The sequence below is a fragment of the Polypterus senegalus genome, chromosome 11 (genome assembly GCF_016835505.1).
Source record: "Polypterus senegalus isolate Bchr_013 chromosome 11, ASM1683550v1, whole genome shotgun sequence".
In the NCBI taxonomy this organism is placed as follows: Eukaryota; Metazoa; Chordata; class Cladistia; order Polypteriformes; family Polypteridae; genus Polypterus; species Polypterus senegalus.
Genome location: NC_053164.1, coordinates 157644801 through 157788979, shown reverse-complemented (window position 1 = coordinate 157788979; position 144179 = coordinate 157644801). Strand labels below are relative to the sequence as shown.

Genomic DNA, 144179 nt, shown 5'->3' with positions numbered 1-144179 from the left:
TTACCTCACTGTAAACTTACACTACAGTTATAATATTACACAACCTGCCCAACTTTATAAAGCGCGTATTTACATATGATGACGATATCATTTTTAAGATGAAATGCAGCAAAATATGTTTATTATATTATATAGATAAAACTTTAACTTCATTTAAATAATCTATATTCTTCACTGGGACAGGAAGGATAGAATAATTAAACATGTACTACGAAGATATTTCAATGTTCCTTAAACGTTTTGAAGAATCGGCGCTCTAAGCTTACAGATAGCTTAACGTCTATTATAGAGCTGATTGTGTGGCGATCGGTTACTTGGAGAAAGAAAAGCAAGGACTGCAGGGGCGGCCACGCCAATACAGAAAGAGAAAATAACGACACAGCTAAGAACACAGTGACAAATTTTGACAAAAGTTAAACACTTGTGTCATGAGCATGAGGCGGCTATGCAGTGTCAGCAACGGACGTGGCCATCCACCGTGCATAAGATAACATACTGACATTGGACTTTCTCTATTGGACATAGAGCCGCCCATGAGTACTGCTGCAATAAATAATTTCATCGAAGGTCGCACACAATCACTGCGCCGTGAAACCCATGTTTAATAACATGCTTTAACTATCATCATGAAAATAATATCACATATACATCTCATTTTAGCTATTCATAGAGCTGTAATATCATGAATGTAATAGATTCTGTGTCCTGTTGGAGGAAGAGAGCCGGTTTAAGAAGCAAGTAGTGATTCACACACATAGAGCACATAGAAGATCAAATACAAAACAAAGCATTTAACGTGCTACTTTAATTACAATGTGATTTTAGAAACTGGTTATTTAAACGATTTTAAGATGAAGTTTATGATGTTCTACTTTAATGAAAAAATAAACTACATGATTAAAGTGGAAATTTCGAGATTGAAGTTGACATTTCGTGCTTTTTCCCCACTGTGTGCCTTTTTTTTCTCTGTACCCTAATAATCTTTCATATGACACTCAGACAGTGGGCTACAACTGGCCTTTTCATGGCGACTTTGATATGTGACTTTCGTTTTTTCACAGAAGGCTGAGCTTAAGGGCGATTCATATTGATTTGCATATTCAAAGAGGCGTAATTCTGGGAGGAGTTGAGGCGTTACATAAAGTGCGTCCACAAAAGTTACTTTTCACGCTGACCGGGATTTATGTAGCGGAAGAACGTGGAAGTTGGAGTACGCACAGATTCCTGCATCTGGATTTTTCTGTGCGTAACCACATTTCGGCTTTTGTGCTTACGCCATGTTATAGTGCGAATTCTATGCACGGCGTTATACATGAGGCCCCAGGACATCCACTCTCTCTCTCTATATCTATTCTAATAAAAGGCAAAGCCCTCACTCACTCACTCACTCACTCACTGACTCACTCACTCACTCACTCACTGACTCATCACTAATTCTCCAACTTCCCGTGTGGGTGGAAGGCTGAAATTTGGCAGGTTGATTCCTTACAGCTTCCTTACAAAAGTTGGACAGGTTTTATATCGAAATTCTACGCGTAATGGTCATAACTGGAAGCAGTTTTTCTCCATTTACTGTAATGGAGATGAGCTTCAACGCCGTGGGGGCGGAGTTTCGTGTGACATCATCACGCCTCCCACGTAATCACGCAGTACATAGAAAACCAGGAAGACCTCAAAAAAGCGCTCAAGAAAACATGCATTATATAATTGAGAAGGCAGCGAAACAATAAGAAGCGAGTTCTGCTACTTCGGAAACAAAGCACGATGTAAACCTACACTTTAAATTAAGTTCATAGACAGGCTGCCGCTGGCGTTTGTAATTTAGTGCCTGCCCATATAAGGCCATCCGTCAGCGGCAATCCAATAGCAAACTGCCACGGGTAAATATTCACGGGTGAAGGACTGTGCTTATGGAGAGGAAGATGAGATGGTCAGGGTGGTGTTTGACACAAACTCAGCGAAACTGCCAGAGAAAGTTTTAAGTGCCAGGACTAAGGTAACATTAAATAAAGCTATGGACATAGCACGAGATGGCACCAGCACAGCTGGGAACCTTCGATGCAAGTACACCGAGTGGCTCACGTGAACTGATGCAGTGCACAGATAAAAAGCAACAGTTCCAAAGCGCGATGAACAAAACCGAATTACACAATTGAAAAGGCAGCAAAAAATATGAAGCATCTGATAAGCATATTCATAAATGCAGCTACTGTGGAAACAAAGCACACGGTGGAAAAAGTCAATGTCCGCTAAAGGAAGACAGCGAAAAAAAAAAACCCGTGCATGCAGTTTGTCACATCACAGATAAAAAGGAAGACGAGCTGTTTATTGATGCAGTAAGGAACTAATCGATGAATGAAACCTCTTATCTTTACAACGATTGACAAACACGGAATGTAACTTGAACACATCGTACAAATACGAGCCTGATTGAAAGAAATAATGATAATCAAATCCTTGATGACAGCAACATTCAATAACACTCACAAAACAATTACTGTATATTGACAATCATGTTACGTTATTTTTAAAATGTTCCCTTTTCTTTTCATAACTTCTACTTCTCCACTGCGATACGGGTATATATATAAATGTATATCTATAGCCCGATCTACAATACATACTTTAGCATAGACAAGCGGTGGCGCAATTGTAGAGTCTTCGCCTCTAACGCCGACATTCGAGGTTCGATTCGAGAGGGATGTACTACTATGTATGCGCTACCGATTCATTTTACCTTCCCATCTCCTTGGTTTGGGACGTATGAAAAATATTAGGTTAACGCAGAATCATGTTACGTTATTTTTAAAATTTTCCCTTTCTTAGCACAAGCACAGTTGAGAAGCTTCGATGCATGTACTCCATAACGCGTTAAAAAAAACGCATTTAATCACACTTTCAATTCCAAGCAAGCGGGAACTTTTGTCAATGCATGATTTCCTGGTACATCCATTACACTGATGCACACATCACAGCTACAAAAATGTTAGAGTCGGAATAAAGCGCGTTCCTACGACTGATCATTTCGACTACCCGAGCGAGCCTTGATAAAAGCATGGTTTTGTGCACACTGAAAAGCAAGCAAAATTAGATGCATTACAGAAAGCGGACTTTGTGGCTCTTACTGGGGATCATTGGACTTCCGTGACCGTTAGTAATTCTAAATACATCTAATTACAAAATGTTCAATGATCACACTGTTTTAGCCTAATGTACAAAATAATTTTGGCTAATGTTACTCAGAGTTTAAAGAGTAAGCTGGTCAAATTACCTTTTATGTTTCTGACTTATTTTTTTAAGAAGAAAAACTGCACTTTATGGTGAAATTTTGGTTATTATTATTTAAAGACAATACTATTCTGAAAATGTACTTAAAGTACTTAAACTACCACTTTATTTTTAAGTCTGCCCAATTTTAACCAGGGATGATATTTTTGTTTCTGTTTTGAATTCAAATGCAGTTTAAAAGCTTTTTTTTTTCAGAAATTAAAACAGCTTCAGTTTACAATATTCATGTCCATGTCTATTATTTGATTCTGTAAGCCCACTAAAACCGTTTTAAATAAAAAAAAAAAACATTTGCGATTTGGGGCAAATTTACGTAGCGATTACATACGATTAATCAAGATTAATTCTTACACAGCCTCTAATTAATTGGATTAATTTTTTAATCGAGTCCCACCTAATATATATATGTAGATATATATATGTAGATTTGTATATATATGTGTATATACAGTATATATGTAGATATGTATATGTTGTATATACAGTATGTATATATGTGTGTGTGTATATATACAGTATGTGTATATATATGTATATGTATATATATGTATGTGTGTATATGTATATATATATATATATATATATATATATATATATGCCAGCAACACTCATGACAATTACAAAACAATTACATTGTCAATCATGTTACGTTATTATTAAAATGTTTCCTTTCTTTTTACTTCTCGCTGCCAATCGCAGCTATTTTTATATATATATATATATATATATATATATATATATATATATATATATATATATATAAATAGATAGATATGACAACAACACTCATATCAATGACAAAACAATTACATTAACAATCATCTTACGTTATTTTTAAAATGTTTGCTTTTCTTTTTCATAACTTCTTTAACACACTACTTCTCCGCTGCTGAAGCGCTGGGTATTCTGCTAGTATATATATAAAATCCTTATGTCAGATTTTTTATCACGCTTTAAATTGGGCTTATTCTAAAATCTTCATATATATGTTTGGTATCATTCTTTTCAGAGTTTATCGAACTTTAATGTGGTGTTGTTAGATTTTCAGATACTTCTTCCGTTTTTAAATTCTAAACTAAAAAATATCAAAAACTCATGTCCCTCAAGACGAGACTTTGTGCCAAGAGATTTAACCACGCCCGGGACTGGAAATAAAAGACAAAGAGTAGAACAGCTGCAGTACAAGCTTTTAAATGTTCGAAGCACCATGCAAGATGCAAGCCAGCAACAGATTGAGCAAAGAGGAGTTAAAAAAAAACTGCATTTGTTTCCCATTGTATCACCGTTTAAGAGGGGGTTCTGGAGGAGTGACTGCGTCTCCTTGGATCCTTGGGGTGCATTCAGCCCCCCTCTTCACAATGCGAGCGGAAGACTGGCCGCAACTGGGGGTTGGGCGCCAAAGGCACCAGGGGAGCTTGCCCTCCTAATTTAAATTATAAGATCAGATCATGTATAATATTTTGATTTTATATTTTCTTCTACAATAATATGTTACATTTGAGAAATCATATTCCTACAAATCATACACTGTATGTACTTAAGACGTTTATATGTTTAACTAATTTGGGACTTTACATAGTCATTGTTGCTGCTCACATGGTGGAGCTCCAACAATTGATGTAATAAAAGAATGTCCGTTTAAGAGTTCTTGTGGCAGTTAATTCGGCTTGCCATAGAATTCTTTTGTCAAGACCATACTGAGCATTTCACGCAACCATTTCTTACCCCATGTAGTTTATAGTAATGGCCAAGGCAATTTATTATTCTCATGTGTTTATCCAGTATGAGAGAATACATGATATAATGAACCATAATGGGACAAGTACTGTCCGAGGGTAAATGATGTGAAAAACGTCCATGAAAAAGAGAAAAAGCTTTATGTTACCCATGTTATATAAATGTGCAAAACACATGCATTTATGCTAAGATATTATTAATTCTGACTTCTGGGAAATACAGCATAAAAGTTACACATGAAATACACAACAAATAATTCTTTATTTTTGAATTGAAGACCCAGGTTTCCCACTCATTCACAGGTAAAGAGTTCTGTCTTCAGTTCACACAGAGAATAATACATTGTAACATTCAATAAAGATGAAATACATACATTATTTAGTTTCTCTATATACTGGTTATGCCTGTCCTCATATTTTTTAGATGGAAAAAAAGTTGTTTTTTTGTGTTTGGAAAACGTTGAACTGATGTCAAAGATGACACCTAAGAAGTATGCTTATTAAGTAAAAAAGTTTAGGCCTTCGTCTCAATTATAAAATTGGCAGTACCTTTTTGTTGTCTGTCTCAGTCCCACCAGTTAATAACATTTCCCTAAGTCTGACAAATGTACTTTAGTTTAGTAATTTTGGAAAGAAAAAGGGCTTGAAGGACATGTAATGTAGTTAAGTCAATTCACATGCTTTATGGTTAATTTGTAACAATAAAAAACAAAATGAAAAGCAGCCTATGAGATTCAGATCAGACTAGTCATTTAGAATAGCCACTTTAAAGTAGTTTTGATGCCTTTTCTGAGGAAAATATATTTTTGACTCAGCATTAGTCACTGGTCTGCCATCAGTGTAAAAGAATAAAGACTTGGACACACAGTAGTTCTCAATTCTTTCAATGCCATTCACATTTTTGGAGTTTATCTCTGCATTTCAAATATTTCCTTTCTTCTGTTTTAATAACGCTCACCTTAAAGAGGTTCAAACAATGGAATGCACTTTACATGAAGCTGGTCACTTAATTAAAACAGCCTAACAACAATTATGAGCATCTCAGTCTGCATAAGAAGAACAGATTAAAAACTCTGTAACTTTTCTAGGCTATATACAAACATATTTGTCCAACATCTCCAGAGGGATATAAAAGACTCACAAGTACTGTAGTAACTAATTATGTTTAATTATGGTCAAATGACTGTCACCTTTGTGTTGTTTGTGATTAATTTGTCATTTGTGTAAACCTGGGACACCCAAAGTACATAGGTTTAAATACTTATGCAAACACAAACCTTTTAGTTTTTCTTCTTCTTCTACAGAAAATAGTTTTTTGACTTTTGAAATTTATTTTTACAGCATGAGAGTTCACAATAAAAATACTGAATGGATAAATATTTGTACAAATCTTTTGTTATGCAGAAAATTATGATGTTCAAGGGGATGGAATACTTTTGCATGCCACTGTAACTAAAATGAAACAGTGAAGCTTGCTGTGTGGACATTGATTTAAATTCCTCAGTTTGTATGTTTTTAGCTATTAATTCCTAGTGTTTGATATGTCTGATTTCTCTGCAAAGTATATACTGTATATACTCCATATACTGTATGTAAATGTCTGTTAACATTATCATTGAAACAACCAAATTTTCACTGACATTAGCAATCACCACAAAGTTGGAATTCGCTTTCCTTCCTAATCCCAGTCCTGCTGAGATGCAACAGGACACTCTTATGTGGCTCTCACAGTGGTGGAAAACTCATATATAAAGTATACTGTATATCTCTTCTGCCCTTAGCCTACACCCTGGAACTCTAAGTAGGTGGATATGATTCCTAAGGGTTGTCTAAGTTGGTTTACAAGTAGTTGACTCCAATGGGCACCAACAGAGTCTAGATACAAACCTTCAAATCTCCCCCACCAGTTAAACTATTGCAAGGATTAGGGTTATGTCAGCAGCCCAGAGCCTCCACCCTGGAGATCCTAGTAGATGGACTAAACTTACCTGACAGTACTTGGCATTGCAGTATTTGAGCCAGATAAACCTCCCAGAACCCTTATCCTTACCATATTGTAACCAAATGAAGCTCTGGATTTCTAGACACTATTGGTGCCTTTTCGAATCAGCTCCACCTACTTGGAGCTCCAGAGTTGACTGAAGTGAGCGCAAATGCAGTCTAGCTGTAGACCTCCATAGCTCCATTACTTTACACTATAGTTAGAATTAGAGTTGCAGGAGAATTATCTAACTAAAATCATGATGACTGTCCATTAGGACAAATTCAGGTACTTTGGAGATCCGGGGTAGAGGCTCTGAGCTGCAGAGATACCAGATCAGTAAATGGGGTGAAGCTGAAAGGAAAGCTGTAGTCTCAGGAGTGTGCAGTCTATCACTGTTGAGGTATTCAGGTTTGAGCATTGTGGTGTGTGCATTTAATACAAGGATAGAAGGCAAAGGTATTTGCTTAGGGTGGAGGCATTTCTTATCCACCAATACAAAAAAAATCTAATAGGTTTATATAGTGCCTTTCTTGAAAAAGTAACATGCATACAAAGTTTAAAGCAACTCACTATCCAACCTTTTCACAATAAAACACGTTTAAATGTTTTAATTTGTAAGTTCTCCTTTTTTATTCTTAGATTTTAGACTTTGGCTCTAACTTCTGGATTTTGATAATTGAATTGTGAACTTATGTTATCTAGTTTTCCTTAACAAATTATTTATTTAAGAAAGAAACTTCTTTTTGTAATTATGGACTAGAGGTCTTATTTATAAAGCTTTGCATGAACTCATGCATGAAAATATGCAAATGCCAAAAGACAGAAAACTGCATATTGCAAGGAAAAATGTGATTTGTAAAATCATAATCATCTCGTGAATGTACATTGAACTCTGCTTGGTTGCCACCTTGAAATAACCATATATGGCCAATACTATTTAAGAGCGGCGTTTGGGAGTGGCCAGGGGGCCCCTCTTTTGAGGTCCGCTTGTCCGTTCAAGTGGATTTGTGAAGTTAGTTTCTCCAGTATATATATATATATATATATATATATATATATATATATATATATATATATTGGAGATGCTTCTAAGAGGAACCCTTTTAAAATCCCTCTTCAAGGTCAAATTCCGTACATGTACATCTTTGAAAACATTCCATAGTCCACCTTCTTCACCTGAAAAGGGTTTCCAGTATAATCCCTTCCTAAAATAAGTATAGCCCATTATTTGCTTGGTTGGCTTCTGTTTTGACTTGGGAACAACTGATGGCTTGTCACTTATGACTCATTTGTGCCCGAAGAGCCTACCATTGTTTCTTAGTTGAGTCTAGTTCAGTTTGCTACAGGAGGCCTAGTTGAAACAGTACGGGAAATGTTTGGTAGTGGAATACGCAGCAACATTTTATTACTGGTTTAGCCATATCGCTGCCAACACCATGAGTGGAAGAGATCGTGGTGCAGTTTTTTAATAGATTATATCATTATATTTTGATAAAGTCTGTGTGTTATCTTGCAAATTTTAGCTGAATACTGTAATGAGAAAATCTGGTGTATGTTAACATTTTTATTAAATTTGCATGCACGTTTATACAGTCCACACATACCGGTAACAGTGTTTGACATAACCGCCCTCACATTGAGTTGGTCAGCCTTAGGCCCCGCACACCCCCAAGGCCGCCTCTGATACTAATCAACCTTGGAAATATGCAGTCAAGATGCTTCAGAATTTCATTGACTGGTAGGGCAGCCTCACTCCTGCCATATCAAGTACTATGTTGCACTACACAACTGACCACAACAAGTGCAAAAATGGCATTGTAGCACCTTTCCTCTGCATTCTGGAGTTATGTGTATAGATCTGTATTTTTGTGTGTTTTATGTTTGATAGTTGTTTTTGAATTATTATTTTTTATATTGTTATGGATTTTCCATCATTTACAAATGTATGTACTGTGTCATTAAATATGATTCCATTCTTTGTGCTTTGTGGGTGGAGCTCCAAGAGGCAGGGCCACCCTGGCAAAATTCCTTCGGAACCCTTATTCTGGCTGTTTAAGGCCACAGCCTAGTAAGCTCAAATCAATAGAACAATGTTTTGAAGGAATTGTAAGTATTGTTATTTTTATTTGGATTTTCTGGTTTCTTAAATTATTTTGCTTCTGTCCCTCGTTTAATCTTCTGGATTATAGATTTGGACTGGTTTGCTGTAGGGCTCCCTGTTAGGTAATGCATGTTTGCCTATTTTTGCTCTTTTAAGCATTTTGATTGTATTTTTCTATTTATTCAAATACATCCGTGATTTATAAAGATACAGTACTTTGTTTCCGTTTTTCTTCACAAGCTGGAGGTTGGCAGTCATGGCCCTGCAGTTATGGTCCTTTTAGGAGGCCCCACAATGATTTTTTGGGACTCCAAATCATAACATCTGGAAGTTGGGGAAGAGCATAAGGCAGCATCATCTGAGTGGATTCCCACCACGATCTGCCACATGTAATGACATGATTGCTGTAGTACAGCCGTGAGAGGGCTCAGTCATAAATTAATCATGGGTTGACCCAGGTCATTGAGCCACCACATTTATCAGTCTTATCTTCTTATCATTCTCTCTATGTGTCCTTATTGCAATATGAGTGCAGTATAGTGCTCCAATTATGCCAGAAAACCTGGACACTGCTGCAAATTGCTTTTTTATGTTGGCAAAAACATATTATGTTTTATGTACATTATGTATACCCACATCATATGAAAACTGAATGTAGAGCCTGATGGAGTAAACCTTCGCTGATATATTCATGACCTTTTGGTCACTTTCCTGAGAAGTGACAATAGGTACCTGATAAAACTATGAAAAACCAAAACAACTCTTTACATCATATTCCTCAGTTTTAACTTGTTATATGGTTGTCATGCCATAGCATATTATAATAGTCGCCCAGTGACATGAATTATTTTATAGTTTGGCTACATTTCCCAACTTGATCAAGGGTTATCATCATTTTCAAGTTTCTCTTTAATGTTGTATATGCATGATTTGAATAAACATACACAGATCTCCCATTTAGTTTTCTTTTATAAATGCAAAAGTTTGTGTGCAAAGTTGTGTACATGCATTTTGATATCTTTTGTTTTGTGCATATCTAGGTTTTATAAATTCCATGTCAGAGGTTGTACAGTTCCACTGTCCCATAAGTCTAGTTCATTTGAAGACTGCTTCTAGATTTTGGGCCTAGGCTGATATTGATTTCAAGGCCTCTTCTGTACATTTAAGGTCTAGTTTTAGAAGTAAAGCTTCATTTTGAGTTTCATGAGATGGACATCATAAACATCATTATGAACCTTTACTTTTGTTTTGAATAATCCCTTTATTATTATTACTTAGGTTATCCTTTTAACATATACAAGTTTCCTTTTCTTTGTCACTATTAAACATCTTCCAGATTGTGACAATATGACTGAATAGTCAGCTTTTGGGGAAATGTGGGAGTTTCTAATAAAATAATCTTTAGTTGATGAAACAATGGTTATCCTTTCCATGGGAAAAAATATTAAAATAACCAAAAAGTCAGCCATGAGATAGATTTAATGTGTTGTAATAATGTTCTCTATTAAATGTTTTTTTTAATTCTTTTGCTTTTACTCTTTTAAAAATAGGTTATAGGAAAACACTGTTTTAATTTAGTTGTACCCTAAGATAGTATAAATTATGCATCCTGACAATGCATTTAAAAAGTTGATGGAAGAGGCTTTAGTAATTTATCGTGAATAATTACATTTTTCATTTGCTGTAATAAATTCTCAATTTTGTCATTTCAGTAAAGGCAAGAGATATAGTTAAAATGTTGAATCTTGTTTAATAGCATTGTCTCAGCTAATGACACAACAAATGTCTAAGTATGCTTAAATAAAGTTGCCAGGCCAAATCTTCATTATTTTCTCATTTAGAAGCCATGTGTTGTTTTAGTTCACTTTCAGGATTTACTAATTGTGTGTGTGTTTTGGAAAGCTCAATGCACATTCACATCATTAGTACTTTCCACAACAATGCAGTGCTGTTGTTGCAGTCCATGTCGTTCCTGTGTTTATGCACCAAGATTTGTGTCTGTGGCGTTTTCATATTTGTTTAAAGTAGATGTATGACTCCTCCAAAGTTACAGCTGACTACCCTTGGGGGAGTCAAAGTTTTACTACTTCAAACTCTTTACCCATTGAAATACTGCTCATTTTGAAGTGAGCTTAAAGCTACAATTAAACTCAAAAATGAATTATTTAGACAGCAATCAGGTTGTTAAAAATAGAATGCAGGAAGCAAGAATAAAAAAAACAAGGCCAATGAAGTAGTTTTGGTGCAACAATGATCGAACAACTATATATCTAAGGGTAATATAAAATGTAATAAAAAGCAGGGGTTAAAAATCAAAGAAAAAAAAACATGCAAATAATAATTACAAAAAGGAAGCAAGTATACAGGAGTAGAGGCAGAGCTCTTCACATGCAGTCTTCTACATTGTGAAATGGAGAGTTAAAGGATAATAAGCAGATCATCACAGAAACTGCAGAATTATACTTTCCACTTTTGCTCAGGATTTTTGTGGACAGAATATCAAAACACTGTGCCTTTCAAAAGTTTTCATAACCCTGTTACTCTCTAATTTTACTGTATAAGAAATCCTACACTGAAAGTTTCTTGATAATGATTTTGTTAATTTGGTATTTTTATTTTAAAACACTGTTAATCAAAATTAGTCTTTAATATGTAGAAAAAAAAATGTAAGAAAGTACTAAAATATATAGTTTAGGTATTAAAGCTCTGAACTGTTTCAAGTAAAAAGCAGCTACCTAGCAACTGGCCTCCACTAGTGGATCATTAAATAACTGCCATTTTTCTTGCTGAAAACCACAGAGTTAAAGGATCATTATTCAGATTGTATGGCAAGCCAAATTAACATTTAGAGATATCTCAAAATACATTTTATGATATCTGGAAATGCATTTTAGATATCTCAAATTGAATTAAAGATATCTAAAAATGCATCTACAGTATTCTAAGATATCTAAAAAGCATTGTATGATATCTCAAATATATTTCAAGATATCTTGAAAAGATATCAAAGTCAAAAGAACTTTATTGTTTATTTATCTCAACCATATACAAGTATACAGATAGACGAAATTACGAAGCTCAGGGTCCACAGAGTAACAACATGACGTGCAAATAATAAATCCATCCATTATCTAACCCACTATATCCTACCTACAAGGTCACGGCGGTCTGCTGGAGCCAATCCCAGTTAACACAGGGTGCACGGCAGGAAACAAACCCCGGGCAGGGTGCCAGCCCACCGGAAGCAAATAATAAATTAAAAATAAAATTTAAATTTAAATTTAAAATTAAAACACAAACAAGACAAGACATTGTGCAAAGACAAGACAAAGAAGTTGCATCAATATTGACGTGTAGTTAGCAATATGAACATTGATGCAATGTATGGCATTTGCAATCTAGATACATAATTATAGTCAATAGATATGTAATATAATAAATAAATAATAGATATAGATAATACAGAAATTATCAGTGTATGATAATAGTTGTTTAAAACATGTGTAAACAATGACAGGTCAGAATGTTTCACAGCAGAAGGATATCAAGAGTGTCCAAATACTTAAAGGTCAGTATGAGATTTTCAGTTCTTTTCTACATGCCCACTCGTCTTTGCATTTTGAAATAACTGAAATGCATTTCAAGATATCTTAAATGAAATTTGAAATATCTTGAAATAAGTTCCTGTGCATTTTGAGAAATCACAAATACATTTTCAAGCCTTAAAATAACTTTCTGCACATTTCACGATATCTCAAATACATTTTCAGATATCTCAAAATCACTTATTATAAAATTTCATATTCTTTCAATGGGACTTACTGTCAATTTTAAGATATCTGAAAATGTATTTGTCTGCATGTTCATTTCAAACTCAAATTAATTAAGATTGTGTTTTAAAATGTCTGCAGTTTCTCAGACATATGTGTGGCTCTGCTCACACAGTTTAAAGCAAGGAGTAAATCTCTAGCTATACAAGCTGTAATGTATTAATGGAAGCACATAATGGTGAGGATACACAGTTAGCCAAGCTGAAATTACAAAATGCCTAGTTTCTGAAATGGAATTAGCAAACACTACATTTACATCATTTATTGTGCTTTTTAAATAAAAAAAATGTTCATTACTATAACAACTAAAATATGCCAAATATGGTGAAAGCACAAATGACAGATATTAGAATGGTACAGGAATGAATGGCACACAGCCATTCATGATTATGAGTAATTATTTCTGTTCAATTCAGTGCTAAATTCTGGATTAGTACAAAGTATAAGTAACGGCAAAGCCTTGTTAGTTATGTGAGGCAGCTTGGAAACAAGAGAACAAAGGCTGTTTTACAGAAATTATGAAATAATAATAATCTTAATTTGATAAGTTCACTTTAATAATAATAAATTTTATTCAGAAATGTAATGTTAAAATTGTAGCAAATATAAAAATAGAGAGAAAGATTTGGATAATAAAAGCATCTGGACTTTACAACATTTGAAATGTGAGTTAATTTGACTGGTTCATTAAATATTACTCTTCCTGAAGTGTTATTAAACTAGCTAATGTCTCCACCCAATGCTGATGCACTCTCCCAACAGCAAATGTCTTAAAACTGACAAAGTGATTTTCTGACAAACCTGATTTAGATAAATTAGAAAAACAGCTTTAAGAAGTCTGTGTACATGAAAACATTTTGAATTATTTTGCTGTTTACTAATTAAAATGGGGCAGCACAGAGGCACAGTAGTAGCACTGCTGTCGTGCAGTAAAAAGAGCATGTCTGCATGTTCTTTCCATGTCTGTGTGGCTTTCCTTCAGGTGCTGCAATTTCCTCTATCCAAAGGCAGCCAGGCTAGGTGAATTGACAATGCTAAATTTGTCCTAGTGCGTGTATATGTTTGTATATTTGCCCTGCAATGGACTGGCACCCTGTCCAGGGATTCTTCCTGCCTGGTGTCCTATGCTAAATGGGATAGGCTCCAGTACTCCCATAACCCTGGTCAAGATTAAGCTGGTTAGAAAACAACAACACAATGATATAATAATCTTTCATATTTTTAATAATGGGTTTAAGCAGTGAAAAACAAAGTGAATTAATTTAGCATGTGCACATGGTAAGATATATTGGGCAGTCCACAATGATCACATCATTGCTTTTAAATCCTATGCTGAAATTCTGCAAGCCAAAAAAATGTATCCCATTTGTTTTTACCCTGTGTAGGCATCCCTCCCATCTGCCACAAATGATAATTAAGATCTTAATTTTATATTTTTTGCAATTAAACATATGGAAATTGTAGGCTTTCTATTTTTTGTTTTTTTACCAAACCGTACTGTTCTTCATAATTTAAAAGAATATTTAAAATCATTAAGTGTATATAAGAAAGATTAAAAGACACACACATGTTCCAATAATCAGCAATTCCTTGTTTAATGTAAGTGACACATAAGGAAATATCTTCTTTAGTTTTACCTAGTTTAAAATTTTAAAAACTTGCTGTACATCTTGTTACCCAGTAATAAATCTTAAGAAAAATCCATTCTAATATGTATGCCTGTTCTACTCAGTCAAAATCAGATCAGAACCAGTAAAAGCTGAGCTACGAATTCTAAAGGATGCAGTCAAAAACTGATTCAGTAAAAGTTTTAGGAACATAAATCCTACTTATTTAGGACTAATCAAAGGCCTAAACATGACAAGGGACAGCCCTAAACTACAACATTCCCATTTGCCCAAAATGTAACTCAAGGAAATAGAAGCTCTATCATTTTAATCCATCCACCAACCAGTCAGCTTAGTAAGACTCCTAGCAAGACTCCAAGCAAGACGAGCCACTATTCATACAGGATATATTTGGTATTATTTATCACACTCATTTTACTGTGTTTCTACTTCAGATACAATAGAATTTTTCAGTTATCTATAACACAGAAATAAAAGTGTAAGCCTTCTCTTCTGCTTGTTTTTGGATTGTGACTGGTGAGTGTAAACATTCTAGGGCTATAGGTGGGGTTTGGCACATTATGTTCATGTCTAAGCAATAATGAGTCTTACAGTGAAAACAGGGTCATCCTAGGTCCCTTCCAGAGTAAACTAACTGTGATTACAGCTAGAGCCTCACATATCTGGTATCCAGGGTTCAAATCCCAAGCTAACTCATTTACACATTTCCAACATGTTTCTGTTGGTTTTCCTTTAAAGCACTTCTGTTTTGTGTACTACATTGATCGGCAATTCCATATTGGGTCTGTGTGAGTGTTGTTGGGCATGTAAGTAAACTCAGTGATGAACTAATGTCTTTTCCAGAGTTGGTTCCTGTCTTGTGTCCTTGACTTGACGTAAGTGGGCTGAGCATGTTATATTACATAATCAAGAAAACTGTACCAAAAGAAACACTATGCAGCACTGAATATAAGCACAGTATCGCAGTAACACTACCTGCTCTGCCTCTGTGGTTACAAGTTTGATTATACTTGTAAGACCATGACCCAACAGTAAAACTTCCTGATTAAAAAATAGTTTTGGTTTTCAACAGAAAATACCATCTTCAATATGTTTTATTTACTTGTCCAAGGCAAGTTTGACTAAAGCAGTCATAGGAATAATAAAGTCACATCTCCTCACATGTGTGGCTTACATGAAAAATAAGAGGACTTCATTTTATTTTGAAGCACATCCCTTAGTTTTTGTTAAAAATGTGTAATGACATGTTCAAAGAAGTAACTAAAGACTATAATCTACCAAGTGACAGATTTCAAGATTTTATATAATTCAGCTCATATCAATTAAAATGAATTGCCGCAATACATATTGTGTAAGACCTTCTCTTCTGGCGATGCTGTCAAGACATTTAAAAGCTCTCAATAAAATATGTAAGCTAGATGTTCCTTCAGGGAATTAAATATTTATTGCTTTTGCAATCCATAAAAGAGAAATTCCATAAAGTGGCCCTGTTTAAAGTAATGAGTAAACTAGTCAGGCTGCTAAAATAATGAAAACCAGATGAAAACTGTCCATAGACAGATCAAACAATGCATGTGAGATCTATTGTTTCTTTCATACATTCTTTGACCTGTTATATCTTGAAATTTTATTTCATTATAGTTCAGTTCCATAGTAAATAGACCTCCATATTTTGTAGAAGACGGGCTAGGCAAGGCTGTGATTGTCTGTTTCTGTTTGGTTCAGTACAGCTGAGCTAACATGATGTCTTAGTGCAGTTAAGCCAGCACCACCTGGGGACTGGCTTATGATGGGATGACAGTATGGTGGTGGACTTTATTGATTTGTGCAGAAGTTCTTCAGTATAGTAAGTGGCATATGTGAAGTCTTTGATAATCAACAAGTGACATATGGCAGGGATGCCTGGGGCAACTTTCATGAGTTCTGCCCCAGGACTTTCATAGGACATGGGATTCCTATGGCTTAACTTGGAATTAGATCTTGATCAGAGTTCAAATGCCTCTTCTTTCCATAATGGTGACACACTGGGAGCTTATTGTCAGGGGTCTAATTTTTGTTTCATTATTCCCAAGAAGCACTTATGGCATATATTTCTTAGATTATCTATTATTTTGATAACTTACTCATAATAATTTACATTTTTATTTATTCTGCTTTCCTTTTATTATTAATTTCACAAGTATATCACCTCTAGTGTTCTTTTGTTATTACTGGTTTCCAGGCTGAATCACTAGTTCCTACTTTTTGTCACAATTAATTAAAAGAAAAATCAAAGAAGACAAAAGTGCTCTGAGTTTAACCTTCTGCAGCAGGGAATAAGCTTTTGTGGGTTCCTAAAGGGATAGTGAATAGCTTTTGGTGAAAAAAAACAAAGAAAGATATAAAACAGAATATATGTCCTGTTTATTTTATACAAATGTTTCCATATATTTTTAGGATACTTTACATCAAATAATTTAACATTTAATTTAATATTTTACTCTCAAAAAAAATTTAAACCTTCATGCCGCCACCGGTCTTCCATACTAAACATACTGTCTTATGCCATGTCTAATGCCCACACATTCATGCTATACTATTAAGCACTCCATGAACCGATCAAACCCAGAATCTAATCTGGGGTTTGCAGGGAAGCATGCACCCAGTCAAAAGGGTTTTAGCAGCAAAGAGGCACCACCAAAGTGGTGACAGTCAGTACTCTGTTCCCTCAACCCAATCAACACTCTGCATGGGTTGCATTTATAGCTGGTTTATTCAGGTGGCTCTGTCCCTTCTGATATGGATGTCTGTACAATATATATCTGCCTGGTCTTGACTGCAGACATTATCCTATATTAACTTGTAATTCTTTTATGCACTGGTAATTTGTTTCACCTGAAAATCTGTGCTGAAAGAGCATCTTGAATTTGAGGCATCTTAAATTTAGAGAAAACCCACATATAATATAATAGTCGAGGTTTCTTAATTTCTAGTTATGTAAGGTTTCAAGCCTTTTAAGATATTGCCCTTTTTTGGCCCTCAAGACCTGAAAAACCCTAATTTTTAGGCCATTTTTGGATCATCTAAAAAATTATCAGAACGACTTGAACTTGCACAGGCCATATCAACCGACCCCAGGGTTCCAGCCTGTAATGTGATGTAAGAGGTCAAAGATACTACATTTCATAAAACTTCGAAAAAATGGGGATCAGTAAAATAGGCATGTGGAGTGTCATTTTACTCCTTTTTGAGGCTGCTGATCATGGATGTCTTTCTAACACCCTAGGAGCCACTCGTAGAACTTTTAAAACAACAAATATGAAATATAAGTGTGGGGGGATTGTTTTAGACTTTTTCAGGGTCGGTGATTATAACATTTACAAAATAGTACTTAAAAGATAACAAATAAAAGAAAACACACTTAAGCCTGGAACAGAAACCTAGTCATAATATCACACCAGGTGAGAGGTGATACAATTATATCAAGCTAGAGCTCCCCTGAGTTAGATAGATAGATAGATAGATAATTTATTAATCCCAACGGGGAAATTCACATAGTCCAGCAACAGCATACTGATAAAAAAATTATATATATATATTAAATTAAAGAGTGATACAAATGCAGGTGAAACAGACAATAACTTTGTATAATGTTAACGTTTACCCCGGGTAGAATTGAAGAGTCGCATAGTGTGGGGGAGGAACGATCTCCTCAGTCTGTCAGTGGAGCAGGACAGTGACAGAAAGTCTGTCGCTGAAGCTGCCCCTCTGTCTGGGACTGTTTAGTGGATGCAGTGGATTCTCCATGATGGACACGAGCCTGCTCAGTGCCTGTCGCCCTGCCACAGATGTCAAACTGTCCAGCTCCATGCCTACAATAGAGCCTGCCTTCCTCACCAGTTTGTCCAGGTGTGAGGCGTCTTTCTTCTTTATGCTGCCTCCCCAGCACACCACTCTGTAGAAGAGGGCACTCACCACAACTGTCTGATAGAACATCTGCAGCATCTTATTGCAGATGTTGAAGGACGCGAGCCTTCTAAGGAAGTATAGTCGGCTCTGTCCTCTCTTGCACAGAGCATCAGTATTGGCACTCCAGTCCAATTTATCATCCAGTTGCATTCCCAGGTATTTATAGGTCTGCAGCCTCTGCACACAGAATTCTCTGACAATCATGGGGTCTAGGAGGGGCCTGGGTCTACTAAAATCCACTACCACCTCCTTGGTTTTGCTGGTGTTCAGGTGTAAGTGGTTTGAGTCTCACCATTTAACAAAGTCCTTAATTAGGTTCCTATACTCCTCCTCCTGCCCAATCCTGATGAAGCCAACGATAGCAGTGCCGTCAGCATACTTTTGCACGTGGCAGAACTCTGAGTTGTATTTGAAGTCCGATGTATATAGGCTGAACAGGACCAGAAAAAGTACAGTCCCCTGCGGCACTCCTGTGTTGCTGACCACAATGTTAGACCTGCAGTTCCCGAGATGCACTTACTGAGGTCTGTGTGTAAGACAGTCCACGATCCATGCCACCAGGTATGAATCTACTCCCATCTCTATCAGCTTGTCCCTAAGGAGCAGAGGTTGGATGGTGTTGAAGGCGCTAGAGAAGTAGAGAAACATAATTCTTACAGCACCGTTGCCTCTATCCAAGTGGGAGAGTGATCACTGTAACATATAGATGATGGCATCCTCTGCTCCCACCTTCTCCTGATATGCGAACTGCAGAGGGTGTAGAGCGTAGCGGACCTGTGGCCTTAGGTGGTAAAGCAGCAGCTGCTCCATGGTCTTCATCACATGTGATGTCAGAGCGACAGGCCAGAAGTCATTCAGCCCACTAGGGAGTGATACCTTTGGGACTGGGGTGATGCAAGATGTTTTCCAAAGCCTCGGGACTCTCCCCTGTTCCAGGCTCAGGTTGAAGATGCGCTGTAGAGGACTCCCCAGCTCCAGCACACAGGCCTTTAGCAGTCGCAGAGATACTCCAGCTGGACCCACTGCTTTGCTGGCATGAAGTCTCCTCAGCTGTCTGCTTACCTGGGCTGCTGTAATTGTGGGTGGGGGGAAACTTTCTCCTATGCTGGGATCAACAGAAGGATGGGTGGATGGTGCAGTACTCCGAGGTGAGAGTGGGATAGGGTGGTCAAACCTGTTAAAGAAGTTATTCATCTGGTTTGCTCTCTCCACGTCTCTCTCAATGGTGGCACCCTGCTTTGGGCTGCAGCCAGTGATGATCTTCATCCCATCCCATACTTCCTTCATGCTGTTATTCTACAACTTCTGCTCCAGCTTTCTCCTGTACTGCTCCTTTGCCGCCCTGAGCTGGACTCGGAGTTCCTTCCTATGTGCATATCAAGCTAGAACTCCCCTGAATTGCACCTGGTGTTCCTGATCCTCAGCTCTAAGTAACTTTTAACACTCTTGTTCTAGATTGTGTGCCTTCCTAAATGGGCAATACAAACATCGAGTTCCCTAGCAAGTGACCATGTGCTGCCACATGTAGGCTAGTAGGATTATGTGACAGAAAATGTCTTTACAATGACAGTGTAAAGATCATAATGATAATGATTCAATGATATTGTCATTGTACAAGTACAAACAAATGTAGTTTTCTCATACCCATGGTGTCAGAGCACAGGGTCAGCTTGTCATACACTTTCTAATTGACCAAGTTTGTGAATAATTCAAAACAAAAAAAAAAAAATCTCAAATGGCCAGTTACTACTATTAGGATGCATCTTCTGATTTTGTCTTACTTTAAACTGCTGTAACCCTGTCCAGTCAGTACACCTAATCTTACCCTCTTTTGATATGTATTGTCTTCTTCTTCTAACGCCTGCTGCCCTACATTAGTATGAATAGGTTATGTCTTCCAAAAATGCTGGGCATGTTGAACCATAGGCCTCAAGCAGGGGGCCCTGCCTCCTTAGATTTAATATGTAAATCAATGCAGACTGAAAGAGACATAACTAATAATTACAAAATCACTTAAAAAAATAAATAAAAAGAGAGCTTTCAAGTGAAATAAATTAACAAGAACACAAATATATGCTCCACAATAACTACCAAAAAATTAGAAATGAACAAACTAAAATAAGACAAGGACAGCACACTAGTGAGACCATTACACTAAACATTCTTTCAAATTTTGGAGAATAAAATAATCTGCCATTCTGTCTAAGTGCAATACAGAACACTGAATAAAATTATAAGTAAAAAGTAACCTTCTACTTCCTTTAAGATTTACATATTGTATACAGTGGTGTGAAAAACTATTAGGGAGAAAAAAAAATCCAAACCTACATGGCCCTGTGTGAAAAAGTAATTGCCCCCTGAACCTAATAACTGGTTGGGCCACCCTTAGCAGCAATAACTGCAATCAAGCGTTTACGATAACTTGCAATGAGTCTTTACAGCTCTGGAGGAATTTTGGCCCACTCATCTTTGCAGAATTGTTGTAATTCAGCTTTATTTGAGGGTTTTCTAGCATGAACCACCTTTTTAAGGTCATGCTATAGCATCTCAATTGGATTCAGGTCAGGACTTTGACTAGGCCACTCCAAAGTCTTCATTTTGTTTTTCTTCAGCCATTCAGAGGTGGATTTGCTGGTGTGTTTTGGGTCATTGTCCTGTTGCAGTACCCAAGATCGCTTCAGCTTGAGCTGACGAACAGATGGCCGGACATTCTCCTTCAGGATTTTGGTAGACAGTAGAATTCATGGTTCCATCTATCACAGCGAGCCTTCCAGGTCCTGAAGCAGCAAAACAACCCCAGACCATCACACTACCACCACCATATTTTACTGTTGGTATGATGTTCTTTTTCTGAAATGCTGTGTTCCTTTTACGCCAGATGTAACGGGACATTTACCTTCCAAAAAGTTCAACTTTTGTCTCATCAGTCCACAAGGTATTTTCCCAAAAGTCTTGGCAATCATTGAGATGTTTCTTAGCAAAATTGAGACGAGCCCTAATGATCTTTTTGCTTAACAGTGGTTTGCGTCTTGGAAATCTGCCATGCAGGCCGTTTTTGCCCAGTCTCTTTCTTATGGTGGAGTCGTGAACACTGACCTTAATTGAGGCAAGTGAGGCATGCAGTTCTTTAGACGTTGTCCTGGGGTCTTTTGTGACCTCTCGGATGAGTCGTCTCTGCGCCCTTGGGGTAATTTTGGTTGGCCGGCCACTCCTGGGAAGGTTCACCACTGCTCCATGTTTTTGCCATTTGTGGATAATGGCTCTCACTGTGGTTCGCTGGAGTCCCAAAGCTTTAGAAATGGCTTTATAACCTTTACCAGACTGATAGATCTCAATTACTTCTGTTCTCATTTGTTCCTGAATTTTTTTGGATCTTGGCATGATGTCTAGCTTTTGAGGTGCTTTTGGTCTACTTCTCTGTGTCAGGCAGCTCATATTTAAGTGATTTCTTGATTGAAACAGGTGTGGCAGTAATCAGGCCTGGGGGTGACTACAGAAATTGAACTCAGGTGTGATACACCACAGTTAGGTTATTTTTAACAAGGGGCAATTACTTTTCACACAGGGCCATGTAGGTTTGGATTTTTTTCTCCCTAAATAATAAAAACCATCATTTAAAAACTGCATTTTGTGTTTACTTGTGTTATATTTGACTAATGGTTAAATGTGTTTGATGATCAGAAACATTTTGTGTGACAAACATGCAAAAGAATAAGAAATCAGGAAGGGGGCAAATAGTTTTTCACCCCACACTGTATGTGCATATTACACTTTGTTTTCATGTTCAGCACTACCTATTTTTTTAATTGCCTATACATTTGTGAAGGCAGATAGCATTTTGGTGCAGTGTTTGCCTTGCCAACATCATTGAACCAGTAATTCAGATTTGAATCCTATACCTAGACAATATCCATATACAGTTCACACATTTTTTGCTGTAGATGATCAAACTTATATCCCCAAAGACATGCAGGTTTGGTTAACTGTCCATTAACTGCTGGGACAGGCTACTCCACCCCAACTCCAAATTGGATTTTTTTTAATGTATGTAGAGAAATGTACAGTGTAAAAACTGAACAGATTTTAAATGGTTAAATATTTTACAGTTGCTGTCTTATATCATTACATTTCTCTGTGCTACCATTTTACTTATGGTGCCAAACAGAGCGTTGTGGTGCAGCAGTCCATTAGCCAGTGAAAGGAATGTGACAAAGCTGTCTGTTGTTACAGTTCTACCTTTGTCCAGAAACAGCTTCATAATCTTTATGACCACAGACTCTAGAAGTCTTTGTCCCGGGTTGTAACTAAAAATTCAGCTCTCAATAAAATGTTGCCAGATGTCCAAAATCGTAGCAAACCTGTCATTTATCACACGTTCTGCACGGGTGTCTTTGTTGTCAAAGTGCAAATGCTGCATGATAGTCTGATAGCAGTCACGGAACATTGTATCTTTGATTACCAGTAAACAAATAAATCTGAGCAGGCATCAACCACAGTATCAACTGTGGTCATTGCTGCTCTTGCGAAAAGAATGGAGAAACTCCAACTCCAACTCAGAGAAGGAGTGGCAAGTTCATTGTATCACGTGAACATCATTTACAGAATAAAACTGAATAATCAAAAAAAAAGCTGTAACTTTTACAAGTAGCCAAAATTTACATTGGGTGTTACAGACTCAAATCAAATGTATACTTTTAATACGTATAGTAATAATGATAGCAGCTCACTACTCAACATGCCCATCTCGAACCTGAAAGCTTTTGGTTATAAGGCAGCAGTTCTTACCACTGCACCATCCAAGAATATCCTCTCAACTTTCTGTCGATTGACATTTGAGTTAGGGTTTTTAACTCATTGACAGCAATATGTAAATTAAATTACTTTTTTTTTTGTTTGGTTATATTCTTGAATAAAATGCACATTTTTTTAAGGGCAGCACAGTGGTGCAGTGGTAGCACTGCTGCCTTGCCATAAGGAGACCTCCCTGCATGGAGTTTGCATGTTCTCCCAGTGTTTGCGTGGGTTTCCTCCAGGTTCTCCAGTTTCGTCCCAAAGTCCAAAGACATGCAGGTTAAGTGCATTGGCGATCATAAATTTTGCTTGGTGTGTGTGTGTGCCCAGCAGTGGGCTGGCACCCTGCCCGGAATTTGTTCCTGCCTTGCGCCCTGTGCTGGCTGGGATTGGATCCAGTAGACCAACATGACTCTGTGTTAGGATATAGCGGGTTGGAAAATGACCTACTGACGGACTGTTTTTTTGATATATGTACTAAAGTCTTCACACATTATACACTTCTTGTCATTATTAGTATAACATAGAAAAAGTTTCTGCCTTAGACATGTGTTCAACATTTCTTGCCTTGCATTTCCTTTCATCCTAAACGTACACAAATCATTCTAGACACAGAACACACATGAAATATATGTATTCCAAATAACAATTTATTATTTACCCTATACAACTCCAGCCATCTCACATGCAGATAAAGAGCCTTGAGCTGGGAGAATGTTTTGCCCGAGTTAGCAGGCTGCTTGCTGTTTGTGCTGATCGACAAAAGATGCTGATGAGGAGTGGTGTGAAGGAATTTAAGGATTATAAGTTTTTTCATAGGCTTCAGGGATTCTAGTGTTAAAAGGAAAAAACGTCCCATTTGTACCACTTCAACTGTAATCTGGATTTAACTGTAAAATACCCATGCTAGTTGGATCGTTGAGACAAACATAGGAATAACGACACTTGTTTAAAAAGAGACCGGAGGAGGTGTACAGTGATTTAAAATGAATGAGTGGGTTATATATTTTGTCACAAATGTGCACATAGGAGGCAGCTTGAAAGACCAAAAGAAGGTAATTCCATGCTAGGCCAAGGACGGCTGGGTGCAATAAACCTTTCTCTTCTATCTCTGCAGCCCAGACACGGGAAATTCTGCCTGATTCCGATAATGTCACTTCCGGTTCAGGGCTGATGATCTCACTTCCGGTTCTAGCCCAACAAGAACATCACTTGTGGTTCTGGTCCCAACAATGTTATTTCTGGCTCCAGCTACAAGAATGTCACTCTTGTTCCAGTCCAAAAACGTCATTTCCGTTTCTGGCCACAAATGATATTACTTCTGCCAACCTGTTTTAAAAGCCAGTCAATCTTCAATTTTTACTCAGATTATGTTTGGAATTCATCTTGTACACTTCTGTGTTGACAAAGCTTTGTTCAAGTATACGGGTGGCTGCCCCAAACCTCTTTTTGGTATCAAGGTTTATTAATTTTACAATACTGTATATATATGGTGTCATAAGAACTGCACAAAGTCATCAAAAAGGTTTGGGGCAGCCACGAATATAGGCTATTGTTCCTTGGCTGCAAAATTGGTTTGAATTGAACAGAGATGTTCACAGATACGAGTCCAAAACAGAACTGAACTATTAAGTTAAGATAGCAGCTTTATATGCCAGGGAAAGGAAGTGACGTCATCATTGGTGTCTGGAACTGGAAGTGATGTCATCTTTGGTGCCAGGACCCGGAAGTGACATCATTTGTGGTACCGTGACCCGGGAGTAATGCCATCATTGGTTCTGGAAAACGGAAATAACGTCATCAGTGTTGCTGGAACACCGCAGGATTTCCCGTGGATGGTCTGCAAGAGATTGAGAGAGACAGTTAGCGCACCCGCCACCCCCTGGTCTGGCGTGGAATTACTGTCATTCAGGCCCTTACTATAGCTGTCTCCCAATTGCATGTGTGTGACAATGGGTGGTTATTTTCTCTGTTTGAAAAAGTCAACATCAGAAAAGGGGATCTAATTAGGACTAAGGTTCTGTCCATTTCCTAAACTATTGGAGTTAAACCCTTACTAGGAAGGTCTTGTGTGTTGGGGACCTTTCATTGTAATTAGTGGAACTCGCTACAAGATAATGAAGCAGACTGCTGCAGAATAGTAGATAATGGCCAAACTATGAACCATTATACAGTAAATAATTTTGACCACGGAGATGAAATTGCCTTTATAATACATGTCTTAACCCTTGCTGGCTATAATTGACATATTAGCATAAGTAGTTAATGTTTTGATGCACTCCCAAATTTAAACTGGGTTTGTTAGGTATAGTCCTAGACCTAGTCCTAGGTCTTTCACAGTTGGGGAGGAGGAGGAATCAGTTACAATGTGTACAAAGGAAAAGAAACAAAATCAGGTGAAAGTATCGATGCAGATTGAGTGAACAAGTTGGACTTGGGTTGAGAAATGGCCTTTTATTGAAACAAATGCAGTAATTCCCACTATTCTCTTATGTCTTTTCCAGTTCATCTGTGGTGGCGATGATGAAATTAAGTGGGGTGTCTCATCTGTCCATGAAATCAACTTCATCAGAATCCTGTCATGTGAAGCATGAAAACAAATGATGACTGAATTAGGAACATTTACACTGTGTGCACAATTATTAGGCAAGTGAGTATTTTAACCATATCATCATTTTTAATGCGTATATTCCAACTCCAAGCTGTATTAACTTGAATGCTTATTGGATTTAAGCACGTCAGGTGATGTGTATTTGTGTAATGAGGGAGGGTGTGGCCTAAGGAGATCAACACCCTATATCAAGGTGTGCAGAATTATTAGGCAGCTAGTTTTCCTCAGGCAAAATGGGCCAAAAAAGAGATTTAACTGACTCTGAAAAGTCAAAAATTGTAAAAAGTCTTTCAGAGGGATTCAGCACTTTTGGAATTGCTAAGATATTGGTGTGTGATCACAGAACCATCAAACATTTTGTTGCAAATAGTCAACAGGGTCGCAAGAAACGTGTTGAGAACAAAAGACGCAAATTAGCTGCCAAAGATTTGAGAAGAATCAAACGTGAAGCTACCAGGAACCCATTATCCTTCAGTACTTTCATATTCCAGAGCTGCAACCTACCTGGAGTGCCCAGAAGTACAAGGTGTTCAGTGCTCAAAGACATGGCCAAGGTAAGGAGGGCTGAAACCCAACCACCACTGAACAAGAAACATAAGTTGAAACGTCAAAACTGGGCCAAGAAATATCTGAAGACAGATTTTTTTCAAAGGTTTATGGACCGATGAGATGAGAGTGACTCTTGATGGACCAGATGGATGGACCTGTGGATCAGTAATGGGCACAGAGCTCCACTCCAACGTGGAGGTGGGGTACTGGTATGAGCTGGTATTTTTAAAGATGAGCTAGTTGGACCTTTTGCATTGAAGATGAACTCAAAATCAACTCCCAAACCTACTGCCAGTTTTTCAAGACACTTTCTTCAAACAGTGATACAGGAAAAAGACCATGATTTTTATGCAGGCCAATGCTCCATCACTTGCATCGAAGTTCTCCACTGCGTGGCCAGCCAGTGAAGGCCTTAAAGATGAAGGAATAATGACATGGCCCCCCTTCCTCATCTGACCTAAACCCTATCGAGAACTTGTGGGCACTTCTTAAACGCTAGATTTACGGAGGAGAAAAACAATACACCTCTCTGAAGAGTGTCTGGGAGGCTGTAGTCACTGCTCCACAAAAGCTGATCGTCAACAGATCAAGAAACTGACAGACTCCATGAATGGAAAGGCTTATGACTGTTATTGGAAAGAAGGGTGGCTATATTGGTCATTCATTGATTGATTTATTTTTTTTGAAATGTCAGAGATGTTTATTTGTAAATTTTGAGGTGTTTGTTTATTATTCTCACTATAACAGATGAAAATAAACAAGTGAGATGGGAAAATTTTCATTTTTCCTTTAGTTGCATAATAAATCTGCACACTAATAGTTGCCTAATAATTGTGCGCACATATGTATTCCCCTGATGATGTTCACACTCACATTTCCGTTGTGAAACATTCAGGTTTCAGGTTTATTAACATTTTGGATTGACTGATAGCACTGTGTTTGTTCCATATTAAAATTAATCCTCACAAATACAACTTGCCTAATAATTCTGCACTCCCTGTATGTTAGGTAGAATGCCCACTGAGGGCTGGGTGGTCTTTTGGCATTGGAACCCCTACTGAATGAAATTTGTTTTTTCTCTAGCCTAACCAGAATATTTTTTTTTTGCATTTTTTTCTGTCCACCAACTTATTTGTCCTTACCTTGTTTCGTTCTTACTTATTCTTTAATTTTATTGTCTTATCTTAATTGTTTTTCTTATGTTGTAAGTTTCTTTGTCTTCTTGTAAAGCACTTTGAGCTACATTGTTGTACAAAAATGTATTATATATATAAATAAATGTTGTTGTAGTAATAGTGAGAGTGTCTCGGTGATCAATGTTCTCCATTCTTTTGATATTTTTCACTCTTTTCTTCTATTTCTTTTGATACTTTGAGTACTTTATATGTAAACAGTTGTAAAGATTCTGAGGCAAAGGTTTGTACTATTTGAATATTTAATTAAAAAAAAAAAAATTTGTTGTTCTCTCCTCCTTGAACCGTCACCTTATCGTGGTGTAGGGGTTTGCGTGTCCCAATGATCCTAGGAGCTATGTTGTCCGGGGCTTTATGCCCCTGGTAGGGCCACCCAAGGCAAACTGGTCCTAGGTGAGGGATGAGACAAAGAGCGGTTCAATAAACCTCCAATGAAAAGTAAAAACTGTGGACAACGTTTTCCCTTGCCCGACGCTGGTCACCGGGCCCCCTCGGGAGCCAGGCCTGGAGGTGGGGCTCGATGGCGAGCGCCTGGTGGCCGGGCCTGCACCCATGGGGCTCGGCCGGGCACAGCCCAAAGAGGTAACGTGGGTCCTCCTCCCCATGGGCTCACCACCTATGGGAGGGGCCAAGGAGGTTGGGTGCAATGTGAGTTGGGTGGTGGCGGCGGGACCTTGGCGGTCTGATCCTCGGCTACAGAAACTGGCTCTTGGGACGTGGAATGTCACCTCTCTGAAGGGGAAGGAGCCTGAGCTAGTGTGCGAGGTCGAGAGGTTCCGGCTAGATATAGTCGGACTCACCTCGACGCACAGCTTGGACTCTGGAACCAATCTCCTTGAGAGGGGCTGGACTCTCTACCACTCTGGAGTTGCCCCCGGTGTGAGGCGCCGAGCAGGTGTGGGCATACTTATTGCCCCCCGACTCGGAGCCTGTGCATTGGGGTTTACCCCGGTGGACGAGAGGGTGGCCTCCCTCCGCCTTCGGGTGGGGGGAAGGGTCCTGACTGTTGTTTGTGCGTATGCGCCAACAGCAGTTTGGAGTATCCACCCTTTTGGAGTCTCTGAGGGGTTGCTAGAGGGCATACCTTCTGGGATTCCCTCGTTTTGCTGGGAGACTTCAATGCTCACGTGGGCAATGACAGTGAGACCTGGAAGGGCGTGATTGGGAGGAATGGCCCCGATCTGAACCCGAGCGGTGTTTTGCTATTGGACTTCTGTGCTCGCCACGGATTGTCCATAACGAACACCATGTTCAAGCATAAGGGTGTTCATATGTGCACTTGGCACCAGGACACCCTAGGCCTCAGGTCGATGATCGACTTTGTGGTCGTGTGCCGGACTTGCGCCATATGTCTTGGACACTCGGGTGAAGAGAGGGGCGGAGCTGTCAACTGATCACCACCTGGTGGTGAGTTGGCTTCGATGGTGGGGAAGATGCGGTCAGACCTGGTAGGCCCAAGCGTGTTGTGAGGGTCTGCTGGGAACGGCTGGCAGAGTCCCCTGTCAGAAGTAGCTTCAACTCCCACCTCCGCAGAACTTCAACCACGCCCCGAGGGAGGTGGGGACATTGAGTCCGAATGGGCCATGTTCCGTGCCTCTATTGTTGAGGCGGCTGACCGGAGCTGTGGCCGCAAGGTGGTCGGTGCCTGTCGTGGCGGCAATCCCGAACCCGTTGGTGGACACGGCGTGAGGGATGCCGTCAAGCTGAAGAAGGAGTCCTATAGGACTTTTTGTCCTGTGGGTCTCTGGAGGCAGCTGATAGGTACCGCAGGCCAAGCGAACGCGCGGTTGTTGCTGAGGCAAAACTCGGGCATGGGAGGAGTTTGAGAGGCCATGGAGAGCGACTTTGGACGGCTTCGAGGAGATTCTGGTCCACCGTCCGCGCCTCAGGAGGGGAAGCAGTGCAGTGTCAACACCGTATATAGTGGGGATGGTGCGCTGCTGACCTCGACTCGGACGTAGGGTCGGTGGGAGGAGTACTTCAAGACCTCCTCAATCCCACTAACATGCCTTCCACGAGGAAGCAGAGCCTGGGGACTCTGAGGTGGGCTCTCCCATCTCTGGGACTGAAGTCACCGAGGTGGTCAAAAACTCCTTGGTGGCAGGGCCCCGGGTGGATGAGATACCGAGTTCCTTAAGGCTCTGGATGTTGTAGGACTGTCTTGGTTGACACGCCTCTGCAACATCGCATGGACATCGGGACAGTGCCTCTGGATTGGCAGACGGGGTGGTGGTCCCCTCTTTAAAAGGGGACCGGAGGGTGTGTTCCAACTATAGAGGGATCACACTCCTCAGCCTCCCTGGAAAAGTCTATTCGGGGTTCTGGAGAGGAGGGTCCGTCGGATAGTGAACCTCGGATTCAGGAGGAACAGTGTGGTTTTAGTCCTGGTCGGAACAGTGGACCAGCTCTTCACCCTTAGCAGAGTCCTGGAGGGTGCATGGGAGTTTGCCCGACCGGTCTACATGTGTTTTGTGGACTTGGAAAAGGCATTGACCGTGTCCCTCGGGAATCCTGTGGGGGTGCTCGGGAGTATGGGGTACCGGACCCCTGATAAGAGCTGTTCGGTCTCTGTACAACCGTGTCAGAGCTTGGTCCGCATTGCCGCAGTAAGTCGAGCCCGCTTCCAGTGAGAGTTGGACTCCGCCAGGGCTGCCCTTTGTCACCGATTCTGTTCATAACTTTTATGGACAGAATTTCTAGGCGCAGCCAGGGTGTTGAAGGGGTCCGGTTTGGTGGACTCAGGATTGGGTCACTGCTTTTGCAGATGATGTTGTCCTGTTTGCTTCATCAGGCCGTGATCTTCAGCTCTCTGGATCGGTTCGCAGCTGAGTGTGAAGCGGCTGGGATGAGAATCAGCACCTCCAAATCCGAGAGCATGGTCCTCAGCCGGAAAAGGGTGGAGTGCCCTCTCAGGGCTGGGGAGAGATCCTGCCCCAAGTGGAGGAGTTCAAGTATCTCGGGTCTTGTTCACGAGTGAGGGAAGAATGGAGCGTGAGATCGACAGGCGGATCGGTGCGGCATCCGCAGTGATGCGGGCTCTGCATCGGTCTGTCGTGGTGAAAAAGGAGCTGAGCCGTAAGGCAAAGCTCTCAATTTACCAGTCGATCTACCTTCCTACCCTCACCTATGGTCATGAGCTATGGGTAGTGACCGAAAGAACGAGATCGCGAATACAAGCGGCTGAAATGAGTTTCCTCCGCAGGGTGTCTGGGCTTTCCCTTAAAGATAGGGTGAGAAGCTCAGTCATCCGGGAGGGGCTCAGAGTAGAGCCGCTGCTCCTCCGCATCGAGAGGAGTCAGATGAGGTGGCTCGGGCATCTGATCAGGATGCCTCCTGGACGCCTCCCTGGTGAGGTGTTCCGGCACGTCCAACCGGGAGGAGGCCCCGGGGAAGACCCAGGACACGCTGGAGGGACTATGTCTCCGGCTGGCCTGGGAACGCCTTTGGGATTCTCCCGGAAGAGCTGGAAGAAGTGGCCGGGGAGAGGGAAGTCTGGGCCTCTCTGCTTAAGCTGCTGCCCCCGCGACCCGACCTCGGATAAGCGGAAGAGAATGGATGGATGGAATTTGTTGTTCTTGCAAGAAACTTACATCCTTTTACATTATCAGGTAGAGTGGTACAATTTTTTGAACCAACCATGGCTTTAGGATCAGCGAAGGGGTTGCAATTCTGTTTCTTAAATCAGTTATTCTGATTTCACCATCATCAATTGAAGTTATTAAAGGGTGCTCTTTAAAGGTCAGTGTAAAGATGGAGGCCACCAGTGTGGTAAGAAGAACACTGTGTTTGTACTGACAATGCTTTGTTAGAAAGGAATTATCATCATCTGGGTTTAGTGAAATAATTACAGACGCTACAGTTTGTGTTGGAGAATATGAGTTATTGGATCTGTGGAAAAATACTAGGTCCAAACAGAACACTTGGTTGAAAATGTCCAGGGGTTCAGTCTCAAAAGCTACATTACATCAGATTTATGGTCTTAAACTCCAGAGTAACTTAGAATTGGATTGCTTAAATTTTCACACTGATTGTTGTGATCATAGTTTACTTTATTTAAAGTTTTCCATTTTGATGAAAACCAATTTTAAACCTTATCTGCATCTGAACTGTAGACTACTGTTTTGTGTGTAACTTGAAAAGAAGTAGGAGTAACTTCCTAGGACTTCTCCAAAGTCAACATGCTCTGTCCGCAATATGCTACACATTTTACCAAGTGTGATGCAGAGGGCTATAGACATGTAAGACATGTCCTGTTAAGAAAGACATTAGGAGTTGACACGTTTCAGTTTAAGCAAAATTGTGAAAAAAATAATCTCTGGTGTTATTTTTTAAAAGAACACAGGAACATAGAAGGAAACCGGTCAAGCGTAGATTTTGCATAAATGTTAAAAAGTTTTTCTTCACACGGAGAGCCATACACACATGGAATAAATTATTAAGTAGAATGGTAAAATTAAGTACTTTGAGAACCTTCAAAGCTCAACTCCGTTATTTTGAAGAAATGAAGGGGATTTTGTTGACATAATATGGCTGTTTTTGTCACTTCTACTCTGTCTCACTCTTTCTCCTTCTAGTATTTAACCTGCACAGAGAAGCAGTAGGTAATGATTAGAATTGTGGAACCTCAGATCCAGGAGAGGCAATTTGGAATCCGTCTATGCCATGGAATTTTGAACAAGCTTTTACCATCTGTGGACACCCTGTGCACTGACACCTCTGCACACACTCGGGTTCTGGATATCTGTAACATAACCAAACGGTAGTGTATTTTGGACACACAGAACTAAACATATTCAAAAGAAAACACATCTTTATTAAAGTGCCAGTAAGAAAACAAAAACTCTAGTGTCATGCACTTCAAAATAATTGCAGTCCTCTGCAATGACATTAATTGAATATATACAACAATAAACAAAAATGAGTGAAGATGAATCTGTACAGAATTTACATGGTTCTAAAATAAAAGTGGTGGGAAAAAGAAAGAAATAGAAAAAACACACAATTAGACAATTTCTCTTCTTTCTCCTTCTCCCAGAACAAAAATTAACAGGACAGAAAAAACAGTCATCAAAATCAAAGTAAACAAAATGGAACAAGCACAAAACACAAGAAAAGCGGTGAAAAATAAATAAATAACTCTATATCCAGGAAAACTCAAAAGGATCATTCTGTTAGAATCACTCAGCTACCCTCTCTCTCTAACGCCAGATGGTGAAAAGATGACCCCTGTTGGGTACTTCTTGGTTTTATCTGCCAAGCTGAACTATCTGGCCAATTATTAACTCTAGCCCAACACCAACCTGTCAGTGATGCCACTTGTCACCTTCCACCCCCTATAGCCTCAATCTAGGCAGAAGTCTCCCTATGTTCTGGGCATCTTATTTGAATGCACGTGCATGACTACCAGCACACACACACTCTCACATGCACACGTCTTCAGCTTCAGGCAGCTTCCCGAAGTTGCTATAAATTTTTTTTCTCTTCCCTGGGAAGTTTTTTTAATCGTAATGCTACTCTGCACACTGGTTTATATGCCTCCATTTTCAGCCAGTTACCCTGCAGCAACTCCTGCAGCCACATAGACATCGTTTCCCAGTATGGCATGAAGTAACACCGGGATATCGGCATGTAAGTGCAAGTGTATTCACGTGAATGACAGGCTTCCTCAATATCGTCAAAACTGCCAACAACATTTCCACCCATGGCTTGCTTCAATACCACCACCACAGCTATACTATACTCCCGAAGCCTTCTTAACTTCCCTGCAGGTAGGTGCTCTCTTTTTATAACTAACCTATGCAAAAATCAAATTGCTCTAGTTAGTTATTAGTCTCATAAAGTCCTGTGATACAGCCTATCACACTGTCATGAGGATCCTGGAGGGTGCATGGGAGTATGCCAAATCAGTCTGCATATTTTGGAGACTTAGAGAAGTCATATGTTTTGTGGACTTAGAGAAGGCAGATGACTGTGTTCCTCAAGAGATTTTGTGCAGGTGATGAGAGAGGACGTGTTTCACAGTGTAAGCTGTGTTACATCACCCTGAGCCACATCATTGGACATGGAACTCCAATACTGGTAGTGTGATGAAGGAAATTGATCACATCCTCATGGGCAGATGCTGGAGGCGCATACAAAACCGCAGGGTCTACAGAAGTGCCCAGTTTGTGAATTATGTCCAGAGACTTGTTGTTGATACTCTAAATTTCCAGCTTTGGTCCAGTAGGCTACCACCTACTAGGAAAATGAGGCTGGACCTGGCCAGACTCCAAGATCAGGCTGTTTCTGATGAGTTTGCATACTGTTTGTGTGAGGAACTTATGGACTTGTGTGGGACTCCTAATGTGATGTGGGAAACCTCTGTGACCCTGAAGGTTGCTGAGGGTTGTGTTGGTGTCACCAGTGTTCCCAGAAGGAGGTGTTTCACCTTGCAGGGCACTATGGATATCATTGAGAGGAGTCCCAATGCACAGCTTGATGGAAACTCCAGTCTGTACTGGGAACCGAGAAGGATGGCTGTGAGGGCTCTTGAGGTCAGATAAAGAGGCATTTGTTGAGGGGAGTCTGTGAACAAGTGACACACCATCTGTGGTCTAGTGACCCAAGACCTGCTTACAGAGGAATCAAAGCATTACACATATGCGAGTCTGTTCTCCGGAGAGTTGCAGTCAGAGTGGGTGATGGAATGGTCCTTACGGATGACACTGCAGTTGTGTTCCACTGGGCTGGCTACTTTGAACAGACGTTGAATATTTCTGGGTCCACAGTTCTTGAGGATAATCCTCTAATTAGCTGTGAACCTCCTAATCTCACTGTGATTGCACAGGTGGTGAACCAGCTGAGGGTAGGGTAGGCTGCAGGGATCTGTGGTATACAGGGTGAATTTCTCCAGGCTGGTAGGTAAGGCCACCCTCCTGGTATTGCTAGCAATCTTTGCTTCCATTTGGGAGACTTGCTTCATCCCAACTGACTTGAAAACTTTGTCTAACTGCTTGAGGACTGTAATGGATTGTCTCATTCCATACAAGCAGACATACTGTGCACCAAAAAGATCTATCAATGAAATTATTTTCTTTGTTTGTGATCTAGTAGCTTTGTAAGAGCCAATCTTAGAAAGTTAGTTTTTGAGTTAAACTCATTTTGATGTTTGCTTAATTTGAATAGAATATTAATGTCTTTCATAGTCATAGCTTATGGTATAATCTTTTCCCCCTATAGTTAACAAGAGATAGAACCTTCTTACTATAACTGAATAACAGTGTGATAATAAGCTCAGTTTGTTTGGAACAAGTCCCAGTAAAGAAGGACTTGAAAGACCCATTTAAGCTTAGAAATGGGATAAGCATACAGTTTTCTGACCGTTTTGAAATGGTTCAGAAATGTTAAGTGAGAAGTAACGATTTGAGATGTAACAAGATTAAGCTTAGAATTGAACTTTTCTTAACATTAACTTTTTCTTTTTTGTTATTTTAATTTTTTCTTTTTGTGTGAACTGTTTTACTTCAAAACTTAACTAAACTTTCAAAAACCAAGATATTTTGTCTGTGGAATCATTTCTACGCGTCAGGCTTTTGTTGAATCCCATTTTTTTTGAGTTGAAGCTGCAGAACTTTGGTAATTTTGGGAAAACGCAGCTACAAGCTTCTTACATGATTTATGGTCTATTTTTCTAGCTCATGAGAAAACTTTTGGCTACGCTGGTCATCTGTACATTTTTAAACTTTTAAAGGCTTTTGTGTTTAGGCAGTCTTTTCTGAATTTTACAAAACTCTTATATTCAAAAGAGTGGGGCATTTTGAAACTAATGGTGAATTGAGCCTTCCCTTTCCAGTGTCAAGGGGTATTTACCAAGGGTGTGCCTTGTCCAGTATGTCATTTTCATTATCAGTAGAGCCTCATCTTGGGTGGTGACTTGTGAGCTTGACTACTGTTTGCTGTCCTAGTAAGTCCTCCAAGGTGGTAGCCTATACTTAGGATATTTCAGTATTTATATCATATTCTGATGTCAATTCTATGTGTCATCACCTTACAGATTACATTAATTGTAGTTTTTATTTTATTTTATACTACTGATTTTTTTTTTTAATTTGTTTTAGTTATCAGTGGAGTCAACAATTTTTTTTTATTTAGTTCTGTGTTTAAAATGTTAGTTTTTATTTTAGTTAGTTCTGGCTTTTTTACATAACATTAGTGCAATTTTAGTTTTTTTTTTGTTGTAAGACCACAAATGCTGGCCTACACAAATTTCAATGCAAGTTATGTTTCAGTCAATAAAATACACTCACAGTTCATAATGCCGTTAAACACAGCTTGCCTATCAACAATCAGATTAAGTGGCGATAGATTTGTTCATGTTGCAACTACGTCCATTGTACCAATAGCCACACAGTGGAAATATTCGCTTGACAAGCACCTGTAATGTACAGTAGGTGCAGAGATGAGGTCCTCAGCCACTGGCGCCAGCAGACTGTATGTTGACGATTTCGGCTGCCAGTACTGAAGCAGTGAGGTTCATGGCTTGTGACTCCTTCAGAGTCAGAGTTACAAATATACGAACCCAAAAGAGTAGCGTATTCACCATTCAGTTGGAAGTATGCACATTGACTACTGGTAACGGTTCATATCTCATCAGCATTCTTTACACACACATAGGTAAGGTACATATTTGGCTAAGAAAGAACATGTATAGTGGCGAGAGCAAAGTGAGCGCATTTGCTCTGCATCCTCCATGTGTTCTAAATTTGCCATTGCAATTTCACAATCCATACTTATTCAATACAAATGAAAGTATAGAGTGGTGTACAAAAAAACAAATTTCAAGTTTGACCTTAGTTTAAATATTTAGTTGTTTTTAAAAGCTTTTAATTCTGATGCTTTAATCAATTTAACTACAGACAATTCAACAAAAGCATAAAAAGAAAAACAAAAGAATATTTTATTTCAGGTCAAAATGTAGTTTTTAAATATTGGATTGTTTTTTCTTAGTCTGATCCCATTTTTTTTTTTTTATAAAATTGAAAACCGTTTATGGTCTTACCTTTATTTGTAAATGAAGTTCATGCACCTATCATTCTCCATGAATATCTCCGTCACTTCCTTGTAAAAGTCCTCCTTAATTTCCTTTAGTTTTAAGTCTTAATCTTCCATTTTGGCACTCAGTCAGAAAAAAAAATAAAAATAAACCAACTGGTGCAGTGCACTTCTGATATCACTAAGTTATTGGCGCCCTGAGCCTTTGCGTAGAAGAACAGCAGCAACGAGCACCTGTTGGGATCAAATGCAGTGTCTGCCTCACCTTGTGCCTTTTCTCTGCGGTTTTATGTCCGATCAGCAAGTCTAAATATGTCACACACATTCATTAAAGATATTAGCCAGACTGTTGAAAGTCAGGGTGTATAATAAACATGTATGTAAATATTATATTGGTGACATAAAGAAGAGACAGCGACAGGCACGCGGAAATTACATGCATCAACTTAGTGTGTGAGGGAGAGCACAGTCCGAGGCTCATCTTGTATCGTCGCTGCTGCACCTTGTGTTTCTCACCAATATTTAATTAGGAAATTCGCAAGTTCAGCAATTTTGACTATAAAAATGATAAAAATTGTTAGAATCATACAGAAAACAAATTTATAGCACAAATCAGTGGACACATTTATTTTATTTTATCATTATTAGTTGTTATACTATTCATGATGACAGGTGAGACTGCACATCCCTATATGAAGTTTCCCTGTTTGCTTTAATTTCAGTCCTTGTTCTTAAAACAAAAACAATATTTTTAGTTCTAGTTCTCATTTTCGTTATGAAAATATCACTGCTGGGTTCAGCTATTGAAAACTGGCCAGGTACAAAGCAGACTGTAGTGAAGGAGGTACAGTGCTTTCATGGAAGGGTTTTTATAACAAATAACCTCATCTTCGGCATTTGTGCACTAACCCACCAACTGTACTATTGAAAAAGATACTGAGGGTTTTGCTGGAAATTTGACCACATCTTTCATTAATCAATAAAAATTGATTTTGCTTTATCAGTCTTACCAGATTTCTATCATAATATAATTTTGAAATGACAGTTAAAGATACAGAAAGAAGGTGTATTTGTGACCAAATAGTTTGGTTCTTAGAAGAGTTATTAGTTTGGAATTATTTGTTTAAAATCTGTAACGTTTATCTCTTTACTGATAAAAGCTTATTATAAGGTTGGTTGTTTGATTGATCAGAGCAGAAAGTATTGGAAAACTGTAATATATATTGCTCCCGAAATGGATTTCAGGTCAGTAGGTCTGTTAGAATTTTTTCTTAGCCAGCAACAAAACGCATTTCAAACTTAGGAGCACTACTTGTACAGTATGTGGAGCCTTAATGTATGGAGAGTTTTCCACACTAAAAGCAAGTTTGGTATTTGGTAAATTTGGTAGTTATTGTAAGCTCTAATTATTCAGGAAAAAACTTTACAGATTGTTGATACTGAAGGAACATTATTTAGCTGTCTTGGCAGCAAACTGTATTGTTATACAATTTGTGTGATAATGTATCATGTTTTCTTGACTTGAAAGATGTATTAGGATCTTCTTAAAATTATTGAGTTTTTGAAATTAAGCACTACAAGCTATACCTTCTTGGAAGCTGTTTATAAATCTCTTATAGAAAAGAAATTGGTGATCTACTGTATAATGTTTGATATTTATTCTTATGTGATTAACTGCTGTTGTTTATTCTTTCAAAAGAAAGGTTTTGGTTCACACAACTATTTGAGTTCCTTGATTCTCTTTTTAAGGAATTAGATTTGTCATTTTCAGGAAGTACTTGTTTTGGAAGTAGTGACTTCTCAGAAAAGTAGGAACTATTCTTCAGTTGTACCATTTTTGCTAGAGCAGATAGAATTAGCTATTTTAAAAATTAGGAAGATAAGACTACACTAAGAATTGATGCATTTCTGATATTTAAGGATTGATTTAACAGCATATTTAAAGTAATCTTTGTGTATTATAAACTCCTTAACAATATCAATGCTTTCAAATGCATCTGAGGTGTTAAAGAATATTTATCTTTGATGCTGGGGGGGAATTTTGGACTTATGACTGTAATTGTTGTTAACCAATCAGTTGTTTTCAAATTATAATAATTTGATATTGGTTCTGGTGTCCATTTTCCTGTATTAAAATTTTGTTTGTGCATTTTTACATTTTCTTTTTATATTCTGATATGTATTTTTAAGTCTTTTGTTCATTAAAAGAAATTTGAAAAAAAATCTACCACTAGTCACTCCTTATGTGTCATCTGTCTATTTTTTGAAGTGAAATGTGACAGTGTTGGAGTGTGTTTGTCATTCTTCACAATTCAGCTAATACCTTGTCTTGGGAGATCCATCTTGCCTTGTCTGGTATGTTGTTTTCATTTTCTGAAGTTAGTTTATAATCTGGATTTCTAAGTTAACCAGAACAACCAGATTATTATGAAGAGAAGGGGCATTGTCACCTTTACCGATTGAGAATAAAAAAACAAAACTTGTAGTTTTACAAAAGCATGAGCTTTATTTGCACCAGAACTGTTAAAACAACTATTAAGTATCCATTTAAAGGTGGAGTAATGCATTTAGAATAAAGTTCATCTGTTGTTCTTTTGTTGTATTTACAGTAAATGCATACTAAAGCTGCACATTTCTTTTCTTAACATGGTCAGTTTGTTCCGAGTTCTCAGCTCATATTGTGACCATTTATCACACAAATAAAGAATCTTTCTAGAAACTTAAACTTGTGTTTGTCTGTGTCATGTTATTAGTTGTACCAATATAAAGACAATCTGTAGAATCATATTTCAGTTAATTTTAATCTGAAATGCACATTTCATTAAACTATAACAAAATATTGACAGTTATTGAGCATAAATAGTTGAGGCTGCTAAAGAGGTTTGCATGAAAGACACCATTCATTTTAAGCTTCTCATATGCTTCATTGGACATTGCATACATTAATTCTGAGTCAACAGAGGAAAAATGCAGTCCAGTTTAATTTTCATTAAAACCAAACACACACACAAAACAATTTATTACAACAAAAAACAAAAACTTACTTGATATATATATCTAAAGTGCATTATGTAACAAAAAAATAGAACATCAGCAGCACCATGATCTATTTACAAAATAAATACACCAATCAAACAAAATAAATTATCGCATCTTACAATAACAATTAACATGATTGCATATATACATATACAGGCGAGTTCACTTCATCAATCCAACAAAAAACTGAGCAAATAGAACAGACTGTTGGAAATCAGGGTTTGACGCTGAATTTTGGCTCTGTTCTTTATTAATCATGTTATTCTAAATTGATTTTCTTTAATATCAACAGTTATAACAAATGTCCAATCATTACTGAGCACAACAACAAGAAGAATATTTTTTTACAAGTAGTAAAGCAAGCTACTCTTCAGCATGTCAAAGCCTGCCCTAGTGCAACATGTCAATTATAACTGGACACTACCAGTCAGCCTAACATAGCCAGAAGTAGGAAAAACAGATACCCTTAATTTGAATTCTGATTCAGTTCTGCATGTAGTTTGCATGTGGATTTCCTCCAGATATGTTGTTTTCTACTTTTTAGTCCAAATGTGTTTTATGGGTTTGATTGCAGATGCTGTAGTATGTGCAATTGTGTGAGTGCTCCTGGTGAGTGCACCGATGTGGCATCTGAGCCACATCAAGGAATGATTTTATATTGTTTTCTACTCATATATATTGCAACCCTCAAATGGAAAAATACAGGTCCATAAAAATGGAAGGAGGAATGTTTTGCTTTTTCTCTCAGATCAAGAACACTTAAATGAATATATGCTTGATCACATTCAATTGCCATTAAAATTGTATTGACTTATTTTAAAAGCTAAGATGCAGAATACAGGCTGTTATCACAATCTTCTCATACCACTGTTCTGGTAATCCTTTTCCCGTGCAGGAAACTTTAAAGTTGAGTGCAGATAAATTACTTCAGTAATGTCCAAACTTGCACATTAAGGTCAACAGTCTAATGCTTTTTTTTAACTTCTCCATCTTGAAAGTCCTTCTGCACAAATGTTATACCTTGCTAAGTTTCAGTGAAAGTCAGATGACAACAAAGACTGTTATGGATCGGAGGCCCCCACCTCTGGTTTAAGTTTTCATCCTCAGTGCAAGAATCACTGCCATGATGGACAAATCATAGCTCAGATACTCAGCAAAGAGTTGCATTTGACTAAACCAGCATTTGAACATGCTCACCTTTATATATGTATATATGTGTGTGTGTGACAGTAACACAGATATCTTTTTTAATATTGTTCTTAATACCACTGCTCTAAATATTATTACTATATTGGTGCATTTTAAATATTTACAAACAATAAATATTTTCTCTAACACTCTCTCTACAGTCAGTTATAGAAAACTGCAAGACGTTGTGGGAAGATGATTCAATAGAATATCCACCAAATTCTGAAAAAAAAGAGAAATAACGCAATTTACTAATCCTTATTTGTATGAATGTAGGATATCAGTGCAATTGTATTGTTTAAGTATTTTAATGAATAATCACATCAAAACGAATTATGTACAATTGTCAAAAAAACAAAAGAAGCATGGTACTTTGGGTAGTGCTACTGCCTAAAAATCCTAAAGTCCTGGTTTAGATCCCATCCCAGTCCCTGAATATCCCTGAATGGATTTTCTTGTCCTCCTCATGTCTGCATGATTTTGCTTCTGGGTGTTTGAAGTGAACTGGTTCCCTTAAATTACCTGTGTACACATGGATTATGGAGGTGTGTATGCAAGTGTCTCCAGAAATGGGCTGGCATCTCATGCAGATTTTGGTCCTGGCTTGCCACTGATACTGCTAGAATAAGCCCCATGTTCACAGTCTTGAACTGGATCAAGCAGGTCTAATAGTGGTCTAATAATGTCTAACAACATTCCTAAAAAATTATGTTTGACTAATAATAGAATGGAGTTTAATGTTTACTGGGTTAACTCAGGGATGACTGTAACTCACATCCAAAAGACTTAAAGAGTTGAAATAACTCTCAGTTTTGTAAAATTATGGAAAATGAGTTCTGCTATGACTTGGGCCATCACATTACAGAATTATTCTCGTGGGTGAAATTAATTGATAATAGTAAAAAAGTGGAAATTTGTAAAAAATGAAACTCAGGTGTGTACAGTGTAGCAGGAAATGATCTCTATATTTATGGTAGTGTTCAATTCTGTATATGCAGTATTTATCATACCATTTTTTGCAAATACATTTTTCATCAAGTTGTAAACAACCTCTGCCTTCTTGTCCTGCAATTTATATATTATAAGCTAACTGGGACAAAGAGGTACAATGAATAAACTGTACCCGACTGACAATTTGGGAGTGTTTATACAGAGAGTGCTGTTCAGTAGACTGCTCACAGATATCTTGCAGAGGAGACAGCTGACTCTCCTCTACATAGAGTTAAGTCCTAAAAATCTTCTGCTTCATGCATATCTACCCTCTGCCAGCAGATGGCACTGCTGAATAGTCATTGTAGAAACTGCAGAATAAAGGCCCTAACTCACTCATGGCATGCTGGCTTTCCATAACTAAATAAACATGCAGAAATTGAAGATGACTAACAAATGTGTGTAATGCGTGCTTGTTTTTAATAATACTAATAATACATTTTATTTATATGGCACCTTTCCCATGCTTTTTGTTCTGCGGTCATACAAAGCCTATATTTTATTTATCTGCATATATTTTCTTCTTTGTCTCATGCTGCACACAGATCTGTTTTGTAAAATTACAATATAGTTAATAATTATGAAAGTTTTTTATGCACAGTATTCCAAACTTAAAATACAATCAGCTGCATACTGTCTATATACTATACATGTTGATTTTACTATACAAAGTCCAAACTTTTAATTTTTAGTATTACATTTGTGTTTTTGTCTCATGCCATTTTGTGTTTCATTTTAACTATACTAACAATGCATCAAATACTCTGATTGGACATCATAGCTAAGAATAAAAAATATAAACAAAACATAGCATTCTACAATATATGTTATCCACTTCAGGAATTCAGGGCTCATAAGTGAAGTAAGCTTAAAAGCAATAAACCAAATCGAGCTGAACTGAGTTTATGTAGTCATTAAAAAAAAAATACAGTTCAAGCGAAAACTTTTAAAAATAACTCCACATCCAGCAAATGATAAGATGCTGACATTTCTTGTACATAATATCTATTCAGTGTTTTGTTGCTGGAGGTTTAGCTGGGGTGATATAGGCTTAAGATTGGCACTAGAAAAAAGGGTGAACTTTGTTACTGTAAGTCACGATTTTAGTATTCAAAACTATCTAAAAGAACAAAAACTAGAATGTTGTAAGCAATTTTGACTGAAATGATTATAACAGAAAAATACATCGAAATATGTAAAACTGCATTTTTTACTTGTACAAACAGATGTGTCATACATCTTAGTCACATTAAGAACAGAGACAAGGCTTCAGATTACCCAGAATTGCAGTTTTGGATTCTTGATCAAAAGTCAGTGTGATTGTGACAGCATGGCAAAACTTGATGTCTCATTCACCTGGATTCACCCTGTGATTTAATACAATGCTTCTAAAGCATATTATGCAGTGTTTCACCTGGGATATCAAGAACTTTCTATTCAATTCTATTTGGACAGTGTTGGTGTAATGTGTAACTATCTAGCTCCTTTTGCTGTGCTTTAATCGTACTTCAAAGGTAATCATAACAAATCATGCACAATGCAGCATTTTAGCATTCTGTTTAATCCAGTGCTGGGTTGTTCAGGCATCGGCCTGTCCTGCCAGTATTAGGCATAATCCAATAAGTTAGGTACCAGTCCATTTCAGGGATCATTCACACACACATAGAGTCAGTCCAGAGTCACAAGTTAACCTAACCTTTATGTTGTTCTGGATGATGGAGGAAAACAGACATGGGAAGAAAAATCAAACTCATATGGGCAACAACAGACACAAACACTAGATTTTTCAGGCACCAACATTTAAAAAATGCACTGTTGGGCGAGCCATTAAAAACAAACTAGATGTTCTTGCTGACCAGTAAATTTAAATAAATAAAATGAGAAATGTAGGATAAGTAATTGTTCTTCTTTCATACAGTAATATTTGTTTTTGTTTTTGACATAATAAACAAAACAGTATTTTATTAAGTATTTTGGGTATTCATGGAAAACATACTGTAGGCACATAAAATTTAAAAAATATATAGACCTTGTGGGTGTACTATGCTCTAATCAGATTTTTTTTTCTGTAATTGAAACCTAAACTAGTGACAGTGGGATGTCTGTTTTTACATAAAGGTAATTGAACAAAGAAAATTTTCTCCTTTTAAAATGTACTTGTAAACAGCCAATTTCATTGTAGAATTTATAAGAAATTTTATAGGTTGTTTTTTTTAACTTAACAATCTATAATGGCAATTAGTCTACTGCTGTAAATTATATTTCGTAACCATGCATGTGAAGTTAATGTTATTCTAAGGACGAAGGGCAAATTGGACCTTGTACCCTGTGCCTCAAGGTAACTTTGTCATTAGCTCATGAAGATGTTCACATCTGCCTTTAGTAGCAATCAGCCTGTGTAAATTTGCACATAATTGCATTGCCTGTGACATGTATGCAACACATGAATTTACAAATATGATCTACATATAATTTACAATATTTGTAACAGTTAGCTTACCTGTACTCCATTGAAGAAATCAAACTTAGGCATAAACCAGGCATGTCATCAACTAGGCCATTTAGAGAGCCATGAAATATATTTCTTAGTTTTTGATTTCCTCTATTATTGCAAACATCTGACACCAAATGTGTTCAGCTTTTCACCAAAAATCCAATATTACATAAAGGGTATATTTATCTTATAATATGTTTTTCTTTCTTATTGCATTTACCTTATGATTAAAATGATCCAACAACAGCTGACACTGTGTGAAAAAGTAAATGTCTCATTGTTAAATCACCCAGACTAAAGTGATAACTACCATAGCTGACTAAACAATGAGAGGCTTTATTTCAGCCTGCTGTGCTCCATTCTTTTGACCTATTCTGTCAGTGTGAAGATTTCAGAACAAAGTATCAGAAAGCAAATAATGGTACTATCAAAGTAAATTACTGAAGAAGCAAAGGGATTTATATATATATACTGTATATCAGTTTGGCAGTTTGGTACTACAAAGACTTAAAAATCATTTCTGTCCCAGACCACAGGGAGAATGATATTCTCCAAATGGAAACACTCTTAGTAGTAACCAGCCTCGCAAAATTACTCCAGAGATACCCTGTTGCAGTAAATAATGTGCAGAGTCTAAAATGATAATAAGATAATTCTGGCTTCTCTTGCACCGGTAAATGTGTATGACCTCACAACTGGAAAGGCAAAGAGCAAAAATGGGCATCATTGAGGTAGTAGCAAGACAAAAAACACTGAAATAACCAAGAAGAATACAATGTCTGTTTTTTACCTGCAGGGAGCACCTGAATGATCCCCAAGTCTAGGGAAATGTTTGCAGGGATAGATGAGACAAATGTGGACTTTTTGAGCAACACAGGTCCTACTGTATCTGGTGTAAAGCAAACACAGCATTCTGCAATAAGAACATAATAATAGTAATCCAACATGGTGGTTGTAGTGTGATGGTATGGGGATGCTTTACAGCCTCAGGATCTCAACCACTTGCCATAACTGCAGAAACCATGAATTATGTTCTGTATCAGAAAATTATTAAGGAGAATGTCTAGTCATTCATCCATGAGCTAAATAATTATTGGGTCATTCAGCAAAACTTAAAAGCAAATTCACATCACATTTGGGGAAAACATCAAAAATGTAACTCTTGGACTGTAAAATTCCAGACTTAAACCAAATAGAGATGCTGTGGCAAGACTTGAAATATGAAGTTCATGGTCAAAATTATACCGTCATTTTTATGTCTAAGGTTGTTTCATTGATTTCTTTAGTGGAGTACAGGTAGGGTAATTGTCACAGATATTATCAGTAGTATGTAGACCTTTTTTGATAAAGTCATGCGTTTCATGCCATGTTAGTTAGCATTGTTAATTTTCATTCAATAAATATGTAAAATAAGTTTTAAAACATGTTACTTCTTCGCTGAGATGCTGTTTATATAATATTATAGCTTGGTGGAAAAACAAGCATAATCTGTGACAAACATTTTCAATAATACAAGAAATTATGAAAGGGCAAACAATAAATAATGCAATCATGTCATTCTTGAAACTCCTTCATTATGATGATTAGTGATGACTCCACAATTACACTGCAGATAAATCACTTGAATAAGTCAGTGGTGTAGGTAATGATGCAGCAACATCTACCAATATGTAGTGGCTATGAAAATTACTTGTGAACAAATAACCTGGACATCCATAAAAGAATAAAACATGAGTGGTGTCAGTAAAAAGCTTTGAGTGATTACCAAATGTGATGTTAGCCATTTTTAAAAGACACTGTAAATATTCACTTCTTTTCATAAAGTTATTTGTGAAAGATAATGAAAGAGATCAATAAAATAAAACTAAACCAAAAAACCTTTGCAGTATAAATACACTTTTTGTACAGACCCAAAAAATGATCACAAAAATATGTAAGTATATGCTGAATACTTTCCAACTTGCCTTTTTTTTAATGCTTCCTGTTATTTATGAGTTTTTCCAAGCTCGTATAAGGAAACCTTTCTCCATCAATCTGGCTGCCATTTTCGCAGATATTTACTGAGCGGACCCTTCTTTTTTTTTTTTCACTTTCTCTTCGCTTGCCAGATCTGCTCTTCTTCTTTTTTTTTCCATTAACTTTAATGGTTTGGTCCTTGTAGATCTGAGGGATGTTAGTTTCTTGAGGCAGATACGTTCCTTCCTCATCTACCGCTAGACCAATTGGGTAGTTTTTGGTACTTCCAGCCGGTTTTGGGTTGGTCGTTCGACTGGGCAAATCCTGGATTTCAGCGGTGTGCACCTCATCCAACAGGTTCCTCAACCAAATCCGCCTCTGCAGCTCTTGGAAAGAACGACTTTTGTCATGAAGTAGCTGATGTTCTGACACTGCTCTTCTCCTGCAACAATGAAATGAAACACTTTTATATAGCAAAACTGAGCAAAACATATTTAAATTTGAAGACATAATGAACTTTAGCAGTAAAGCATATAATCAGAATGGAATGTAAAAAATCATCAGTTGCACCTTTTTTGATGCTCTTCCTTTTTATTAATTAATGTGATCTTTGAAAAAGAAATCCTGTTCCTTCCAGCCAGTTTTATCCAGAGGCTTGAAATGTGGTTGCTGAGCCCATATGATACATACTGTAAAATCAATCCATCTTTACTGGTCAGAGATGTTTATGATTCCCTCCTTGGTCAGATCTTTTTTTAAGAAGCCATATTTTGAGCCATGTTTTGACATTTAATTGCATCAGATTATACATTTATTTAGTTTATTTTAACTCTCTAAAGTTTTAGAAAAATGTATAGGCTTGCAACATCAATCTTTTCTTAAAATTACCACCTCGGAATAATATTGGTTTTGTACCAAATCACAGAACCATAAGCAGAAACAATCTTGTGCATTTTATAATATTACATTAATTTCTAATGAAAGAAATGCACAATTATTATGCTTCCTTTGTTACAGTTAATGCAGCTTTTCGCATTATTGATCACAAAATTCTGTTGTAAAGTCTTAAGTTTATCCGTCAGGCAACTTGGATGGTTTACTTCCTTAATTATCATATTATTTTTGATATCAGCAGAAATCTAATGACAGCTCTCCTGTTGCAGGTTAGGTATTGTCTTGGTTTGTTCATTCTCTTTGTGATGTCTGGACTTCAACTACAGCAATAGGCCAAGGGCCTCATATATAAATGGTGCGTATGCACAAAAATGTTGCGTACTCCCGTTTCTTCACACACGGAGATGTATAAACCCTAAACTTGCCCTAAAAGCATGCAAATGTTTGCGGTATCCCCCTACCTTGCGTACGCACATTTCCACTCAGTTTTGCAAACTGCCAGCACCCAGCATCAAAGCAGTGCTGTTTCCCTGTCATTTACCTTTCTTTTTCATATTTGCATCAATGACACAGGATTTATCAAATACACCAAAATTAATTGCATATCATTTACAAATTTAATTCACTTGATTATAATCATTCTGTAACAATATAATCGTGAATGGAATGGCCAAACTATTCCACCTACTACAGCTTCTTTAGCATTGTTAGAAGACATTGCAAATGGAAGAATGAGAAGAGAGTGAATATTTATAGATGATAATGGTAACTGGCTTCTTAGTCAATTTCAATTTCCAAGAGATACAGTGCATCCGGAAAGTATTCACAGCGCATCACTTTTTCCACATTTTGTTATGTTACAGCCTTATTCCAAAATGGATTAAATTCATTTTTTCTTCAGACTTCTACACACAACACCCCATAATGACAACGTGAAAAAAGTTTACTTGAGGTTTTTGCAAATTTATTAAAAATAAAAAAACTGAGAAATCACATGTACATAAGTATTCACAGCCTTTGCTCAATACTTTGTCGATGCACCTTGGGCAGCAATTACAGCATCAAGTCTTTTAGAATATGATGCCACAAGCTTGGCACACCTATCCTTGGCCAGTTTCGCCCATTCCTCTTTGCAGCACATCTCAAGCTCCATCAGGTTGGATGGGAAGTGTCGTTGCACAGCCATTTTAAGATCTCTCCAGAGATGTTCAATCGGATTCAAGTCTGGGCTCTTGCTGGGCCACTCAAGGACATTCACAGAGTTGTCCTGAAGCCACTCCTTTGATATCTTGACTGTGTGCTTAGGGTCGTTGTCTTGCTGAAAGATGAACCGTCTCCCCAGTCTGAGGTCAGGAGCGTTCTAGAGCAGGTTTTCATTCAGGATGTCTCTGTACATTGCTGCAGTCATCTTTCCCTTTATCCTGACTAGTCTACCAGTTCCTGCCAATGAAAAACATCCCCACAGCATGATGCTGCCACCACCATGCTTCACTGTAGGGCTGGTATTGGCCTGGTGATGAGTTGTGCCTGGTTTCCTCCAAATGCGACGCCTGGCATTCACACCAGAGAGTTCAATATTTGTCTCATCAGACCAGAGAATTTTGTTTCTCATGGTCTGAGAGTCCTTGAGGTGCCTTTTGGCAAACTCCAGGCGGGCTGCCATGTGCCTTTTACTAAGGAGTGGCTTCCGTCTGGCCACTCTACCATACAGGCCTGATTGGTGGATTGCTGCAGAGATGGTTGTCCTTCTGGAAGGTTCTCCTCTCTCCACAAAGGACATCTGGAGCTCTGACAGAGTGACCATCGGGTTCTTGGTCACCTCCCTGACTAAGGCCCTTCTCCCCCGATCACTCAGTTTAGATGGCCGGCCAGCTCTAGGAAGAGTCCTGGTGGTTTCGAACCTCTTCCATTTACAGGTGATGGAGGCCACTGTGCTCATTGGGACCTTCAACACAGCAGAAATGTTTCTGTAACCTTCCCCAGATTTGTGCCTCGAGACAGTCCTGTCTCGGCGGTCTACAGACAAATTCTTTTGACTTCATGCTGGGTTTGTGCTCTGACATGAACTATCAACTGTGGGACCTTCTATAGACAGGTGTGTGCCTTTCCAAATCATGTCCAATCAACTGAATTTACCACAGGTGGACTCTAATTAAGCTGCAGAAACATCTCAAGGATGATCAGGGGAAACAGGATGCACCTGAGCTCAATTTGGAACTTCATGGCAAATGCTGTGAATACTTATGTACATGTGCTTTCTCAATTTTTTTATTTTTAATAAATTTTAATAAAACTTACCATTGTTTATAAGGTATTTTACTTTATAACTTCTCCTCATTTTACCTTCTACATCTATAACCTCAGGCAAAGTTACAACTTTAAATAATGTATTGTTGATAATATTCATAAAATAATAACAATAAGAAATGTACAAGTGAATATTGTCAACATGATTTATTCTGAAGTGTAGTCAGGTGGCACACAGACTTGTTAGTTACTTAAATTTCTTCAGTTAAGTCATCATTTCTAGGTTTCTTCAGGAAAGGCCACATGCCTGCCTCAATATGGCTGCTGAGTCATGCTCTTCAGTGTGTTGTCCTTTCATGATGATGGAGTGTGAGAGAAAGAGTGGGAAGGGTAAAACAGTAGAATTTATACATTCTCTGTTCAAATCCTACAGCCAACTTTAGACCAAAAGAATTCTGGTGCAACACATCCCCCAGTAACTGGCTTATTTTCACACCTGCCCCCAACAACTATTTGTTGAGTGGAGCTTGCCAGCAAGGTAGTTTGGCTTTCTTGTGGAGGTTGATTAAGAGAGTATGTTCTGCAGTGAATCGCTTGCCAAAGTAATTTGGGGCACTTCCCAACCCTGCAATAAATTCCTAAGTCAGTCCTAAAGACTTGCATTGCTATTCTCATGAATAAAACACTAATATCACATATGCTTTGTCTGACTTACAAATAAAGCCATACAAAATATTATCAACTTATATACAAAATTTCACACCACAACACTGACTTTAATTTTCAAATTTTTTTTAAAGATTTTTTTTCATTATCATATTGCTTTTCTTGTTTAGTTGATGTCAATTTGACCATGTATCGTTCATGACACATATTTTAGAACTGGTAATATCATCATTACTTTTCTATACAAAATATGGTGCTGCTCGGCATTTTCAATAGCTCTAAAAAACTGAAAATATTAGCAATAGCATCTTTATCAAGTATGCCTTATTATTAATGTTTTGGTGTTGACTTTATCTCTGTTTCTGACCACTAATTTTGTCTTTGCTCTTAGATTTAGTTTATTCAGCTCTGGGTGACTTCTTGACTTTGACCTTGGCTCGTCCATGACTTTTCAGCCTCAGTATCAGCTCCTAGTCAACCCTATAATCTTTGTACACATTATTGTGTACATAACAGATACAAACATTTAAAAATTGAACATGTAGCTCAGTCTTAAACAAGATGGTCACCATGATGTCACATTCAAGCTTGTGTAAAACACAAAACTAACATTTTATTTATAAGTTTATTTATTAACGTTTAACATTAATTAAAAATGACATCATCATTGTGCAACATTAAAATGTTACATAATGCTAAATAATAAAGATAATGTTTGGACAACTGATTCTGACAGTTTTACGTTCACACTTTTTAAATGAGAGTTATAATTCCACCCTTTTCAAAACTCCATACTGACATTGGGTCTTATATCTTTAGAATGATATGCTTGCCAACATGGAGGATGACCCAGCATTTTCAGCATAAGGTTGAAACATTTTGTATAGCACATTTCTGCTAAAGGTGGAGCTGAAGCTGTAGATATGAAATTATTTTACTTGTTCGGTACTGTTAATACTGTCTCTCTTATCTTGGTTTCTTACTGTAGTACTTACCTTTGCCACTACTTTGGCCAAATATATTTCCCTGCTCTTGGAATAGGACTTCAGAAAAAACTGGAAGAACATTGCATAACTCATTGAAGTCTCCAGTTTCAGCTCATGAGATGATCCCATTATAGTCCTGGAGGCTGTAAAATGCCTAAAGAGGAACTAGACTTTGGCAATGAGATTTTCCAAGAATCTTGGGTTGGCGTATTTTCTCCAGGATATCCAAGAAATGTCCTTGTTTTTCGTACATGTCCTCAGGTAACCCTGCCTTACTTATGCTTACCAGCATTAAAAACCTCAATAGCCAGAATGACCTCAATGACTACATAGAGATAGGTATTTTTGCTGTATCATATTTGTATAAATCTCCGTACTGTTCTGAATATTACTTAAAAGTAGTAACATATGAAATGAAAATGGATTAAATGAAAAACTATGTTGATTGTTGATGTTGTGTATTTGTCATTGTAAGTGTTATTATTTAAAATATCTGGTTTTAATTGCAGTCATGTCATTTTTATATTTTTCATTAAGGTAAATTAAAAGGTTTGAATTAATAAACTTGGATCCTAATGTTGTAGGACTAATGGCAGCCTGCCCTATAGTTAGATATATGGGATGTTTTTCAACCAAAACTATTGGGTTGAGTAACCTCTTGAACTTCTTTGGATGCCTGCAGCAGACTGCCTTCTCTCACCGCAGACCCTTTCCTCAGGTCTGCATCTTTTGCTGAATAAGACTTGGACGTCTTGGAAAAAGCTTTCTGCCTTCATTGTCTCCTTCCCCATCTGTTTCTCATATATTTTTAACAAATTGTATATATTTGAAAAGCATTGTCTAGTATGCTATTAGCACTGCAGAGTCTGTCATTTTGAGAAGAATAACAACATGTAGGTTTTAAAAAAAATGTAAAGTTTATAAACCCTTATATATGTTATTGACTTAGAAGGTATATTATTTGTTTAATAGGTTACTGCATCACATCGGGTTTGAATTTAAAGGTTCTAGTTCCAAGTTTCAAACTTGGATTCAGGCCCAGGTTTTCCAAAAAGAAGTTTTTTAACAAGATTAAAGAAACAGTACATTCCTCCCCATTTCTGGCAAGGGTTATTCCCTGCTGCCAGTTGTACAGACCACAGCTCTGACCCATTAAACCAATCTGTCACAGTTTCAGAAAAATAAACTCTAACCCACTAGTGGCCTAACTTTAGAGTGGTTATTTGGGTAATTAGAGTAGTTATTAAATTCAAACCAAACCTGGATTCTTTCTTTTGTTGAAGTGAGATATCTCAAATTCCTGTACTTATCTGCAAAGATCCTATTACAAATTATAGAGTACTCTCTGGTACAATTCAGCTGTTCAAGCTTTCACTAAAAAATGAATGAGGCCATTGCTTTATAGAACACAGCTTTGAGCCACATGCTGAACAGAAAAACTCACTGCATTAGCACATGACTGGCCTATCAATATATCTATAAAGATTTTGGAAAGGAAGGAATTAGAAGGCTTAGTCTGTATCTATCTACCATCCATCCATCCTTCCATCCATCCATTAATGAATCTATTGTTCATTTTATGTTCTTGAAAGATTTCAGGTTATCCCAACAGCATCATGCAAAATGAGTGAACCAACCTGAGAAGATTCAAGTTGCATTCTCAACCACTGCACTCACACATCTGGCAAGTTTAAAGTCATTATTTGGCCTAACCAATGTAAGAGTAAATTAGATGCCCAGTGAAAAACCAATAAAACACAGACAGAGTATTAACATTTCACTGAGAAGGGACACTAGCAGGATATTGAACCACTATGAGGCTCCATAACTACTCTTGGTGCCCCTACAAGGCACAATTAATGACCTATGCTATATTATTTGCATATGGATTTTGATTATTATCGTGCAATGGTTTTATCACATCATTGCTTGTGTTATTTGCTCATTTCTTTAAAAATGTAGGACTCTTTCTTTGTCAGATATTAATTTTAAGGGGTGTGAGCTCCATCTACACATTTTTCCCATCTGTGCAAATGTTTTTTGGCTCCGCATGCCAATGAGACAATAAGCATTATCACAGTACAAATTCTGATATAATCGAATGCTACTTGGTACATTTAATATGGAAACTCTTTAATTTGTAATTTACCACCATCTGTCTCATTCCTACCGACATCAGCTTGCAAAACTTTCTTCATTCCAGCTTTTAATGAAGTTATTCTTTTGAAACCGATTTATGTTCAGTAACAAATGTTCTTAGGTTTGTTAAGTTGGTCTGATCTCTTGTGATGCTCCCTCCATGAATCATATTTCAGTTTTTTTCCAGGTAATATCATTCTCTTGCCTTCCACTAGAGATCCTCTAGCTGACCCTGAGTGACTTTCCCAAGTATACTCAATATGTATTTTCACTGTCCCACACCTGCTTTTTACTTCTTCACATCTTTTATCTACTAAGTATGTCATTTAACTACTTGTTATGTCATTTGTTCTTTCTAGATCATATTATTGCAATCCATTTTTGGAGGTGCCCCTTGTAGCTGCCATCCTAATGATCCATGTTATGGTCCAATTGAAACATCTTGCCCAGACCTACAGCCAGGGACTTGCGGTCATGGGAGGCAAGTGAGGCTCTTCATAAAAAGTAAAAAAAAAATGAATAATGATAAAATAAAATACATTTGCCCACTGGTCTGTCCTATAAAATTGTTTTCTGTATGATTCCAATAATTTTGATAAATTTTTATAGTCAAAATCGCTGAATGTGCGCATTTCCTGTTGAAATACAAGGGAGAAAATGCGAGGTGCGGCAGTGACTAGCCAAGCCTCACCTCGGACTGTGCTATCCCTCACACACTGGGTTGATGCAGGCAATTGGCGAGTGCCTGTTGCTGTCTCTATGTATGTTGCCAATATAATGTTTGCACGTTTATTAGCCTATACACCCTGACTTTCTAAAGTCTGGCTAATATATTTAATGAATGTGTTTTGTCTTGCTGATCAGACATAAAACCGCAGTGAAAGGTGAGGCAGATAGTACTGTGCAGCACCAAAGGGGGCAGATGTGATCCCAACAGGTGCTTGTTGCTGCTGTTCTTGGCGATAATCTCCATTGAGGCGGAGAGACTTAAAACTAAAGGAAAATAAAGAAGACTTTTACAAGAAAGTGATAGAGATGTTTGTCTAGAAGGATAGGCGCATGGACTTCATTTACAAATAAAGGTAAGACCATAAACAGTTTTCAATTTTATACAAAATGGGATCAGACTAAGAAAAAAACAATCCAATATTTAAAAACTTAGTTTTGATCTTAAATAAAATATTCATTTGTTTTTCCTGTTATCCTTTTGTTGAACAGTCTGTATTAAAATTGATTAAAGTATCAAAACTTATAGCTTTGAAAAACAACTAAATATTTCAATTAAGGTCAAAATTGAAATCCACTTTTTTATTTACTACTGTATACTATCATTTGTATTGTATGAGTATGAATTGTGCAAATTTAGAACACATGGAGGGTGCAGAGCAAATGCACTCTCTCTCACTATAAATGTAATGTTCTTTCTTATCCAAATATGTTCCTTATTTATGTGTGTGTAAAGAATGCTGATGAGATATGAAACATAACCAGTAGTCAATATGCATGCTGCCAATTGAATAGTGAATAAACTACTCTTTTGGGTTTGTATATTTGTAAATCTGACTCTGAAGGAGTCAGTGCCTCACTAACCATAAATCTCACCGTATGTCACTGCCTACAGCTCGCTGTATGCTTCTGATTCTGATTATGCTTTTTCCAAAAAGTCTTTGTTCTTGTTTAGACCTTCATTATTACCCTCTGCAAATTGCACTAAAAAGGATCATTCATTTCCAGTACAGTGCCTGAGTTTAGTGCTCACAGTCTTTCGACAGTCAGATGCCTCTTGACAGCCAGCTTCTTCACATCACATCTTGGTACAGTTTAAGCTCTCTGACATTGAACTTTGTGCTGGATTTCTTATATCTTCTCAGGTCTTTTTTTGTTCAATTTTTCCTGACATTTTTTTTTAAACATTGCTTTTCTGCCAACTAGTCCTTTTACTAACAGCAGTACTATACTTTTTATGCTATACCAAACTTTTTTTTCTGAATTGACCATTAAATTTCTGCTTTCTTTCCAAGCATTGTAATTTAATATATACATCATGATTTTGAAAGTTGCCTTGGATCAAAGTATGTTGCCAAATAAAAAATAATAATAGTAATAACTCGAAACCTGCAAGAAATTTTGAAAAGAGGCCAGACAATTTGAGAAAAACCAATGGCTCACAAGATTATAATGTACAGAGTAAATGTATAAAATACATAAAACTTTTCAAAATATTTACTTATATTCTTTCAATAGCCTCAGTGGTAAAATAAAATCACAGGTTACTGATTGATTGACTGGAGGGCTACATTTTCCCAAGCTAAGAGCATAACCTACTGAAGAGGGGCTTGCTTATTCCATTTCCATTTAAATTATGTTTTTTAACATAAAGCTTAATATTACCACTTAGGTTTTTTCATACACAAAAAAAAACAGCACACAGTATATATTACTTCAATATACAATTTCTAAAGATAAAATTTACTTTATAACGAATTATAAGTAATTATTATTATACTGGCTAGAAATCAGGCTTACACCGACTTAATTACTAAGTTTACTGAAGAAGTGTTGTGTCTTAAGGTGATAGCAAGTGGTGGGGTTGCTGGTTTGTTGACTTATATTTCTAAAAGCTGTAATATACAGTAAAAACACAAGTGCATTTCTTATCCAGCCATTGATCCAATTTTAAATCTGCTCAATCCAGTTTGCTGATTTCAGAGCTTATCCTAGCAGCATTTTTATTCAGAAATCAAGGATTGATTATTTTTGAAATAATTAAAGCTGAATACATCAAGTAGACCTAACATCAGATATATTATATAATATTTTGCTAAACATACACATATGCATAATGTATATACATTATTGAATCTGTAAAGTGCTTTGGTATAATTTACTGTGGTCTATGGAAATATACATATTAATATTTGGTTGAGAATTTGAAAATAATTAAATAATTTTATACTTTACTTACAATATATTAATCTATAAATATGCATAATAAATGTAATATATCCAGTGTTTATTGGAGCACAATATGTACTGTATTTTATATATATCTTTCTCATTATCTTTTTCATTTGTTCACATCAACCCCAACACATTTATTAAACAGTGCCTATATAGGAGATGCCCTAGACCTCAGCAAACAGTCTACTCCAACCTGGCCTCTCATCACATTTACCACAGCCTTCCTTATCATTGTGACATTTTAGAAAGTACAGCACACGTTCTGTCCAGATCTGGGATCAAGATAGTGCACAAATCGACAAACACTTTACGGACTGTCCAGCATACAGTAATATCACAATGCCATCAGAAGAAAAGACCATTAGTCTCTGATTTATACACATACAAGTTCTACTGGACACACATTTAATTGGGACAATGTGAAAGTAAAATTCAGGGCCAATACCAAGAGTGCCAAGAGCTGGCTGTATCTTGGCTATGTAATGAAAACACCATTAACAAAGTCTTGGACTTGAACCAGTATATACAGGTTTAAAAGAAGAATGTCCAAATAATAAAAAAGACTTTATGGCCAACACCTTCTGGACCCCACCTTATTAATCCACTCCTCTCCTTTACAACCTCTCTCTCCACCCCCATTCTTCCCTTGCTATATATTGCATTTGATTCCTGTAGTTCTAATCATTTTCCTCTAATGATGACACATATTAGGTTGTCATAAGTAAGATACATGACTCATTTTTCTCCCTTTGTGGATCTCTAGCTACAAATAGGCAAACTATATCGCTTACAATCTATATATATATATATATATATATATATATATATATATATATATATATATATATATATATATATATATATATATATAGTGGTGTGAAAAACTATTTGCCCCCCTTCCTGATTTCTTATTCTTTTGCATGTTTGTCACACAAATGTTTCTGATCATCAAACACATTTAACCATTAGTCAAATATAACACAAGTAAACACAAAATGCAGTTTTTAAATGATGGTTTTATTATTTAGGAGAAAAAAATCCAAACCTACATGGCCCTGTGTGAAAAAGTAATTGCCCCTTGTTAAAAATAACCTAACTGTGGTGTATCACACCTGAGTTCAATTTCCGTAGCCACCCCCAGGCCTGATTACTGCCACACCTGTTTCAATCAAGAAATCACTTAAATAGGAGCTGCGTGACACAGAGAAGTAGACCAAAAGCACCTCAAAAGCTAGATCCAAAGAAATTCAGGAACAAATGAGAACAGAAGTAATTGAGATCTATCAGTCTGGTAAAGGTTATAAAGCCATTTCTAAAGCTTTGGGACTCCAGCGAACCACAGTGAGAGCCATTATCCACAAATGGCAAAAACATGGAACAGTGGTGAACCTTCCCAGGAGTGGCTGGTCGACCAAAATTACCCCAAGAGCGCAGACACAACTCATCCGAGAGGTCACAAAAGACCCCAGGACAACGTCTAAAGAGCTGCAGGCCTCACTTGCCTCAGTTAAGGTCAGTGTTCACGACTCCACCATAAGAAAGAGACTGGGCAAAAACGGCCTGCATGGCAGATTTCCAAGACGAAAACCACTGTTAAGCAAAAAGAACATTAGGGCTCGTCTCAATTTTGCTAAGAAACAATGATTGCCAAGACTTTTGGGAAAATACCTTGTGGACTGATGAGACAAAAGTTGAACTTTTTGGAAGGCAAATATCCCGCTACATCTGGCGTAAAAGGAACACAGCATTTCAGAAAAAGAACATCATACCAACAGTAAAATATGGTGGTGGTAGTGTGATGGTCTGGGGTTGTTTTGCTGCTTCAGGACCTGGAAGGCTTGCTGTGATAGATGGAACCATGAATTCTACTGTCTACCAAAAAATCCTGAAGGAGAATGTCCGGCCATCTGTCCGTCAACTCAAGCTGAAGCGATCTTGGGTGCTGCAACAGGACAATGACCCAAAACACACCAGCAAATCCACCACTGAATGGCTGAAGAAAAACAAAATGAAGACTTTGGAGTGGCCTACTCAAAATCCTGACCTGAATCCAATTGAGATGCTATGGCATGACCTTAAAAAGGCGGTTCATGCTAGAAAACCCTCAAATAAAGCTGAATTACAACAATTCTGCAAAGATGAGTGGGCCAAAATTCCTCTAGAGCACTGTAAAAGACTCATTGCAAGTTATCGCAAACGCTTGATTGCAGTTATTGCTGCTAAGGGTGGCCCAACCAGTTATAAGGTTCAGGGGCAATTACTTTTTCACACAGGGCCATGTAGGTTTGGATTTTTTCTCCCTAAATAATAAAAACCATCATTTAAAAACTGCATTTTGTGTTTACTTGTGTTATATTTGACTAATGGTTAAATGTGTTTGATGATCAGAAACATTTTGTGTGACAAACATGCAAAAGAATAAGAAATCAGGAAGGGGGCAAATAGTTTTTCACACCACTGTATATATATATATATATATATATATTGGAAGCGATATATATATATGAAAAAAATTAAAGGAACACTTTTTAATCAGAATTTGCAACTTCTGGGATATTGATCTGGTCAGTTAATCAGTTTCAGCAGCTTTGATGTTAATGGAATTAACAACAGATGAACTAGAGGGGCAACAATAAGACAACCCCCAAAACAGGAATGGTTTAGCAGGTGGAGTCCACAGACATTTTTACCTCCTCATCTTTTCTGACTGACCTTAGTTTTGGCTAAGGTCAGTGTCACTACTGGTATCCGCCCCTTTGGGCAAGGAGGAAAAGGATGAGCACTGCCAGAGCCCTACAAAATATATCTCCATCAGGCCACTGGTGTGAATGTCTCTGACCAAACAATCAGAAACAGACTTCAGGAGGGTGGCCTGAGGGCCCTGTGCTCACTACCTGGCACCATGGAGCTTGATTGGCATTTGCCATAGAATACCAAAATTGGCAGGTCCATCACTAGTGCCCTGTGCTTTTCATAGACAGTAGGTTCACACTGAGCACATGTGACAGAGGTGAAAGGGTCTGGATTAGCTGTAGAGAACGTTATGCTGCCTGTAACATCGTTCAGCGTGACCTGTTTGGTGATGGGTCAGTGATGGTCTGGGGAGGCATATCCATGGAGTGTCTTTGAATTCAGCCCTCTGTAGGTTGATAATTTTCATTTCTATCAAACGATGTGGCCTCCTTTCATTCCTAATACATTACCCAGTCCATATCAGTATAGATATCCAGCATGAGTTCTTACCCATTCAGATCTGACATATTTTTAAAGTGTTCCTTTAATTTTTTTGACCAGTTTACATGGGACCTCTCACTATTCTTCTGCTATTGTGGTCCTCTTTTCTTTCTTCCTTCCCAAGTTAAGAATCCCTTTACAGGGTAGCTTTAATGATAAAGGTGTTGTGGGCTTGTTGTAGTACACCCATCAACACAAACAGCCCTTTGTTAAGGTCTTGTTATGCAGCAGTAAATAACTCATAAATGCATTACAAGTAGCATCCATACAAATCATTGACCATGGTCCTTTGCAAGTCTTCATAAGACCAAACCATTTGGCCTTAAGCTTACCAGTAACTATATAATATATTCATAAAAGGCAGCCCCATACAGTGTTACTCAAATGTCTTGGTCTGCAATTTTTCATTGGTTTCAGTTTTAATTAGAAGTGAACCTTTTCAGAACAAATTAAGGTAAATTTTATTTTGTGAGCTTAAATCGTATTTTTAACAAAAGCTGAATAAAATGTTATGGACATTATTCTCATGGAGGTCAAAGCTAGTTAATAACTGGCAAGCAGTATATCTGAAAAGATTTGTACTTCAAAAGGAATGTATAATGTTGTTCTGCACTTATCCACAATCCATCTTTATGAATGTATGTTGTCATTAAAGGAAACAAAATTTGGGTGATTGCCATTTTTATGTGCAGTTCAAGCGTAATTTATGATATGTCATTGAATGGGAATTGGTAATGGAAGCAATTTTTTACAATGTCTTGCACTTTTGTTGGAAAACCACTGATTTTAAAGGGTGTGTGTTAACTATAAAAATAAATATGCAAGATTTATTTTAAGGCAATGTCGAATGACAAACTTTTTTACGTTTAAAATTTATTTCAAAACTGGCATTCTTTGCCATTAGATATAAAGAGGCAATTAAAAGAAAAATGTGCACAATGAAAAAAAAAATTGTAATTAGCCTTTTTTTTTGGCAGCATGCAACAAAGGAAGAGCACAATCCTAAGAGTATTTGCTGTTTTTGATTCGAAATCAACATCACCTGTTAATATAACTGAGTGTATGCAGCAGTGAATAGTAAGTGCACTCTTAAAAATAATGGTTCATTAATGGCACTTTATGGTTATTTACTGGGTTGTATGGTCCGTCATAGAACCACGGATTAACAAAGCACCATTTCATTTTTGGGATATCTATATCTTAAAATTCAAACGTGACAAACAAAGTCTCTTTATAGAAATATTTATATAATTAAACTTTCTGGTTACTCACAAAGTTTAGTATAGCCTTGTGCCAGTTTTACACAGATAGATTAAACATTTAATAATCATAGGCTAACCAAGATTTAATGCCTGCCATGAACATACTCCTTTATTGAATAAAATTTTTTCATATTTTAACATCTGTCCACTAGCATGAGGTAAGTGTACATTGTTCAATAGACCTGTATATTGCATATCAGGAGAAGAAAGATGAAAACTTAATTTGTTTACCCAAGTTTAGTTTGACATTTAAACATCCAGGCTGAAAATATGCTAAAGATCCATTCTCACATGTATTACCCTCTTATACAGTATTACTTTATATTAATGAATGTTACAGTCTCTCCCAGCTGCACAGCTTTAACTTAATGAGAAATGTTCTCTACTTTCCATATTGTTTTATAGACTGGACATATAAGTTCCAAAGACAAACTTTGCAGACTGACTAACTGTAGAATTTAAAACATATGTCATCTAAATGATTCCATTTTATAAGCTGTTTTTCATGCTGAATGCATTACTCAACATTATCAAATCTGTCATCTTCTTTCAAAATGTGTTTTACATTTCTGTGGAGGTTATGAATTGATCCTGTCCATGAGAATATTTTGCAAATCACACTGTATTACTATTCTAATTTTGTTTAGGATAATTTTCACAGTAATGCAAAGATTAGTACAGCTCTAGGTTCCTGGAATTGTTTACACATTTCCCTGCCTTTGTTTGAGCATTCCTCCTGTTTCACCAGTATTTCTTCCCACATTTCAAATATGCGGATGACTGACAGGACATCAGGTAGTGCAGAGGGGTGTGTAAGTTTGCCCTGCGATGGTGTGGCAGTTTATCCACTACTGCCTCCTGTTAATAGAAATAATTATCTCCTTATAACCCTGAACAAAACTGTTAAATTGATCACTTATGTCAGAGGTTCTCAAGTTTTTTGGTTTGTGACTCCATTTCGAAATCTGAGCTTTTTCGTGACCCCACCGGTTTGAAATACAGTATTCACTTCCTATTCAGTATATTGTTTAATGGCGAGATTCAGTGTTATATTACAGAACATTTAACTCTCGTATTTTAGCATGGATAACCATATAAAGTACTTACACTGTTTAATGAGATGGTTCTGCCCACATATCACCCTGCAGCTTGTCAAAGACAGCAGATATAGTTAAGAAAGCACACCTCATCTCATCAGTCACATCTAGCCTGGGACTGTACTTTGATTTCAGGCACACCTGAGCACTAAATTCAGCTTTGCACTAAGTAAGTGCTTGAAAAGGGAACCAGAAGTTTTAAAGAACACAGTGGAATTTCGGGATAATCTGCTTTGGTTTCAAACCAGAATTCCTCAACTAAGACATGAGAATGCAGTACTTATAGCGTTCAATCGCAAGACTGCTCAATCAGCTGTTCAATTACACTGTCTGGAAGATCCATAGAGCTGGGGTTGCAGTGAAATGGGTCAGCCAGACATTGACATATCCAGTCCTTGAAAGTAAGTTGTGACATGCTCCTCCAAACATAGACTGTAGATAATCAGTTATTGTTTGAGGGGGGTACTGATCAGCCTGTGTCTGTGGAAAAGAGGCATAATTTCTTTTAGAAAGATTCTGTCTCCAGAATGCTAATTTCCCCCTAAATGAATTAATACGATCCATCATTTGTATGAGGTACAGTATTTGTTTCACCGTTGTATGCTAACATTTAGTTCAAGTTTTCAAATATTTCTTTTACATACAGTGGTGTGAAAAACTATTTGCCCCCTTCCTGATTTCTTATTCTTTTGCATGATTGTCACACAAAATGTTTCTGATCATCAAACACATTTAACCATTAGTCAAATATAACACAAGTAAACACAAAATGCAGTTTTTAAATGATGGTTTTTATTATTTAGGGAGAAAAAAATCCAAACCTACATGGCCCTGTGTGAAAAAGTAATTGCCCCCTGAACCTAATAACTGGTTGGGCCATCCTTAGCAGCAATAACTGCAATCAAGTGTTTGCGATAACTTGCAATGAGTCTTTTACAGCACTCTGGAGGAATTTTGGCCCACTCATCTTTGCAGAATTGTTGTAATTCAGCTTTATTTGAGAGTTTTCTAGCATGAACCGCCTTTTTAAGGTCATGCCATAGCATCTCAATTGGATTCAGGTCAGAACTTTGACTAGGCCACTCCAAAGTCTTCATTTTGTTTTTCTTCAGCCATTCAGTGGTGGATTTGCTGGTGTGTTTTGGGTCATTGTCCTGTGGCAGCACCCAAGATCGCTTCAGCTTGAGTTGACGAACAGATGGCGGACATTCTCCTTCAGGATTTTTTGGTAGACAGTAGAATTCATGGTTCCATCTATCACAGCAAGCCTTCCAGGTCCTGAAGCAGCAAAACAACCTCACACTACCACCACCATATTTTACTGTTGGTATGATGTTCTTTTTCTGAAATGCTGTGTTCCTTTTACGCCAGATGTAACGGGACATTTGCCTTCCAAAAAGTTGAACTTTTGTCTCATCAGTCCACAAGGTATTTTCCCAAAAGTCTTGGCAATCATTGAGATGTTTCTTAGCAAAATTGAGATGAGCCCTAATGTTCTTTTTGCTTAACAGTGGTTTTCGTCTTGGAAATCTGCCATGCAGGCCGTTTTTGCCCTGTCTCTTTCTTATGGTGGAGTCGTGAACACTGACCTTAATTGAGGCAAGTGAGGCCTGCAGTTCTTTAGACGTTGTCCTGGGGTCTTTTGTGACCTCTCGGATGAGTCGTCTCTGCTCTTGGGGTAATTTTGGTCAGCCGGCCACTCCTGGGAAGGTTCACCACTGTTCCATGTTTTTGCCATTTGTTGATAATGGCTCTCACTGTGGTTCGCTGGAGTCACAAAGCTTTAGAAATGGCTTTATAACCTTTACCAGACTGATAGATCTCAATTACTTCTATTCTCATTTGTTCCTGAATTTCTTTGGATCTTGGTATGATGTCTAGCTTTTGAGGTGCTTTTTGTCTACTTCTCTGTGTCAGGCAGCTCCTATTTAAGTGATTTCTTGATTGAAACAGGTGTGGCAGTAATCAGGCCTGGGGGTGGCTACGGAAATTGAACTCAGGTGTGATACACCACAGTTAGGTTATTTTTTAACAAGGGGCAATTACTTTTTCACACAGGGCCATGTAGGTTTGGATTTTTTTTTCTCCCTAAATAATAAAAACCATTATTTAAAAACTGTATTTTGTGTTTACTTGTGTTATATTTGACTAATGGTTAAATGTGTTTGATGATCAGAAACATTTTGTGTGACAAACATGCAAAAGAATAAGAAATCAGGAAAGGGGCAAATAGTTTGTAAGCAAGAAGGGACATTTTGTTCTCATCACACAAAAACTAAACAAGTTTGTTTTTTTCTTACGTCCATGAAAATGCCAACAGTTCATGTCTGAGTTCAAAAAATCTTTGTAGCATTCTTCCCATTGACAACCACTGTGATTCCTTGTAAAAGAGCAAATTGTCATGCAGCATCCATATCACTGCAAAGCTTTGCAAATAACTGTACACGTAGTGGATGTAGTTTGATATAATTGACCATTGCAGTTACCTGGAATAATTCATCCAAAGGGTCATGCTTAGTTCATTTGCTGAGAGTTTTTCACAGCATATTGCAGAAGTGACCATGTTTGTGATTAGTATATGTAAACCAGCCTGTCAACCAGGCATGGATGGGGCTCCATCTGTACAGAATCCCACCATCATACCCCACTGAATTCCTTTATCTTCCATAATGTATTCTTAAGGCTGAAGTAGAGACACTCTCAGAATAACGTTTCTAATTTCTGTCAGGTTGTCGCAGTTCTCATGGTTCAGGGTAGAACTCTCGGGCCTTTGCTCCGAGCCTGGAGCGTGACTCAGGTTCTGTGACCTCAGATCTGACATGTGAAGGAAAGCATGGCAAGTGGCAGGGGCCATATGAGGTTTCAGCTTCCTCATCGGAGTGATCAGACACTGAGTCTTTTGTTTCACTATATGTTCTTGTGATTTAGTGTCTCTTTCAATAGGTAAGTCATTGACGGTCCTTAGACAGGTGTGTCACGTTGTGGGTTCCTTAGTCTGAGAGGACCTGTTACTCCTATTTCCTGATTCCCGCCTCTTGGTACAGCCAACTGCTCTGTGTCCCATCTGACCATTGTGGAAACAGTGGGGGCACAATTCTTTTACCTGTTGGACACATCCTCTGCATCTTTGTTTGGGACTAAGACTTAATACCTGAGAGTCCAGTTGTGGAAGTGCACGAACGGCTCTCCAATTATTGGTATCAGTATATTTCACAATGTTTTCAAAATTTTCTGCTAGTTCTGACACTCGAGCTATTAGCTGCTCAATAGTTCTACTTTGAACTTGAGGTGCACTAATAGCTTTCAGATTATCATTAATTATCATAATTAAGTTTCACAATCATTTCAAATTTCTTTGCTATTTCAGACACTTGAGCTGTTAACTGCTTAACAGCTGCGCTGTCCACTTGCATCCTATCATTTGCCAGACTCACTTTAGTCTGATCAGCCTGTGTACTTTCAAGGACTGGATATGTCAAAGTCTGACTGACCCATTTCACTGCAACCCCAGCTCTATAGATCTTCCAGACAGTGTAATTGAACAGCTGATTGAGCTGTCTTGCGATTGAACGCTATCCTCTGTATCCTTTGCCTCTACTGAATTTATAGTGACTGACCTATGTTTACTCAGTGGGTTGAGTCGCTTTATTCTCTCTGCTTCTTCCCTGGTTGATCTAGTTATCTGCTCTAGTATTACAAAATCAGTCACCTTCGGGTCAGTGAGAATTGGTTTTAGGTCTTGTCTGATGTTCTTATTTTTCTCATTCAACCCTTGATAAAGGGTATGAAGAAATATGCCCTGCACTAATCTTCTGTCATAGCTGAATTCAGCTCCATGCTGCTCTTATGCGAGCAGCACACACTGTCAAAGATCCATTATTCTATATTCAAATTCTTCAGGTGCTTCCCTATCTTGTTTCTTTGTATTGCTTAGTTCCTGAAACAGTTCTGTGCTGCTTTTTTTTCCTAATGTGTAGCCTAAGAAATTGTTTGAGTTCTTCTAATGTGAAATCATCTGTACTCATGAAAAAATTTTTGAAGATACCTGGTTTAACTAATTTTAGTACAGACTTAACAATTTTAGACTCAGTAAATCCCTCATGTAGCCCTACATCTATTTGTTTGCAAAGGTTACTATATAAAATTTCAGAACCCCCATCATAGATTTGGCCACCATGGACTTTGAACTCCCTGCGAGACAGAAAAGCAGCAACATCAGTCTTACTACTTGATCTGAACTGATATAAGGGAGGCATCCTTTCCCCAAGTGCCCAGAGTTTCTCCTATTTTCAAAGTTTGTGCCAAGATGTTTAGCTTGGCTCAAATGAGTATCCTGATCCAGTCCTGTGGTGATGACACCTGTACAATCCTTACTCCTAGCAGGGGTGAAATCCTTTCCGGTTTGGAGTTGTGAAATCATATCCTGGAGGTGAAGTAGGTGTGACATGTCTTCGTTCTCCAAATTTCTCAACTTATCACTCTTAACATAATCAAAAAGGAATAATAAAGTTCTTGTCCACCTAGTTGTGAGAGTTCTACAGTTTCATTCCCTTCTTCATCTTCTATAATTGCAGCCAGAATGCTGAGTTGATTGTAATCCAGTAATATTAATTTCTTATGGATATCCCAGATCAGCACCTTATGTGGTCCGGATGTTGCCATCTCCCTTCTGTACCTGAAGCTAGGCTCTCTGGATGACTCAATTACCACAGTCATCCCTGAAGTTTCACAACAGGAATTACCCGGTGTAGTGATGACTGTCTCCATGACAGGGTGCTGATCCCAGACGAGCCCCCCCTACTAATAAAAGGCAAAGCCCTCACTGATTCACTCATCACTAATTCTCCAACTTCCCATGTAGGTAGAAGGCTGAAATTTGGCAGGCTCATTCCTTACAGGTTACTTACAAAAGTTAAGCAGGTTTCATTTAGAAATTCTACACGTAATGGTCATAACTGAATCCTACTTATGTACATATATACGTCCATAGCCTGCAGCTTGGTCGCCGTGTGAGGTGGCATTATGTCCTCTCCCATCCCCACGCCTCCCACGTAGTTGGCTGCTTGCCCATATAAGGCTGTCCATCACTCCGGTCTCTTCATTCCCTTCCTTTCTTCGCCGCGGTATTCATGTCTCCTTGCTGATAACTGCAGCCTTTTTATTTAATCCACGCCTTCTCCGCTGTTTTATTGTTCGTTTATTACGATTATAGTTATTGTGTAGGTATTTTAGACTTAGTTTACTGTTCAGGTACCCATTTCCTTTACCATTTCAACTGTACCCCCATTAACATGTCTATCTATGAACTGTCACTTACAGAAACTCAAACCGATTATAACAGCAGCAATCCAAGCTGTGAGAAAACAGTAAAAATGAGGTGTGTCAGACGTTGTAGTACATTTTCTGATGCAGCTAGACGGAAACAACTTTGTGACGCTGCTGCCAAATACTCGCAGAACAATCCACAAGTTAATAGACACGCTGTCGTTAAATACTTGCAGGTAAATTCACAAGTTCATAGACACACTCGCAGGCAAATCCACAAGTTCATAGACACGCTGCCGCTAAATACTCACAGGCATATCCACAAGTTTATAGAGACGCTGACGCTAAATACTCGCAGGCAATTCCACAAGTTCATAAACACACTGCAGCTAAATATTCGCAGGCAAATCCACAACTTAATAACGGGAATGCCTGTTAAACATCTTAGATTCACAAGTAACGATTTGGGTAGTGAACACTTCGATGAATGAAACCTGTTATCTTTACAATGGTTGACAAACACGGAATGTAACTTGAACACACCACGTCCTCCAAATACAAACCTGATTGAAAGAAATAATGATAATGGAATCCTTGATGACAGCAACACTCATAACAGTGACAAAACAATTACATTGATAATCATGTTACTTTATTTTTAAAATGTTTCCTTTTCTGTTTCATAACTTCTTTTTGCTAATATATATATATATATATATATATATATATATATATATATATATATATATATATATATATATATACTGTATATATCTTGTCATGCTTGGGTCACAGATTTTGCACAGAGAAACAGGAGGCTGTAGAAAACATCAATTTTATTCAAACACTGCAAAAAACATTTGTTTCTTTTTCAAGAGTTTAAACGTGCTCCATAACAAGTCAGAGATGACAGTTCCGCTAGGAGCAGAGAATGTCAGAGAGAGAGAGATAAAAGCAAAACAATCAATTCCAAAACTGACAGGCGCTGCACAAAGCTTTTAAGTTAGCGGAGTACCACGTTAGAGGTTTATCACTCGTTATAGCGCAAGTGAGAAGGGTAGGGAGCAATGTGAAGGTAGACTGTGTTTCAGGGGTATTCCCAGGAGCGTCTGTGTCCTCTTGGGGTGCGATCAGCTTACACCCTCCCCCTCAGCTTTATTCCAATGCCAAGCATTCTTTCTCAATTATAGAATAATTATGCTCCCTAGGAAGTAATTTCCTACTTAAATATGTGATTGGATGTTCTTCTCCATCAAAAATCTGTGACAGGAGTGCGTGTACACCAAATGCACTAGCGTCTGTTTGTAAGACAAAATCCTTTGTGAAATCTGGGTTCCTTAGAAAAGGATAAGAAGACAAGGTTTTTTTTAAATTGCTGAAAGAACGTTCACAAATTTCTGTCCGTAAGATAGGTCAGTTTTTCCTGCCTTTATTAATTTCTGTAAGAGGAGCAGCTCTATGAAATTCTAGAATCTATAAAATTTGGAATGAACCTTCTGTAGTAGCCACCAAGCCCCAGAAAATACCTGTTTCTGTGTTTTTGGCCTCGGGTAAGCAAGCATTTCTTCTATTTTCCTTAATTGTGGCCTAAGTAAACCCTTGCCCATAGAATAATCTAAGTAATGAGTCTCGGACATGCCCAGTTTACATTTCTTAGGGTTAGCAGTAAGGCCAGCCTGTCTCAAGCTTTCTAAAACAGCTTGAAACCGCTCTAAGTGTGTTTGCCAATCATTGCTGAAAATCACGACATCGTCAAGGTATGCCCCGGAATATTCAGAATGAGGACGCAGGATCTGATCCATCATAGGCTGAAAAGTTAGAGGTGCCCCGTGAAGACCAAACGGGAGTCTTGTAAATTCATAGTCTGTCAGTAGTCGCGAATGCTGTTTTCTCACAACTGCTAGCCTCTAAAGGCACCTGCCAATAACCTTTTGTGAGATCTAGCCTGGAGATATAGCTTGCCTGACCCAGTTTTTCCAACAGTTCATCGACACGGGGCATCGGATAAGAATCGAATTTAGAGACCTTATTCAAGCATCTGAAATCGATACAGAAGCGAACTGAACCATCTTGATTTGGGACTAATACGACCGGGCTGCACCAGTCACTTTTACTTTCACGAATTACACCTAATATCAGCATCTTTTTTACCTCTTCGTGCACAATATTTTGTTGCGCTTCTGGTATCCAAAATAGTCGCATCTGTACGCGAACATCGGGTTCAGTAGTGATTTTATGTTTTGTAATGTTAGTTTTGCCAGGCAAATCCTATAGTAAAGATGCTTCTGAGTTTCCTGTTCTCGTTGTTGATGCTCCACAGCAATAGAGGAAAGCATAGAAATTCTGTCTGTAACGAAATTACCCGATCTGCAAAGCTTGGTCCTTGGGCTGTTGTTTCGTTACCTATCCATTCCTCTCATACCACATCCAAGATGCCTCGTGGCAGTCTGCAGAATAACAACGGACTCAAGCCAGTGGAAGCCTATGGTGATTTTCACACAGTGTACATAACAAAAGTCAGGACAGAGTCCCAGGTTGTGGGATCATTATGAGCAAATCGCCTGATCCTCTGTTTCAAAGTTTTGTTAAATCGCTCAGTCAAACCATTCGTTTGTGGATGGTAAACAGTGGTACTCAATTTCTTAATAGCAAAGCTGTCACACAATTTTCTCATCACGCGAGAAGTAAAAGGTGTGCCTTGATCAGTTAAGATTTCTCTAGGGATGCCAACATGAGTAAAAATATCACACAGAGCTTTGGCTACAACCGAGGAGTTGGCCTTTTTCAGAACAATCACCTCTGGATATCGTGTTGCATAGTCAACCAGCATCAGCAAATATTGGTACCCATTCTTAGTCTTAGGTAAAGGGCCTACAATATCTAATCTCACTCGCTGAAAGGGAACTTCTAAAATGGGCATAGGACAAAGGGGAGCCCGAGGAGGCTTATAAGTGGAGACGATCTGGCAGTCAGGACATGAAGTACAAAATCGTTCAGCATCTTTTCCCATATTCAGCCAATAAAACCGTTTTGATAACTGCTCTCTGGTTTTGTCAGCACCGAGGTGCCCTCCCAAGATGTGAGAGTGTGCCAGATGCAAAAGAGTTTCCCTATGTACTTCAGGTACAACCAGTTGTTCAATAAATTCCCCCTTTAAATGATCTGAGATCACTCAGAAAAGGCAACTGTCCTTTTCAATAGTGCGGGGTTTTCACGCCCCCGGAATCACACTCTTGGTAATAAGAGCCATTGGCAGAGCAAGCTTGTTTAAATGCATATTCCAATGAGCTATCATTATGCTGCACATGCACAAAGTCTGATTGTTTGTTAATGCTCGGTTTGTCTTCGTAGGCGTTCGCAATCTGAGAAGATGTAAATTGTCCAGCCTGCCACTATGGAAAATTGTCGGGGGTGTCCTCTGTCTCGCTGGAGAGATTGGATTCAATATCTAATTGGGGCTCTAGATTTTCCCCGGCCGCTACCAGTTCTTCGTCCTCGTTTTCTTCTTCTCCCCACCCCCCCCCCCCACTAAGTTCAATAGGCGACTGGACAACTGGTGCCTGACATTTATTAATTATTTTAGGAAAGAGGGCATTTCTCCATCCTATGAGTAATGGCCAGGGGCAGGAGTCTGAAACGGCAGACCAAACTTTAAAGTGGCAACCCTTATAAGTTAGTCTTTAACATCACCATGTACACAGCATATTTTTACAGTCTCAGTGTCACTAAGGCATCTTTCATAAAGACAGTCTCGTCTGACAACACAAAAGTCACCGCCCGAGTCCAACAATGCTGAGACCTCTCGGCCCCCCAATTTCACCGGGATTAACAAGCCATCTTTTTCATCTGAAGAATATGTAATTTTTGAGCCACAAACTTCGGCCAATCCAATTTCCATTGATTGAGCTGGAGACAAGCGGCATTCTCTTGCCAAGTGGCCGGGTTGATCACACCGGAAACACCTACAGTCGGCTCTGCTTCTGAAATATCCTCTGCGACGTCCACGTCTTCCCCGGCTTGCTGCTCCTGTCTTCCCAGAAATAGGCATCTCATCTATGACCTGATTTCCCGGGGGCCTACCTGACCCCATTTGATTTTCAGATCCTGTAGCTGTGTCCTAGTGCCACTGGCAGCCATGCACACCCAAGCCATCACACTGCCTCCACCGTGTTTTACAGATGATGTGGTATGCTTTGGATAATGAGCTGTTCCACGTCTTTTCCATACTTTTTTTATTGCCATCATTCTGGTAGAGGTTGATCTTGGTTTCATCTGTCCAAAGAATGTTTTTCCAGAACTGTGCTGGCTTTTGTAGATGTTCTTTAGCAAAGTCCAATCTAGCCTTTCTATTCTTGAGGCTTATAAGTGGCTTGCACCTTGCAGTGCATCCTCTGTATTTACTTTCATGCAGTCTTCTCTTTATGGTAAGACTTGGATATCGATATTCTGCGATCATCCACCACTGTTGTCTTCCATGGACGTCTAGGTCTTTTTGCGTTGCTTAGTTCACCAGTGTTTGCTTTCTTTCTCAGGATGTACCAAACTGTAGATTTTGCCACTCGTAATATTGTAGAAATTTCTCAGATGTTTTTTTTCTGTTTTCACAGCTTAAGGATGGCTTCTTTCACCTGTATGGAGAGCTCCTTTGACCACATGTTATCTGTTCATAGCAAAATCCTCCATGCAAGCACCACACTTCAAATCGACTCTAGGTCTTTTATCTGCTTAATTGATAATGACATAACGATGGACTTGCCCACATCTGCCAATGAAATAGCCTTTGAGTCAATTGTCCAATTATTTTTGAGCCCCTGAAATTAAGGGATTATATTGAAAAAATTCTTTAGTTGCCTCACATTTTTATGTACAATTAAAGCTGAAAGTCTGCACTACAACTGCATCTGAGTTGTTTCATTTAAAATTCATTGTGGTAATGTACAGAACCAAAATTAGAAAAAAGTTGTCCAAATATTTATGGACCTAACTGTATATATATACACACATACACATACACACTGAGTATACTTTATACATAAAACTAGCAAAATACCCGCACTTCGCAGTGGAGAAGTAATGTGTTAAAGAAGTAATGAAAAAGAAAAGGAAACATTTTGAAAATAACATAACCTGATTGTTAATGTAATTGTTTTGTCACTGCTGTGAGTGATGAGTGTTACTGTCATATATATATATATATATATATATATATAAACATATATATATACATATCCATACATATACTGTATACATATACACATATACACATATATATATATATATATACACACACACACACATATATACATACATATATATACAGTATATTGTAACAGATGAAGCAGTAAACAACAAAAAGGTTTGGGGTTTTCCGGCCCCGTATATTGTCGACTCTCCACAATTGAAAAACAGGTCAAAAATATAAACAAAAGTGTTCATATGCGCGACGCCGTTGTGAGGTGTCGGCGGCCATTTTATAGAGGAGGAGCCGGAAGTGGAGGAATGCTGGGAAGGAACCGTGAGGGAGGATGGGACTGCTGACGTCAGGAAAGATGGCGGAGGAAGGGCGGAAGTGGACGTAGTGCGGGAAGGCTATGACGGCGGAGCGTCTTTTTTCCTGGAAGACAAAGGAGAAAGGTTAGTACCCCGCCATTCCCCGCTGGCGAACATCTTTCGAAGTGGTTTAAGATCCGTCCGCGGTCTCCTAGTCACGCGTGCGTGACGATATATATATGAAGTAATCCCTCGCTATATCGCGCATTGACTTCACTCTATCGCGGATTTTAAATGTAAGCATATCTAAATATATATCACGGAGTTTTCGCTGGTTCGCAAATCTCTGCGGACAATGGGTCTTTTAATTTATGGTACATGCTTCCTCAGTTTGTTTGCCCAGTTGGTTTCATACAAGGGACACATTTGGCGGATGGCTTAGAAGCTACCCAATCAGAGCATGTATTACATATTAACTAAAACTCCTCAATTATATAAGTTATGCTTCCCGCGGGGTGCTTGATTGTTTGCTTTTCTCTCTCTCTCACCCTCTCTGACTTTCTCTGCGCCTGACAGAGGGGGTGTGAGCAGAGGGGCTGTTTGCACAGAGGCTGTTTGCATAGAAGAAACGGACACTCCTCTACAAAATGCCGCTTTCGCGGTGCTTTGGCATACTTAAAAGCACGTATCGATTTTTTGATTGTTTGCTTTTATCTCGCGCTCTCTCTGACATTCTCTGCTCCTGACGGCGCTTCTTTGAAGAGAAGATATGTTTGCATTCTTTTAATTGTGAGAAAGAACTGTCATCTCTGTCTTGTCATGGAGCACAGTTTAAACTTTTGACTAAAGGGTGTTATTTCATGTCTAGAGGGCTCTAATAATGTTAACAGTGTGAGAGAGTTTATAAGGGCTTAAAATATATAAAAATAACCATACAAACATATGGTTTCTACTTCGCGGATTTTCATCTATCTCGGGGGGTTCTGGAACGCAACCCCCGTGATCAAGGAGGGATTACTGTATATACATATATACACATACATCCACATATATATACATATATACAACATACACACACACATATATAAACATATATATACATATACATAGATAGATAGATAGATAGATAGATAGATAGATAGATAGATAGATAGATAGATATGATTGGAGGGTGGCGGCCCCTTAAATGGGAACCCGGATGGGCTCCAGCTGCTTCCCGGCATTCGTCCATAGCCACATCCCAGTGTGGCGGAAGTGCCGGCTGCACACCCGGAAGCCGTCCGGGTGTCCCCTGTCGTCTTCCCCCCAGCACTTCCTGGTGTGGCGGAAGTGCTGGGCTCCCGGGATATTCAGGCATTGGTGCGCCGCCTGGCGGTGGCCACGGGTCCCTACAGGGCCGGGCTTCCAAGCCCTTCACCCGAGGCCCCCAACATAACTAGGGCGGATGCTCCCTCGCGGTCTGGAGGAGGCACAAGCCCTCCTCCGGTCCTCCAGGGCGTCCCGGCCAGGAACTACACTACATATATACATATACACACACACACACACACATATATATATATATCTATACTAATAAAAGGCAAAGCCCTCACAGACTGACTGACTCACTAACTGACTCATTGACTCATCACTAATTCTCCAATTACGCGAAATTCTACGCGTAATGGTCATAACTGGAAGGTATTTTTCTCCATTTACTGTAATGGAGTTGAGCTCGAAAGCTGTGGGGGGCGGAGTTTCGTGTGACATCATCACGCCTCCCACGAAATCACGTGAACTGACTGTCAACGCAGTGCGTAGAAAACCAGGAAGACCTGCAAAAAGCGCTGAATAAAACATGCATTATATAATTGAGAAGGCAGCGAAACAATAAGAAGCGAACGAGTGACATATACTACCATATTCATGAGTGCTGCTATTTCGGAAAGAAAGCAAGGTGTAAACCTAAACTTTAAATTAAGTTCATAGACAGGCTGCTGCTTGCGTTTCTCATGTCCACGGGTAATGTGGGATACAAGTTTAATTAGAGGATGCAGGATATAAACGAGAGTTTTGATCACTTTGTAACTAAGTTAAAATTGCAGGTGAAGGGGTGTGCTTATGCAAATTCCGAGAGACTGTGTTTCTGGGGATTGACAGTTAAAGGGTGGGGAGTCACGTCATCATCTCCCCTCCCATTTACCTCATTTCTCTCTGAGCTGAGCTCTGCGGCTAACGCCGTCTTTCAAAGCAACTTTGTCAGACTGCCACCACATACTCACAGAAAAATCCACAAGTTAATACACACGCTGTCTCTAGAGTTTCTCCACACTGAATCCTCCAGGCACTACTTACAAAAGGTTACATTGACAATCGTGTTACGTTATTTTTAAAAACTTTTCTTTTCTTAGTACAAGCACAGCTGAGAAGCTTCGATGCATGTGCTCCAAAATGCGTTAAAAAATAATGCATTTAATCACACTTTGCATTACAAGCAAAGGGGAACTTTTGTCAATGCATGATTTCCTGGTACACCGATTACATTGATCAGTGCATCCCGATTCATTTTACCCTCGCACCACCTTAGTTTGAGAAGAAGTATGAAAAAATATGAGGTTAACACAGAAAAACAGATCACCAATTGAAGCTTTATGAATAATCGATTCGCCATCAATAATTGTTTAGGTAAAGCCATACTCAGTGTAATCCTCCTTCCATTTTATAATTTTTCCGCCACTAGCCATGATTAAATGAACGGTTAAAAAGTAAGAGCGAAGCGAGGTGACTTATTTAGGCAGGCATATATATGACAGCAACACTCATGACAATGTCAATCATGTTACGTTATTATTACAATGTTTCCTTTTCTTTTTCATTACTTCTTTAACACATTACTTCTCCGCGCATTTTGATATATATATATATATATATATATATATATATATATATATATATATATATATATATATATATATATATATATATATATATATATATATATATGACTGACCTCCAAAGAACGCTGAGACTTTTGATATCGTGAACGTGTCTGCAAAAACTGGGGTCTCCTGCCCAGCAAAAGTCGAGCAGCCGGCGCGCACGCATAGCTGTGCCGGCCTTTGAGATGCTGACTGCGCTTTTGCCTTGAGTCAAAGTGAGCACTTTTAATTTTTTTTCATCCTCCCCCTGCGCTATAGCCCAGACAAGTGCAAACACGGGACCCCTTTTCTACACTGCGGCAAACTAATATTAAGGCGATTCGCACTTTCTATTTTGCACGCATACGATTATGAGGTCGTCAGCTCGGATTGTGAAGACACGCACAGGAGTGGAGGACTGACAGTGCCATCACAACCGATTAATGGCAGGGAAGTCTCACCAGTCTACACAAGACCCACCGTGACTGTCCCCAAAAGGCGCTCATATCGTCAGCGAACACATCTATCTATACTATATAAAAAAAAGGCAACTTTCCTTTCTTTACACCTTTTTTCCTTTTATCCCAAACCAAAGCCTTTCTCTCTTAACACTGCAGAGGACACAAAACTATTTTTCTTTAATTGCTGGTAATGCCGGTAAGGCACATTACCAGAGGCAGAAATTTGAACGTTCACATAGAAAATGTAATTTCTATACCACAGCTGTCGTGTAGCGGCTTTCAAAAGGGATCAACTACCAAGAGATGATCCATATACATTTTAGCTGCTGTTAGTACTACTTACCTGTTGTGTTACACAGTCTTTAAAATGTAGTTTACCCGCAACCACTCCAGTAGTTCTCAATGTACCTGTACTTCTTAAAACGTTAATGTTTTACGGTTTATTAACTTATAGACTATATTTTATTATTTTTCCCTTGCACTCAGTGACCAAAGCTATACACAAACATATAGACACATACATATATATACACACACACACACATATATCATACATCATTAACACACTACGTCTCCACTGCGAAGTGCGGGTATTCTGCTATATATATATATATATATATATATACAGTGGTGTGAAAACTATTTGCCCCCTTCCTGATTTCTTATTCTTTTGCATGTTTGTCACACAAAATGTTTCTGATCATCAAACACATTTAACCATTAGTCAAATATAACACAAGTAAACACAAAATGCAGTTTTTAAATGATGGTTTTATTATTTAGGAGAAAAAATCCAAACCTACATGGCCCTGTGTAAAAAGTAATTGCCCCTTGTTAAAAAATAACCTAACTGTGGTGTATCACACCTGAGTTCAATTTCCGTAGCCACCCCCAGGCCTGATTACTGTCACACCTGTTTCAATCAAGAAATCACTTAAATAGGAGCTGCCTGACACAGAGAAGTAGACCAAAAGCACCTCAAAAGCTAGACATCATGCCAAGATCCAAAGAAATTCAGGAACAAATGAGAACAGAAGTAATTGAGATCTATCAGTCTGGTAAAGGTTATAAAGCCATTTCTAAAGCTTTGGGACTCCAGCGAACCACAGTGAGAGCCATTATCCACAAATGGCAAAAACATGGAACAGTGGTGAACCTTCCCAGGAGTGGCCGGCCGACCAAAATTACCCCAAGAGCGCAGAGACGGCTCATCTGAGAGGTCACAAAAGACCCCAGGACAAAGTCTAAAGAACTGCAGGCCTCACTTGCCTCAATTAAGGTGAGTGTTCACAACTCCACCATAAGAAAGAGACTGGGCAAAAACGGCCTGCATGGCATATTTCCAAGACGCAAACCACTGTTAAGCAAAAGAACATTAGGGCTCGTCTCAATTTTGCTATGAAACATCTCAATGATTGCCAAGACTTTTGGGAAAATACCTTGTGGACTGATGAGACAAAAGTTGAACATTTTGGAAGGCAAATGTCCCGTTACATCTGGCGTAAAAGGAACACAGCATTTCAGAAAAAGAACATCACACCAACAGTAAAATATGGTGGTGGTAGTGTGATGGTCTGGGGTTGTTTTGCTGCTTCAGGACCTGGAAGGCTTGCTGTGATAGATGGAACCATGAATTCTACTGTCTACCAAAAATCCTGAAGGAGAATGTCCGCCATCTGTTCGTCAACTCAAGCTGAAGCGATCTTGGGTGCTGCAACAGGACAATGACCCAAAACACACCAGCAAATCCACCTCTGAATGGCTGAAGAAAAACAAAATGAAGACTTTGGAGTGGCCTAGTCAAAGTCCTGACCTGAATCCAATTGAGATGCTATGGCATGACCTTAAAAAGGTGGTTCATGCTAGAAAACCCTCAAATAAAGCTGAATTACAATAATTCTGCAAAGATGAGTGGGCCAAAATTCCTCCAGAGCTGTAAAAGACTCATTGCAAGTTATCGCAAACGCTTGATTGCAGTTATTGCTGCTAAGGGTGGCCCAACCAGTTATTAGGTTCAGGGGCAATTACTTTTTCACACAGGGCCATGTAGGTTTGGATTTTTTTCTCCCTAAATAATAAAACCATCATTTAAAAACTGCATTTTGTGTTTACTTGTGTTATATTTGACTAATGGTTAAATGTGTTTGATGATCAGAAACATTTTGTGTGACAAACATATATATATATAGATATGAGAACAACACTCATATCAACGACAAAACAATTACATTAACAATCATGTTACGTTATTTTTAAAATTTTTCCTTTTCTTTTTCATAACTTCTTTAACACACTACTTCTCATGGCTGGTATTCTGCTAGTATATATATATATATATATATATATATATATATATACACTCTTTGGGGTGCGAGCAACTGTTGCTTGGCGTGCCAGAATCCATCAAGGAAGAAAAATGAAAAACATTATTTTTACAAAATCTTAATTTATTTATCCATTCCTAAATAATTAAATGGGCAGGCTATTTCTTATCAATGCAATACGCTGCTTGTTAAAACGGATGACTCCCGCTCTTAAGTGCAAGTCTGCGTGGATATTATGAACTATCGTATCTGTTCAAGTTCTATTTAAATTTTAAATAGAAGGAATTTTTATTTAGTCGACAGAAATATCTTTGGTAAGAATGTAACTTAAATGTAGGCATCATTGCATAAATTTTTCTTCACCATAGAAATGTAAAGAGTAAATTCGCCTTACATTCCAACCAAAGATATTTGTGTCGACTAAATAGAACTTTAAAAAATATATTATTTTTTTAATGTGATCGCGCAATTCAGATCGAGTTGACGTGCACTACATCGAGCCTGCGTGCTATTGTGGTTTCGCCTGCTCAATGTACCCCCTCTCGGGAATCGAACCTTGGACGTTGGCGCTAGAGGCGAAGCCTCTTCCATTGCACGTGGTTTGTCTATTTGAGAGTATGTAGATCGGTATATATATATATAAACTGCTCAAAAAAATTAAAGGAACACTTTGAAAACCCATCAGATCTCAATGGGAAAAAGAAATCCTCCTGGATATCTATACTGATATAGACTGGGTAATGTGTTAGGAACAAAAGGATGCCACATCGTTTGATGGAAATGAAAATGATCAACCTACAGAGCCCTGAATTCAAAGACGCCCCAAAAATCAGAGTGAAAAATTATGTGGCAGGCTAGTCCATTTTGCCAAAATTTAATTGCAGCAACTCAAAATTGTACGCAGCACTTTGTATGGGCCCTGTGTTCTTGTATACATGCCTGACAACATCGGTGCATGCTTCTAATGAGATGACAGATGGTGTTGTGGGGGATCTCCTCCCAGATCTGGACCAGGGCATCACTGAGCTCCTGGACAGTCTGAGGTGCAACCTGGTGGCATTGGATGGACCAAAACATAATGTCCCAGAGGTGTTCTATTGGATTTAGGTCAGGAAAGTGTGGTGGCCAGTCAATGGTATCAATTCCTTCATCCTCCAGGAACTGCCTGCATACTCTCACCACATGAGGCCAGGAATTGTCGTGCACCAGGAGCCACTGTACCAGCATAGGGTCTGACAATGGGTCCAAGGATTTCATCCTGATACCTAATGGCAGCCAAGGTGCCTTTGTCAAGCCTGTAGCGGTCTGTGTGACCCTCCATGGATATGCCTCCCCAGACAATCATTAACCCACCACCAAACTGCTCATGCTGAATGATGTTACAGGCAGCATAATGTTCTCCATGGCTTCTCCAGACCCTTTCACTTCTGTCACGTGCTCAGGGTGAACCTGCTCTCATCTGTAAAAAGCACAGGGCACCAGTGGTGCATCTGCCAATTCTGGTATTCTATGGCGAATGCCAATCGAGCTGCATGCTGCTGGGCAGTGAGCTCAGGGCCCATTAGAGGACATGGGGCCCTTGGGTCACCCTCATGAAGTCTTTCTGGTTGTTTGGTCAGAGACATTCACACCAGTGGCCTGCTGGAGGTCATTTTGTAGGGCTCTGGCAGTGCTCATCCTGTTCCTCCTTGCCCAAAGGAGCAGATACTGGTCCTGCTGATGGGTTATGGACCTTCTATGGCCCTCTCCAGCTCTCCTAGAGTAACTGCTTGTCTCCTAGAATCTCCTCCATGCCCTTGAGACTGTGCAGGGAGACACAGCAAACCTTCTGGCAATGACACGTATTGATGTGCCATCCTGGAGAAGTTGGACTACCTGTGCAACCTCTGTAGGGTCCAGGTATCGCCTCATGCTACCAGTAGTGACACTGACTGTAGCCAAATGCAAAACTAGTGAAGAAACAGTCAGAAAAGATGAGGAGGGAAAAATGTCAGTGGCCTCCACCTGTTAAACCATTCCTGTTTTGGGGGTCATCTCATTGTTGCCCCTCTAGTGCACCTGTTGTTAATTTCATTAACACCACAGCAGCTGAAACTGATTAACAACCCCTCTGCTACTTAACTGACCAGATTAATATCCCATAAGTTTCATTGACTTTATGCTATACTCTGATTAAAAAGTGTTCCTTTAATTCTTTTGAGCAGTATACATATACCCACATGATTATCAATGTAATTGTTTTGTGAGTGTTATGAGTGTTGCTGTCATCAAGGATTTGATTATTATTATTTCTTTCAATCAGGTTTGTATTTGTAGGATGTGTTGTGTTCAAGTTACATTCCGTGTTTGTCAATCATTGTAAAGATAACAGGTTTCATTCATCGATTCGTTTCTTACTGCATCAATAAACAGCTCGTCTTCCTCTTTATCTGAGACGTGACACACTGCATGCACGGGTTTTTTTTTACACTGTCTTCCTTTAGCGGGACATTGACTTTTTCCACTGTGTGCTTTGTTTCCGCAGTAGTTGCACTTATGAACATTCTTGCATGTGTCACACGTTTAATATTTTTTTGCTGCTTTCTCAATTGTGTAATTCAGTTTTTGTTCAGCACTCTTTGGAACTGTTGCTTTTTGTCTGTGCACTGCGTCAGTTCATGTGAGCCGCTCGGTGTACATGCATCGAAGGTTCCCAGCTGTGCTGGTGCCATCTCGTGCGATGTCCACAGCTGTATTTAATGTTAGCTAAGACCCGGCACTTAATAGTTTCTTTCGCAGTTTCACTGAGTTTGTGCCAAACACCACCCTGGCCATCTCATCTTCGTCTGCATAAGCACAGTCCTTCACCCGTGAATATTTAGCGGCAGTGTTTCTATTAGATTGACGCTGACGGACGGCCTTATATGGGCAGGCACTAAATTACGTTGCCATCGAGCAGAAGTCTATTATAGTATATGAATGAAAAAATAGGTTCTAGTTATGACTATTACGCGTAGAATTTCAAAATGAAACCTGCCCAACTTTTGTAAGTAAGCTGTAAGGAATGAGCCTGCCAAATTTCACCTTCTACCTACACGGGAAGTTGGAGAATTAGTGATGAGTGAGTGAGTGAGTCAGTCAGTGAGTGAGTGAGTCAGTGAGGGCTTTGCCTTTTATTAGTATAGAAGATATATGTTGTTGTACCTTGCATAACTGAATAACCTTCATGGCACACTAACAATTCAATACATTTATGGTCACTACAGTATTTGGATTTAGTAATCTTCATGTGGGAAAAGGCTGATAAATAAGTAGAGCCAAATAATGCATTAAAGGAGCTTTTGAATTCAGCCGAGTGAAAAATGATGGCTGTCCGATTAACTGCGATTTTTTGTTCCCTCTCCTTTCTCTTTCTCAGATCGATTTTCTGAAGGAAGTCAGTTTCGTAGTTTTTATGAACAGTTCAAAAGTGCCTTTCCACATTTTCCTTCTTTGGAATAGCAATGACAGATTGACAGATCAGACAAGCGCTCTTCGATTGTGACATTGTGAGAGAAAAAAATCCTCTTCCAATTCCACATCCAGCCCATAACCAACAATTTTTTTTAAAATCCCTTCTTTAGTCGATATAAATTGGAAGGCTAACTAGATCACAGCCGGAGTTTTGCAGTAGCTCGCGCGTTTGATCGTCTGTGTGGGATGACCAGTGTTTTAGAAGAGAAGAGATCTCAGACTGGTCTCCCTGTATGTGAATCAAGTTGCAAGTACCATAGGCAGGATAACTGATAGACTAATGTTTAAAAAATTTTTTTTTGCAATGCCACGCGATCTACCTGCATTACTTTTGCTATCTAACGGTCGATTGGAATCGATGCATTGGCCACCCCTGGTGTAAAGCATAAAAGAAATAGGCAGCAGTCCAAAGTCTCAGACCGTAATTCTCTGTTCTCTCTTTTTTTTATTCTTCTTTTACCAGAAATATATATATATGCTTCAGTTTCTGCATAGATCAACATGGCAATCAGTGAAATAATGGTACAAGCCAAATTTCCTCCTCTAGAACAAATAGTGTAGACACATTTACTTTGGCAACAATGGTATTGTGGCCAGAGGCAGCAGACAGTTCTGTTATCACCACATTGTGTGTGGATGAGATACTTAATCAAAGCAGGTAATAGATAACCATCAACAATAACCTGGAGCAGAATTTTTTGCCTTTTCTTTAAAACACTAGTTTACTAAGCAAACACAGAAATGTCATTTTCTTTAGAATACTGAATTCTAGCCCATTACACTATAAATTTAGACACGTGTCTACAAATCAACTGCATACAGAAAATGCCTCCACAGAGTCTCATAACCTGCATGTAGGGTGTGGTGTCAACTTTAATACTGTGTTGCCCACAGTTGTTATTGTATTATTCATTATGTTAATAAGGTCCAGTCTTATTTTATTAGATCATGGTTTTGATGAACTGCACTACATATATTAAACACATATTTAATATAAATAGTGACATGCTAAAAATAGTCCCAGCCCCAAGCAGAACCTGAGGAAAGTTGTATTTTATTGAAAAAATATATAATGGTTTACTTTTACGTTTTATATGTTTATATAAAAAATAAATACACATCTAATAACTTGACTAGCAGACAGTAGCATAAATTTAAGTACATTAGTAAAAAAATGCTTAAAAAATCACATATATTACTTTATTAGAGTATAATGACAAGAAACCTTGAGCTGACGTAGAATTGCTAAAATACTGAATATGATATGCTCAAACAAAGTTCAAGGTCACAGTGGGCCAGAGGCAATTCTGGATGGGGCACCAGTTGGTCACAGGGCCCTCTCACACATACACATCCACATTCACACTCACGTAGGGCCAGTTTGACCTTACCAGTTAGTCAGACCTGTGTGTCTTTCGGGATGTGAAAGGAAAAAGCAGAATACCTGGTGCAGAAACCCACGCAGACACAAGAAAAAAAGCTATGTACATACTGTAACTGCTACACTCAATAAATAGTTAAGACAGGTTTGCATTTGTGAAATCCAGGCAAGATCACATTCACACAAACTGTAAACAATGTGCACCATATATGTTTTCATCTAAATTGTTTCAAAACATCCTGATGATACATTTACCCAATCTATTTTGACCCACATAAAATATCAGTCACGTTTGTCCTCCAAATACTATTGCATGTTTTTTGTCGACAACCCTTGAATATTGTAGTTAATCGTATACTATTTTGTATTTCAGTCAAGACCGAGTTTCACAACAAAAATAAGGTGTAAATTAAGCATAAGACTTTGATCACAACATGGGTCAAATAAATTAAAACTCAATTTTTTTGTAGGATAAGTGAATTTCAAATAGGGCGGTTACATGGTGTCTCAGTGATCCTAATTTTGGCCTTAATTTGTTGTCTCTGTGGAGTTTGCCCACTCTACCTGTGTTTGTGTAGGTTTTTCTTCCACTTCCCAAAGATGTGCATATTAGCCTATCTATTGATTGTAAAGTGGCTTTGTATGAATGAGTGGGTAGGCTCTGTGAGTGAGACTGTGTTGGTTCCTGCCTTGCACAATATGATACCAAGGTAGGTTGCACCTCCACCCCCTTGACAATAAATTTCATTAAGCAACTTCAGCTCTGAATTCCTGAAATGGATTAAGGTATTGATATTGGATCAATGGATGGTGCACTGTAAAGTAGAAAACTGAGCCAACAGGTAATCTTAATTCAATACACTTTTATATTGCTACTAGACATTAAGCCCGTTACAATAACGGGCGCTAGAACAGTAGTGCATAAACATTAGTAGGAATAGTCTGTATTAAATGGCAAGGACCTTGACCTCATTCTGTTTCTTGTCTTAATTTTTTTTTGTCAAAAATATTTTTGCAAGAAGCCTAAAGTAAAATAATAATAAAAATAAAATATAAACGTATGACAATACAGTAAGTATAATTAATATTGCTTTAGTGTAAACCTTTGTAACAATCTGTAATACACAATATCTGAAGAAGATATTTAGGAAAAATTTTCTATTTTTTTACCTAATGAAATTTTTCTATTAAATTTCATTATAGACAACATTTCTTGTAAATATTCTGTCTGAGTTTGGCAAGAGTTTGCCTTGTTCAGGACCATCTACAACCTTGACAACAACATCTGGATAACTTCTAACTCTTGATAATGCAACATATAACTGACCGTGGCTGAATACTGGTTCTAGCAAGTAAATGCCAACTTTTTGTAAGGTTTGCTCTTCTGAGTCTCTCTCTTTTAGTGTTTTTCTGATGCTCATTTTCTTTTTCTTCAATCGATCTATTTGTTCGTATTTTTTTTTTTTGTCTTTCAGCCTTTCTTTTGTTGATGTTTACTTGTTGAGCTGACCGTTCTTCCAGGAGATGTTACTTATATAGAATTTGATTGTCTGTGTCTTTTGTTCTACTTGACGTGTTCTTTTTTTTTTGGGGTGGCATGTTGTTAGTAGATATGTCTGTAATATTTTCTCTTACAGTAATACTGGCTTGTATGTGGCTGTAATATGCATCAGTGTATTGTATGCCTTTAATTTTTTCTCACAGTAATACTGGTTTGTATTTCCGTAAAATTCCTGTAATTTTCTCGGACAGTAATACTGGCTTTGATGTCCGTAATATGACTTTAATTTTCTGTCACAACAGTGGGCAATCAGCAGAGTGTCCCCAGCAACTGATGTAATGTGTGGCGTGCAGTTGATAATCGTGACTGTGTCGTCTCCCCAGCAAGTACTGTGCAGTTCCCCAGCAAGTATTTTAATCTGTGCTGGCTTGTAGCTGATTATTGTATGTGTGGCGTTTCCCCAGCAATGGATTTTATGTGCACAGCCGCGACTACCTAATCAGCACTCTCCCAGCAATTATATCTTTTATTTGCTTATCATGCGCTGCCGCGGCAAGGCCATTCACTGTGTGCCCAGCTTTCAGTGTGTGTGCTTTATTTGCTTATTATGCGCTGCCGCGGATGGGCCATTCACTGTGTGCCCAGCTTCGAGTGTGTGTGCGACCAAGGTGCCGTGCGCATGGGCGGTGCACGGTGCGATGTGCGTTGCAGCCCCGCACATGCGCACTTCACCAGAAGACACACACGCACGGACACATGGACGCACACAGGGCTTTTATTAAAGAGGATAAGCTGTGTAGTCATCAAATGACTGAATTCTGCAAGGTTTGTATAACTCCAAAACATCTGTAAAGGTGCAAAAAGACTAAACCAATAAAATAAATGATAAAGTCATAGGTCATATTCAGGAATAGCCAATATCACCGTTTAAAGGTTTTCTCTTTAGACGTATTTATAAAACAGCTTTGGAAAAGTCTTTATAGAAAGTGTCACTGGACTCTTATTTTGGGCTTCTGTTCTACCCTTAGATGGAATCAGGCAAGCCTTCCAAAACCAGTGATTCACTCTTATAATCCCTACTTTATTTGATCCAGATGTTCCTATTGTTTAACAATGAAATCCCAGTTCTTTTTCTGCTAATGCTCAGCTGATCACAACACTACTTTGATGAACATGTTGTCTTCTTGCAGTTTCAAAGATTTCCAATGATTCTAAATCCTTCACTGTTTTTGTTGGATTATGTATACAGCCAACAATATGTACGTATTTACAGAATTTGCTATTTCCATTTTTGTGGCCATGAGTATTTGGAACCTATTACATCAGGAAAGAAACACAAACCAAAAAACTGATTTCAGGTGGGATGCCAGAAAACCAATAGGCTGGTGCACACACATACACATATATTTTGGGCTAATATAGAGTCATCAATCAAAATGACAAAGTGTCCTTAGGCTGAGGGAAGGAGACAGACTTCTCTTTGGAAATGCACATAAACATGTGAAGAACAAGCACTTTTCATATAAAAGGCAGTTGAGCCATAATCCATGTTCTTTAAGACTCCCTGCTGTGCCATCATGCCAGCTTGCTCAAAGAACCTTAGACATTTATTTTTCTTTAGTCAAAAGTCATCTTATTTGAGGTAAATCCTGCAGAGAAATGATGGATGATGTACCATATACTAAGAGTTATTACAAGTGTGATTTATATTTCTACATCATTTTTTTTATTTGTTAAAGTCATTAAGTGAAATACAATAGCTTCAATAAGTTCTTTGGGAGTTTTGTAAAACAATGCTGCAAAGAATTAATTTCTTTTTATATTTTAATACTCTTTGAGTTTGGGTTAGATGCAGCTTTACACAAACTACTTCAAGTAAGTATTTATTAAATGTTAATTAAAATACTTTAAAGTATTACTTTGTTAACTAAAGTATTTTCTTGATGCTAAAATATTGCCTAAAATGAATTGAATCTGTCTTGCATTCATGCAAAACCTGAAAGAGCCATTATGCAACAGTACTAACCAGTGCATCATAATGCCACCCCTGACCCATCATGCCATCTGAAAATATACTGTTTAGAAAATAAAGTGCAGAGATTGTTACTCCTTAAAAGTACACTGCAATTATTAATATTTTGTAGAATTAATACTTAGGACCTGTGGTAACCAGGACAAAGTATTGGTTTTATATAGTTCTGATAATGCAATAATGCATCTGTTCATGGGCATGCTAGTGTGTAAGAAAGTCACAAGCAAAAATTCTAAAAATCATGTCTGCTTTCCTTTTATTCTGGTCTTTTCCTTAGATAATTAACAACAATGGTATTGCTGGCCCATTGGTTTTTAAATATATGATCATAATTATAAAAATTAGAAAATTACCTCAATAGAAATCTAAGAGACGTGGGACACAAACAGATAGAGAACTGTAAAGGGTGTTTACATTAACATTCAAATCACACTCATCAAATTAAATCACTAGACACAAGACACAATCCTCAATTACAGTATGATCTTGTGTTTTTGTATGTATAGAATATTAAACAAGTACTAAATAATACAAGTCTTCAAAGCCTTTAGTGAAGGTGTAAGAAAATAATTATTTAATATTCCCCACTTGACTAAATTACAGGAGAATTTAGGGTTGTGTTCATTTCAGAAAATTACATTTAATTATAAGAAGAAATTTTATTAATTTAAATTTTTTGTCATTTAACTTTTGGAAAGTTAAGGGTTTTATTTTACGTTAAGTGAAGAAAAGACACAATCACTTTCTCTTTTTAAGGAGGATCAGCATGCATTTCTGTCAATTATCGGTTGACTGCCCTCTTGTTTCCTTTAGAAATATTGTATACTTTTGCCCAGCCTGCACCTCACTCCCTAGTTACTGGGTGCCCTTGTCTCTAGCCCTTCTAGGATATATAGCAAGTGGTAGTGTTTACTGGCCTTGGTAATAGAAGTCATTCTCCACTAGAATGACAATATGCATTGTCCCTGCAACTGCTTAATGCTCTGTGTCACTTACATCCTCATTGGGCCTATTCCTGCCCTGTGCTGCTCCTTCCTGCATGTAAGCCCCTAATCCACTTGCCACTCATCACTTCACCTCACTGGAAAAGTACATAGGAAACAAACTCACACTGAATAAAGGGACAAAGCTATAACCTAAGCACCTCTTGATTGCCACTGACATAGTGTTTCAAATTATACTTGTGAGTTTGGAAATTTTGTCTGTGTGATCCTTTAAAATTCACACAAATAATTAAACCATCTCTGCCCGACTTGATTCTATTATCTCCCTTCAAAGGGAGGTCTCTGTGAAAATCTCTCCTTCAAAAAAGGGCATTGCTATATGTTAATTTAATCTAATTTACATTCAAGTGTGATATTACTTATTTTGCATATTTTAGATATAAAAAAATATACATAAAATAATACATTGTATTTCATTCATTTTATTATTTTTCTTTAAAAAATGCTCTTTGTAGCATGAAACTGATATTTGTTTGAGAGGACTGTGAAGAGTCTTATAAAAAGAAAATTCTATTAAAATTATAAATTTGAATTACTGATCCACCAATCATTCATAGAATATGTCTTCATAAACTATAATGACAAACTCTTTTGATCTAGTTACTAAAGAAATACAAAGAGGAGTGTGGTTTAGATAAATGAGAGAATCCTGAAAGATTCTATCTCTGTAAAAAGTCCAGTCAGTCCTTCTATTATATAGCATGAATCTGTACACTGTGCAACCATTTTTTCCTGTAATCCACCGGGGTCACCAAACAACATCTCATGTTAACAGTTACATAATCAGGATTCAGATCCTCAAAGTTTTTTTCAGCTTTGCAAAGACACAGGTTTCTTTCCATGAAAAATAAAATAGAACATTTTTGAGCTTAAGTAATCTAACAATTCTTGACATTATTTTGCCAGCATGGGAGCAGAAGCAGAGAGATTACACCAAAGCATATTTTAGCTTGGTGAAAGTGTTACCAGTTAAACACACTGACTTCTTTATTAGTTGTAGCCTGCAAGGATTACACTGAATGTCTTTCATGATGCAGCTTCTCACAGAAGAAGACTGGCAGAGGTCAAAGCTAGGAGATCCAAAATTCAAAGTGAGATAAATCCAATATCTAGGAATTCATAATCCTACTCATATACGCACAAAGAAGCTTTTCAGAGAAATATACAAAACAATGAATTTCATAGAAAAGCAGATGGGCTTTATACCGGTATGGATTTATTATGTGTATCATGTGTGAATTAGGCATTCTACTGTGAGGTGTCATTTAAGATCTAATTTAATGTGTGGAACAACAGGTTTGGACCATCTCCCTATAGTCCAACAGAGGAAACAGAGGGGTGTCTGGAGGGCAGAGTACCTTGCTTTTACTCCAGCACATTGTCATAAAGTGTAAGTAACACAGATTACAAGCTGCCAAAAAGACATGCTAATTTAGAAGCTATAAATGACTCAGTGGTGTAGTAGTCATAGGAGTTGTCAGAGGGCACTTTGCCTTTTTGACCCAGATGTTTTATAAAGCCATCACTAGCCCTATAAATCACCCCAGCAGTTGTTTTAAAGCCATAGAGTCATTAAGTCCCTGGTCGGGGGGCTAAGTTGAGTCAATATTTCATTTGTGAGAGAAAGAAGGAAAGAAGAATTTTGTGTGGGGTGGGTTTGGTAGAAATCCTGGCAGACATGAGTTCATGATCTGTTTAGGTAAGCCTATTTGTTTTTCTTGTATTGGTTTACAATGTTTTCCCTTCATTTGTCCCACCCTTAACGTTATTTTCTTTAATAATGCACATCAGTGGAAGCTGGTGAAAACAAATCTGGGTGGGGGCACAGTTTTTCTGGGAACAGCTGAAGCAGAAATTTTATATTATATAGTGCCTTTCATATATATCAATCTATCTTATATATAGTGCCTTTCACATCTATCTATTGTATAGTGGCTTTCATATCTATAGTCCCCTTATTCTTCCCATAACTTGCCCTATAGATATGGAAATAATCTCTAAATTGCCCAGCCCTCTGCCAAATTTCCCAGTTCCCCATTCTGCCAAAACCCATACCATAATGTTCGCACCCCACTTCCATAATCTTCCAATAACATGCACTTCTGTCTGTTTTATAACACATCCATAGTATATGATCGATCCATATCTTATTCTGCTTCTGTTAATAGAAGGCCCACTCCTTGGCCATCTCTACTGTATTCCATAAATCCACATCATACAATCACTGTTCTTCTGATTTTTTGCAAGTCTTACATTCTAGTATATCATTTACCACACTTACATAGTCATCCCCACCTTAATTTTGCTCTACACCTTCCTATGCATGTTTGATAGGCTTACCTCACCTGGGCACAAATCCACATTGTAAGAAACACAGATCTCCACATCTTAAAACATAACTCACCCCCCAACCTGACTTGCACTACACCCACAGGACAAGTCCAGCCTAAATCTTATTCTGCCTTTATGATCAGGATACTTATATTTCCTTGAAGATACATTTTGTCCTCCTTTCCATAAGGGATGAAAATTTCTTTGTTAATTTCTGATTACATTGAATAATTTCACTAAGACTGCCAAACAATTTAGTTAATGCTATTGTCTAGATCAGTGTTTTCCAACTTTTTCTTTGATGGCAGAGTTTTTGTAACCAAAAACATCCCCTGGCACACCACTATTTTACTAACCACAAACACATCTCATATATTTCGAGTTCAAGATCAGTGTTCACAGACATGGCTCTTAGTGATCACTTTGGTGGCATCTCCAAGCTGTTTTGCCCCTTTGCCCTCCCCCCTCTCTGCCTCAGAGGCAACTTGTATGCCCACTATTTCCTGGTCTATGATGTCTATGATATTCGCAGATGAAATTGCTGTAGCGAGAGTAGACAGCAGGTTGAGACGAACTTGGACAGGTGAAGGTATGCACTGGTGAAGGTATGCACTGGAGAGAAGGGGAATGAAAGTCAGTAGGGGTAAGATGGAGTACATGTGTGTGAATTAGAGGGAAGCTGGTGGAAGGGTGCGACTGCAAGGAGCAGAGGTGATGAAGATAGATAAATTTAAATACTTGGGTTCAACAGTCCCAAGCAATTGAGAGTGCAGCAGAGATGTGAAGAAGAGAGTGCAGGCAGGCTGGACAGAGAGGAGAAAAGTGGCATGAGTGATTTGTGACAAAAGAGTACCTGCAAGAGTGAAAGGGATGGTCTATATAAATGGTAGTGAAACCGGCTATGTTGTATGGTTTGGAGATGGTGGCAATGACAAAAAGACAAGACCCAGAGCTGAAAATGGCTGACTTGAACATGGTATGATTTTCGCTCTGAGTAACAAGAGTAGACAGAATTAGGAGTGAGTATTAGAGGGACAATACAGGTACAACAGATTGGTGACAAAGTGGGAGAGGCTAGATTAAGATGGTTTGGACAAGTGCAGAGAAGAGATGAGGGGTACATTGGGAAAAGAATGGTTGGGACAGAACCGCCAGGCAGAAGAAAAAGACGAGGGCCAAAAAAGGAGGTTTATGGATGTGGTAAGGGAGGTCATGAAGTCAGTCGGTGTGTCAGAAAATGATGTGAATGACAGATAGATGGAGATGGATGATCCAATGTGGCAACCCCTAAATGGGAGCAGCCGAAAAAAGAAGACTTTAATTAATTGCAAATTAACTGTTTATCCTGATACGTTTAAACAAGTAATCCCACAAAATCTTTGAAATTGTTATTCTCTGGAATTTCCCAGGTTCTATATGTAAAAGATACCAGAGAGTACTAACACCTTTTAAAAGATTTTCTGTCTGAAATAAATACATATGATAACTTAATTCTGGAAAATGAAAATATCAGAATAACGCAATGTCTAGTGACTAAAATTGTAACAAAGAGGACCTTTTCTCTTGAAAATACAAATAAATGACTGTGAAATTATCATTACTGACCTCTGAGGAATTTTACCATTTGTTAAAGCAGTCAGACTGCTAGTCTTGGGAAGAATCACAGTTTTAGTGCATTATTTTACTTCCAAATATACTTACTGTATAAACATTATAACTATCCTGCAAGAAAAACAAAGCATTATGACCTGTGAAGAGTAGTTTTTGGAGCTCTTTCCCTAAAAGAAAATAAATACCAATGCATCTGGTATTTCCAGCATTAGCCTTGTATCTAAGTAATTTTTACAATAATGTGTGTCAAAGGCTTAATTTACCATATGAACTGTAATCCAATTTTCAACTTTTACATTGCATTGAAACTAAAGTAGAAGTAGAGGCATCTCCCTTAAGAGAGCATTATTATCTGGCATTTAAGTTATAGATTAACAGCTGTCAATGACAAAACCTGTTGATAGATAAATAATTACAAACCATTTACACAGTCTTGACCAGAAAATTAAAGTAAGATGTATTTTTGCATCTACTTCTAGACCTCTAATACTCTGCATAGGAATGAGAAGTGTGTCACTAAGACTGATCCTTTATTTTTGGGAAACATGCTGACAAGCAAATCCAGATGTTGTCTAGTTATAAACACATGATGCATATTTTGTCTGTTTCAAAGTCAATGGTTAGAAATTTCAAAGGGCTATCATTAAAAACACAAACTCTGAAGAACAGTAAATGATGAAATGTATCAGGTTATGAGTAAACCTGCAAGAATGGTGGTCAAGGTTGATATTACATTATTTCACATTATAGTTTTATTAGTGTAAAATCACTTAGGTTTAAGCCATTTGGTGTGTTTTCTCATGTCATGATTTTTCTCCAATTTTATAGCTGGAATTAGTTGTTAAAAGAGAAATTCGGAAATTTTATTTCCTCAGCTTCTATAATGACTTTATTTCTTGTTCTTATTGCATATAGATTCTAATATTGATTTCAGTTCATCCATCCACCCTTTTTTTAGTGCACATCTACAATCCAATTTTAGGGTCACAAGCATTACTATCTTGACAACATTGGAAGCAAGGCAGGAACCATCCTTGGACAGAAAGAGTAAAACAATAAAAAAAATAAACACAGTTAAACAAATAATCCATCTTCCTTTGGGACCTGCCTAACTACGATGTGACCTTGCATCTAAAAAATCGGGTGCCTTATACACTTTCCCACCAAAAGTACTACTAAACAATCCTCTTTCTTACCACCTGTATTTTTAACACCTTCTCTGAACTATCTACTTCCTGTTAGTTGAGCCCTTCTCACTCAGTCTTGTATTGATTTCAAGTTCACCCATTGGCTGACCAGGAGGGGATTTTAACTTAATGTCCAGAGTCAAGAATGATCTTTGGACCTGCTACCTATCTATAACTCTTTATAGAAGGTGTTCCTACAGTCCTGAACCTATTCCCATGTTACAAAGCCAGGCAAACCTCAGATCATTCAAGTACGTGGCAGGTGGGGGTGTGCATAACCTATTGGGATACCCAACTGCCTCTGAGTTCTAGCATTTCCCACAGTGCTTCCATTGTCTTACTGCTACATAAGTGCCTACTTCTGTGATCCTCTGCATAACTATAGGGTAAAATGCTGGGTGGTTGCTGCCCAGATTTGTTAGCATGACCACAAGGATAAACAAAGTCTGTCAGGAATTCTCATGGCCCATATCTTATGAACAGAATAAAATTACCTGCAGTTCCACAATTTTATAAGACCCACACAAACTATATACACGCCAAATGGCAGTGTTAAAGGAAATCAGCACACAGTTTTTTGCATCACATCTGCATAGGTTATTGCAGTACAGCAAGTACTAGCCAGAAAGTGAGTGCAGAGACATGTTAAAGAAGCAGAGAACGATTTTTAAAAGGGGAGATTACATCCTGAAACCAATATGTGGAGCTTAGTGTCAGTTTTCACAATCCAGCTGGACTCTTACATTTAATTCAGTTTATTTTTACATAGGCACTGAAAAGCTTAGAGAGCTGTACACATTTACAAATAATCAGACCAAAGCACAAAATGTAATTCCACAGAACAGAAAACCTTACATAATGAAACACTGCATACATAAGATAAGGGTAGAAAGATTCACCGCCCCAGTTTCATTGCACATATAGTATGTTTCTGCTTACATTTTAAATTAAAATGATACTTTCTAGTATTTCCACCAAGGTTTTTTCAAGTCTTTGAGTCTAAAAAATGCTGCTTTCTTTACACATCCTTTAAGAACTTGTTCCAACTTGCAGCACTTCTGCAAAAGGTTACTGCTGGAGGAAAAAATAAATCATTTGGATCTTGGAATTCCTGCCAACCCCCAAGCACATGTATTTTTGAAATTCTCACAATTGGATAAGGAAGGATTAGTTCATAAAAACAAAGTAATAGTTTACCTATATCTATATAGAGCCATTATTAAACATTTATTGTATATAAGTTGTGCTCATTGGCATTATTTTCACCAGGCAATCAAGGTATATATGTAAAGTATATAGCTGCTCGAAGTGCAATGGAAACAATGCCTACTGGTTAAGAGTAAAAAGGTCACTGACATTACAAACTGTGTGTCACAAGTTGCATGCATAATTGGAAACAGTCTAACTAAACCTACACATGGTTTTGCAAAAGGAATTTTATATACTCGACAACACTTGCTTGTACAGTATGTACTGCTGTGCAATGGTCACTCTAAGGTTTATCAGCTTGTGTGTTCATTTTTTAAATAAATGTTTGTGCAGCATTGCATGAATAAAAAGAGTTTCAAAAATAAAATAAAAATCTTTAGACTTTTATTTTTTAAATCAATTATATATTTTATTACTATGTGACATTACTTCTTTGTGACTGACTGTGTCACTTCTCAATTAAGTATAATCACTGTTAACAGTTAGCCATAATGCTAAATAAAGACCAGAATTTCCCAATCAGCACTCACACCAAAGAAGTCCTACAATCTCTACAAGAGTAATAGTTTGCTATAAAACTCCGGATTTTTTAAATTCTCATTAATATTCATTTGTAGTCCACTTACTCATATTATTAATTTGTAGTCCACTTACTTATATTATAAATTTCACAAATGATTTTGAAATCCAAACATACAGATTTCTGTAAGAGTTTTAGACTGCACTGTGTTTCATGTTGCAGTTGGTATTACCAGATTCTCGATCCAAATAATTTATATTGAGCAATGAGGAAAAGGAGTCCTTATCAAAAACAGTCCACTTTTTAGCCCACATGTTCGTTTAATAAATCAGATCACTGCTGTAGTGTATAAAGTAGACTCAAGTGATGTAATGTGATATAACTGGGGTCAAGGTTGTGTAGAAGCACCACAATATTATAGGAAATGGAAATGAGAAAATGATGCAGTAATCAGGCATACATAAACCTCCATCTAGCCATCCTTTATCAAACCTAATTCAGTATCAGAAGTTAATCCAGCAGCACAAACCAACCTTCAAGGGGGTGTCAGTCCATCATATGATACAAATATACACACTCACTTTAGAACAGAACAGGCACTTCTTTTACATTAAGTTCAGAAAAAAAACCCACAAAACCTGAAATACAGTAAATCTCTTGTTATTATAAATTTTGCAGGCACCTTCAGCCAAGGTGACTCACTGGATCAGGATGCTTTAAAAATGTTTAAAGGCAGAGTAAGTGACTTGATGAGAGTCACACAAGTGAATCAGAGGCAAGAAGTGAGCTGGCAGGCTTGTTTCTTAAAGTTCAGTACTTGAGGCTCTAAGTCACACAACTATAAAGGAACTGTGGTCAGCAGCTACAGCAGATATTGAGTGGCCTGAAGTCAATCTAGACTACACTAAGGCACTATGGCTACTAGGACAAAAGTCCATTCTCATGTTAAGTCATTGCACAGCAATTTAAAATAAAGATGTTGTAGCTCACCACTTCAAAAAGAGAGTATTAATGTACTAGCAATACCATATCTAAAACAAAATTATTCCATCTATCCATTATCCAACCCACTATATCCCAACTACAGGGTCACAGGGAGCCAATCCCAGCCAACACAGGGCGCAAGGTAGGACCCAAAACCTCGGGCAGGGCGCCAGCCCACTGCAGTAAAACAAAATTTGGTAAGCTTTAAAAAAGAGTGTTGTGCTATATTTTAATTAGAATGCAGTAAACCTAAAAGAATTAAGAAAACAATATAATGTAATAACTAGTCTCAGGCCTGGTAAACCCTTTCATAGTAATAAATTAATTTTACAAATGACAGAGTAGTCGATTGCTGCCACTTGATAAGAGAGAATGAACACTGATATACTGTATCTATTAGCTGTGTTTTGATGCACAAAATATTGTCACTTGATAAATAATTAAGCAAACTACTTTGTGATGATTGCAATCTTTATACTTACTGGTGTGTTGATTGGGGCATTAGAAAATAGATCATATCTATAATAGATCGTAGTGGATTATCCAAAATATAGAAATGATACATTTATTTAGACAGAGGTCTAAGATTGTGCATTATTAGAAAATTCTTAGCTGGATTATAAGCATGTAGCAAATGGCCTTAAAACTGCCAGGGCCTATTTTAGACCGGTAATTTTATTAGGATGAAATTATATTAGCAGAAGCATGCAATATGGTAAAGTAGCTAGAGCACTGCATTTGAAAGCATGGTTTGTTGGTTAAGTCCCTGCCTCTGTTTCATCATATGAACCTCAGATGGTCACTTCATATATACATATACTTAATTTGAAATAAAAAAGTAAGTTAACAACCAATATGCATGCCAGTCTTTAATGTCTCCTTGGTTAACTGTATTGCATCTACCAAAAATAGCTGTTAAGCATTAGAAATTATTTGAAAGACCAAGACCTTTACATATACCTTAATCAATATAACTGCATTTTTAACAAGCTATCTACAGTAAATACAATTTTTCAGGTTTTACATGTGTTCATGAATAACATACTATATTCCTGAAATATTGATCATCGGATCTACATTTTTGCAATGGCATTCAGTTATATTAATAATTTAGTTCATTTTTTTAAAAGGGAATCCAATATAAAAGTACACACAGAACACTTCAGTGTAAAAAATACACAAAATATGTCAATAATTATATGACTCATTGTCTAGCCGTAAGACACCAAATTTTAAATCCACTTATCCGTCAATCCTTTGTGACTACTTCCTTATCATTGTGTTATGCAATTTCCATCTTCATCTGTCATTTAAAAATTATCATTCACATTGTTTTCCTCATAGTGTTTAACTGTGCCTGTAGGTATGGGCAATGGATTTTTTCTTTTATATCTAAATGTGAGGTTACCACACATGTTAACACTTTGAACTGCCAAATATTAAAATTGCGCAGTTGTTCCTGCCAACTCAAGTTAAAAAAAAGTACAACCATCATTGTGCCCTAAGTTTTCAAGGATTTCTTAAACTTTTTTTTTTCTTATTTTGTTCATTAGGCGTGTCTGAATGTAGTATAGACACACATGCTGACAACGATCTGGTTTTGTTCAGTGGACTTAATGCAAAAAAAAACTATAATTATTTTTACATTGCATCCACCCTCAAACATCTTTTATTTTATAAGTAAATGATAACAACACAAAATCCCAAGGTCAACTTGCGGCAATGTGTTTTTACTTAAAGTAATCAACCCTTGCAAACGTTTGGCACACATTCAGTCACAATTTCATATTGTATTTACCTTATATCAGCAAAGTTCCCAATCCTCACACCTAACTAAAATAAATCAAGATGCCTTGGTAAGACCTTCACTGTAACAGCTGGCATAGATCCTGATGGACATCTGCACCTAATGCTTGGATTCAGACTGAGTCCCTTTTCTCTGCATGATTGTGTTAGTTCTGCCACACAATTCTCAAAGAAAAAGAAACATTCTACAGGATGTAGTGTGGTAACCTTTCCCTTTGCCTGCACCCTGCAAATAAACCTGGTGGCAGAAAGGGAATGGGGTGGGCTCCAAGGTCTTAGGTTTATAGACTTTGAACTGTGTGTGACTGCTACTGTTTAATCAGAAGACTGTTAAATCATACTGCTAACTTTACATTATTTGCAGTTAGAAAATGCTAATGCACATCATCCACAAATTTCTTATATTATTCAGAATTGGTGGCTTCTAGTGTTAATGAGGGTGAAAAGTGTATGACTGATTTTTTTAAAAGTTAAATGTATCCACAGAAGTGCAAAATAGGCTAAATGAAATGGCTAAATGATCTGAAAGGAAGAATGGAGCAATAATTATCCACCATTTTGTAGAACTTACTTTCTTTTAGTGTTTCTTGGCCAACATGTGACTATTCATTTGCTTCTATGAGGACCAAGTGCTGTCCATATCATTCTGTGAAGGTCATTTTATCCCTAAATTAAAGTTCAAGCTAATAACTGTTGTGTTTTGGAGTTAAATATTTTTACTTTCAAGCTGCAGTGTTCAAATGTCTTCCTTGCCTCTTCTTACTTTTTTGATTCAGTGTTCAGCTACTTTTATTGTAAAATTGTAAATATCAATTTCTTAGTATAATAATCAGTTTTTATATGAAATGTTCCATATGAAATCCAGTTGAAAATATAATTCATTGATTTTTTTTTTAAATACTTTATTAATCCTGGGGGGAAATTGTCCTTTTGCGTGACCTTTCAGGGTCAGACATTATACAGCACCGCTGGAGCAATTATAAGGCTAGGGGCCCTGCTCAAGGGCTCAATGGAGTAGGACCCATTCTGGCAGAAATGGAATCTGAACCTCCCACATTCCAGCACAGATCCTAAGCCACAGAGCCACCACTCCACCCTTAGATGATGTACATAGACATTGTCAAATAGATAATTTCACCTCATAGACCCTTTCTCCTTGGGGACTAATAAAGTATCGCAAGTCAAATCAAAAACCAAATACTATGTCTGATTGCACAAAATCTTCAGTACTGGAAGCAAGGCAAGTTAACAACTCTGGAGGATGTGATAGTCCATCTTAGGTGCATCCATTGAGAACTACTAAACTAACCTAACATACATATCTTCAAAATGTGGGAGGAAAATGTTAGTACCCAAAGAAGGACCTATGCAGATATGAATAGAAGGCACAAGGACTAGACAGAGAATGAAATAGATGGGATTTAAGCAAAGTATCTTGTAACTGTTTGGTAGCAGCATTTAAATTTGTGCACTATGTTTCCATACATTTCAACACCAGCCCAAATAGTCTTCTATCTCTATTCTTATCAAGAGAAATTAAAGGCTATCTTTAGTTTAAAGTATGTAAGGCAAGCACTAAAATTGGATGTGAAGTGAGAGCCACGTGTAATAGAGCCATGTTTTAGGATGATTTTTAGATAAGAAAGGTTGGCATGTAGAGGAATCCAAAATGCCTAAGAAAATCTAAAGTTGATGCGTAAAACAATCAAAAAGAGCAACCACCAGGTTTTGAACCTGACCCCATAGCAAATATATTACAATTTGCTACAACAGAGTTACAACAGCCTAAATCCCATTTATGTCGTTGTCTGTCTAGTCGCTTTCTATTTGTGTCTGCATTGGTTCATTTTTAGGTACTAATATTTTCCTCCCACATCTTGAACATGTGTACTGTATGTTAGATCAGTTTATCAGTTCTGAATGCAGTTTCAATTCATATGCAATAGACTCATGCTTTTGTTAAGCACACAGGTATACATATTAGCAGTCAGTTAATCCAGCAAATAATGGCTGTGTGGGTAAAGATCTTAATCCTCCATAAGACTGTATTACTCATTTATTGAGTAAGCATAGAGCTATATTAGAATGTTCATTGTATATTCATATGGTGAATAATTTATGCAGTTACCTGGTAAAATCTTATATAATTACTTTGATCTTGTCTTGTGAATACGTTTTGTCTGTGCAGTATCAGCAGCCTTTTTATTTATACCAGAGTTTCATTCTTATTACATTGTTTCCTGGATCCTAGTTTGTGAATATGACATTCATCAAGCCTTTTTGAAACCAATTACCTAAATTAAATACAATCGTGATCTGTTCTTTCTTTTGTGAATGATATACTCCAGAATCAGGAAGAAACCAGAATGCTTCCTTATTATTTGTGCTGGAGAAGGCACTGCAGAGTCATTGTCAAATATTCTTTTCAGAAATGTTCTTTCATTCATGTTTTTTTATTCAGTGGGTATTAATGTAGAGTTTCTGGTGAGAGCTTATTTCCTATAATTGATATCTAAGTGTTTGAAATAGTATCTGGGATACCCAGTGGATTGAACTGTTTTGAAAAAAAAATGCTTTTTTTACCTGAAATGGAGTTAACATCCATGAGTTGGTTAGATTTTAGAATACAGAAAATGCTTTGTCAAGACTGCCAGCAAGTGATACGATTTTTAAGGATTTAAAAACTGCAGCTCTGTGAAACAGACAAAATGTAAAGTAACAGAAAAAGTGATTATTTCTAAATGTAATATAACATTGTCCCTGATACAAAATGCTTGTCTCTGACAAATCAGTAAATCTGAGAACAGAACTTTGTGCTGTATAGGAAGATTTAAAGCTAGTAAACATGAGCTCATGATGAAAGCTAAATTACAATATAAAAAGGCTAAACAGTTGATTTTGTTATTTGTGGTCTCCATTTTTGGATGTGTAAGTCAAATCTGAATTTCACATGTATAAATGAACCAGAATTAGTTAAACTCTATTATAAATCAGTTTATCTTCAAGGGCTTTCAGTGGTTATCTAATATTGCAAATATCTTTAAAAGCTGAATTCCAGAATTTTGACAGGTAGAAATCTTTTGCTCTTATTGTCAGGTGTCCATCCATCTGTGTTTGAACCCTCCTAATCAAATTCAGAGGCATGTGGCTTGTATCCTATTTGGGCAGTTCCAGTAGCTACAAATAAATACCTAAACATGATTCATGACTTCAGCCCAGTAGCCCTTACTTTATTAGTAATGGAACATTACTATTAAACATTACTATTACTTTCTCAATCAAATTCATGGCTACCTACCCTGGACAGGGTTCCAACATTAACTAAAAATAATAGATAGAAGGGAACATTGGTTCCAGGTGTCAGTACTGTAGAGAAGTAGAAGTTGCTGTTGTTACTTCACCTTTTTGTCTTACTGCACGAAAGATGTTAAAACTCACATTAAGCAACTATTATAATTTTAATACCATTCTGCCCTAACCTTTTACAGAACAGTTGGTCTGAAGGTTTCAGTTGTGCTTTTAACTTTGTAACAAGATTAACAGTCATTTTGTCGGTAAGAATGCAAGTGAATGGCTGTCTGTGTTACTTGGAAGTGAACATATGGGTCTTTTCAAGGATGTGGTCCTCTTTCTGATTCATATAAAAATTATAAACATGAGAATGTTGAAATAAATTTGAAAATTTACAGGTACATTAATACATTTGCAGATAAGCTTACTTAATCAAAATGAATTGTCTCATCTCAAATCCCATATTTACAACACTACTTAAAAAAATTTTGACTGGAATGAACTGAACTTATGTTCTTATGGCATGGTTTGGAAATTTCAGTGTTAGCAAAAAAAAAAAAGTATGTGTCATATTATGAAAAAAAGCAGCAAAATAACAAAGATCCAATAGCCTAATTTGCTAGAAGAAGAAAGTTGCGTGGAAAGCAGGTGTTAATCCTCTCAATCAGGATTCTCTACTTGCAGTATTCCATCTGCAACTTTCAGGTCAGAGATCCTTGTTTCCAAGGATAAAAAGTAGCTGGTCAAAATATTCTTTCTTTCTAATTGTTTTAAACCTTCTTAACACGTTTTAACCCAACTGACAGTTTCAGTCTTAACTTATTGTACCCACAGATATCATTCTTTGTGATCATATACAGAGCTGGTTATAGATTAATTTTAAATGAATTCATGTTCACTTCTATTGCATGTTATACTTTGTTCACAAAAATATATTTGTTTAGATTAGTCATTTGTCTGTATTGTCATGTTCTTGTTCCATGTGCTACTGAATGTGAGTTTTAGAAGATGTATAAGTAATAAAGTGACTGTGCTATTAAACACAGATACAGTAGTTTATTTTGAACATGTCCTAAGAATATGATACTCAGCATAGCTTCCATGAGTCAGAATATATCTGAGGATTACATCTAGAGGTTCTCCTGACAAAAATGTGGCAATTCTACATTAAGATAATGAAAATCTGGTGTTACATAAAAAGATATGATTGCTCTTTATCTTCATGCTGTACTAAAAGCCATTTTACAGTGTAATGTCTGGTGGCAGTGATGCAAAACAAGTGAAGGAGAGGGCCAATGGCAAAGGGATTTCTTCCTTCCTTCCTTCCTTATTCCTGGTGACTGCTCTTCCGTTTTAAGATACAAGTAAATCGAAATGCATATGTGTTTAAATACAAAGTCAAATGCCTGATCTATACTTCTGGTCAAGTCAAGTTTCATTTGTGTTGTCTAAAATTTGTATCTGCAAGAGAAACATACAGTAAACCCTCCTCGATCTACTTCCGCGATAGATAAAAATCTGCAATGTAGAAACCATATGTTTGTATGGTTATTTTTATATATTTTAAGCCCTTATAAACTCTCCCACACTGTTAACATTATTAGAGCCCTCTAGACATGAAATAACACCCTTTAGTCAAAAGTTTAAACTGTGCTCCATGACAAGACAGAGATGACAGTTCTTTCTCACAATTAAAAGAATGCAAACATATCTTCCTCTTCAAAGAATGCGTGTCAGGAGCAGAGAATGTCAGAGAGAGAGAGCGCGAGAGAAAAGCAAACAATCAAAAAATCAATACGTGCTTTTGGGCTTTTAAGTATACCAGAGCACCGCGATAAAGCAGCATTTTTTAGAGGAGCGTCCATATCCTTTAGGCAAACAGCCTCTGTGCGTACAGCTCTTCTGCTCACACCCCCTCCGTCAGGCGCAGGGAATGTCAGAGAGGGTGAGAAAGACAGAGAAATGCAAACAATCAAGCACCATGCGGGAAGCATATCGTATATCATTGAGGAGTTTTATTTAATACATAATACGTGCTCTGATTGGGTGGCTTCTAAGTCATCCGCCAATAGCGTCCCTTGTAGGAAATCAACTGGGCAAACAAACTGAGGAAGCATGTACCATAAATTAAAAGACTCATTGTCCACAGAAATCCGTGAACCTGCGAAAAATCTGTGATATATATTTAGATATGCTTACATTTAAAATCCGCGATGGAGTGAAGCCGCAAAAGTTGAAGCGCGATATAGCGAGGGATCACTGTATTCACAATTTCCATGCTGTTTCATGAATGATCTCTATGGATTTCAGAGTATGTCTACTTCATAGGAAGTAAGCTGCTCGCACTATGAAGGGGATGGGGGAAAGCCTTCAGGAGCTTCATCCCCAGAAGAGTCAAAAACGCTGGTAGAGCCAATGTGGTCAGACCTGCTTGGAATCAGAATTGGTGTGATGCTGAAGCATCACCTGCTGCACAGCAGCACTCAGGTTCCAATTTGAGGTGGCCCATTCAAGTGAGCACATGGAACGTCTTGTCTGTGATGCAAGGTAATAATCGTAAACTAAAACGAAAACGAAGACTAAAACTATTAATGAAAAAACATTTTCGTAAACTGAAATAGAATAAATAACAAAACTGAGATGAAAAACTAAAACAATATGAAACGATTACAGTAGCTTAAAAGACTAACTGAAATAAAATAATAATTTCTAAAAAAAAAATCAGTTTTCGTGATCATATCTGAAAGAACGCGGCTGAATCTATTTTTGCATTTTCATAAACCTCCGGTCCTGCCCTATAGGTGATGAAATTCAGCATATAAACTTTATCTGACCAGAGGGTATCTGCAATCAACATGTCTGGAAGAAAACGACACAGCGCCATATGGGAGTTTTTTGAATATAATGCTGAAAGCAACAACAGTAAGTGCATAGTGTTGGAGCAGGGTGCATTGTGTGCTGTACAGATTAAAGGTAAAAATCCAACAAACCTTAAAGTGCACCTAAATAGCTATCACAAATTAGCCTATGACATATTTCTGGGTAAAGAAAAAGAAAGGCTGAAATGAGAGTGCAATTGGAGTATACATGCAAGTTCTAGTACACATCATACAAGACAGCAGACATTAACATCGTGTTTGCAGAGGACAGCAAATTGGAGAACAAACTCATCAGACGCCAAAGTAAACTTGTTTATTGAAACTGGCATGTCTACTAGGCTGTGCGACATGCCTTCATTCAGAAAATTTGTTTCCTCTCTTGATCCCAAATTTAGCATGCCCCGTGCAGCACGAATAAATGTGCTCATCGCACATAAAATGAATACAGCAACACAGCGTATCAAAGAAATGGTCCAACAAGCTCGGAAACTAACCCTTTGTATAGACGGATGGAGTAAAAAGGGTCTGACGGCTTTGTTTTTGGGAATTTCTGCATGCTTTTATCATTCACCAACAAACCAAGCACAGCATGCTTTGTTAAGTTTACGACGCATATGTCATCCGCATACGGGACAAGCTTTGGCAAACGCTATCGACAGTACTCTGGATGAATGGGACATAACGGAAGACAAGATTATGATTATAGTGACAGACAATGGAGCAAACATAGTCAAAGCTATAGATATACTATGGAAATACTATTGATCAGTGATTGGGCCAAGTTGGAAAACCAACTTAAAGTATTGGAGCCATTTGGCATGCACACAGATCAGCTTAAAACAGATAGCCAGTCTCTGTCAGAGGTGATACATTTCCTGCTAAACCTGGAGGCACATCTCCAGTCAACTAGAGGAGAGAAAAATTTGGCACAAGCTCTTCTCAAGTGTTTGCACCAACGTTTTACATGTCTGTTAGATCCCATTAGTGATCAATTTGATCCAGTCCCTGCAGCCGCATGTCTAATGGATCCAACTGTCTCTCTAACCCTACAGTCTCCTGAACTAATATCTTTGAAAAGAACAGCAGAGTTATTTGTATTGACTGAGGCAGCGAAACACAATCACACCATAGAAGCACAACAAGATGAGTCTACACAAACAGTAGCCGTTTCAGCAAACATCACAGTCCTTCAGAAATACAAGTACTTGGCTAATAAAATAATTTGCTTAAACCCTGAAAACCAGCCTTGGCCATCTGAAAGTGCTCCACACGAAATGCAGAAATATCAGGAGGAGGTTAGGCATGGGGATTTTACTGGAAATCCTCTTCAGTTCTGGCAAGCCAGGGTGGCTGTGTACCCTAAACTTAGCCCTGTGGCTTTGGACCTTGTGTGTGCCCCGGCCTCACAAGCATTTGTTGAACGCATATTTTCAGTTTGTGGACAGTTGTCATCTGGATTGCGGAACAGAATGACCACTTCTCTACAGCACAGAGTTTTCTTGAAAATTAACAGAAAGATGTATAATTGAATCTGTCAGGCTGTTTTGTATCACTGTTATGATGGGGCTTTAGTAAACTGTGCAATGGAGAAAGAAGCATTTGTTGTTTCAGTTATACCATTTAAATTAGGATTACTATTTTGCATGCAAACTGCAGTGTGTTCCATAGTCAGTTCAAATTCAGTATCTGGGTTTATTTTTGTTTGTTTATTAACAGAACATACTGCTTTCTACTGACATTAAATAAATGTTATTTCCAAAATTATTAAGTCTACAGTTGTCTCTTTGTGGCACAAAATTAACCTCCACAAAATTGCTTTAACCATACTATAATTACTAAAACTAAAACTGAAACTAATATATATAAAAATAAAATAAAAATGACTTGGTGAAATAAAAACGAAACTAAAACTAAAAATATGGCATGAAGGCTAACTAAAACTAAATTAAAACTAAAATTAAGACCTGAAGTAATATAAAAATAAAAACTAGCAAAAAAAAGTCAAAACTATAATAACTCTGCTGTGATGATCATCTTTCTCTGCTGTCAGAGGAGCTTCATAAACTCTGCATTTCAGTGGATGCACTCTATGAGGTATGCAGACCTGGGACAGGCCAGATCTCTTATTGGTCTGGTCGCTCTGAAGGTTGTCATACTCGGGGAGAATCTATTGTTGTGATGGATTGGCTATTTCTGCTGGTGTCCGATCCAGCTTAAGTCCAGTAGACTACCACCTACTAGGAGAATGAGGCTGGACCTTGCCAGACTGCAAGATCAGTTTTTTTCTAATGAGTTTGCCCACAGTTTGTTACAGGAACTTACAGATTTGGGTGTGTCTGCTGATCCTAATGTGATGTGGGAGACCTTCCGTAACAACACCCTTAAGGTTGCTCAGGGTTGTGTTGGTGTTAGTGTTACCAGTGTGCCTAGAGGGAGGTGGCATTTGTTAGAGGAATCTGTGAGCAAGTGACACACCATCTGTAGTCTGGAGGACACTCTAACCTTCTCTCATTCTTTCCTAGGGCACAAAGAGGAAGTGAAAGCAGACAATGGCTGATGGTGAGATAGATCGCATTGTCGAGGAACTCTAGACTCTTGATATCCAGATCCAGAAACTCTTGTCCAGACAGAGGCACCTGAAGGATTTGAAGGCTTGTCTACTGGAAAAATCCTCCCCAACATCTGAAATCATCACAGCAAATTGCGGTTCAGTAATATCGACTCCACGCCGTGCTGCTCATTTTCAAGGCCAAGTGAATTTCACCCCTGCGCCTCGTCGCTGGAGCAACATCATCAACAATGAGGAATTCAGCCTGTTTCAGCTAAGCAGGCTGGGGTTTAAGGCTAGATCACCTCCATTGGCACAGGCAAGCATCTCCACCTAGAACCGGTTCGACCCTCTCCGTTACCCCAGTGTGCCCTGGGTAATGTATTTGTGATTGGAGATGCAATCGTACGAAACCTAAACATCTCATGCCCTAATCAGAAATCTTTTGTCTTTTGTATTCCTGGTGCTTGTGTTCAAGTTATTATGAGAAGAGCGATGACAGTCTTTGAGAGGCACAACAACAGGGCAGCGGGAGCCATTGTAATACATGCCAGGGTAAAAAACGTGAGATACCGACAGTCGGAGATTCTTAAGGCAGACTTCACAGTACTAATTAAAGCTATGAAGGAGAGGACCCCGGCTGCAAGAATCTTCATATCAGGTCCCTTACCTCTGGTTAGAAGCTTGAATGAGTATTACAGTTGTCTGCTGGTATTTAAACATCTGGCTGAAAGGCTTCTGCGAGGGACAAAACATCGGGTTCATAGATAACTGGGACCTCTTCTGGGAGAGGTTGCATTTGGCACCCGGGTCCTCTCCGAAAACATCTCTAAGGTAATTTGACTCTCTTGACTCTCTATTATTACTCCTAACTGTTTCCAAAATGCTTTGCTAGGACATGATAATTCTGTACCAAAATCTTCTTCAAAGGTGCACGACATTTATACTCTAATAATTAACCTTAACCTCAATCTTTGTAAAAATCTAGACATGAATACGAATAATTTAATTACACACACACCCCTAGATGAGTATTGTATTAAACTATTAAAACAGACTATAGATTAAATAAAAAATATGCACAGAGTGGCGCTAATACAAATAACTTAATTTCTCGAAAACTCATAATGCTCCTACAATTTAGTTCTGCTCTTCCGAGACATTAAATATGGCTTTATTAAATGTTACAGCATTAGCCAACAAGACATTTTCCATCAACAGTCTTATTAGTGAAAATCAGTTTTATTGTACTAAATGAAACGTGGCTAAGCTCTGATGGTGCAGCTGTTTTAATTGAATCTGTTAAAAAACGCTTCTTTGATTCATCAGCAGCTTCAAAGTTTGCAAACATTCTAAGCAACCAGTCCGTTTGTAGTTCTTACTACAATAGCGAGGATAATGTAAATAGTAAGGTGGAAAATTTTAATACTAAAGTGAGAGCTGCTGCTGAAAGAGTCGCTCCTGAAAAGAAAGTTAAAAAATCTTCTAGTACTATTATACCATAGAACACTCAAAGAGTGTCACCTGCATCCTTGATCCAATACCAACAAGTTTTTTCAAAGAAGTATCTGGCATGCTAATTGATAGTTTTCTTGACATAGAAAGCTCGTCATTAGTCTTAACACTGCCGTAGTTAAACCCTGCTCATGAAAAATAATCTTGATTCCTCTGCTTTTGAAAAATTTAGACCTATTTCTAACCTGCCTTTCTTAAGTAAAATCCTAGAGAAGGCAGTCATTATGCAGCTAAATGACCACCTCAATAAACATGCTATTCTTGATAAGTTTCTGCCGGGTTTTAGAACAAATCACAGTACAAAAACTGCATTTGTTAAAGTAGTAAATGACTTGTGGGAAAATGCAGACAGAGGCTGTTTATCTGTTCTCATCCTCTTAGATCTGAGTGCCGCATTTGATACCATTGACCACAATATTCTTAGAAATCGCCTTAGTCAATGGGTGGGCCTCTCTGGCTGTGTCTTAAATTGGTTTGTGTCCTACCTGGCAGGTAGAAAATTCTTTGTTAGTTGTGGTAATTATACTTCAAAGACACATGATATTCTATATGCTGTTCCACAAGGATCTATCCTGTGTCCGCCGCTCTTTTCAATCTACATGCTTCTGTTAAATCAGATTATCTCTGGGCATAAAATAAACTACCTCACCTATGCGGATGACACACAACTGTATTTATAAATAGCGCCCGATGACCCTGAACTCTCTTCACTGACACAATGTCTTACTTGTGTTTCTGAATGGATGAGTAGTAATTTTCCTAAACTAAATAATAAGAAAACAGATTTTAGTGATTGGTAAAAATGGATAAAATGAGGGTATTATAAATGAACTTGATCCATTAGGATTCTATATTATCAATGAAAAGTGCGTTATAAATAAAATCTATTATTATTATTATTATTATTACAATTTAAGACAATGGTAAAGAATTTTGGGGTAACTATTGACTCTGACCTGAATTTTAAATCACATATTAATCAGATTACTAGGACAGCATTTTTTCACTTAAGGAATGTAGCAAAAGTTAGACCTCTTATAACATTGCAAGATGCTGAGAAATTAATTCACGCTTTTGTTGTTAGTCGGCTAGATTACTGTAAAGCACTCCTCTCATGACTACTTAAAAATACATCAATTTATTGTAACTAGTGTAGAATGCAGCTGCTATAATCTTAACTAGGTAAAGAAAATTCTAACACATCTCTTCAGATTTGATGTCGCTACATTGGTTACCTGTGTCATTTAGAACTGACTTTAAAATACTGCTTATGGTTTACAAAGCTTTAAATAATCTCTCCCCATCCTATATTTCAGAATTCCTCTCACCTTACACTCCTAATCGTAACCTTAGATGTTAAAATGAGTGTCTGCTTATAATTCTAAGAGCTAAACTTAAAAGAAGTGGTGAGGCAGCCTTCTGCTTTTATGCACCTAAAATCTGGAATAGCTTACCAATAGAAATTCGCCAGGCTAATACAGTGGAGCACTTTAAAAAAACTGCTAAAAATACATTATTTTAACATGGCTTTCTCATAGGTTCATTTTAGCTTAATTATGATACTCTGTATATGCATCTAATTTTCATTATCATTCATGGTGGCTCCAAAATCTGTACTAACACCTACTTTCTCTGCTGTTCTTTTTCCAGTTTTCTGTGGTGGCAATCTGTGCCACCACCACCTGATCAAAGCACCATGCTGTCAAGTTGATGCTCATGTAACACCTGGCTGCGGCAGATAGATGGTCATTTCTGGGGAGTGGGACTGGACCGCGTGTCTGCCTGGGGGGTTGCCAACCAGAATCCTGAGCTGTTTTTTCCTGTGGTAGGTGCGGCAACATGTAACAGTGCATGCCTCCCAACCTGACCTGACCTGACAGATTTTTTTGTCCACACATTCATTTGAGAACATTCCATTCTGCCTCATCCTAAAGGTTCACTATTGATTTGGAATCTGGGGTCTGTGTAAGCCACTGGATGTAAACTTAAGTTATTGTCATGTTTGTGGTATTACATTGGTATGATATGATATGATATGGCTCATTTACCTTCAGGTTTCTTTTGAAAAAACATAAACTATAACCCTAAGTGAGGCACATCATCAGCAACAAAGTATATGTCGATAGTAATATTCAGATGACACTCAGCTGGTATTAAGTGGCCTAAAGTATGTTAAGAAAAAATTCCCTACACCATTACGCTACCACAAAGAGAATGAATTGTTAACATAGATTAAGATGGATTCATGGATTAATGCTGTTTACAGCAAATTCTGACCCTCCACAATATTCATCTTATAACAGAAATTAATATTGTCCTACAAGGTGATATAGTCCCATTTGATGATGACATTTCCACTGTAGCATCACCTTTCTCTTTGTAGGTAAGAGGAGTGGAACAATGTATAGTTTTGTGGTGCTATAGCCAATACGATTCATGTTCTGACACATTATACATTTGGAAATGCCCTTTTGCACAGTACTGTTTTACAGAAATATTGTGGTAATTTTTCTCTGACTTCTCTCACTAACAAAGTGTTTTTGTCCAAAGAACTACTTGTCTCTGGATGTTATTTGCTTATCTCACTTTATCTCACCTTTGTAAAGTATGGAAAGTGTAGTGCATGAAAATCCCAGAAGAGCAGCTATTAGTTAGATGCTAGATGAACCATGTCTGGCGTTGACAATCATAGTCTGATCAAAGTCACTTTGATCAAGCATCCTTGCCATCCTGATGTTTCATGAAAGAAAAACTAAATCTCTTGATGTTGTGTGCTTGCCACATATGTTGAGCTGCAGTTGTTCTAAAGATTTAGTTTATATTGTCTTTTTGGAGGTTGAGGGTATTTGCATTAATGCAATGCATTATACGAGCAATATACAGTATATGCAGTCATAAACACTGAGTGTTTAGTCAGTGTGCAAGTGTTTTGCAGCCATTATTTACCTATTTCCTAAAGAAATAAAGAAACTTTGAAAATGTATGTTAAAGTTGGTCTATGAATAATTAGTAGAGAACACAATGACTCTAAATAGACTCCTGGAATTCTTTAACCCTTTGGCCATCTTAGTCATGCCTAAACAATGAGATTTACATGCAACCCAAAATTGGTGTAAAAAAACTGGAATTGTTATTCAGGTGTTAATCAGGTCTCTTATATATTATTGTTTAAGGTTATGCCTGGCAGAGCTTCAATATAAGAATTCAGAATTTCTTCAGAGCTTAAACCATTATAAAGAAATTCTGATGTCTTTTTTCAGCTTTCTCTTGCATTGGCTAAAAGGGGTGCTGTCAAAAAGTTAGACAAAGTGCCTCATTTTATAGCTGGTGGCCGATTTGTTTTGAGTTTGCAGTATGTGGCCTCAATGGATTTTACCATATATTGGTCATTCTTTGAATAAAAAAGGCAAGAAGGATTTCTTCTGTTTATTAGTGCTTTGTACTGTTCTATGAGCCACATGTGTGAAAACAAAAGGTGTTTATTATTCTAACCTTCTGACCTTGACTAGTGAAGATGTGTTAAATATGTGGTAGGACATCATTGTTTTATCATTAGTAGCAAAACAAACATGAAAAGATTACAGATAAAGTCAACTAGATGATGTTAGCCAAAGCAAATTATTTTATTGATGTAAATCATTGCTTGCATTTAAGCACTCTTGCATCTTTTTCTTTCCAAAGTTTAGCTGGAAACTTTTATGAAGTACAAAAATAGTTTTACTGCTATTCTGTAGTTACAGAGATGACGGTAATACAAAAATGCAGCAAAGATCCCTAAATGGAAATGGAATAATTGTCTGACTTCTCAGAAATTAATCCTTTTAAATCATGGGATAACCTACACTTTGACTGATTATTTCCATTTGCACTGAAGAGAATGCAACACTAAAATGATACTGAATCACTTATTAATTTATTTAATACTAGTTATGCTTCTAAATTCCTGAACCTTATAGAAAATTCACCTTCAGAGGTCTAATACGAGAGTATTAAGTAGTATTCCATAAAAAATGCTTTGATTTATGTAGTTTTCAAATTAAGGTTGCTCCGTGGTACCAGAGGAAGGACTGATGTTACAAGGGTACAGTACCCTTAGATCAAATTATGCACAATCTCCTTGTAAAACTTGCATGCTCTCCCTATATCTATAGGGGTATATTTTCTGCAATGCTGGTTTTCCTCTTACATCTCCAGTGCTGTGCTTGTTAGGTTAACTGTTTTTTCCAGGTTAGCACTGTGTGATTGTGAGTGGGCCATACAATGGACTGGCACCGTGTCAAGGGCTGGCCCTTATATTAGTCCAGTGCTATAGTGGATAGGTTCTGGACCCATAAGACACTGGATTTGATGAATTCAATTCAATTTATTTTTGTATAGCTCTCCACATGATCTGAGCAGTGTCTCATGTTAAGTGAGTATGAGAATGTTATTTTTATCAGTAGCTTAAAATTTCATGCTAAATTAAGGGAGTTAAAGAATGGGTTTGATACATATCTATTAAACCCAAGATTTTTATTTTCCTGCTAGTCCAAAGGATTAATTGTTTACATTTATTGACAAATGTGTATTTCATTTTCTCTTGTTCTCTCATCCAGAAAGTCTATCTGCAATTTGTCAAAAAAATCAGTGTAAGATGTCTGTTTCAGTTCCCAGTACTAAGGAAGTAATTAAATGCTCTTACAAAAATATTTGTCTACTGTATATATCCTGTGTTGCAGTTATTGTCAAATTCATATTTATTTGTAAAGTGGACAGCCAGGCAGGTGCACCTTGTACTACTGCTCTGCTGAATATTTCTGACTTTTTGTGTAAAGATCAAAGGTTTCTGATGTATTAATCTCTGTGCTGTTTAATATTAGTTTTAGTCAGTCTTGCTACCACCTGACATTATTTCCTCCAGCATACACAATAATATGACTCACAAAAGATTTTTAAAAGATATTTACTCTGTTTTGTTTGAAGTCAAGAAACTTTTAAAGATTTGCAAGAAATGGGAAAATATATAGCATATCTGACACCCCAGAAGAAGGGCTCAGGTAATCAAACACCAAATATGCCACCATACACTACACAAGAATAAAAAAATAAGAAAGTGGGAAAAAGTAGAATTTTCACATTTTGAAAGATTGTCTGATAATTGCATGATAAATGTAATGATTTACTGAAACAGTGGGCTAATATGTAAATACATTTAAATTAAAAATACATGCAGCAGAGTTAAGAAGAAATAGCGTCTAAACCAATTAATTATATAATTTATTCTACATGTGGAAGAAATATACAGAGTGCATTATATACACATACATATCCATATAGATGTTTTGTTCTTAATTTAGTGTGCCTGAACGCTAGAAGACATGAATCATGTTGATTTCTTTCTTTGCCTGGTGCTGCTGGGATAAACTACACACCACTCTGTGACCTTACATTGGGTTGAGTAGGTCAGAAAATAGATGACTGGATGGATAAATCATGTTTTTTACGTGTAACAACTTAAATGTGTAATTGTCCTTGTGAATTTATATGTGTGATATAATAACATAAAGCACATACATTATGCATGGACATGAGTCTATATGTAATTTATACATATATAATGCTATTCACAACATCCAGTATTTTTTCAGTTTCAAGTATTAGTAATCCGTATAGACTGAAAATTCAAAACAGAACAGAATTAAAAAAAAAATAAGAAACAAAATGTCTGGTAAAAGTCAGTATTTTGAAAAACAGCAACTCACAGTCTGATGTTAACAGCATCCAGAGTTTGCCCATACGTTGGATTGGAGCAGCAAAGTAAGAACACTACAAAATTCCACTGCTGAAATATTCGTCCTGTGCAAAGCATTTTTAAATAGGAATCTGTTGAAAAAATAGATTAAAGTGAAGGATTAAATTAAAACCATTTTATTATCTGAAAAGAAATAATACTTATGTTAACATGTATTTTCTTTCAGGAGAAGCTCATTTGACAACACAGAATTGGAAAAATGAAAATGAATAACCTCCTAACCCTAATAAATACTCAAAACATTTCTTTACATAAAATGATGTAATGTAAATTGCCAAAGAAGAAGACCTCAAACTTACTTTCTTTAGTTAAGCCTGCTGCTGTGGTTTTGCTGTCCGCTGCCACAAAGAGAAAAATAAATAAATAAATAGAAAAAAAAAATCTCAAACTCACAAGAGCTTTCAGTCTGTAATGAAACAGAGCATTCTGAAGATCACTTAGAGCAGAAGCCAAAGTTCAGAAGATATTAATCCTAATTTTGTTCTAGGCATTTACTGTTTGTTAGGAAGAGTACTTTAATCAGTTTTCTGCTTTCCTAGGAATCCTTCGATCCAGACCTCCCTTAATTTTTTCTTATAATAAAAAAGAAATCCTTTTTTGATTGACTGCAGAAAGTACCAATTTAAAAGGGACTTTTACAAGAAAAATATTGTTCCACTTAGAGCAGAGCACAGCAGTACTGTACAGCAGAGGAAGAAGTGATTAGAAAGTTTAAAAGCTCACTGGAAGTGCAGGTTTGAGCAGTGAACTTATTGGAATGTGGCAACAAGCTCTGGCCCCATCTCCTCCTGTCTGTTAGCTTATTAGAAAGCAGGCTGGTGGCATGAAGGTGGCGCCCTTGGAACGTGGGCTTCAAGATGAGGCCCCCTTGACTGCATGAAGTGAGCCAGAACTGTATTTTAGTATTTCCATGGGAGTTCCTTAAAAAGACATAGGCACAGTTGTACAGAAAGATGCATTGCAGCCTTTCTTTTTACTATGTGACAAAACGGCTCACACACTGAAGTAAACATTTGCAGCATAAGACATATGCATCCCTTGGAAATTGAATGTGCAGACACCCACCCCCAACCCCACCTTCTATGCCCATGTCTAATTTCATTTGGATATGTTTAGATGCTGCTTCAGTTTGAACAAAGTTTTCCTTTTTTCTTCAATTTCATGTTCATTCTTTTTTCTTTCAAAATGAGAAATAATTTCCTTTTCATAGACAGGGACAACTCCTTTTCCTAGACAGATCATGTTCCCTTTCACAGATAGATAGAAAAGCAAACAAACAGACTCATTCTTACATATGAAAATTTGGTACTATTTCTGTCCAGCAGACTTTAAACAGGAAATGTTTTAGTATAGACCTAATTCTAAAAAAACCGAATACAGTTTTCTTTCTTTCTTTCTTTCTTTCTTTCTTTCTTTCTTTCTTTCATGCACACTTTATAAGACAAGATTTATTTATTTTTTTGATGTTGCTGGCAATGAGGCACTGATTAAATCTAGTTTGAAAAAGCTTTGTCATTTCTTCCTTTTGTGACTGACTAAAATTAAATGACAATCATTTTTAGTAGGGACCAAATGCTGCACCTAAGAAACAAGATATCAAGCAAATCTAGCATTTATAGCTACAGTTATAGTTATGTCTGAGTAACAGAGTTACAAAATAGCCTGACATCATAATCTCTTAATTTTTACTTTAAAAATCACATCCAAAAAATACATAGCAAAATCACATATACAAACAGTTTCTTGTGTATGTCACTGTTTCAACACTATAAGTTGTTCTTGGAACTAAAATAAGAAAAAAAAAAGAAAGTTTCACACTAGCCCTGGGACTGTTTAACACATATGAGCTTGTATTAATTTTACTAAAATACTAAAGTTGGAATCTTCTTATTAGCAGAGATGTTGTCATTTATTTTATAGTTTTCTCAGTACTTCTATTTTTTACTTATGTGTTTCATTTCTTTCTTTATTTTGTTTTTTGTGGTGTCTTTTATTTTGATGTTCCATATCATATGTCTGTTTTTTCCTGTATTGCCAATATTGGCATAATATTAAAACATTCTTTTCAATAGACAGATATTCCTGAAATAAACTCTGCCTTGTCAGAAGATCAAAAGAAAGTCAATGCATCATATCCAGATAATTGACAGTTTTTTTCTTCTTTTGTAATTAGCAAAATCATACATGCCTGTTTGGGGTAAACAGCTGGAGAGGTTTCATAAAAACATTGACAAAATTAAAGGGTGAGGCTGAAGTTACAATAGCATTTGATACTGTAGGTACATAATTAAAAAGACAAAAAATTATTAAATGCCAGTAAAGTTGTGAAGGTTGGATATCCATCCATTATCAAGCCTTCTTAATTCAATTCAAGGCTGTCAAAGAAAAATCACATATAAATAAAGAACTAACTCATACAAGACAAATTTAGAATTGCCTATTAATCAAATACATGTCTTGGGGAGGTGGGAGGAAACCAGAGGCCCCAAGAGAAAGTGTATCCACACTGATAGGGACTGGGAACAGAATTCAAACCAAAGACTCTATAAGTGTAGAAGTATAACATAATATAATCAAACATTCTCAGTCCTTCTTAATCCAGTTGATGATAGGCCTGAGCCTATCCATGTAGCATTAAGTGCAATGCAGCAGCCATTTTTGGGCCAGGGGCCAGTTTATTGTAGGGTCTGCTCACTCTCCTCTCCTCCACAAATTCACACAGCACCAGTCTGGAATTCAAAATTACCTTAACTTGCACATCTTTGGGGACACATTGTGAATGTGTAAACTTCACATAGTCAGCTCCAACAGATAAGATTTGAATTAGGGACTCTGGAAATGTGAAGAAGTCAAAATAATCATACTGACAATAAGCATAAGCTCCAGTGAAATGCAGATATGGTGTTCAGCCTTGTGATTGCGTGATTAAATATTCAAGTTTTTGAAATGAATAGACAGATGAATAGCCAAATCATTTCTACTCATATGACCAAGAAGGAGGCACATGTGGAAAAAAAGACTAGCTTGCTCTAAGTTTCATGAAAAAAGTGAAACAGATCTAAAATCCTTAAGGATACATTTTAAATAATCTGCCTGAGCAATGCAATTTAGTGAACCAGATTATCCCGATCAAGTTCTTATAAGCCTTTTATTTATTAATCTGATAAAATATAACAACTGCAATTACTGGAAACAGCAAATTCATATTACATTATGAGAAAACTGTGCCAGTATATTTAACAAAAAAAGCAATCAGTGCTTTATACGAACATGGTGCAGATTTCTGTGAAAAACATTTCCCTTGAAGATTAACATCAACAATGGCAGCATTATGAACTATTTAATCTTCTTTTAGCCACCTTTCTATCTAAGATGTTATCTGTAAATCATTCCAATCCTTAACTTTTAAAGCATTTTATTGAATTATTGTTGCAGTAAACTATCTGGTTTTCTTAAAATGGTGATAAAAGCTTTCCAAAGAGAGAATGCCTGAGGTTACTGGATTAGAATAAACGTGACAGGTAAAATCAAATAAAGTTATCTAGTGCCTCAGTTAACCCTTCTCTTCAAAAATCCAATAATATATGCACTACTGGATTTTCAAACAAGTAAACACTATGGTATCACAATACTATAATATATAAATTTTGGATGCCTAGTCCAGGCTGGTTCCTGTCTTGTGACATGTGCTGCAGTGCAGGTCCTGGCTACCATAACCCTGGACTGAATTAAGTGGGTTTGACAATGAATAGATGGATGCCAAAAAATGTGTAGTATTATAACATGTAATAAATATAAGACATTAATATATTAATATAACATCAGAGTTATTCTTATAAACTATGTACCATGTCAAAGGACCTTACAATATCTTAGGCTGCAGTATCCCTGTCTTTGTAAATTACCATGTGTTTGCCAGGGACACTATTATGTCCCACCAGTCTTCTATAGAGAAAACTGTGGCAAACCATAGAGAATTATGGTGTACCACAGTATAGCCCATTATTTTGATCACTTTACCATTGAACACTATGTTTTTAATACAGAGTGGGTGCCTGTGAAAGAGCAAATGAGAGCCTCATCCCTTTAAAACAAGTCAGACAAAGACAAAGACAGTGTATACAGCTGGCAGCACACTTCAAAAAACAGTGATGGCCTTAGTTGACCACAATTTGTTTAGATATTGTATATTCTATACTTCAGTTAATTAAAATGTGCCTGCTGTATAAATAAATTGCATACCATATTAGTACTTAGACAATGCAGTAACACAGTGGTTAGTGTCCCACGTATGATTGTTGTTTATATTGAATTTGTAGATTCTCCCCATTTCTCAGTGGATTTTGCTTTGGTATTATTTCAACATTTCAAAGAGTAAGTTAATTGGCAGTTCTCAATCGCACCTTTATGAATGGCAGACTGTCCAGGGTTCCTGCCTTTTAAAATAACATTTCAAAAAATCTTATGAGATACTTCATGGTACAGTAGTTAGTGCTGATTTTCTCAAAACATCACAATACAGGGTTCATATTTCTGCTTGAGCCTTGTGTTTGTGTGTGTGGTGGGTACAGCAATGTGCTGTAATGAGTGCATGCTCCCAACCTCTCTCTTGCTCCTTATCTGTATAAAGTTTTCATGCTCTCCCCATGTTTTTTGTTAATATTATTTGCATACTTAGGTCTTCTCCGAAATTCCAAATATGTTAAATAAGTATAAATATAAATATGTTAGGTAAATTGGTAACTCTGAATTGTACTGCTGAAAGTAAATAAAATAAATGGAAGGAAAATAAAAAAAAAAACACTTTTGTCCAGTTACTTTATTATGGGCTTAATCTCTTAGATGAGCGAACCCCGCAGAATTCACCTTGGGTTCAGCAAAATCAAAATGTTTGTGAACTTTGCCCAACCCGGTAAAATGCACTGAAGTCAATGAGGAAGGAGGAAATGAGCTAATTTTGAGGTGATTATAACGGTAAGTGTCTTTTAAGTGTCCCTTGGGACTAGGGAAGATTCTGCTGACTATGCTGGACTGATTATTGTGGCCAAATATGTGACCTGTGTTGTGAGGCAGCAGTGCTAAGCATTGCGCTACTGTGACTCAAACAACAGAAGATGAATACGAAACGAATACCACAAACAAAATGCAACAAACAGGTACAAACTAGTAATAAATAAATAAAAGATAGATATTGCACTCATACAGTTTTAATCATGTGACCACAAAGGTTGAAGAAGACTGACAGATTTTCATTCCCTATGCAATAAAAAATAACCCCCAAACTTACAATATTAAGAGTACTGCCACTGGATATATAATACTGATCCTTGTGTGCTGACAGCAACGCTTGGCTAATTAGACCTATTTTTACCTTTTTAAGTTTACTGATTACCCACATACAGCGATTAAAAAGCCCCAGGGTGTTAAAATGACTGCAAGTTAAGAAATGAGTGTGGCTAGAAATGGGGAACAATGTCGCACAGTGGTCAGTTTCTGTGCATCTTAATAGCTGAAATTAATTTATTTTTTCCTTATTTTGTTCTTACAACAGGCATGCATGAAAGTTGTGCACATGGTTGCTACAGCTCTGTGATGTTTCACTCGCCACACAAAATATCATGGGGTGATTGAAAAAATGTTTGCCTAAGTACCAGGCAAAATAGTTTCCATGAAGATATTCAGCTAACAAGCTATCCAGAGAAGACAGCATATTCTCTGCGAAAACAACTTTTGTTGAATTCTCCAATCAACACTAGTCCTGTCTAATTTCTTGAAACAAAACTAGTTTATGTGTTTCTGCAAGCAAAAATATAATTTTCAGGATTCAAATAGAACATTATACATACATATTGGATATTCTCAGATCCACTTAATCTAATTCAGGGTTACCATGTAGCCTAAGCTGTCCAGGCAAAAAACAACTCTGGACAGGGCATCATTTCATTGAACAGCTCACTTAGGCATGGCATATCAGTCCATCCAAGGGCTCTCTTACACACAGAGTATCAACATTAAAGTATCTGCTTATGCCCAGGGCATCAGTTTATTATAGAGCTCAATCATGCACACTCCAGGATACGTTTACATGGGGACCAATTAGCCTTTGGGAATATGGGAAGAAAAATAAACTACCTGGAGGAAAAGCCATACAGAGAAGGGAAAAACACTTAAGCTCCACATTGACAATGTCTGGACACAGGATTCAAACTCGGGACATCTGCAAACTAGTGTTTGGAAATAGATACAACTGTGAGTGTCCAATGAAGTTATGGCATGCGGTGTTTTAACCCATAATGTTACAATTTAAAAAATCCAAAGCTGGATTACAAGTTACGTTTAATTGACCAGGGCATTAATTTACTGTTCTAGACACACAGATGAAGAGGTTAGCTGCCATTAAAACTGCAGAAGCTACACACCACCTGGCATAGAGCAGATCAACCAAACTACACAGCACAATGATCTCTGTTTGCAAGTGTGGTGGCAAATATAAAAGAGATTAGAAACCATGCCGGATGTCCATTTTTACCTTGATTTAATTAGTGGCTTTACTTTATTTGTTGTTTTATTTTACAACAAGAGCACAATTCATGTAGCTTCTCACAAAAACTCAGGAAAATGTAATAAATACTGTAGTTAGTTAACAGCCTGAAGCAGCAGCCCCATGAGCTTCTTCAGATTATTTCAAAGCACCACCCAGACTACAAATTTGGCAAAAAAAATTCTCACTGTGTGTGGTCTCCTTATTAATTCTCAGCTCTCTAAGAAGTTCTGTCGATGGTACCAGTAAGCTTAGAATGGCTGGTGAAGTCGAAGATGTTGCAACCTTTATCACTGCCAGAAACTGTACAGGGGGTCTATGAAGCTAAATGTTTTCTTACTGATGATAACTTGTCAGCAGTTTCAAATGGAATCGTGTCTTCATCTTAGATTTAGTTGTCTGACAAATTTACTAAAACTAAATGTAGTGTACTGAGAATTTTCATGCAAATGTTAAGGTTTAATTTTCTGCAGTATCATCACAAAACAATTGCAGGGTTGCTGCTTGGAGTCAAAGCTTTAAGCTTTTTTGTAGAAGTGCCTGTTAGTCAGTAAGTTGCTAGATTCTCAGCAACGGTCATAAATAATAAGTAATGATTTTATCTCTGTGTCTTTATAACTGTTATAGTTTCAACATGGCATTCTATTTTGAATATGTAAAAAATGTCCTAAGAAAAGTAACAGAATTACATTACTGTTCCCTCTTATTTTTTATGACAAAAAACACAGGTCTTTTTTTATTTTTTTTTTTTGCTTCCAAGAAATGCACAATTAAACATTCCATAGACAAACGTATTTCCACATGGCTTAGCCTCTGATATGTAGTCAAGTAAATAGCTCTTGTCCACATTCCTCCTATACTTCATTACTGCACACTTCAGTTGCAGTCCAAAATGTTCTTATTATTACTGCATTAAAACGTGTACATAGGAAACATGGGGGCGAAATCCATTCAATTCTGCATTTAAGTTAAGGCATCTCCTGTTTCACCTAACCTGTAACCAAGGGACAACAGTCTGTGGTGACATTTCATAATGCTACATTTTTGAATTAATACATGGAAGTCTCCCCTTTTTCATTTTCTGCTCATTGCATTTTCCAGTTGGTCGGCTCTCACCACCCATGCTTTTACATTTAGTAGGAAAAATGTACCTCATATAATTCCATTCTGCAAAGTCTAATATACCTGCATAAAAACAGGTAAAAAAAATTTTCCTGGCACCAAAGCTCAATAGAGTATTTGCCAGGAAAGCTGGTTTTGATTCTTAGTAAATTGCAAAGTTTTGGCACAGACTGTAGCATAGACACACATAGGATGAAAAAACATTTTGCAGTCATTTTATTTATTCATTTTATTTAACTTCTTCCAAGCAGTGCTTTTTCTCCTGCTAACTGAATCATTTAATTTTGCAGCATTCTTCTGTCCCATGATTAATGGTAAATAATGTATGAATTTATTTCAGCATGTAGTTAACATGGAAAAGATACACAAATGCCCTGGATTCTACACTAAGACTAGGACCTTAGTGTATGCAGAGTACAGGGCAGAGATTAACAACGGCTCTCCTGGTGGACCCCAAGTATTTATTTTCAATGAGGTGGCCATTGCTGGCATTAGTTTAGTTTTGCTTCATTGGCTGATCTTGCAAGTACACATTGTGGCCTGGTGTTTATTGCAATAGACTGTAAATGTAATTACATGTAATAATGTAAAACACAACATTATGGATTTGTATTTGATACACTTTGTCAACCAAAGCAAATCACCATTATGATCAATGTATAAAAATATATAGTACAGTATATTCCTGCACTCTAGAAGAACCATCCAGTGAGGTTTGATATAAAATAAAGCACAGCACAACAGACTCACACATGATTTAATCCAGTTTTAACAAGATTTGAAATTTTGCTACAGCTCATCTTGCTCAAGTGAATGTTTACATAATTGAGTCACTTTTGAACTCATTTGCTTTGTTTATTACATTAATCTATAAGGGGTAATTATCAAAGGGAAGACATGATAGAACGCTTTATTTTTCATCACGGTCCTCGGTAGATAGATAGATAGATAGATAGATAGATAGATAGATAGATAGATAGATAGATAGATAGATAGATAGATAGATAGATAGATAGATAGATAGATAGATAAAACTGAGTGCCATGATGACAAACACTGCACATTCTTTCTATGACATGCAAACAATGAAAACTTTTTGTCAAGAAATTATTCAGTAACCAAAAACTAATCATATCTGTCAGTAAAGTTCAACTAGAATAAAGCCAACATCTGACGAGAAGTAACCAACAGTAAAAAATCGATTGCTCAGCAGGTGGTGGAAGCTTAAAGCAAGTGGTCTTTTATTGATTCATCTGAACACAGAAAGCATTAAAGCTACTGCAGAAAGAGATAAAGATAAACATGGCCCTGAATGTAAGTTGCATCTGTTCTCTGCCTGTTGAGGGTGCCTTTATATGTTGTGTGTCCGGCAGCAAGTACAATTTAGGTTTTTTCGGCTGACAGTATTGACAGCTTCACCTACCAAAAATGCTTAGTTAATTTAGAGTTGGTCGATAAAATACACAAATTGGAGGACCACGTTAAGAACAATTACACAAACCAAAAATTGGCTTGTCTCATTTTTTTTTAAACAATTCAAATACTTCTGATTCGACTTCAGTCTTTCCAGGTCCCACTGTAGTCAGTGCTTGGCCAAAACCAGTGGCACCAACATTGAGAGAGGAGTTTAAGAAGCCACCATTTAGTCCCTCAGTGCTCAGGTCACCAATTCGGTACCAGAATAAATTCTCAGCACTTTGCAGCTCGCCTGTGGGTCCTGAAAACAATAAAGTGCTCATAATTGGTGATTCCATATTGCAGAATGTTAGAATCCCAAACTATGTTGAAAAAGCAGTTAAAGTCAAATGCCTCCCAGGGGCAAAGATATCTGGCTGATGATGAAGTATCTACCTTATTGCTGCATCTCGGCACTCTGAGGTATTAAAGGGGATCTTCATCTCTCTATTCACGAAAGTAAAAAGAAAATGTCAGAGTTTAATTGTGTCTAGCTCATTACCAAGATTATATAAAGGGAATGTGATTTATAGCAGTTTGCATTCCCGTCACTGCTGGCTAGAAACCTGGTGTGCAAATAAAAGTACAGTCTTTGTGAACAATTGTGTTGTGTTTTTGGGAAAGGCCTGGATTTCTCTAGAGGGAAAGTCTTCATTCTAACTGGAGGAGATTTTTGTTCTATCCTAAAATATGACAGGAAAACTGCCTGGCTTACTGATCAGAGCACCATTCAGGCTACAGTCTTGTGATCTTAAATCACAGTCTGTTGTTTATCCAATCTGTTACTATCCTGTAGCTGTTACCCAAAATCCCTATTGTGGGACATCTTATATATTTACTCATGATGCAAATCTTAAATTACTTGATAACCAAAAAATAAGGTGTATAATTAGACTACAAGAGGTAAAATCAGATCCTCCAACAGGGGCACCTGTAATTGTAACTTAATTCAGATTTAAACAAAAAATATATCAGTAGGTTAGAGACCTCTATGCAGTGTTTATTGCTGCTTAATAAACATTGGCTCTCTTGGAAGTAAAGCTGCATGGTAAATGATATTATAGTAAGTGCAAAATCTGATTTGTGTCTTCTCATTGAAACCTGGCCTACTAAATCTGACACTGTTTCCCTAGGTGAAGCCTCACTAGATGGATACACATTCCTTCATAAAGAGATACTGGTCATGGAAGTGGCCTTGGAATAATTCATTGTGACAAAATGAAAATTGCTTCCTTTGAGTACTCATTTTAGGTATTAAAACAGATTCCAGCACAATTGTAGTGGTAGTCTACTAACCACCAGGTCCATATTCATTGTTAATGACTGAATTTGGCAACTTTTTATTTGATTGGGCTTTAAACTATGATTGTGTAGTGTTAATAGGGGATTTGAATATACTGTACACATTGATGTGTAAACTAACACTTTTAGCAAATATGTGTTAAAGTTCAGTAGAAATTTGTCAGATTGTTAAAGGTCCAACTCATAATCAGAACCACACATTAGATTTAATTATAACTTACAAAGTTGAAATTCAAAATTTAAGTTTTAATCCATTAAATGAAGTTATTTCTGACCACTAAGTAATTACATTGATTTGGTTCTGCCCTTACCAATAGATTCACATATAAAAACAATGACAGTACGGCATCTAGATTGTAATTCTGCTTCAGAATTTATAGATATTTTGAGTACGTCGAAAGTAATCATGGAAAATAATTTAGATCAGCTAACACCAAATTATAATATGACCTTGAGGGAGGTTCTGGACACAGTGGCTCCCCTTAAAATAAAAATGTTCAAAGCACATTGAAACTTACCCAGATTTAATGAGAGCACTCAAGCTCTACTAATTTAAAATGTTGAAAACTGGAGCATAAATGGAGAATAACAAAGCTGCAGGTCTTTCAAATTGCATGGACAGAGAGCTTTAAAAAATATTAAAGGCTCTTTTTTAAGCCCACTTAGACTACTATTCTAAAATAATAGATTTAGACAATAATAATAATCTTAATGCACTGTTTAAATCAGTGGCTAATTTAACAAACAGGAATTCAGAACAGCAGTGCAAAATAGTAATTAGCAGTACAGACTTTATGAACTTCTTTAATGTGAAAATCAAAAATACAAGATCCCGAATCTCACACAATGCAAACCTTATAGTAGCCTGGCAAACCCTATCTTGCCTTAGTTTCGACATAAAAACTAGTAAAACGTGCAGTGGATGTTCTTGCAGCACCAATTCTTAGCATTATCAAGAGCTCATTATTGCTTGGTGCAGTGCCTGATGCACTAAAAGTGTCAGTCATCAAACCATTACTTAAAAAAGCTAGAACTAGACCCCCATATACTTAAAAATTATAGGCCTCTTTCAAATTTACCCTTTTTGTCTAAAATACTTCAAAAGGTAGCTAATCACCTTCAGTCTCACCTTACATATTACAATTTATTTTAGAAATTGAAGTCTGGCTTCTGCACCAGTTATAGTACACAAAATTCACTAACACATGTTGTAAATGACATTTTGATATCCTCTGATAAAAGAAATTCCACTGTAATTATGTTGTTAGACTTAAGCTCTGCATTTGATACCATTGACCATTCTATTTTACTATGCAGGCTGGAAAATGACATTTGGCTTATTTATCAAGTCGATTCCAGTGCGTAAAGAAATGTGCTGACAGTACTCCATCAATACACACAGAAGTGAGATATGGTGTCCCGCAAGGCAAAGTACTGGGGCCTTTACAGTTTTCACTTTACATGCTTTGACTGGGATCTATAATTAGAAAACATTATGTTAATTTTTACTTGTATGCAGTTGACACCCAATTATACCTTTCTTTTAGACTAAATGAAGTTTCTCTGATTTTGCCTTTAATTAGTTGTGTTAGTTAATTAAAGGGGTGGATGGATGAGAATTATTTGTCTTTGAACACAGAAAATAAGTACATTTTAGCTATTGGAGGGAATTGTAATGATTGCAACAATATTTTGCCATTATTTAATTCAGTTAGAATCACCATTAGTTTTGCTGAATCGTCGTTAATGTTTTGTTCTTTGACACTAGCATGTCAATTAAAGCATACATTGGAAAACTACCCAAACATCCCAGCTGAAGACTCACCACTTCAGCTTAGCATACCCTTAGTACAGTTTTATCTCTGTTGTTACTCAATAGTATTATAAGTAATATGATATTTATAATCTGTTACTAACGCTTAACTGTTCTGTTTCTCTTCTCCATACTCACATGTGGCACTTGCTGCCACTGCTCTACTGTCAAGTTGCATACCTGACTCTGCAAAAGTCATCATTGATAAAGGAGCACTAGAATCATTGGAAATAAGGGTTTTTTATAAGATTGGTCAGCCCAGCACTGACTCAGCTGTGGAAATGCCAGGACTCAGAACAAATTGGTATTCTCATATGTGATAGATCTGTATTTAGTGAGCGGTATAATTTATTCTTGCATTTAGCTTTGTAGTTTATACTTTTTTGTAGCTTGAACTATTACTATTTTAGTATTGTGTTCTATCCCTGAGGTATTAGGTCAGGTCAGGCTGGAGAGCATGCACTGGTACAACATGTTGCCTCACCCAATACACGATGAAACAGTTTAGGATCCCGGTTGGCAACCACCCAGGAAGATACATGGTCCATTCCCACCCTTCAGAAGTGACCATCTATATGCCACAGCCAGGTATTACATGGGATTACATGTTACATGTTGCATTTCCTTGGCCTGGTCCAGAAACCCGGGTCCTCAACAATGGGGATGCTATGAGCCAGATCACCCTCTGGGAATCGCTCCACATGGCCGTAGTGCCATAACTGATGCTCCCTCACAATGCGGGACTCCGTGAGCAACCATTCATTTGGCACAAAGTCAAACCAGCAGTACTTATGGATTCTCTGAAGAGATACTGTACCGTAGGAGTCCAGTCTTCACCTCAGGTCACAACCATATAGCAAGACAGGAAGCACCAGGACTCTAAAGACCTGGACCTTTATCCTTTTGCATAGATATCGGGAATGCCACACATCCTTTCCAGTGACCTCATGACCCTCCCCCTATGCTCTCCCAATTCATCTACTGACTTCATAGGAAGAGTCACCAGAGACATGAATGTCACTGCCAAGGTAAGCAAACCTCTTGACAAGGTCGATGCTCTCTCCGCAGACAGAAACACTGCTGATGGCTATGTCTAAGAGGTCATTAAAGGCCTGGATATTGGTTATTATCCAGGACACTCATAAGCCCAAACATTCAGACTTCTCACTCAGTCTCTCAAGATCACAGCTTCCATTGACACCGCAAAGATCACAGCATCATCAGCAAAGTCAAGATCAGTGAATCTTTCTTCACTAACACCTCACATTTGCTGGACCCCACGAACTTTCCCAACACCCAGTCCATGCAAGCATTGAACAGTATAGGAGCAAGAACACACCCCTGACAAACCCCTGAATCAACAGGGAAAAATGCAGAGGTTCTGCATCCACTTTACACAGCACTCATAGTACCAGTGTACAGTTCAGCCATGATATCCAGAAACCTTGAGGGGATCCCGCAAAGTCTCAGGATGTCCCACAGAGGCTACAAAGAGCCTCTGCTGTTATTCGCGTCTGCGCTCCATGAGAATCCTCAGTGCCAGAATGTGATCAATGGTAGAATTTTAGCCATAAAACCAGACTGTTCTGGTGGCTGGTAGGTGAGCAAGTGATCACGGATCCTATTGAGGATGACCCTAGCATCTGCCACCCTGACTGCGATTCTCCAAGGAGTAGATTTGGACGTGCGTAATGCTTCGATCCCTCTGTAAGCAGGGTGTGGGTCACTAGACCATAGATGGTGTTTCACTTGCTCACAGACAAATGCCTTCTTATCTAACCTCACAGCCGTCCTTCTCAGTTCCCGGTACAGACTGAACTTGCCTTCAAGCTGTGTGCTGCAACTCCTCTCGATGATATGCAGAGTGCCCTGTGAGATGAAACACCTCCTTCTGGGAACACTGGTAACACCAACACAACCCTCAGCGACCTATAGGTTCTTGTCATGGAAGGTCTCCCACATCACATTAGAATCAGACTCGCCAGTCAGAATCAGTCGCCCCCAAGTTCGGTAGTTTCTCACACAATCTTCTTGCAAACTTGTCAGAAACAGCCTGATCTTGGAGTCTGGCCAGGTCTAGCCTCATTTTCCTAGTACTGTAGGTGATAGCCTACTAGACCTAAGTTGGATCTTCAGAGTTTTAACAACATGTTTTTTGTCAGGATTCACAAACTCGGGACTTCTGTGGACCCTGCAGTTTTGTAAGTGCCTCCAGAGTCTGCCCACGAGGGCGTGATCAATCTCCTTCACAACGCTGCCAGCACTGGGGTACCAAGTCCAATGATGTGACTCAGGGAGATGGAACCAAGACCAACCCCTGACCTTTTGCAAAGCCAAGGAATATGGAGTCACTTTCACTACAGTCACCAGACCCATGGGGACTGACACAATCCTCATTACTAGTCCTTTTAGTGCCAATGGTTCTGGTGCCAAGCATCCATCAACCATCAAGTGAAATTGCGAATAAAATGTCTCCCTCACCAAGACATTATTCACCGCAGTCGGTGCATACACACTATCGGAAGGAGCTGATCCACTATAGCAATAGCTGCTTCCTGAGTATGAAAGCCATCAGAGCAACCAGACCAATAAAAGATGTACCCACCCACAAAGATCTGGTCAGTCCCAGGTCTGTGCACCTCAGAGAGTGCCACCACTGAAATGCAGAGTTTTCACAGCTCCTCCGACAGCATAAGAAGGTGATCATCATGCCGGAGAGATAAGACGCTTCACACGCACAACCGGATTGGCCACCTCAAATTGGGACCTGAGTGCTGCCGTGGTGCATGCTGAGGTGACGCCTCAGGACCACACCATTTTTGATTCCTGACAGTTTTGACTCTTCCAGGGATAGGGCTTCCCGGGGCTTTCCCCCATCCCCTTCATAATGCAAGCAGCCTTTGAAGCAGAGCTACTCCCACAGAGAGCAGAAAGGAGTCCTGTCTGTTGTCACAGAGCTGCGTGAAGCTTTTTTTTACAGTGGCTGGAGTGCCAATCCTGCCACCAACCCCCATGATTTCCCTGCAAATTAGAGGAACCGAGAAAGCAGTTTATCGTCATAACTAGGACATCAAGCTTTGTGAAGAGGATTATTTGTGTTCTGTTTAGTGTATTGTATTTACCACAGTTTTGACACCCATTCTACGCTAAACCTACATGGAAAAGGGTATCTATCTGAATTGCTTTCCTCAGGATTTCTTCCATTTTTTCCAGCTAGGATATTTTTTGGGAGTTTTTTCTTGTCTTCTTAGGGAGTCAAGGCTTAGGGGCTGTCAAAAAATCGGACCAGTTAAAGCCAATTGCTGCACTTCTTGTGCGATTTTAGGCAATACAAGAAATACATTGCTGTTGTTGTTATACCACCAGCAATATTCTTTATAATGACATACTGTAACTGTCCTCTTATCATTAGCCAAGTAATATTTTTTATAATTCTTGTGTGTGTTTAAGGAAGGTTGTTGCTGTTGTTTGTTATATTTCTATATTTTCTGAGCTTCTGTAAAAGCTAAATTTCCCTGTGGGATAAATAAATCTAACACATAGATAGATAGATAGATAGATCAGAAAACTTTACATCACTATATAGTATAATTTCTTAAAAATCATATTTAATGTATTCATTGTACATTTCTATTAACATCACTTTCTACTCATCAAACTGAAGGCACTGTATATTTTGAGTAATATTACAAGTATAAAACAAAACTCAATGTCATATTTCCTTCAGTAAAGAATAAGATTTTTTTACATATGTATAAAGTATCATGTTCTGAAGGCTCCCACCGATGGCAATTCACATATAGTATGACAGGTTATAAAGTAAATGAAGGCATCTCAAAATTAAGCTAAGCTAAACCCACCTTTTCCATTCCAGGATGGCAAGAAGCCAAAGTCCACCATGGCAACACCCAGGAACTAATGCTGAACAAAATAATGGTGTACAAAAGGACACACATTACTGGAAAGTGTGAGTGTATGTGTGTGTTTCTTGGTGTTGCAAAGAAGAAACCAAAGTTTCTTGACAAACCTTAGTGATTATGGTGAGAATATGTAGTAAATGCAGCACAGTTACGGATTCGCCCAGAAGTTGAACCCATGTTCCTGTGTTTGTGAGGCAGAAGTGCTCACCTCTGCACCATTGTATCATCCATGGCAAAAAATAAATGTTTATGTGAAAAACTCAAAAAGAGTAAAATTTTCATAACCAAAATAATAAATAAAAATAAAAATATAAAATACATCCCTGTTCATAAAAACAATAAACATTTCATCCAACAGCAGGTGTAAATAAGATAGCAGTCCTGTTTATAAGCAGGATTTGCTGTCTAATTACTGAATTGTTGAGAACCTAAATCTGTAACCACGACTTTTCTTATACAATAAAAGTTGCACATCTCCTAGAACGCACCCTGGGATATAATGTTTGTGCAAATATAGCAGCTTGCAGCTCTAAATTTTCCTTAAATAGAATTTCTGTTTAGCCTGCATTCCAAATTATCGCTCAGTGATCATCTTTATAGGACCTGCCAGCTGATGAAAAAATAAAAGTATTTTTAAACTGAAGAAACATGCTGTGGTTTAGGGTTTCATCTGTTTTCCATTTTACTTTATGTTGCTATGTCATGATTGAGTCTGGGATCTGGATTTGATGAAGAACTAGAGCGTGGTATTGTTTGCAAGTTCATTTCTCACTAGATTCGTCTCTCAGTATCCTTCACCATAACAGTCTGTCTTGCCCATTAATTCAGTGTTATTTCCTATTACTATACTAGCAAAAACACATTTCATCTCTTTTAACGTTCCTTCTTACTTGCAATATTTTAGATCTTTTCTTGGTCTTTTTTGCAGCATAGCTGATTTGCTTTTACAGTGACATCTATTGTAATTTCTAGAGATAAATATTTTTTAAGCCTCATTTCATTAATCGATTTTGAAAGCCTTAATATCTACAGCCATTTTATGAATACATTACCAGATTTCAGAGTTATAAACTCTAGATTTTGTTGGCTTGAAGGAGAAGCAATTAAAATGTTTTTTTCTTCAAGTTTATGGTCGTCTCATGTGGTCTTAAAATAAATGAAAGAAAGAAGTCTGGACAGCTTTTCTAGGCAAATATATTTTTTTCTAACATAAATTTTTAAGTGGCAACATCAGCACAATTAAGTATTGTTGACAGTCTTTACAAAGGCAGTGTTAAAAGTTTACATCTAGTAAATACACATATATTTTAACTTAATTCTAAAACATTTAATAATCAACAGATAAATCTACTAACCCCCTTCTTTTTCACGAAGGAAAATGAACAACATAAAACATTAAAACAGATCTACAGTTTCCACACATTTGCTGTATTCTGCCTTGGATTTAATTTGTATCAAATGTAAATATATCAAATATTTGGCAGGTTATTTTAGTCTTATATGATCTTTAGCACATATATATATATATATATATGTATATAAAGAATAAAAAAACTTACAGACTCAGGATCTATCAAATCTCCATAAAACTGAAGGCACTGTAGTTGTCAGTTTACAACTTTCCTTGATTTACAATCCAAGAATATTTTCCAAGAGCTGTGATGGCAAAAATGATTGATTTTCTTTTCAGTTTGTTCTGGATAATTGTAATTCAAAGAATTCAACGAATGAGCATTAATGTCTATATTAATGTAATAAAAGTAAAATGTCTTTTAGCACAGTTCACATGAAACTAATCTATCTTTTGCCTACTGTGTTTAATTGTAAGGAAAGTTGTCTCTTCAAAATTTATACAAGGTTAAACCCCACTTCTGACATCATACACTAGTCATCAGTGCCTTATAGATTGAAAAAGATTCACACTGAAAACATGATCACACACATGCTCAGAGACAGTCACATACTCCTATCATCAGGAAATAATTTATAGCCTTAGGGTAAGACATTAAGGCAGCCAGGGTGGTGTATAAACTTTTTTCTCTTCTTAATCATAACATTATACGTCATTTGAAATATCTCTAGAAATATATTTATGCAAAGTCCTTTGAAAGACTTTTCCTCTACAAACAGTGGAGCAGTTTTGAATAATTCCTTTCTCAGCCTATGCCCACAAAGGGGTTCAAAGCTGTCAGGTAGCTTTAGAAGATGATGCTTATGATCTGAATCTCCTCCTTTACTGCTTTGGCACAAGGTATCAGGAACATTCAAAAGGCATTCCTAAAGCTTTCCTTTGCAAGCCAATGCTGTTTGTGAGGTGCAGTAGGTATGTTGTTTTCCCCTGGGGTCTGCCTGCTTTCATCCACCTTAAGCTTGATTTCTCTTCAGACAATGAGCCCTTTGTACCACTTGTCAGCATTTGTTTCAGAGCATTCTTTCTTCTTGTATCTTTAATACAGTATTATGATTATCTCTAGCAGGTGTTTGTTAACAAATTGAAGGGCACATGTAATCCTGAACTATATTTGATGTTATACATTTTATTCTTCCTTTCTACTGCTCAAAGCTAGTTATTAACAGTTGCATTACCTTTTGCTGTTGAAGCAAAGTCAGTTGAACTAAAATGAATTTGAGTGCTGTGTTTCACACTGCTTTATCAAATCTCCAGATGACAAGATCCGAAGACAAGCAAAGTCAAAGTTTGCATGTTCTCTGCTTTTGTATGTTTGCTATGATTCAATTTGTCTGTCCATCCATTCTAAAACCTACTTTTATACATTACATGAACAGCACTTAAGAACAAGTTGGAAACAGCTCTAGATGGAACACCAGTCCTAGAAGACTCCTGCATATCTTTGAGATGTGGAGTATGTATAGAGCCAAGGAGGAAAACTCATAGTCAGCATGCAAACTCCACCAAGACCAAGGTGGAAATTAAACCCACATCACTGAAACTGTGGGTCCACAGCATTATCTTCTATTCCCTTATTAACTAATAGCAAATAACAGGAGTACCCTTATTAAATTTTGCGACAGGCTTGCCCTTTACAATCACATTAAGAACAAACTCTTCAAGAAATTGTACTCAACTACCACACTCTCAGCTAAGATAACTTTTAAGTTTAAGATTCACTTTAAACCTAATCATAAGTTAGATTTAACTTAACCATATAAAACATCTCCCTTCATTTAACTTAACTTTTAAGCCTAAACCTATTTTTAAACTTAACCTTAAACACCAGCTAAGTTAACCTTATAACACAACTCGCAACTTACACACTGAGTTGAACCTTCATTTTTGAAAATTTAAATCCATTAGTTTAACTTTTGGATATTTGTTAAGCATTTTTTGGCTGTTTATTATGTTCTGTTGGTTTTATCCCAATGGAGCCAAGTAAGATGGTTACTTTATCGTAGGTGTTACCATTTTAGAAATTTTTTTAATAGTGTCATGCATACACGTCAAAGAGTCACCTTTTGGCCTCATCGATGGCAAGCACTAACACCCAGAGACACCAGGGGGAGCAATTACTAGCCCTCTTGTCTACTTTTCCACCCGTAGCTCTGAGAAGATGCCCATTGAAGACAATTTGACCCCATTCCATCCCTGGAAGGAGGTGTCTTATTTGGGAAATGAGGAGCCCAAGGCTTATTGAACCTTTTTAGTTAAACCTAGCACCATCAAGTACCTGCTATTTTTGTTTTTGCCTTTTCAAGTAAACATGGTGTCCCAGGTGGCACCCCAACATTTCTTTGGGGCTCCTGATTTACTACAGGTTGTCAACAATGGCAACACAATTGGGTATCATTGTGATATGTGACATCATCACTTCAATATATTTATGATGGTAGCACAGATATTCTATCTACCTGAATGTAGGATTCCCTATAAAAACTTAAAGTACAATATTTTATATAGCTAAGAGCAAGAAATAAAAGTTAATGTCAGAACTTTGCTATATTTATTTTGACTTGGACTTAGATTTGCTTAGTGCTTAGATTTTGGTGCACATTAGTAGCAATCTTACTGACTGTGTCATTTGCATATATTTTTTGGCTATGGTTTTGCCTCACCCTTATGTAAAACATTTTATCTCCTGGTTATACTTTTTCAGTAGAAAAGCAAATATGGACACCACCAACTTCTGGTGTGTCTGTAATACCCTCAGCTATCTTAACTTTTATGCTTTATCTTAAACTTCACCTTAAAATACAGCTAACTTGTTCTTATACCACTTTTTTGGCTAGCTTAACATTTTTTGAAGGTACCACCCTTTGCCTCCCCTCTATAATTTACCTGAACTTTTTTGCACTCCTTGTCCTTGCCAGTTCACTAACTTCATCCAAGCTAGCAATGGTCTCATACAAAATTATAAACTTTGAACAATTATTTTCCATACTACTACTTAAATAGTACACGTTTGTAGCCATGATGAGTCAGAAAGAGCTGAGCATAAACATAATTACTGAGCATGTGCTCAAAAACAAGTGATCTTCTTGGCATTTCAGTATACAATTTCTATAAGTAGCATCTGCCCATGTCTCATAGGTATCCACTACTGTAGATCAATGGATTCTGGACAAGTATTTCAAAATCCCCTGCGCCTAATAATGGATGTAAGCAAAGTCACCCAGTTGATACTCTACATCCTATAATAAGCACTTTTCTAAATACTTTGCCATATAAACATCTGGTTTTGCGCCATCAAAGCACATCTAGATTACTCTTTAAATTAGTGTGCATTGTTAATGAAAATAATCTCCATGATTATGTGGTGAAATCATCTCACTGCTTTATCCTTCATATTTTATTAATAATGCATTCAGTATTTGTGTTTCTTAGAAGCATTATTAGTTGTCTCCCTTTAATTTTGCTTCCAGGTTTAAGGCAACCCACAAGTACCTCTTGAATTCACACCACTTGGTATAGATAGCAAGATGAATTTTGCATTGTTCTTTACACATTCTTCATGTGAAGTTGGAGCATACTCAAATGAACACAGCCTATAATCTTTAAAAAGTATCATTTCTAGACCAGTTTTAAATAAATCAAATAACATTTCCTTCATCTATCAATTTTCTAAATTTGTTTTTTGTGAAATAAGCTTGTAGACATTTAGAAGGGCAGTGCTGCAACACAATACCAGGGACCACAGTTTAATTCCTGGTACGATCATTATTTGGCTGGGGTTTCCCTGGCCCTTATTAATATGGGATTTCTGCAAGTCTGTTGCCCTCAGACATATGCCTTTTATGATGATTGATGACTTTAGAATTTTCCGCAGCAGTGTGGGTGTGTGAGTGTCATGGGTTTGTGTTCTGCCTTATGCCCAAAGCTTACCAGAATCTGCTAACGAGGGATGTGTTCTAAGAAAACAAATGGTTGCTTACTTTTAAAGAGCTATCATGAGAAATTATAGAACTGAATAATAACTGAGAATAGTTTTCTGAATTTTCTGCTACATTAAGAACTTGTATTTTATTTTTAAACATTTTTATTTTTACATTTCAGCAATATGTTTCACATGACTGCCTAAGTGTTAAAACATTGTAAAATTCTGTTGAAGTTATTGACATTTTTGTATGGTGTCCTGGTGGGGAATCTGAAAGGAGGCTTTCATAAATCAGGTGGAGTCTATATTTTGTTTTCTCTTCTCCCATAGATTTTTTAATTGATATCTGGGCATTTGAGGAACTAACTTTATGGGTTGGAGATCAGCCTTCTCATAATGTGAGGAGAGTAACCTTATAAAAGTTTCACAAGTTTCATATGGAAAAGATGTATTTTTCAAGTGATTGTCGATTTCATGAAATAATTTCACTCTATTTCTATAGGTAAAATGCTTTGCATATTTCAGAGTCATAAGGACCACAGCCTTCATTAACAGCATTTGCGAGCAAGGCAGCAACCACCTCTGGAAAAAGTGACAGTTCCAAAACAATTCGATTTTGCATATTTAATTTATATAAAATATGCTAGTCCATATGAAATATTGTCCATACTATATATACATATAATAGTCCATACTATTTTAAATAAATGTATAACTGAAGGTCATATTTTAATACTGAACTTGTCAAATTTGAAATTGCTCAAATTGTTCAAAAGGGGGTGCCAAAAGCCTAGTCAGAGTATCTTTGCAAACATTTGCACTTTTTTTAACCTTTTGGCCTCAGTTCATGCACAGTCAGTCCCTTAAAGAAAGAATCAGAGATTGTCAAAGAATTTGAGAAATCAGCTTCACATTAAATAAAATATTTGTTTTATGATTTATATTCTAACAAAGAATGAACAAAATAGTCTCTCTGTGGCATACAAGAATTGAATCAAAATGACTTTGCACACCCTGCATTTTCTTTTGGATGTGTGTGTGTGAATTTGATATTTAAACTTAGTTGGATGGCAATATTCTATACAATCTACTAATCCTACAACATCACTACAGGTGGCTACTATAAACTGACCAATTGTGGTGGTATGTTGCACACTTTGTAAATGACAGATGTCTCATTATGAATTAACTTCCATTTTGTAACTTTTGCTGTCTGAGTTTAAACAAACATCTCTGATTTTGATAGGTGTATGAATGCATCTATGGAAATAATTCAAGAATAAGTCATTTAGGAGGGAACCTTCTGATGAAACAGTTGGCAATTCTCTCCCACAACTCTAGTCACCCAGTAGTTTCAAGTGCAAAGTCTGTGCATTTTCCAGACATAGTGATCAGCTCATCAGCTAACCAAATACAGCCAGGAAAGGATCCAGCTTCCAAAGTGGAAAAAGTATATTTAGAAAATGGATGATCTGAAACATGTAAAAAAGCATTGAAAAATATATATATTATTTTAATATAAATAAATTATGTACATATTTTATGTATATATTTTTATATATAAATATGTGAAATTCACATTTGTTCCTCACCAGAATGGAAAACATACAGTATGTGATTGACTGCCTCCAGTACTTAAGCATATATGTAGCAGTCACCTAGATTTAAAATGATTACTGACGATTGACGAACTGACAAACAGGGGCATGAAAAATGTGTTGTGCTTAGGGCAGTTTGTGTGTTTCCTGTGGAGTTTGATAGTTTCCCCCATGTTTGAGTGGATTTTCTTCTATAGACTTATGTTTTCCTGTCACACCCTCAATGCTACATCTTAGGCAATTGAGAAAAAAATTAAAGTCAGGCTGTCAAATGTATAACATTCATTTATTTTTTATTTTGATATGGTATTGGCTTTGAAAAAAACAAGATATTGGTACTAACTAGTGCACAAGCTTGAAAAAGTGAATGGTCTCCTCCCCTCTGTAATACCCACATCCCAAGTCCAAACTCCTCATCAAATTAATATGAGACAGGTTGCAAAGCATAGTTTGACTGTCACTTGCCAAAGGATTTATAGGAGTGGATTTTACATTGGTGAGCAAGCTAGGTTTACAAAATAAAACAGTAACACATAGAAAAGAGTGGCAAAATATCATTTGTTGGTAAGATATACTAATGAGAATTCCACAATTCCACTATACACCACAGATACATCAATAAACCAGAACTGAACTAAACCGATGGATTATGAGTTACTGTGGACAGCGTGTTTATCTTGCTAATGCTTATACAAGTTAATTGATGACTATAATGTGCCTGTTATTGCCAGGATAGGCTTCTTCACCCATAGTCTTGCTGAATTCAGACATATAATATGTATATCAGGAGACAACTATGAGTAAATTTGGCTTAAAACTGTATTGGAACAATTAGACAGCTCGTTGTGTCATATCTCTAAACCAATCCAATGCTTCATTAAGGCGGCACTCAAAGTAGGGACTGAAATTTTGAACTGCAAAAATCAAAGCTGCTCTCATTAACTTGGGCTCAAAAAAGCCCTTGAGGCACTTCTCAAATGTGTGGTGCCCAGTAACTGCAGTCGTCTATGTGTGTGTGTTTGTCTGTCTGTATTTATGGTTGCACTGCTCACTACAACATGCAAATTAATTATTAAGTTTCAGTTACCTTATGCTACTAATCTCCCGAAGGGATAACAGCAGTTTTAACTTTTTTTCTTCCCTCAATGTTGTCTTTTGTTCAGTAGCAGGTGTTTTAGGACCTGTTTTGTAAGGTGGTTAATAGGAAAGGTACATGTTATTATCATTTTAGTGCTTTATTAATTAAGACCTGTAAATGTATTACTCATGGGGTATTTTCTTGAATAATGTCTTCCTGTTTAATTTGTTTGTCACTTGTTCTAATGTGATGATGCAGGACTTCTCTGTCTAATATTCAAGTGGGGTGCCAGAACTAGGAATAGACATAAATTTAAATTTATGAACAAATGTAAAGTTATAGACAGCTGCCTTCACTTTCTCTGTTTGTGGTTTGGGCATGGTAAACTACTGTTTTTCAACTAAAAACCAAACTTCATTAATTGTAATACATAAAGTGATGCAACCAGTTTATTAATAACATATAGACAATAAAGGATAGATATACTGTATGTAATAATATACAGCTAGGCAGCACAGTGGCGCAGTGGGTAGCGCTGCTGCCTCGCAGTTAGGAGACCTGGGTTCACTTCCCTGGTCCTCCCTGCGTGGAGCTTGCATGTTCTCCCCGTGTCTGCGTGGGTTTCCTCCTACAGTCCAAAGACATGCAGGTTAGACAGATAGATACTTTATTAATCCCAAGGGGAAATTCACATACTCCAGCAGTATTCTCTGCCTGGAAATGATACTGTTCAGTGGATGCAGTGAATTCTCCATTATTGACAGGAGCCTGCTCAGTGCCCGTCACTCTGCCACAGATGTCAAACTGTCCAGCTCCGTGCCTACAATAGAGCCTGCCTTCCTCATCAGTTTGTCCAGGTGTGAGGCATGCCTCTTCTTTATACTGCCTCCACAGCACACCACCACGTAGAAGAGGGCGCTCACCACAACCGTCTGATAGAACATCTGCAGCATCTTATTGCAAATGTTGAAGGACACCAGCCTTCTAAGGAAGTATAGTTGGCTCTGTCCTTTCTTACACAGAGCATCAGTATTGGAAGTCCAGTCCAATTTATCATCCAGCTGCACTCCCAGGTCAGGTATTTATAGGTCTGCACCCTCTGAACACAGTCACCTCTGTTGATCACGGGGTCCAAGAGGGGCCTGGGTCTCCTGAAATCCACCACCTGCTCCTTGGTTTTGCAGGTGTTCAGTTGTAGGTGGTCTGAGTCGCACCATTAACAAAGTCCTTGATTAGTTTCCTAAACTCCTCCTCCTGCCCACTCCTGATGCAGCCCATGATAGAAGAGTCATCTGCAAATGTTTGCACGTGGCAGGACTCCAAGTTGTATTGGAAGTCCAATGTATATAGGCTGAACAGGACCCGGAGAAAGTACAGTGCCCTGCGGCGCTCCTATGTTGCTGCAGTTCCCGAGACACACATACTGAGGTCTGTCTTTAAGATAGTCCACGATCCATGGTATTAGGTATGGTTAGGTTAGGTACATTAGGGATCCTAAATTGTCCCTAGTGTGTGCTTGGTGTGTGGGTGCATATGTATGTGCCCTGCGGTGGGTTGGCGCCCTGCCGGGGTTTGTTTCCTGCCTTGTGCCCTGTGTTGGCTGGGATTGGCTCCAGCGGACCCCCATGACCCTGTAGTTAGGAAATAGTGAGTTGGATAATGGATGGATGGATACCACAAAACAAATCAATGTTAACTTAGTTGTCTTTCACTTTTTCTACATTACAGGGACACAACTATGTGACTTTCATCTTGCCTTCTTAATTCTTTTTTAAAGAATTTTCAAAGGAAACGTTGACTTTTAAACGCCTTTGTAGGATTTAATGGATAAATCTGTCTCTAACCTATTGGTTTCTTAATAGTTGTGTGCTTTGATTCTCTTCATGGATTATCTGGACCTGGAAACACCCCACAGTTCCTCTTGTTGTGTGTATTAGTGCGTGTATAAGGTATGTTTACACACTAAGGGGGTGTGTTTACACATTAAGGGAAGTTGCTCTTGCGATATTAGTTTTACAATTAAAGTTAGAAGTAGAAAAATAGTGTAAAAAAGCTAAAGATGTATCCATCACACAAATTACTACTGTTTCAACTAACACAAACAGCCAGAATTACACATCAATACATCACTCTAAGAATGACTATAACTCAAAAACACAGGAGTGTGTCCAGCTCCACTGATCTCCCAGGATAGAGGTGTTGATTTTTTCTTAAATCTTCACTCTTCAGGTGTCACTTCCTTGGAATTTCTTTGTCCAGATGCTCTTTTCTTTCTATTGGCTTTGGTCCCGACAACAACATATTGCTGTTGCAGTCTTTGAGGTTTCATAGAATGGACCTCTTTTGATGGCATTAAACATGTCTGCTGAGATGTGGTGATAAGTCAACACTATCCTTCACCCAAGAAGAACAAGTTGTTTTTACCTATGCTTTCTCCTGCTTTTGTACCTTTCAATCCTTCAGCGGGCTGGACCTCAGCATGACACCCAAAAGATGTTTTCTACTTCTGACACTATAATTTGATTTGGAGTAGAAAGGTAGCTTCAGTTTTTGTTCCTCATCACACCATATACAGAACCCAAAGTTTCACTGATGCTATGCTGGGGTGAATGGGGAATTTGGGGGTTACTAGTCCTGGACAATTGTGCAGGTGGTTTATTGGGTACGTAAAGGTACATTCTAATTCATGAATTGGATAAAGTTTAATTTACTGTGGTAGCAGTCAAATTTTTAAATCAGCAACACTGTATAATGATTTGTATTGCATTCAGCTACAGCACTTATATTAATCAGTAGAAACTCTCAGGGCTTTTTCTTCAGCAGACCACCTCTATATACAGTATTTTTAATCCAATCTCAGCCCAAAAAAAGCCCCCCCTCCCCCTAAAGAAAATGTAAACATCTAAGTAAATGAATAATTGTGGACTAAGAACAGCTTCTCTGGTTTACCTTGGGATGAATGCCACACAAGAATACCAGCAGACTGCTTCCTATCCCAGTAAGTCACCAAAGCAGACTGCATTTTGTTACAGACAGGAAAAGGTCTTTCAACCCATAGGAGCTTGTCAATTTCCTATTCATTAATTGATTCTATGACAACATCAAGCTTAGATTGTAAGGCCCCTAGTGTGCTGACTTTCAGTACATAATTTAGTAATTTGTTCCATGCATTAAGAATTGGCTTAACAAGCTTCCTCTTGTGTTCTCATGTTTTTCTTGAAAGGCCAGAGTCAACTTTATTAATTCCCACTGCAATTTTAAAATCCTTTATCAAATCTCTTTTTACAGTAGACTTCTTTTGCCTAGACTGAAAAGATGAATGACTTTTAAACACGGAGTTACCCTAAACTGGATATTGTGACCATGATGTGCTGTGCAGCTGGGGTATGCAGAATAGCTGTGTAAATGACTTTTTAGGATATTTTGAGTAAAGCTGAGCTCAGATGCTGCTCAGCAAGTGTAATTGGGGGTGTGTGTGGAGTTGAAGCGCCTGGTATTAGTATTATTAAGGTGAATTCTAGAGCACCTCCACCTAGTGAGCAGCTTTTTTCCATCTCTTCCGGGCCTCTGTCTGGCAGAGTATTTGGGGTGTGATTATAGGGGGTTTTGTAATGGTCTGGCACAGTTAAAGAGAGTTAGAGGTGGAATAAAAGTGTACAATAAAAGATTGAAATGGGCTAGTTTATTCGCCATTTGCAGTATCTGAGTTCCATGAAGCCTTTTGTTGATAAAAGTAAAGTACACTCACCGGCCACTTTATTAAGTACACTGTGCCTTTTGCCTTCAGAACTGCTGTACTGCAGATTTGTTGGCTTCACATTCAGGATGTAAATCTCCCATTCCACCACATTCCAAAGGTGCTCTATTGGATTGAGACCAATAATTGTCATTTTCAAGAAACAGTTGCGATAATTTGAGCTTTGTTATCCTGCTAGAAGTACCCATGGGTACACTGGGTACATGGGTACACTACAGACATAAAGGGATGGATATGGTCAACAACAATACTCAGGTAGACTGTGGCATTTACACAATGCTCAGTTGCTACTAAGAGGCTGAAAGTGTGCCAAATAAAAAACCCACACACCATTGATACAAGGCAGAACAGATTCATGATTTCATGTTATTGACACCAAATTCTGTCCTTATCATCCAAATGTTGCAGCAGAAATTGATACTCAATCTTGTATTGTCCAATTTTGGTGACACTGTGTGAATTATAGCCTCAGTTCTCTCCCGGTGTGGTTCCTGCAACTTTAGTCATGTACTTCAAGGTTCCACATGTGTTGCATTTAAAGATTCTCTTCTGCATGCCTTCATTGTAACGAGTGATTATTTGAGTTACTGTTGTCTTTCTGTCAGCTCAAACCATTCTGGCCATTCTCCTCTGACATCTGGAATCAACAAGGCATTTTCGTCCAGAGAGTTGTTGTTCTTTGTAAACACTGGAGATGGTTGTGTGATAATCCCAGTAGATCAGCAATTTCTGAAATACTCAAATCAACCCATCGGGCACCAGCAACAATGCCATACTCAAAGTCACTTCAATAACTTTTCTTCTCCATTCTGATATTCGGTCTGATCTTCAGCAGGTCATCTTGACAATGTCTACATGCCTAAATGCACTGAGTTTGCTGCCATGTGATTGACTGATTAAATATTTGTGTTAACAAGCAATTAAACAGGTGTACCTAATAAAGTTGCTGGTGACTTGCTGGTATACTTGAGGCACTAAGATGCAAATATTTTACAATAAAAGTTCAAACCAAATATTAAATTAACTTTTTCCTATGTGTCAGTGAAGTGTATGTGTACAGGATTTTTTATGTTTATCAAATACTTCAAAAGAAATATAATTAATTGAATCATTAACAGAATAAGCATTTTTATTGAGTTTTATTGAAGTTAAAAATCACCTTACAGTTTAATAAAAATCCAATCAAAGTGCAATCAGTGAACATTCCAGAACACACCATGGAGAGATCAACCTGAAAAAATAAGTCATTTTCACATGATGGACAGAGCGATTAAGTGCTACTTTGCCTTAAAGGAATACTCCATCCAAAAATGATTTTTTTGTGTATGTTACTTAACCCATGTAGTAGTGGGCGAGAAAAATTAGTAATCTTATGTTTTTGTGTAGAATGGAGAGTGTGGACAGGTGAATAACTGCAGGGAGAGTCCCAAAACTGTTGGGGTGAAAATGGGGTCATCCCTTTTAATTCTCAAACAGTAAAACTGAAAATCAGTGCTTGAATGTACAAAATAAAAATAATATAAAGAGTGCCTTCCTCGCTTTATAGAAGGGTTTGGCTTTTAAGAACTAGTCAGTCATTAGAAGCTCAATTCTTTCACCAATTTCAGGACCAAATGGGACACCAACATCAGGAGGCATGAGACTTTTATAACCCTACAGCTGGAAAGGGCAGAGTTATTTTCCCCTCAAGGGATGTCTCCTTGCTGCTGAAGAGGAGAGAAAAGATGAAGTTGTTAGTGACAACTCCCCCTCTCACTCCATTGGGGTATTGCACACTTGTGGGAAAGAAGTTTATCACATAACAGAGCTCAGGGATGTCCAATACTTTACAACAGGAAATAATGTGAAAATCATCCACAGGAAAAAGAAACAAAAAACCTTGCTTCCTCAACTCGTATAATTTTAAATTCTGCTATCCAGTCTCCTGCTGAAAATATGCAAAACAAAAGATTTTTGCTAAAATATTCTTAAATAAATGCTTGTGGAATTATCAGGGTATATATAGTAAAGAATAAACTCAAAGACTCACAGGAAAGACTTTTTGAGGAGAGGCAGGTCTTTAAGTCAAAATGTGAATCCCGTAAGTCTTTGGGTTTACCTGTTATGAATGCACAGCAGTACTGTTAGTGCCTTTCCTAACTGTAACCTCTTCATGACACACTGTGGGGTGAATTACTGTGTAATGCTGCTGTGTGCAGAAAAAAAAACCAAAAAAACCCCAAAAAACTACGAATGGCAGCCTATTCATTTTCCTTAGGAAGAGAAAGTGACATGCAAATGATAAAGAGCCAAACAACATTCAAACATTTTACCAGCAAAATGGGCAAAATATTTGCTACTTTTTCTCCACTACTCATTCTATGAGCACACACCAACAGCAGTAATACAGCATCTTCAGCATTCCCACATGCTCAAGCTGAAATTCAAAATGACTCCAAAAATATATTTAAATGTAATAATGTTGAAAGATATATAAATGTTAGCTTAATTGGTCATTTCTGAATGTGGATACAGTATGTGTGTGAATGGGCCTAAAGGTGCCAGGATCAGTTCTTACCAAGTGGCATTGAGGTGGGGAGGGGGGGGTATCAAAGGCTTTAGCCCCAGATCTGTTGTGACCAGCCTCTGATCTTTTTTCGTGAACATACTACAATTATAACAATAAGCCCTTAATAAATTATCAAACCTGTTTGATTCAGCCACTGATCATTGTGCTAAACTTCAAGAGCTTCATCCTCAGATGTAGATTTTTTATGTGCAAAAATCACTGATTTGTGGGTGAAAAGTGCAGAACCAATAGAAAAACCACAAAGACATATGGAGAATATTTAAACTCTACACAAACACGGACTCATGAGTTTTGGACCTGTGTTCATAGGGCTGTGAGGCAGCACTAGTAACC

The 144179-nt window shown here is 37.5% G+C and overlaps 1 protein-coding gene across 1 annotated transcript; it reads right to left on the bottom strand.

Annotated features, from left to right (window-relative positions):
• Nucleotides 1-39175: 39175 nt before the first annotated feature.
• LOC120538629 (parathyroid hormone-related protein-like) lies at nucleotides 39176-126142 on the bottom strand. Its single transcript, XM_039768017.1, has 6 exons — nucleotides 126079-126142; nucleotides 122569-122741; nucleotides 113661-113814; nucleotides 113312-113432; nucleotides 46365-46798; nucleotides 39176-41138 (listed from the first exon to the last, which is right to left on the bottom strand). Exons 1-5 carry the CDS (start codon nucleotides 126140-126142, stop codon nucleotides 46372-46374), a joined length of 939 nt encoding a protein of 312 aa, XP_039623951.1. The 3' UTR covers nucleotides 39176-41138; nucleotides 46365-46371.
• Between the last annotated feature and the right edge of the window lie 18037 nt (nucleotides 126143-144179).

What these genes read in the sequence shown, in the direction of transcription:
- LOC120538629 (XM_039768017.1), bottom strand. Translation starts at nt 126,142, where the DNA reads ATGGACCATGTATCTTCCTGGGTGGTTGCCAACCGGGATCCTAAACTG. An exon ending in AGCAGGCTTAACTAAAGAAA is followed by an intron (nt 113,433 to 113,660) that starts GTAAGTTTGAGG and finishes TTTTTTCAACAG; the next exon opens with ATTCCTATTTAAAAATGCTT. An exon ending in GATGCTGTTAACATCAGACT is followed by an intron (nt 46,799 to 113,311) that starts GTGAGTTGCTGT and finishes TCATTGTTGCAG; the next exon opens with GAGAAGAGCAGTGTCAGAAC.